Source organism: Nannobrachium achirus, assembly GCF_963921795.1.
Source record: "Nannobrachium achirus genome assembly, chromosome: 18".
Taxonomy (NCBI): Eukaryota; Metazoa; Chordata; class Actinopteri; order Myctophiformes; family Myctophidae; genus Nannobrachium; species Nannobrachium achirus.
In genome coordinates, this window is record NC_137825.1 from 51558812 (window position 1) to 51702990 (window position 144179).

Here is a 144179-nt window from a genome sequence, read left to right on the forward strand (position 1 = left end):
ACACTTGTAATTCTTGTTTTTCTTTTTTAGTTTGTTTTTCTTGCACTGACCATTGGACACTTTTTGTTTTGTTTTGTTTGGCACTGCACTATTAGGTTGTGTTATAGTATTGAGCATTTTGCTTGTGTTTGACATAGCGGTGAGATAGCAATGACTGTTATGGACACTTTCGTTGGGCACTGTATTGTATTGATAGTTGTGCTTAAGGATTGCTTTTTTCCTTTTTTTGTTTAAGTTGGCTGTTTCACTTTGAGCATTGACAGTTTTTTTACACTTTATGTAGCCTATATATTCTTCGTTCCCTTTCTTTGATGTACCTTGCTCTTTACTGTACTCTGTTCTTTTTTATTCTTTTCATACTTCTCTGTAACTTTGAAAATATCCTTATACTGGTGTGCTGCCTCTGGGCGACTGATCTATCTATGTCTATCTATCTATCTATCTATCTATCTATCTATCTATCTATCTATCTATCTATCTATCTATCTATCTATCTATCTATCTATCTATCTATCTATCACAGGTTGGTATTGGAGATGGTGATGTAGGGTCTTTTGGTAATCAGTTAATGTCATGTTTTGTGTTGTGTTTGAGTTCTCCGTTGTTTTGTAAGTAAGTAAGTAAGTAAGTAAATTTTATTTATATAGCACCTTTTACAGAGAGATCTCACAAAGTGCTGTACAGGCATTGAGAGAAAAAACACAATAAAAACAAAATAAAAACTAGGCAAGTAGGAAACAGGCTATATAGTTACTAAGACATATACATTAGAATCAAATCCCAATAACAAATGCCTGTTCAAATAATAATGTTTTGAGGTTCTTTTTAAAAATATCGACATAGGCTGCAAATCTCAAGGCTTGTGGAAGAGCGTTCCAAAGTTTGGGGGCAACAGCTTGAAAAGCCTTATCACCTTTTGTTTTTAAATGAGTCCTTGGAATTATTAATAGACCCTGCTCAGCAGACCTTAGGGCCCTTTCAGGCTCATAGCGATTGACCAGATCTTTTAGGTAGCTCGGAGCCTGATCATGCAGAGCTCTGTAAGCGAGCACTAGGACTTTGAACTGGACCCTGAAATTAATGGGGAGCCAGTGCAGGGATGCCAGGACAGGGGTGATGTGGCACCTTCTACTGGACCTGGTGAGAAGTCTGGCGGCAGTATTTTGGATTAGTTGTAGGCGGTCCATGGAGGCTTTGCTGAGGCAGGTGAAAAGTGAGTTACAGTAGTCAAGCCGAGATGAAACAAAAGCATGAATGATCATTTCCAGTTCGGGGTACGTGACAATTGATCTAAGTTTAGCAATGTTCCTAAGGTGGAAAAAACATGACCGGGTTATTGAACAGATATGGGTATCGAGGTGCATGGATTGATTAAAATTGACACCAAGGTTTCTGAGGTTAGGGCGGACATTGACTCTTAGGGGGCCGATACAGTCAATTACCTTTGGAATAATGCTTTCTGGAGCAACAATAAGCACCTCTGTCTTGGCCTCATTTAACTGGAGGAAGTTTTCCGATAACCAGGCCTTTATGGCTGACAAGCATTCATGTAAGATATTAAAATTAAAATCATCCGGGCTCTTAGAATTAAAAGAATAATAAAGTTGTATGTCGTCTGCATAAAAGTGATAAGACATTCCGTTAAAAGTGCTGATAAGGTGACCTAGCGGTAACATATAAAGTGCAAATAAGGTTGGGCCTAGGACTGAGCCCTGGGGGACCCCAAATGAAAGGGGAGAGGAGGTTGACACATGTGTGCCTACAGCCACTGAAAAACTCCTATCTTCGAGATAAGAAGAGAACCAATCTAGGGCCCTCCCTGTGATTCCCACCTGGTTTCTAAGCCTATTTATTAAAACATTGTGGTCCAGCGTGTCAAAAGCGGCACTCATATCCAGAAGCACCAGAATTGTGCCTTTACCTACATCCGAGGCCATCATTAAATCACTAGATACTCTTAAAAGGGCTGTCTCAGTTGAGTGCATTTGTCTAAAACCTGACTGGAATTTATCTAAAATGCTGTGGTCATTTAAAACTGTTAAAAGTTGATTGGCAACGATTTTCTCTAAAAAATTTTGAAATAAAAGGGAGCTTAGAAATCGGCCGATAATTGCTGGGAGATTCAGGATCTAAGCCAGGTTTTTTTAAAAGTGGATGTACAGTGGCGGTTTTAAAATAGGAGGGGACCTGTCCAGAGACTAAAGAGAGGTTTAAAATGTTGAGCAGAGATGGGCCTATGGTGGTAAAAACATCCTTTAAAAAAGTCGTTGGAATGACATCTAGTGGACTAGAGGAGGTTTTCATGCTAGTCACAAGCTCTGTTAATTGACTGATTGAAACCGGAACAAAGGAGTCCAGAATGGACTGATGGTCAGGAACTAGATGAGGAGTGGGAGGGGAGGGGATGATGCTTGCCCTGATGCTGACAACTTTGTTCACAAAGAACATGAGAAAGTTATTACAATCATTTACTGAAAAAACAGGGGGGTCAGGTGTTTGTGGACATACAATGTTATTGATTGTGTCAAATAGTACTTTAGGGTTTCGCCTGCTGGAGGTGATTAATTTGGTGAAATAAGCAGCTCTAGCCTCCTTGACCATGGAGTTAAAATCATTAAAAAGAGTTTTGAGATGTAAACGGTGGACCTCAAGATTAGAGGACTTCCACCGGCGCTCAACGCTTCTACACTTCCTGCGTAGACAGCGAATGTCGTCATTTAACCACGGAGCTTTATTTAAAGTGCGGACAGTGCAAGATTTAAAAGGAGCGACTACATCTAAAATATCTAAGCAGTGGGAGTTAAAACTATGGACTAAAATATCAATATCTCTGTTGTCGTTGGGAGGCAGTGTCAGACTGTTAAAAGCAGCTGAGAATTTTTGTCTCTCGTCTTTCCATGTGGTGCCTGTTTCTTCAAAACAGGACGATAAGTGATTGCGATACGCGTGGCCCCAAGGTAGATTTGGCATGTTAAATTCTGGCGTTAACGTGTATGAGCACTGGAATCTGTTTACTGGAGGGCTTGATGCTGTGTTTGCTTTCAAGACAAAACATCAAGTTGGTTATCAGACCGTGAACGACAAGAGTGATGCCTCATGTCATGTGTGGGCCTCGCACAATGAAAATAGCAGATCCACAAGCTTACCACACATCACAGTGCGGTGCGTTGTGAGCTTGTAGATTTCAAACTTATAAGCTTGTAGACTTCAAACTTATAATATTACAGTAGATGTAACAATATATTTCAAATATAGTGAAAGTTTCTGGTCAAAAGTCAAGGTAATCCTTCATTGGTTCATTACTACTACTTAAATTTTCCCACTGTGTTTGTGTGCTTTCAAATATTATTATACAATTCAATTCCCCAAAAGAACAATTTCATACATCTTACCTTTACCATTTTTCCTAGATCATATCACCGAATATATAATCGAATTTATTCGGTGCTCTTTATTAATAATGAAGCTTGTCATCATGAAGTCTCGGTAAAAAAGATCTTAAGTAATGTTCATACTGTATAGGAAAGCATTAAAGCTAAACCAGCAATTTGTATGAATTTCGCATATAGACGTTCAGTAATGGGCACGGACATTAATTCCCATGTACTGTTTTTTTCCAGTAGTATAAGATTCCTGCGGGGGTGGCATGTGCCCTTCAGTGGTGGAGAATAACTCAAGTGTACTCAAGTACTGAACTTAAGTACACTTTAGAGGTACTTCGAGTATTTTACATTTTCAATACATTTACTTCTACTCCACAGTCTCCACTTCATGTTAGAGCTAGAGGCAAATATTGTACTTTTATCCCCAATACAATTATTTGAAAACTTTAGTTACTAGTTACTTTGTAGATTTGGATTATTATTACAAAACCATTTGGAAATAGTCGATCCACAAGCTCACAATGTGTCACATAGCGACGCATTGTGTGCTTGTAGATTGGCTATTTTGCATCTCATACATTTGAACATTCTGCATAATGAGTACTTTCTACTTTTGGTACTTAAAGTACTTTTTATATACCAATTCAGAATTTTTACTTATGTAACAGAGTACCTCTACATTGCAGTATTGCTATTTTTTACAAATAAATTGAATACTTTTTCCACCACTTTGTGTCTTGTAGTGTTTAAGATGCATATAAATAAAGTACTGTACAAATACGGTAACTGTGTTGTCGTAGACAAGATAGAAAAGCGGTACTAAATAGGATTAAGAGAATGCCTGTGTCATTCTGCAAGCATTTAGCAAGTCTAACTGAATGTAATTTAATTTGATTGTGGGATACGGGTTAATCTCTCTCACTCTCTCTCTCTCTCTCTCTCTCTCTCTCTCTCTCTCTCTCTCTCTCTCTCTCTCTCCCTCTCTCTCTCTCTCTCTCTCTATCTCTCTCTCTCTCAGCCAATTACCATCACAAAATATAATTGATTTCTACTATGGTATAGCCTGTCATAGCTGAGAACATTGTTTACAGGTTCAACATCCAGTTAGGGATGTGATGATACGTGATATTATCGTTTATCGTGATAAAAAACACTCACGATAATCGTGAGTGATTTAATTTATCGTGATATTGTCCTCCGTCATGCACTGGGATCAATTCACCTTTTATTTGCCGAGCTGCATATCCGGTACCATCTAAACCCTCGATAATTGGTAAAAGGTACTTATAATATACGTATTTGATATACATCTTTTCCCCACTCTCTATCAGATGTCTTTGCCAAAAAATAGCCAATCTACAAGCTCACAACGCGTCACGTTGTGACGCGTTGTGACGCGTTGTGAGCTTGTAGATCTGCTATTTTTTGGCATTCCGCCACCAGGATAATGGATTTTGATTATCGTGATAATATCGTAAATCGGGATAAAAATTGTGATATGAAATGTTCATACCGTTCCATCATTACACCCAGTTAGCCTGTTTTGGGGTTTTTCTTTTCTTTTTCCTCTACAGTAAATATTAGGTATCATTTCTTGAGCACGTTAATTTCCCTCAAAAACCTTCATTTCCGAGGGATGCAGATGAAGGGAGTGCCTCTCCTTGCCAGACTCTTCATTAAAAAAAGCAGTGGAAAGCAAAACATGCCAAGGCGATGATGATGATTGAAAATTGTTAGATGTGTCGGTGTCTCGAGAAGCAAACGCCGTGTGATTCGAAGAATTAAAGCTGTATTGTGAGAAGATAATTAATTAGGAAAGCCTGAGAGCAGAGGAAAATAGATCACTGATGGTTGACATATGACACCATTACTGTGCTGTCTTTAGAAATGCTGTGAGGAAGTGAGGAAGTGACTGGCGGACGGGAAACACAAGAAAAGGATTCCGAAGAGGAAGAAGAGAAAGGCACAAATGGATAAAGATGAAGGCAAGATGAAGGTATTCAAAAGAGGGCTGGAAGGGAGAGGAGGAGACTTAAGGCCGATGCAAGCTCCACTTTTAGATCCGAATTTATTACTGGGCAAGATATGAACGCTTGCTTCCAAGATTTCTGGCAGAAGTGCTGCGTTTAACGGGACGTTACGTCATGCGGTGCAGGTCTGTTTACTTTCCCAAGCGAAAAAACTAAAATAGATTGTAGCTCTTAACTCGCTCTTAGTTAATTAATTAATTAATTAATGTTTTTGTTTGTATATTGTTTTTTTGCGAGCGCAACCGACGGAGCAGGAGACGTAGACCAGATTTTTTCCAGGGGGGGAATACGTTTGCAGGAACACCCCATAACTCTATGGGACACCCCACTGTGAAAAAAATACAACTTCCGGGAAAATTCAGTCCCACCTCCTAGAACGGTCTCTGCCTCATATCTTGACCAGGCTTTTCTCTTCGCAGTTGAGTAAGCCTGGCTACGTGAGGCTAAATTAATTTTGGTTCGGATCGGGGAGGTCTTTCAGTCCGGGTGTATCAAAAAAAACAACTGGGTTAAGCACAGTTGGTCCGACCAGTTTAACATTCACCAGGTTAGCATTCACCAGCGTCGGCAGGTTAGCATTTCACCTGGTTAGCATTCACCAGCGCTAGTTTTACTGAGGTTAGGGTTAGGGTTAAGGTTAGGTTTAGGTGTATCTCCGTCCCACCGACTTTCGGCACCTCCGCACGGCCAATCACATGCTTCCGCTGCCTTAACCCAGCTGCTTTTTTGATACACTCGGACTGAAAGACCTGCAAAAAACACTCTCCCAGCACCGAACAGCCGAAATAATGACGGTACCTGCCCCACCAGAACCTCTGAATGACAGTTTCCATTGTATTGTTCCACTTCTCCTTTGACAATGTTAACACTACTAGGTAACTTTAGGACTATTTTTAATATATCATATGTGTAGTGCACATATGAATACTGAATATGGATACAGTATTAATATATATCGTAATATTAAAAATAATATTTCATAAAATAATTATGAAACATAATTTTTCTATCACGCTATTGTTTACAAGCGTGAGTTCTTGGCAGAGTTGCAATAAATGTTCATTACTGTGCATACATACTGTAAAATATGAATATTTACTAAAAATGACAAATTACCTTTTAATAGAATGCCTAAGCATTTAAGATTCCAGTACCAATCACATTGATTCAAAACACACAGAAAGAATGTCAATGTCCACACTTAAGGTTAAAATATGAAAAAGTGATTTATTATAAAAATCATAAAATGTACATTCAGACTAGCATAACTATGTCTGATTCTTCAAGCAAAAGATAGATAAATGGGTTCCTAGGGAAGTAGTAGGCATAGTATTTTAAAACCTGTCAAACTGTACAAAATAGATGGCAGGCTACTGTACATGTTATCCAGTGTTGCATATCGTTTCCCCAAAAACATATAAATCAAAACAATCACCAAAAGAAAAGAAATGAAAGAAATGAAATCATACAAAATCATTAAACATCTAATCTAATCCTACTCTGCCTTAGTTGCCATTGACACATGTAAAAACTTTGCCTTGCCTGCTTTCGTCACGTGTCTGAAGAAAGGAAACAGGAGGAAAGGACTGGTGGCTAGCTGGTTGCTAGCATGCGCTAGGTCGGCCATGTTGGCTGGGTGTCGTCACCATGAGGTCTGGCCATGCGGCTTGAGTGGAGGCGGCCATCTTCTTGGATGAGAGCTGGTGGGACAGGAAGTGAGGCGTGCACCCCCCCTCGGGCTGGAGAGGGGACACAGGAAGTTTCCTGCCCTGCTGCTGTCTCAGCTCCACACCCCTCTTGGAACCGTCTGGTTGGAGGAGAGAGCGCGCGTGCTCCAAATCTCCCTGTCTGGGTATCTGGCCTTCCGATGGAGGGAGAGATGGAGTACAGAGGACAGGCTTGTCCACTCTGTCGTTGATAATGTTGTCGTCGGAGTGGGAGAGATAGCGTGCCTCAATCCCACGGACTGGCAGAGTATTTGCCGTCCTGATGATGAGTCCGGCAGGACTCTATGATGAGAGAGAGTCGTGGTCACCAGGGCGTGGCAGCCCTTGGTGGCTGAGTAGTCTTTAGCCCTCCTTGTGTGTTGTTGGTTCAGTGATTTTTTTCAAGAGAGAGTTGTGTTCACCAGGGCATGGCAGCCCCCGGTGGCTGAGTAGTCTTTAGCCCTACTGTCCTGTTGTTTTCTGTTCAGTGATGTTTTTGCAAGAGACAGAGGGAAAACCAGGAAGTCACTTATAAAGTGAGTAGGCGGGGCTTGTTCCTAAGCCCGGAATGGGTGGGGTTGAGGCACAGTCTTTTCGGCAGACCCCCTTTCTTAGATGGAGTGAAATTAACTTTTTCCTGTTAACTTCTAAGGAACGAGATTTTCCTACATTTGACCAGATATTTGTAATCATCATTATTTTAGACATGTAGAGGTATCAAGCATCATTGTTTTATATCGTTCAGAGGGCAGATGGTTTAAAAAGTTAAATAACCAAAGAAATACATATTCGTACATGTTAAAATCAATGCATAGTTGATGTATATCGTGTTAGAATACAACACATATGTTCATGTTATGGAATGTTATTTCATTAAGCTTTAATTCGCCACATTCCATGATTCATGATCTTCTACATGTGGTCTGAGAGGCTCAATACTGTGTGCACATGAAGAGAAGAGACCCTGGCAGGATGCCCCTTATCTTGATCGGCAGGGTAATAAAACACTATACTGGCACTTTGGAATGTGGTGTTGGGTGACACCATGGAGTAGAGAGTCAATATCTTTTTTGGGGGAAGAAGGGTACATTCAACCGGTCCTAACACAAAGGGTCCATTTGGTTGAATATGAGTTATGAATTTGTCGTGTCCATATCTAGCGTTCAGGCTACAGATCCCCCCTTTTGTCATCGAAGTCCGACAAAACGGAAGGTTGAAGTCACGACCTTTGGATGACAAAACAAAGATGAGAGCAGTATATAGGACACAGATGGCAGTAATATTTACACATGTCAGATGGCAACTTTTATTGATCTTCACTAACTGATCTAGCATCACTGGGTACAACTGGAAAAAGATAGTTCTACATCATGGATTAACAATTCATGAAATGAAAACCATAAATCATAGAACATAAAGTAAAACCCCTGAACATGGATAACAGTAATACGGTAACACGTAGTTCACATAAGGAGGCTTTTGTATCACCCAGTGAAATGGGCCTAATAGTATGGGGCCCTTAGAAATAGGATCAAGACAGGAAAGACAGGAAAAACAAAAACAAGATAAAATAATCAAACCAAAATCATAAACAAAACTATACTCGAAATGCCTGTGGAAAAGGTGTGTACATTCAACAGGTTTCTCCGGAGAGAGAGATAGGTATCAGGCATTACATAGTCTATGATTTTATTATTGGGAGCTAAAGGTTCCTATCTATGTTTCAAAAAGCATATAAAAAAAATGGAAATATTAGATAAAAACAAAAACAAAACAAAAAGTTGCAATCATACAGTACATAGGTGGAGGTCATTCCCACTTTCCTGGGAAGGCAATCATGCTTATCGATATTGTTCTTTAAATGTGTTTGTCATTATAATTCTCTTCGTCCTAAATGCCTTAGCAAATATTAGTAGTTTAACTGCTGGCCACCTCCGTTGCGGCCTGTTAAGGATATTGTCATATATTTTGTTAAGATTTAAAGTTTTGATTGGGTTTGACCGTCTGAGTATACGTTCTGTACTTGGTTATTTGTGATCCGAGCCTGCTTTCTAAGTACAAATATCAGTGGAGCTCACTCCCTTGACCTTGAGTTTGTCAAGGGAGGGCATCTGGTTCTGAGTATTTTAGCGTCAGAAATGAACAGGTATAGGATTGTCCCATGATGGATTAGGGAAAAACACAAGCACACAAGCATATCAATGAGAGGTGGTTTTGTAAATAGTGGTCTAGGAAGTCCGACTAGATTCTAACTACAATCCCGTGGGATTTGCTTCTATGAACATTTTGGCTCGGGTCTGGATGGATCAGATCCAGACCCCGCTTACTGATTATCATGGGAGCAAACAGATTTATGGTATTCTTCCTATTGCAGGAAAAAAAACATAAAGAGAACAGGGCACACTTAGTATTGCCCAGGTGGGGCAAACATAATGCAACTTAATGCACAGTGAATGCGCAACAATACTACATGTGCTTTATTGGATTGAGCTATTATTTTGAAATTACCACTGTGGTTTGAATGACCATCCAAACCCCCCTTTTTGCAAGGCGTCGATGTCCTACAGTGAGTCGTGGACCCCCCCTGTGCGGCTACTGCGTAGCAAACGCAGAGCAGAATAGGCAGCAGCAGCACACTCAAATAGATGAGCGTTGACATAAGGCGCCTCACAAAAAGGGGTGGGGTCTGCAGAGAACTAACTTCAGGGTTTGTGAACAGACAGACATATTGGGTGGGTTTCAAAACAACATATTCCGTGGCGAGTTCGGTCGCCCTAGCCTCGACAGGGGTATTGGTGTCACCCTGACACGCACAAGCCTGTAGTCGTTGGAGGGAGACCTCCCTGTCCAACGTAGGTACTGTCTCGACCATGTGTCGACGTCCTCCCTTTAGAGAAACACACTTAACAAAGTCAGTCAAATCCACAGGATTTGGCCTGAGTAGGCTAGTGGATAGGGCGAAACCCTCCTCTAAAAGGTTCAGTATAGGACGCAGTCCCAGTAAAAAGTCGCGTCCTAAGAGCAATGGGACGTGTTCCAGTTCAGACACATATATTAGGTGCCTCACAGCCATGTGCCCTACCTGAATGAGATTCAATAAGGCCTGATGCTTTTGAGTACCAGTCTCAGCGTACGGTTGAATGGGATGAGACAACATGTGCATTTCACGGGTGGCGTTTTGTGCCCGGTGTTGCAGGTCAAGGAACAAACTCTGTGACATCACACTAATGTCCGCTGTCGTGTCCAACAGCGCTACGTGGGTTACTTCATGTTGTAACTTCACCGGGGGGAATGGCTTCCTATATGCGCTCTTTCGCGGGACTTTGGCTAACCTTTGGGTCTGCCTAGTGTCCGCAGAGGGCACGTGGGGCCTGCGAGCTCTACGCGGGAGCTGTTTCGTCTCACGGACGACCGGGTCACGTTGTGTTGCGAGTGTAACACTTTGAGCCATCGACGAGGCTAAGACAACGCAGACGGAAAGGGTGAGATCAGAAAGAAGGACCCCAGGGACGAAGTCCCATGCTGAGTTGTTGACAGCCCCTGCTTTAGTAAGGGCACTTGTCTCGTCATTGAAAACTATGGCAGGTCCCAGAAGGTTTGAGTGGTTTCTGACCTTTTTACCGTATACCTGCATGTCTTGCTTGTTCGCGTTGTGATCGCGGGCAAGAACCAACTCCTTATGCTTGACGGGTTTTAACTCGGCTGTTCGAAAACCGTTTTTACGCCCGTTGGGCAAGTGATGAGTGTAGTCGAGACGGGTGTAGTGTGAATCGGTGCAAAACATTACTCCCTTATTGCCGTGCGTGGAAGCGCACCAAAGAGCGATCAGTATGCTGGAAATCACCGCAACAAGTTTGAAACACAAAGGTCTCGCCGGCATGTTATCTATCCATACCAATTCTACCTTCGCTTGGCGAGGAGGTTTGCTGTATGAACAGATGTCAACACACACCGTAGGCGAGTCTGTGCACGTGTTGCCTTTCAAACTCCGGTCCTTTTGGGTGACATTGTTTGCCCCAGCGTCTGCTAGGGTGTCAGTCACGCCGTTACACGCAGTGTCTGCGAGGAGGCCTGTGTGAAAGGGGCACACAAGAGTTTGTTGCTGTTGGAGGACACCCCCCCCGTTCAACGGTGGCATTGGCTTGACTACGGGTGGGTGTTTCCACGTCAGAGCGTCACACTCCACAAAGTCAGTTAGATTTAACGAATCCTGCGCAGGTTTTTCAGTAGAGAGGGTGAATTCCTCCTCTGAGAAGGCAATTACAGATAGTAGTTGCAGTAGTAACAGGACATAGCCCAAGAGAAGTGGGAGGTATTCCATTTCAGACGCATACATTGGACGGATTGCAGCCATGTGTCTCATCTGAAAAGGACACGAGAGGGCATGAACCATCTGAGTACTAGCCTTAGTATAAGGCCGAACACTGGGGGATTGATACAACCCGTCGCCCTCTAGGTGGGCACGCTGTGCCCGGTATTGCAGGTCAAGAAACAAACTTTGAGACATCACACTACTGTCAGCTGCTCTGTCCAACAGCGACTCGTGGGCCCATTCGCATTGCGTTGCGAGTGACAAACCACTGGTTTGTGCTATTAACGAGGCTGTAACAGCTGTGATGTGTATGTATCTGTACCTGTCAATCACTTTAAGAGTGCATGCATTGTAATCAGTGCACAGAATGTGTTCTGTGCATGATGGTGTGTCCTGTACTGGTGGCACATTTTCGCGGTTCTCAGCTCCTGGGCTGTGAGCGGCCATCTGGGCTTGATTGCTGAGCGTTTCAAACGCAGTGTCGTCTCCGGAGAGACACAGAACCTCTTTCAAGGGACACTTATCTGTTACCTGCTGAGATTTAGGGTCATTAACTTTGGCAGCAAGCTCTGACAACAAAGCTGTTGCAGAAAGCATGGACAGTTGTCCAATATCAAGGGATTGAATTAGGCTTTTATCACTAGGCAAAGGGCTTTCCCGTGTCGTAGGACGGGTTGACAAGCTTCCCGACCGAAGTAAATTGGCCTCGTTCGTACTTCCGTCACTGAGACTCAGTTCGTGGAACAGGCTTAGACTACAGTCACGAGAGACCTCGCCGTCAGGCAAGGAAAAGCAGTTGTGATTGTGAGAGGAGGGCCTGCGGCATCTTCTCCTCTCTCGATCAGGATCGCTCTGTCTCTCTTGAAAAGTTATATCACCTTTCGCTATGAGTTGTAAAGCAAACAATTCAAGCTTGTTGCTGGGCCTCGGACGCTCCGTCTTAAAACCCTGGCAAGCCAGTTTTTTTAGAACCTGGTGAACCGTCCTGGAGTAAGGCCCCAAAATGGGTGGACCGTTAAAGTTAGCAGTCGTCGCTAAGGACTTGATCATCGAGACAAAAACCTCCATGAGTACAAGATGGTGTTAGTTTGACTGACTACAGCTGGAATATCAGGGAGAAATAAATCGAACCCTGATATTTAAAATAAATATGTTTTGCTCCAAGCGTTGTTTTGGGTTTATATTCCTTTTCCACACTAATAGCACAACAGTTCCCCTAGGTTCATCCAGCATGTGAACTCAAATTTAACAGCTGTTTCCCACGATGGAAACTTGTGAAATAAGTTCTGTAAATTATGGGTTTAGATAAAAATCCCTCAGTTAGTCTCATAAATTAAATTAATAATTGATATGACTAGCAGGGCTTTAAGTAAAAATTCTTTATTTTTTTCCTCAAAAAGAAAAATCTAAAGAATTCAATGGAAATTTAGATCTTAATTAAAATAATTGTTCTCAATACTGGATGACGCAAAGGAAAGGAGCTTACTAATGACCCAATAGCAAGATAGGTGTCTCCAAAGTTCGTGAACGGAACTATTAATTAATAGAATAGATTAAACTGGGTTAAAATAGGCTAATCCAATTTTAATCCTCCTTTGACTGGGACGGTTGTTCGACTGAACAGACTAGACTGGACTCAATGGAAGAGTCCCATCCAGTTAATCAATCACTCAAGCGTGTCAGATAGAATTTATAGAAACCTAAGTTCGGAAACACACAAAATGCAAGGTACAGTTTTGGGGAAAAGAACTACAAACTCAGAACTAATGATCGCTTACCAGTGTTCGGCAGAACACTGGTTGGTCAGACGCTTAAAGAAAATGAAATACTGCTTCTAGCTAACTGATGGAACAAACTCACTACAGTGTGTTTGCTATGTAGATTACTCACTGGTAAAACAAATCTAGTGCAAATGGCTGGACAATGCTCAGCATGCAAGCAAACCATATAGCCCTCACTGTCATAAACTTACAGGCCTGCTGCAAAGGACGCAGGACTGGAGAGACAGTTTTATTGTCTCTCTTTTCTGTAGTGTTGTTTATGACTGGAGTCAGGGAGGTGCCTTGGCCTGACGGGGAAAAGTTTTAAAACAGGTAATCAAATAGCAAAGATGTACTGTAGGTCCAGTGTTTGTCAAAACTCATGCACAGCCAAGCGTGCGTGTTTTGATGGAAGTTGGACAAATGAGCGAGAGAGATGAGTTCCTTCTGAGTTATGGCTAAAGAGTTGTTCGTCAGATGGTCCAGACGAAATGAAAACGACTGGCTGATCTGACAGTATGCGGACACAAAGTGTCCTTAATAGATAAATGAAGGATAAAATAAATAAAAACAATTGATTGGCGTAATTGTAGGATTTGACAAAGATATTTTCAAACCACGGTGACCGAGATAATGAAGTAATTAATACACTAAACCGGATTACAATAGGTTAATCCAATTTGTCTTTATTGGCTGGAACGATTGTTTGTTTGATTGACTAAACTGGAGCATGAAAGAGCCCAAATCAGTGATCAATCAATCAACCGTATCAGCTATATAATTTCTATAGGTCTCCGAGGTTAGAGAATATGCCAAAAATGTCTGACTTGTAGTCAGACCAAATATCCTAGTTTGGGAACTTGATATTAAATAAACCTAGTAGGTTTTAAGTGTTTGCTCTAGGCTTTCATCATTCTTCTTCAAGTAATAAAGAACACCCTTGTATTTCATCCAGAAAGTGACATTTAAATTTCAATTAATGCGTGGAAAAGTTCCTTGGTTAGTCTCATGAATTAACTTAATAATTTATATGACTAGAAAGGAGTTCCAAGCGTAGGAGAGAAAATCCTCCTTTTTTTTTCAATGAAAGAAAAAAAAATCAAAAAGGAATTAAATTGAAATTTGAAACTTAATTAAAATAATTGTCCTTGATAACTGATGAAACACAAAGGCGTAACCATTAGACCTATTGATAGGTTTGGCAAAAAATATTTTTCAAGCGTCGATGACCAAAGTGAATAAGTAATTAAAACAAATTAACTTGGATTAAACTTGATTAATCCAATTAATTCATCCAGTAGTTGGAAGAGTGTTTGCCTGACAAAGCTGAACCGGTTCATGTGAGACCGATTCAGTTATCAATCAAACAGTCGTGCCAATTTATAGAATTCACTAAGTCCTCGAGGCTGGGAGAATACAGCCAAACTGAATAGGGAGAGAGTAGATAAGATAAGAAAACAAACACTTTAAACGTTTTAAAACAAAGCTCACAGTTACAGCTTGATAGCTATATAGGTGCGTGGAGTTGTAAATTATGGTTGGGATATCCTTAATGTTACAACGTGGTACAAAGTTGAAAACGGGTTGAAAACCCAAAGATCTGAGGTGATGTTAAGACTGTGTCACACAGAGAAACCTTTTAATTGTCCTCTGGTCTGTGTATTGTGTATGGGAGGTGTTTAATTCTCACCAGAGAAGTGATAGCTGCGCGTAACGCTGAGTGTGAGAGAGAGGGAAGTCCCAAAGCATGTGAGACTCCACTCCTCTATTCAAGATGGCGTCTTAGCCAAAATGGGACTCAAATGGGTCTATTTTGCCTGGCTCTTGGAGAGCCTAGTGAAAGTAACACCCACTAAGCACGTACACCCACACACGCGCGCACAGACACACACACACACACACACACGCACAGACAGACACACAGCACTTGATCACAGGGCGAACACGCCACACACACACACACACACACACACACACACACACACACACACACACACACGCGCACACAGTTGTCCACGGAGTCCCGTGTCCAACGTCCCGCAGCTGTATATAACCTGCTTTGATTTAAGAATTGTGTTGGGATTTACAAGGCACAACGCTCCGGTTACTTTACTGTTTCGTAGAGTTTATCAGATACGCTATTAAATAATTCCCCTTCATACACAACGAACGATTTGGCTGTTATGAAGCGCTGAAAGTAGGACCAATTCTAAAAATCCTACTTTGTCGGAACACACAGTAGTTTTCTTCCAGTCAGTTTAAACGATAGTTTAATTTTGACGGGCGCACACTCACTTTAATTTAACTTAAAGTGGAAAGTGGCCCGGAATACCGACTACTTATGCTTAAATCAGGGTACATGTATGGAATGTAGCTATCATTACAAATGGTTACCACTGACTTTCAGGCGTTTCGACCCACCCCACACACATATACTGTACTCAATATGAGTACTGTACATGTACAGTATGAATTATTCAGAACCGCGGCCGCGACTCTGTCTAATCCATAAAGTAAAGATAAAGTACAGTATGACACTGACAATTAGTGCATTTGCTGTGGCTCGGTGCGATACTACTACAGTACGTCCAGCGTATATGTAATAGTCTCGACAGACACAGAAAATGGGAAATTACTTTCTGCTCATTTTGAACAAAATATGATTAACACTGGAAATCAGCTAATATCCCGGACGATTTTTAGACCAAAAATCATTTTTTTCAGAAATATGAAATTTATGAATTTTCATAAATTCATATCTACAGTATGTACAGTAATGGAACAAGACTCTGCCCCACGTTGGGCGCCAAATATGTAGTGCACATATGAATACTGAATATGGATACAGTATTAATATATATCGTAATATTAAAAATAATATTTCATAAAATAATTATGAAACATAATTTTTCTATCACGCTATTGTTTACAAGCGTGAGTTCTTGGCAGAGTTGCAATAAATGTTCATTACTGTGCATACATACTGTAAAATATGAATATTTACTAAAAATGACAAATTACCTTTTAATAGAATGCCTAAGCATTTAAGATTCCAGTACCAATCACATTGATTCAAAACACACAGAAAGAATGTCAATGTCCACACTTAAGGTTAAAATATGAAAAAGTGATTTATTATAAAAATCATAAAATGTACATTCAGACTAGCATAACTATGTCTGATTCTTCAAGCAAAAGATAGATAAATGGGTTCCTAGGGAAGTAGTAGGCATAGTATTTTAAAACCTGTCAAACTGTACAAAATAGATGGCAGGCTACTGTACATGTTATCCAGTGTTGCATATCGTTTCCCCAAAAACATATAAATCAAAACAATCACCAAAAGAAAAGAAATGAAAGAAATGAAATCATACAAAATCATTAAACATCTAATCTAATCCTACTCTGCCTTAGTTGCCATTGACACATGTAAAAACTTTGCCTTGCCTGCTTTCGTCACGTGTCTGAAGAAAGGAAACAGGAGGAAAGGACTGGTGGCTAGCTGGTTGCTAGCATGCGCTAGGTCGGCCATGTTGGCTGGGTGTCGTCACCATGAGGTCTGGCCATGCGGCTTGAGTGGAGGCGGCCATCTTCTTGGATGAGAGCTGGTGGGACAGGAAGTGAGGCGTGCACCCCCCCTCGGGCTGGAGAGGGGACACAGGAAGTTTCCTGCCCTGCTGCTGTCTCAGCTCCACACCCCTCTTGGAACCGTCTGGTTGGAGGAGAGAGCGCGCGTGCTCCAAATCTCCCTGTCTGGGTATCTGGCCTTCCGATGGAGGGAGAGATGGAGTACAGAGGACAGGCTTGTCCACTCTGTCGTTGATAATGTTGTCGTCGGAGTGGGAGAGATAGCGTGCCTCAATCCCACGGACTGGCAGAGTATTTGCCGTCCTGATGATGAGTCCGGCAGGACTCTATGATGAGAGAGAGTCGTGGTCACCAGGGCGTGGCAGCCCTTGGTGGCTGAGTAGTCTTTAGCCCTCCTTGTGTGTTGTTGGTTCAGTGATTTTTTTCAAGAGAGAGTTGTGTTCACCAGGGCATGGCAGCCCCCGGTGGCTGAGTAGTCTTTAGCCCTACTGTCCTGTTGTTTTCTGTTCAGTGATGTTTTTGCAAGAGACAGAGGGAAAACCAGGAAGTCACTTATAAAGTGAGTAGGCGGGGCTTGTTCCTAAGCCCGGAATGGGTGGGGTTGAGGCACAGTCTTTTCGGCAGACCCCCTTTCTTAGATGGAGTGAAATTAACTTTTTCCTGTTAACTTCTAAGGAACGAGATTTTCCTACATTTGACCAGATATTTGTAATCATCATTATTTTAGACATGTAGAGGTATCAAGCATCATTGTTTTATATCGTTCAGAGGGCAGATGGTTTAAAAAGTTAAATAACCAAAGAAATACATATTCGTACATGTTAAAATCAATGCATAGTTGATGTATATCGTGTTAGAATACAACACATATGTTCATGTTATGGAATGTTATTTCATTAAGCTTTAATTCGCCGCATTCCATGATTCATGATCTTCTACATGTGGTCTGAGAGGCTCAATACTGTGTGCACATGAAGAGAAGAGACCCTGGCAGGATGCCCCTTATCTTGATCGGCAGGGTAATAAAACACTATACTGGCACTTTGGAATGTGGTGTTGGGTGACACCATGGAGTAGAGAGTCAATATCTTTTTTGGGGGAAGAAGGGTACATTCAACCGGTCCTAACACAAAGGGTCCATTTGGTTGAATATGAGTTATGAATTTGTCGTGTCCATATCTAGCGTTCAGGCTACATATGTATACATTTTTTTGCAGTAATTTCCCTCAGCCACTATCCTTGCAGGCTGTATTTTGGTTCTGTTCCACTGTTTATGTTGACATTCATCCCCTGTAGGGACTAAAAAGTCACCTATTGTACCTTTAACGTATGATTTCTCATGTCAATAAAGTCAATTGAATTGAATTGAATTGAATTGAATTGAATTAACAGGGATTTAAAGATACTGTAATGAAACACAAAACGAGAGCAGGGTAAAAGAAGGCAAAGCAATGAAAAGTGAAAGAACGTGTCAAACTTAACAACGAAAGATTTACCCCCAAAAATGTGAGAGTGAAAATGTAACAGAGGGGTGAGATGTCACGGGCATAGCATGGCGCTCCCTGGCAACGCATGACAAGATGAGTTAGGAACAGAGAGGGAGAGGGAGAGGGCTAACAGAAGTCACACCTCAAACCCGCTCATGCGCGTGACACATGGCTATGTCAAGCTGAAGCAGTCCTCGCTGACTAATTACTCCCAGCGCCCACCACGGTAGACGCAAGGAGGAAGTTTCACTTGCAGAAACAGTGGCGTCAGTTCAGAAAAAGTTAAGGTATGGCAACATGACTGACACCAGTCATGTTGCCACACCTTAGCAACAGCCATGATACATTTATTTTAAGAAGTACATTTTATTTTTCCCCGCCGTTTCTACGGTTTCTTGGGCTGGATATGGCAGCCTGGAACGGTTGTTCAAGTGCAGCTAAACTTGGCATGTTAGTAAACGTGCCACAATTAACAATAATGCATTGCACCTGTGCAGCTGACCTACGGAACCTGGTTATATACCATCTTGTCAAGATGGGGAGAATAAAAGTGTGGAGAATATAATTATAATACCTTGTTAAAGTGACCATTTTGTAAAATGTTGCATTTGTATTGTTTTACTGTAATCTAAGAACATAATAACCAGCACAGATAGACAAAGAGACATCCATGGATTTATATTCATAAGTAAATTTTATTTTCCCCCTGGACCCAGGGTATGGCAGCTGCATACCCCTGCCATACCCAATTGATGCCCCTGTGCAGAAAACGATGAATGCGAATAAGCAGCGCTTAATCAAATGAGTTCCTATAGGCAAAGACCTTTAGGATCACATGGGAACGGCAAGCTCACACTGAATTCATCACCAAGCGCTTCTTGTCAGTTACCAACCCAGTACCATATTGTTGTTGTCGACTGGAAACCTTGTATGTCCATGGCTGTCCGTTTTGTTTTTATCATTTTAGAAATTACTTAAACTAGTGGAAATAACAGATCTAAAAGCACACGTTGTGAGGCGCTGTGTGCGACAGTCACAATCCGAGGCGTTGTGTGAAACAGTCTCGTATGAGGCTAGTTTTGTGCGACAGTCTTGTATGATGAAACTTGGAGATACAAGGTTTTTGCCCGACAGTGACGATATGAACAAATAAAAAAAAGCAATCGTTTATTTTAACTTCTTCCGGCTTTGGTTGAATGGATATTCTCCAGAAGTATGCAAAAAACATTTATGTTTTTGTTGTGAATGTGATGCTATGGTAAATATAATTTTCACAAGACCACAGATAATGTTCTGTCTTTGGCCAGACAGCCAAGTGGTGCTGTTTTAGCATCCATTATAATAATAGCTTTCACCTTCACATCAATCTGACTCGTAATGCATACATTTACATACATTTGTATGAACTTGTGTTTACCGTATGTGTTTTCTGCTTCCACATACAGTAAGAGCATGTTGTCACTGTCAGGCAGAAACCTTGTATCTCCACGTTTCAAATTTGTAAGTTTTATTTATTTTTGTAAATTAAAGCCCTTCTTCTTCACACAAAAGTAGTGAGAATAGCAGATTACAAGCACTCAATGCCTCGCGATGTGAGGCGTTGTGTGCTTGTAGATCAGCTATTGCCTCTTTTTTATTATTTTTTTTAAATGAATAACAAAAAACGGAAGGTTTGGGACATACAAGGTTTCCCCCAACAACGACGTTCTTGCTGCTGTAGACGTAATGGCCGACCGTTGCTCTTTGACGAGTCCTTCTGTCAGTTTTGACAGCACTAAACGAGCAGGGGGTTGTTTGTGTGTTTGTCCATAATGTTAGGTGTCTGACTCTGTGATGGCGCCGCCATCTCCCCCTTATTTTATCGGACACCTCGCACTGCAGGCCTGCCAAGCAGAAATGCAGAGAGCTGTTCTACTTTGTTGAATTGCTGTGAATTGTTCTGCGTGTGTGCGCATGTGCGTATGTGTGTGTGTGTGTGTGTGTTGTGCATATTGTGTGCAGTGGACCTTTACCTTTAGCCATTTAGGTGCAGCAAAGTCAGCCATTTAGTGTATAGCTTAGTTGCACTTTAAATTGACCATAAAGTTCAGTGAAAGATTGTACTCAAGTCCTTTTTTGTATGCGCATACAGGGTTACATGCGCACACACGCATGCACAGTTGCACACCAGAGGCGCAGCCATGGGTGGGCCGGGTAATCATGTCTTTCTTTCATTATATATATACAGTATATATATATATATATATATATATATATATATATATATATATATATATATATATATATTTTTTTTTTTTTTTTTTTATCATCGTCTTGCTTAATAGTAATAAATGAACAGTAGCCTACTTTACAACTGTCGCTCCGATGATGCATCTTTTACACTAGCAGCAGTTGGCTAGTGTGTGTTTTTTCAGTGAGTTGTGAGCTTGTAGATCTGCTATTTTCAAATAGCCTAGGTGTATAAGACAGGGCTAAAGTGGGTTAATGTATGTTTTATAATCTTTTATATATGCAAATTAACTAGTAACTAAGGTTTTTCAAATAATTGTAGTGGAGTAAAAGTACAATATTTGCCTCTGAGATGTAGTGGAGTAGAAGTAAAAGTACTGAAAACTGGGACTACTCAAGCAAAGTACAAATACCTCAAAACTGTATACTTAACACATTGGGTGCCCCTGGATGGAGCCCCATTTATCCCCTCTCGCTGCCCAGGCCCACCACCATTGTATTGAATCCGGCCCTGCTGCGTCAATGCATGCATCATGACGTCACTTGGTCACATGACCGCAGACAGGATGTTGTTGTGTAACTTTCTGTATGGACCAGTGTTGATCATAACTGTTCATTGCCGATCAAAATTTGGTAATTTTGCCGCAGCCGGCCACAGTTTTAGCCATAAAACAAACATCAGAGATAAAGGGCGTTAAAGATGGGGAAATGCATTGGAGTATATGGAGAAAAACGGCCGTGTGATGCTCTCAGCGTCGATTCGAAGCGACCCGCGGTGAATGGGCTGCTAGGCTACGCCTGCATCCAGTATTAACTTTAAATCTCGCCGCCTAGCGGTGAGATTTAAAGTTAATACTGTAAATACAGTAAACACGTCAAAACGTTGTGGGCCTCCAGCGACATCAAAGAGTTTGACGCGTGGGCACTCGCTGTGTTAAGTGCCGCACTTAGGAAATGTGGATGAAGTGCAGCTGGGAACTCAATGCATTGTATTAGCCTATTAATTATTGGTCATTGCTACTGCCGCCCGCACCCATTTTAACCCCCAAAACCCCTAATGATTTAGAGAAAAACAAGCGTCCCCCCCTGTGCCCACCCTGAAGTTGCCAGGCCCAGCCTATTTCTCTGTTCTGGCTACGCCACTGATGCACAGACTAGGGATGGGACGTTAAGCGATATTATCGTCTATTGTGATACAAAACACTCAGGATAATCGTATCGTGGAGATTTAATTTATCGTGAAATCGTCCTCCGTCATGCACTGGGATCAATTCACCCTTTATTTGCCGAGCTGCATATCCGGTACCACTTAAATCCTCTATTGGTAAAACGTTCTTACAATATACGTACTTGATACAGTCTTTTTTTTTCACTCTCAACCAAATCTCTTTGCCAAAAAATAGCCGATCTACAAGCACACTACGTGTCGCATTGCCACGCGTTGTGAGCTTGTAGATCTGCTATTTTTTGGGAAATGTTCCACCCCAGGATATTGGATGTTGTGGATATTTTGATTATCGCGATAATATCGTAAATCACGATTTCTTTGGTCACAATTATCGTGATGTGACATTTTCATATCGTCCCATCCCTAGAACAGACGTGCACACGCTCACACTCATGCACACGGAGGATGTGGACTTGGGCTTGATTGTGTTCCTTCTATAGATGCCATTATATCAATTGGCGTCAGCGCAAGGCCCTCCCTTCCTCTCCTGCCTCGTCTGACATAAGCATTCACAAGTCAGGGTATAGAGGACTTCAGAGAGGCTGAGGGCTGATGAATAGACTTTGACATCAATTTGAAACCTTCCTGACAGTGGCTGTTGACGAGGCAGTATCTCCTCACAGGTCGGTGTTTCTGTTTTGCCAGTGCGGGTTTTTTGACATCCATTCTGCAGTTTTTTGTTTTTTTTCAGTGTCAGAGCAACTGAGGACACGTTTGCTCTCGATTCCTCCGACATGAACGCCATTTGGAATACCTTCAATAGCCGAATTTAATTATACCATATTGCCAAAAGATGGATGACACAAACAACGGTGAGGTTAGCTCAACTGAGGATTCAGGGGCGTCACAAGAGGGGGGGGAAGTGGGACTGAGTTACTAGGGCCCAAGGTGTAGGGGCCCTAGTAACTTTGGCTATTGAAAAATAGCAGATATACAAGCTCACAGCGCGGCACCGAGTGCCGCGCTGCGAGATTGTAGATCTGCTATTTTTGAAAAGTTGTGAAAATGTGTGCAAATCTTTGAATATATATATATTTTTAAGCGAACATTTGTAACTCAAATTTTGCTTCTGGGGGGTCCCTGGAACTAAATATTTTGAGATGGGGGGTCCGTGGCCAAATACATATCATTTTGGGGGTCCTTCACATGAAAAAGTTTGAGCATCACTGACATGGAAACACACATTTTTTGCTCACATTTTCACAAATTTTCAAAAACAGCAGATCTACAAGCTTGCAGCGCGGCACTCGGTGCCGCGCTGCGAGCTTGTATATCTGCTATTTTTCAATGGTTCACATTCATGGGGGTCCCGCAGTGAATCCTTGTACCCAGGGCCCAGAATGTGGTGTGACGCCCCAGTGAATTCATCGTACCCACCCAGTTGAGTGTGAAATAGCTGCTCTCGTTGATTAGCTCTGCCGCGTACAGGTATCCTGGACTGGAATCAAACACATGCCTTGCGTTACCTCCCAGGCGACCTCCTAAGGGGGAAGCCTATGCCAGGTTATTGCACAAATAAGTATGGCAACAATTTTCTTTTTTAATGAGGCAAATAGTTTATTCTCTCTCCCCTCTCTCGAGAACGGCGAACAGCTCCAGCACACCAGATGGCACAAGCATGGTGAGATGTTTTCACCTGCCCAACAAATGGTATAATTCTAATTCAGGGTAGAATTCCTTTTGTGTCTTCGCGCAAGTCCCAACACGCCTGTGATGTGCTCGAAGTCGCACGTTTTTTATCGGGTTACAATTTTTCCTTCTCTCCAGTTTCATTGCTGTCAGGGCCAGGGGCGTCACAAGGGGTGTGGGAGGGGTGGTGGGACTGAGTTACCAGGGCCCAAGGTGGAGGGGCCTTCATTATTTTATACTTTAGCTATTGACAAATAGCAGATATACAAGCTCACAGCGCGGCATGCAAGCTTGTAGTTTAGTTTAGTTTACTTCATTGACACAATTGTATAAAACATTGGGTCCAAACAATAATCGAAAACCCATTAATAAAAAACTTTAAAAAGTACAAATGACAATACATTACAAAACAACACAAAACACAAAATCCCTTGAATCAAACAACCGAAACTTTCTGTTGCTCCAAAAGTGACATGCAGCATACGCAAAGGTTCTCTGTTAGTTGCCGCAAAGAGTGAGCTCAGATCATCAAACTCAAGTCCATACTTCCTTCTGATGTCCTGTGTGAGGGGACACACCAGTATATGCTGTTCATTTTGTATACCAGTCTCACATTGACATGTACGCTGCTCAGGTGGTATGCGACTCCACCTTCCCATCTCCACACGCAGTCTATGAGAGGACAACCGAAACCGTGTAAAGGTTATCCTCAAATAGTCCTCAATGTAAGGTGTACTGCTGGTGCTTGTGTAGAGTGGATGGACAGATAAATCTGGGTTGATGGCTTGGTATGTCCTATATCTTGTTCCCTCCTTGGATTGCAGTTCATGAATCATGTCCCTTCGGTCACTCTCAATATGATCTTGTTTCTCCATTATCTCAGATATATGAGAATACATGACTTGGTTCTCCTTCTTTAGCAGTTGAAGAACATACCACAAGGGGTCATCAAGCATGCCATTACGCTGCTGTATCTTGTTGAAGAACCTGGCCTGCTTTTCTCTCACTAAAGCTTGCAATGAAGGCAGCCCTGCTTCCAACAAGCAGGTTAAGTTCGGTGTAGTAACCCTCACCCCAAGTAGGGATTTCACTCCAGTCATGTAGAGAGTTTCAACAGACTTTAAGGGAATTTGTAACCAAGCCTCACACCCATACAAAATAGCTGATGAAAAGGCAGCCTCAAAAACCTTACGTTTTACAGATCTGCTATTTTTGAAAAGTCGAGAAAATGTGTGCAAATATATGTATTTTTTAAGCAAACATTTGTAACTCAAATAGGGTTTGAGGGGATCCCTGGAACTAAATATTTTGAGATGGGTAACATAGGTTTTTCAAAAAAACCTTAGAAGGATTTGAAATAGATATTAATACTTGCACAAAATGTTCAAGATTTTTCAAAAATAGCAGATCTACAAGCTCGCAGCGCGGCACTCGTGCCGTGCTGTGAGCTTGTATATTCAATAGTTAAAGCACAAAATAACGTGTAATAACGCGTTCCCAGCCTAAATGGGTCAAACCCCCTCCCCCAATGAAGAACAGTCACGGGGGGCCCGCAGTGAATCCTTGTACCCAGGGCCCAGAATTTTGGTGAGACACCCCTGGGATACCATTTTCCCTTCTCTCCAGTTTCATTGCTGCCATATGTCATAAAAGGAGAAATGTACTTTTTTTTCAAGCTCATCCCTATTTATCTATCATGTACATGAAAAAAGAAAAAAAAATGCTGGAAAGCTGGAAACCTGGGTGTTATTTACGCCTGGAAGCACAGCTTTGAATAATCTATTTTGGTGGATTCATTCTGAAAGAATGACGTCAGCTGTAGATATTTAAACTCTGTGTTAATCACCGCATTATAGCCTATTTCATCCTCCGCCGTGCAAGAGTTTTGTGTGCCGAGAATAGCAGATTTACTGTCTTCCGAGACGCCTTTGCGAGCTTGTAGAGCGCCTATTTTCGGCACACCGCACGGCCGTACGGCGAAGTATAGTTCAGGCTTAACTCAGCCAGTTATGAGCTGTCTTAGATGTTTTATTTTATGCTTTAACTATTGAAAAATAGCAGATCTACAAGCTCACAGCGCGAGTGCCGCGCTGCGAGCTCGTAGATCTGCTATTTTCAAAGCAAACATTTGTAACTCAAATGTTTGCTTCTGGGGGGTCCCCCCCGATACATAACATTTCGAAAAATGGGGGTTGGCGGCCAAACGCATAATGATTTTAGGAGCCCTTGACATGAAAAGGTTTAAGAACCACTGACATAGAAACATGGCGGTTTTCAAAAACCTTTTAGAAGACATTAGAATCGTATAAAAAATGGCTTGCACACATTTTCACAACTTTTTCTAAAATAGCAGATCTACAAGCTCGCAGCGCGGCACTCCATGCTAAAAGAGGGGCATGTGAGAAATCCGGGGGTGGAGGTTGTGATTTGCCATCCGATTTGCGTGATTTTAGGCCAAAATGTGTAGCAGTGTTCAAAAATGTGTTCTGCAAAAATCGGCCTGATGGTGGCGCTAGAGGAGGGCCATGTGAGAAATGAGGGGTGGAGGTTGTGGTTTGGCAGCCAAGGAGTGTGTGTGCAAAGTGGTTACACATCTAGTTTGGCATGGATAGGGGCAACGGTGGCAGAGATATAAGTTGGGCAAAAGTGTGACGTGATGTGTGACTGACTGACTGACTGACTGAAAATAAAAGCCCCAAAAATAATTTGTATTTGTATTGTTTTGCATTGATGGGAGATGGGTGCTTTAGATGTTTGGATCTTGCAGGGGTGCAGCAGCGCGGTCATGTCTTCAATGATAACCACATCAGGAAAAAGTAAATAGCCTAATTGCTTTCCTGTGCTGTCCTCTGGGTATGATTTTGAGTGTTGTAAAGTAACTAAGTAGATTTACTTAAGTATTGTACTTAAAGGAGTAGTTCACCACTTTTCAACCTGTCTTCAGAAAAAAAAAAGGTTTTTTATTATCACGAGAACAATGGCTTCCACTTTAACATTGCAACTTTTTCAGGAATAGAAAGCCTGCAGTTTCTATTAGCTTGCATTTCCCATTGATGATGTCACCGGTAGGAAGGATTTGACCCACCCACAGCTCTCCTATGAGACCCAAACTGAGTAGAAGAAAATTGTGATATTTTATCATGAACATTAGTGAGGACCTATTATATGAAGATAGGTTGAAAAGTGGTGGAGTGCCCCTTTAAGTACAGTTTTGATGTATCTATACTGTACTTTTACTTATTCTCCACTACATCTCACATCCAAATATTGTAATTTTACTCCACTACAATTATTTGAAAACTTGATGCTGTAGTTACTTAGCAGATATCAATGATTATACTATAAAACATACATTAATCCACTTCCGATTTTATACCTTGGCTATTTGAAAATAGCGACACGGTGTGATTTTGATGCCAACACTTTCGTACTTTCACTCAAGTACATGTTGAATTCCAGACTTTTACTTGTAACGGAATGTTTCTATATTGCAGTTTTGATACTTTTACTTAAGTAAACAATGTGAGTACTTTTTCCACCGCTGATGATTTGTTTAGTTTATTCATATTATGGACATATTCTTACCAAGGAATAACAACCAAACCAAACAAACAAGCTGAAAAAACACTGGGGTTACTGTGAAAATATAATGACCCCGTGCAAATGTAAATAATAAAACTCAACACATACCGCATCCTCTTCACCCAACTCACCTCATATACTTTTATTGTCTGATTTACATATTTGTTATTCCAAACAATTATTTTTCCACCACATTTTCAGCAGTATTGCAAACATCTTTTTATTTATTTATTTGGTTTAGTTATGACATTTAAAAGGTCAGTGTATTTAATGGAATAAGTTCAACTCCTACACCTCCGCCAACAGATTTGGACAGGATATGTTCTTGTTCCATTTCCTTTGTCTCACAGCAAAATAACTACAACAGATAGACGCATTTTCGCTGTATGGTGAAAGTAGTAAATCGTCGGTGTCGGGTGGAAACCTTGTATGTCCAGAACCGTTTGTTTTGTATTTATCATTTTTAAAATGATTTAAACTATATTGAAAACAGCCGATAGTGTGCTTGTAGATAAGCTGTTTTCACTACTTTTGTGCGATGGCCATATGATGAAGCAGTGCTTTACTTTGCGAAAAAATTTACACATTTTAATCTTGGAGATACAAGGTTTCTGCCCGACAGTGACGAAATGCTGCGAGAATAACACTGATGCATCTGAACAGTATCAGGACACTTCAACATTTGTTGAAGGCAGCGATCCATGCCTTGCTTGAGACAGACATTGTGATCAGAAATTCAAATACGGTAGTTTGAAATGAAACTTCTGTGTGGAGCCAGCATGTTCTCCCTGTGTCCCCTAACCCAAGGTAACCTCACAAAAGAAAAACATGTAGTAATCCTGGTCTCTATACTGCCTCCCCCTGGTCAGCCAGGGAACTTGATGGAGGGGAAAGGAACTGGTTGGAATAATGGGTTCCTTCCAAGTGCTACGTCCTACCGGGGAAACTCCCCCCTGTCAAGTGATAAGAAGCGGCCTGCTCACTCCTCATGCATTGAAGGAAGCATGAGAGCTGAAGTTGGGCTGCCCAGGTTGCCCAGATTAGTGTATTTGCTTACCAAGTCGGTTAGATGTCTGAAGAATCACCGGCGTCTGGAAAAAAAGGAAGAGTTAAATTATTGTTAAACACATGCATTACTTAACTCTTATACTGCTTTGGACGTTCCTGTTCGCCCCAATTCTCAAGAGACCTCCGCGCCAATACGGCGCTCGTTCGCGTTCGTTCGTTCGTTGTTGAAGCTGATGAGGGGTCGCGCCGCCGTGTGCTGTAAACACATTTTCCGCGGTGATGGTGTAAAAAATCCATTATGCGTTAACATCAACGGAGACCAATTCACTTCCTTGTTGATTTCCTCTGGCTGTAAGGCTCTGTGGCCAGTGACTGGTCTGAATGTACGGCAACACATAACAGGCAAATTCACATTCATTCTCGCATGATGCCGCCCTCTGCTGCCTGGCAGACCAAAGTGCACTATTGCACAATCAAAAAAATAAATAAATAAATAAATGTCTGTCTATCTACTATAACGTCGCAAAGGTAAGCCGCTTTTTGATGGCACCAGACCCAATAAATAAATAAATAATCTGGCAGTAGGAGAGTTAACATGGGTGACAAAAAAAACACTTCCACACTTTATCAGTCAAATTGACAGGTAAATTCTCTCCCTTTTTGCCCAGGAGAGCAACGCCTCCTCCCCTGCTGCCAGCGGGGCTTCTATTGTCTGTTGTTCTATTGACAATAGAACCCCTGCTGGCAGCAGGGGAGGAGATGTTACTCTCCTGGGCAAAATATTGAGATAATTTACCTGTCAATTTGACTGATGAATGCAGTCAGAGTGGTATAATCATATATTATTTCATACTCAGGAAAAGTTTCAGAAGGGGAAAAAAAACAAGAACATATGTCTTGAGTATTTAGGAAAAGTCAAGGAAGGGGAAACTTCTGAGACCTTCACAGGGAGAGTTATTGCACTTTGCGATCTCAAAATCGGCCAAAATGACCTGTTAGTCACCCGTGTGTTAATTAAAGAATTGTTATTTTGATCATTTGCCTGTTATTTTTCCTATGGTACCACATAAATACAGTTTGGAATTGTCTGACAATGATTATTCTGATATTACTTTCACTGTCATTGATTTCTTTATTTTATTGCGACCGTAGGTCGCAGTTTACTGTCAGAACCGGCACAGCTTGACACTGTGGTTCCCCTGACACATCACTGTGACATCACAGGTGACATCACAGTGATGTCAGATACTCAGAGCAGGGATCTCCATATGTGGGCATAAACAGGTGACATCACAGTGGTGTGGCTGGTTCAGACAGGGTGGGCATAAAAGGGATTGTATGTTGTGATGTCAGTATGTTGTGATGTCTATGCCCATATATGGAGATCCCTAATGCATCAATATTAAGCCCATAGCTAACAGGACTTCATATCCATATATGGGGAACTGGTCCAATATACATAACTGGCCAGGCGGCCAAGACATGGCGCGAGGTCGCTTGTCGCCCTGAGGCGTCTTACTAGTTATATTATAGTTTATGTATTATCTGCTTCCAATATTTTCAGCACTTGATTTTTGTGTATTGTTTACATACAGTTTACACATATTTTCTTAAACATTTTATTAGAAGTGGTTTTCTGGATGGTATTTTTCTCTTCCTGGTTAATGACATCATTGAACAGCTTAGGTAACCAGTAACGCGCCCGGGTCCCAAAGATGTGGGACCCCGTTGGCCACCAGAGTCCTCGGACTCGGATGGTCCTTTGCCACCAGAGTCTGAGGGCTCTGGTGGTCCTAGGCGTCAGGTATCGAGGTGCCAGGGTCCCGAAGATACGGGACCCCGTTTGCCACCAGAGTGTCTACCTTGTAATTAATGTAAAAAACTAAAAAGTACTTTTACTTTTTACTCATAGAGTAGTACTTGTACTTTGAGTACTTACACTAACAATACTCTTACTTTGAGTAGGATTTTTTCAGTACTCTTTCCACCTCTACTTATACAGTAGGTTTGCTCCTGTGTCCTTCATACATGTACATGTATATACATCTGCCCTCCACCATCTTTACCCTTACCCTGCCCCCTCATATAGCTGAATACTGCCCTAGACATGCTAAACCCGGAAGCTCATTGACACTTACATTATGTATATGGCCATGCATGTGGGGAGGTGTCCTGCATAAAATGTTATGGGAATCCATGTTGATGAGATTTACCTTCAGGCTTCCACCATCATTTATGCCATGTTTTTATGTTCCTTTTTCCCCCACTTCTATTTTGTACTTACAGAAGACGTAAAATACACTTTGTGAGATCTGCTATTTGCCTCCCCCCCCCCCCCCCCTTATTTTTTCTGCCTACTGTATAGTGACATAATAGGGACCTGGCGTTGAAAGTGGTTAAGTCTGTCTGTGGGGTTTTATAATGTTGAACCAATGAAAGGAATTAACAATTAAGTAACTACATTGGATCCCATGGAACACAGGTTTTACTTTCTTACATATCGTTGTTGTCCGATGAAAACCTTGTATGTCCAAAACCGTTCGTTTTGCATTTATCATTTAAAAATGATTTAAACTAGTGAAAACAGCTGATCTACAAGCATGCTTGTTGTGTGACGGCCTTGTATGATGATGCAGGGCTTTACTTCGTGAAAGAACGTACTCATTTGAAACTTGGAGATACGAGGTTTCCACCCGACAACGACGATATCCTGGAAATGAATGTTTTTGGACGTACAAGGTTTCTGCCCAGTAGCAACGAGTAGTAAAAATCGATGGCTGCGGGGGACAACCCATCACCGTGGCGTACAGTCGTACACTACCCTCGCTCCCCTTCACACACTCACACATATGTGGCTTAAGCGCGCACATTGATTCTGCATGTTTTCAGGTCATATTTATCAGGAAAGCTGGCACCACACACGCACACACACACTCACACACACACCCCTTTCCCTGCCACATGCGTATGTAGAGCCTATTTCCAGCAAGACCCATTTAAAGAGAGACAGTGCCCCTGGGGGATATGGCAACCGCTTGTGCTGACACCGTGATACCAACGCCACTATAGAGACTCCTGCTATACTAGTGTTGAGGCCACTCTGCACTCGGTCATGGCACCAAGCACTATTAATACGCCTTTCATCTGTAATGAGAGAGAGAGAGAGAGAGAGAGAGAGAGAGAGAGAGAGAGAGAGAGAGAGAGAGAGAGAGAGAGAGAGAGAGAGAGAGAGAGAGAGATAATTGATACTCTCTCCCTTGTTGCGATGTTCTCAGATCTGGCAACGTGGTTACAGGAAGTCCCACCCCCATTTGTTGGTGAGGTTTCCCCAAAGGCATCAAAACCACTCTGTACTTGCTCTGCTCTTTTCCTCCTCTACCTTTCCTACCTCTTTGCCGAAAATAGACAATCTACAAGCTCACAACGCCTCGCAGCGCGAGGCGTTGTGAGCTTGTAGATCTGCTATTTTTGGCTAAAGTTATCAGAATATGGACGCTAGGGATCAAGTGGTTAACATAAAAAAGGAGAAAAAAAACGTTTCTATCACACAAAGATTTGGAGGACCCCCTGTAGTAACTCTGAGAACCCCCTGTTGAAGTCACTTGTTGTACAGCAAGGGTTCCATGGTGAATGCTAACCAGGTGAAATGATAGCCTGCCGACGCTGGTCAATGCTAACTTGGTGAGTGCTAACCTGATCGGACCAAAGGCCCATCGGAAATGATGGGTTTCCAGTGCCGTGACCATATAGACCGTTAAAATGAATGGCCTGCGTTACACCCATATAATCTACAGACGGTAAATGAAGCCTATTAGGCAAGCGTGTGCATGCAGCCAAGTTTACATCCTGTCCTAAAATGAAAATGACACCAGAATTCTATTGGTTGAGATGGAGCGGGAGGTGGGTAAATCCGTATTCCAGGCCCCCTTCACCTTAGCTTGGGCCCTAGTAACTCAGTCCCACTTCCCTCCCCTTTGTGACGCCCCTGGTCAGCAAAAGAGTAAGCTCTCGTGCTCTTTTCTAAACCCGGGTGGTGAAATTGTATCTTGTTTTTTCCCTCTCCCTCCTAGTCCTCAGCCTGTTTATCCATCGGTGATGGGCAAACTCAAGAAGCTACTGTAGGCTAACCCTGCAAGGCCCAGCGATGTTTTTTGGCAACATTTATTCAATATATTTTTAAAAAATGTTATAATTAGTTTTCCTGTTCTTTTTTCACATTAACATCACCATTAAATCCTGTTCTTTAGTATTACAATGCCATTGGCCACGATATTTGCATATGAATACCCCCCACAGAGGCTGACATTCACACAACTTCAAGATCTCTGGAGTCCAGAGTCTGGACGAACAACATCTCACTTTTTCACTGAAGCTATTCCTCACAAAAATATAAGTAAAATGCCTGTCTAGAACATGTACATATGTTATACATGTGAAAAATATGATTTATGGCTATAAAACCTTACAAAAATATTATTAATTTTTAAACATTACATTTTCCTCTGATTAGGACTCCTACACACCATCTGATTCTTTTTATTTTTGCCAAGTAGAAATTAATTTGGGTCTTGCAGGGTTAATAAACTATCGAGAGAGCGAAGACGGGAGGACCAATCTTTCCCCGTTCTGTATTTTCTTTTGGTGTTACCCTGGCTGCTGCAGACATATTGCCTTGCTTGATTGTATTGTCACTGCCCCCGAAGGGAGTTGTTAACTCCAAACAGAGAGAATGAGCTCCCCGGGCTGAGCTGGGGGGGGAAGGCAGCGAAGAATGCTGAGGGAAGCAGAAACAATGCAGGCTGTGTGAGAAGTGTGTGTTGTTTGCGCGTGATTGAGAGCGCATGGCCAGTGGTGGAAAAAGCACTCGCATTTTTTACTTGCATGAAAGTATCAATACTGGAATTTGGAAACGGTTACCGTTAGTAAAAGTCCAGAATTCAAACTGCGCTTGAGTAAAAGTAAGAAGGTATTTGGCGTCAACAAGTACTTAAAGTACCAAAAGTAAAAGTACAACATGTTTGAAAATAGCAGATCTACAAGCTTTTAGATTGGCTATTTTCAAACAGCCCAGGTATAAAGTTTGGCTAAAGTGGTTTATGTATGTTTTATAATATATACATTTTTAGCTGAAAAGTAACTAAAGTTTTCAAATAAATGTAGTGGAGTAAAAGTACAATATTTGGATCCGAGATGTAGTGGAGTAGAAGTAAAAGTAAAGTAAAAGGAAATGCTCAAGTAAAGTACAAATAACTAAAAAGTCTACTTAAGTAAATGTACTTAGTTACTTTACACCACTGCTTATAGCCTACGTGTGAGTGTGCGACTGTGCGTGTACGCCAACGTCTGTGTGTTTGAGCACGCTTTTGCATGGCATTGGTGCGCGCGTCTGGATGTATGGAGGGGAAGGAAGACACCAGCTGTGTGTGCGTGTGCATGCATACTTGCGCGTGTGTGTGTGTGTCTGTCGTGCACGTGCGTGCGTGTGTGCGAGTGACATTGAAACCGATCATCTGCCATTCATCAAATAACAGGGGACTCAATATAAGTTTGGAAGTTGGAAGATGAATTGCACACAGCTGGCCTAATTCACTGAGAGATAAACACAGCCTGAGGTCACAGACAGACAGACGCACGCACGCACGCACGCACGCACGCACGCACGCACGCACACACACACTGCTCCATCCTCTCTATAATACCTGAATTACCTACATATATCCATCAGTTCCCAACCTTTCCTGGATCAGAAAAGCCCACTTGACAATCTCGAAAGCGCCCGCGCACATGCAGAACCATTTTTGACAGCATTTAGTCTAGTTACAGTCCATTAAATATCATAAGATTTTAGTAGACCAAACCTACAGTTGATTTTGTCGACAAAAATGTATGTTGGCGGGGCTTGATGGCATACGCTGAAAAAATAGACGATCTACAAGCTCACATGTGCGTCGCAGTAGATCATGGATACTCCAGGTGAAATGATAGCTCTTCACTTTTTTAGGTGATAAGCTATCATTTTTTTAGGTGATGTCGGAAAAGTAAAAGCAGAGGAGATGTGTCGGGGATTGCGGTGAGGCCTCTTGCCCGCGGCTCATGACGTAATGTTGTAGTTTTCTGAAAACCTCTTCACCTTCACATCCTGCATCTCGCAGGATGCTGCTGGGGCTTTGGCACTCAGCAGTGAGGGGCCGGCTGGTGGCTCAGCCAGTTAGGGCATGGACCACTTGCTCCTTGATATTTTCACCAAAAGGCTAACCTCGTCCACCAGGCTTTCTGTTCTGAGGGAAAGCCTGGTGATCGTTAACAACGGGCGGTTTGATCCGGTCTAGGCGGAAACCACAAGCCGAAGAAGGCGTCGCTTTGTTTTGATTACCTCCTTTTGTTTCCCCAATCCCTATTAAAATGCTCGGGCGCCTGGTGGCCTGGTGGACCAGGCGCATACCATAATAGGCATTGCAATTTCGATCAATGCCTGTCGGCGTCGCCGGTTCGATTCCCGATCCGGGCGACCTTTGCAGCATGTCACTCCCTGTCTCTCCCCCATTTCCTGTCGGTCTACTGTCCTATCCAATAAAGGCAAAAAAAAAAAAAAAAAAAAAAAAATGCTCGAGTCTTGCCAGTCGCTACGAGTTGGACTAAAAGATGCATATCCCAAAACATTTCTTTCAAAAGCAAAACTACTCCGCATCAAGGAGTTTATTAGGTAGGCCCTAAAAGTATGTCCTTGAGCGCACAGGGAATTATTTTGGGTTAAAACTGAATCCGGTTTGATAGTTCCGGCAAATTGTAGTCCTTTGAGTACTACAACATGTAAAGTGGTTTCCTCTCCCGACCGGATCAAACCTCGAAAAGTGAAGTGATCCCAGACTACCAAAAGGCCCTTTTAGAAGTTTCAGCCCCTGCCTCTCTAACATTCTCTGCACGTCCCTGGTACTAAGAACAGAGGAAAAGCTGAAGCGGAACAATGAGTTACATTCAAATGTCACAGAGGCGCAGGAGGGAGGGGAGGGGGAAGGGGGTTGGGGGTCACTCATGGTTGAACGGGAGCAAATCCGTGGCGCTGTACACAGGGGCGTCACACCAAATTCTGGGCCCGGGGTACAAGGATTCACTGCGGGCCCCCCATGAATGTTAGCTATTGAAAAATAGCAGATATACAAGCTCACAGCGCGGCACCGAGTGCCGCGCTGCGAGCTTGTAGATCTGCTATTTTTGAAAAATCGTGAAAATGTGTGCAAGAAACCTATGTCAAGGACCCCCAAGATGATATGTATTTGGCCACGGACCCCGATCTCAAAATATTTAGTTCCAGGGACCCCCAGAAGCAAAATTTGAGTTAGAAATGTTCGCTTAAAAAATTCATATATTCAAAGAATTTCACACATTTTCACAACTTTTCAAAAATAGCAGATCTACAAGCTCGCAGCGCGGCACTCGGTGCCGCGCTGTGAGCTTGTATATCTGCTATTTTTCAATAGATAAAGCTATTAGGGCCCCTCCACCTTGGGCCCCAGTAACTCAGTCCCACTTTCCTACCCCTTGTGACGCCCCTGGCTGTACAACCCACACGGGACGGTCCCGGCGACAAATCAGACCGGACAGTCTCCCTCTCTGCAGGTGCAAAAAAAAGGGGGGGGGGGAAGAAAAAACAAGGCTATCGGATAACGATAAATATGGCTTCTTTACTGTCTCTGTCTGCTGTCCCTCTGCTGTGCCGGGTCAATAACATGGTTTAGTATCTGTGACCCGGGGTCCATTATGCTGTTAAGGGCCACGGCTAGCATGCGACCCGGGAGATGTAAAACACCGCTGTCGTCTTCTGTTTCATCTCTCGCCACACGGCCACGGCGGAGAGCCTGCAGCTGAGGTCATATCCTGTGGCCGTCTGTGTGTGTGCGTGTGTGTGCGTGTGTGTGTGTGTGTGTGTGTGTGTGTGTGTGTGTGTGTGTGTGTGTGTGTGTGTGTGTGTGTGTGTGTGCGTGTCTATATGTCTCTGTGTCATATTTCTGTGTTCATGCCTATGTGTGTGCAGTGGTGTAATGTCTATAAGGAATGCGACAAATACAACAAAAACTAAAAGTACTGTACTTAGGTACAATTTTGAGGTATTTGTACTTTACTTGAATATTTCCAATTTCCAATACTTTTACTTCTACTCCACCAAATCTCGGATCCAAATATCCACTGCAATTATTTGAAAACTTAATACTAGTTACTTTGCAGATATAAATTATAATATAAAACTTACACCAGTAAGACGCCTAAGGGCAAAAAGCGACCTCGCCTATGTCTTGGCCATCTGGCCAAAGGGATTTGGTTCCCCTGACATCACAGTGATTAAATATTGGCATTCACAGACATGGGCTTAATTAATATTGATGATATCAGGGATCTCCATATATAGGCATAAAAGGGATTTGGTCCCCCTGGGGCATCGCAGGGATCTCCATATATGGCAATAACAGGGATTTCCATGACATCAGAGTGATGTCAGAGTGTGATGTCAGAGTGTGAGAGTCATCAACAAAAAATACAATCGTTACCCGTCCGGACGGACAGATACGGTCAAGATGTGACGGTTCTGATAGTAAACTGCAACCTACGGTGGCAATTAACCACTCTAGCCCTATTACCATGGTTATCTGAAAATAGCCTAAAAACTTAGGCTATTTGTAGATCTTGTAGATCTATTTTCAAACAGTTTGTACTTTTCCTTTTTTTACCTTGAGTACATTTTGATGCCAACACTTTCATACTTTTACTCAAGCTCATTTTTGAATTCCGGACTTTTACTTGTAACAGAGTATTTCTATAATAATGCAGTATTGATACTTTGACTTAAGTAAAAAATAAATCTGAGTACTTTTTCCACCACTGTGCGTGTGGATTTGTGGCCGTAACGTGCGCATGGTGTGTGTTCCCGTGCTAACGTTTTATCTTCTGTTGCAGCCCTACATGCCAGTAGGCATAAAGGGCATGAACATAAGTAAGTGCTAGCGTTTACCGTAAACACACACACACACACACACACACACACACACACACACACACACACACACACACACACACACACACACACACACACACACACACACACACACACACACATGCTTCTGTGTGTGTTCCAGCACCACAACCTTTTGGCCATTTGATTCTGGGGCAGCAGATGCCTTCGTGGCCCCAGTGGGGCGCCCTGTTCCTCTCCACCACGCTCTGTACTCCACGACCTGCACATATACTGCTCCACGGCTGCACCTGCACCGAGCTCTCCCCACAGAGCAGGCACGTGCACACATAGACATCAAAGGGGGCTTGAGGTAGGTAGCATTCAAGAGAATTGCCTTGTCCAAACTCTCCTGAATTTGAATGCAGCATGTTGAAAGAATTGCCCTCTCTATGTAGAAATCCATGCCGTATGTCACATCTCCAGTAATCTAGCGCAGCGTAGTTCATTTGGACATGGAAGTTAGAGTCCTAGATATACACCGAACCCCCCCCCCCCCTCTCTTTCATTCGCTAACAGTTAATTAATTCATACGCCCACATTCATTCTCATTCACTACAAGCTACTTCACACATGCCCTCATTGCTCAGTGTAGTCCTTATAGGCAGCATTTGGTTGGGAATCAGGTGGGGCAAAAAGAGCCTAAACAAAACGGTTCTGGAGGTCAATGGTTTATGTCTTGCTTTGAGTTGTAAAGTTAACCTGATATCCTCGATATTTGCGGTTGTTCTGTGAAGTTGCATAGTCATTCAATGGATTCTGACAGTCTCCAGGAATTAGCCTGCACCATCTTCTGTAGTGGGGAAGCTTTCATTTCTGCCCTGCAGGAGTTCAGTCTCTTCTGTGTGACAATAAGTACGGTAATGAAGGTCTTGCTCATTTGATTACTTTGTGGCTTATAAACGTAGGCACCAGTAAACTTTCCAATGTGGTGGAAAGTTTGATAATGGAGGCTTCTTTGTAACCAGAAGCCTGTCTGTACTGCTTCTATCATTCACACATCTGCACCTGTTCTCATGCTGGCAGTGTTGCCAGGTCTGCTCATTATAAGCAACTTTGGTTTTGTTTCCTGTTAAGTTCCTAGTTGTGGGTTGCCTCTGTTTGGGCTTGTTCTGAAGTGTAGTTGTCTATATGGCCTTGCCTTCATCGTTCTTTTAGAAAATGGCAAACGTAATTAGTGCGGTGAAGTGGTGAAACTTTGGGCTTGTTTTCATAGACCTGGTCCCTTGTTTCACTCAGACTCTGGCAACTGGAGAGTTTCCTCTTGGTGTGGTGCAGTGTTGATCTCACCTCAGCACTCTTTTTTCTTGCTTTGGAGTCGATTATTATGGGGATTGATTCGAGATTGAATAATATGATATTTACTTAAAATGTGCGACGGGAGAATGTGGTTAAGAGCTGCCTTAAAGGGGTCCTGCCACGCCCCGAAATTATAATAGTATGATACAGTAGGATACAGTAGGTCACGTGGTCTTTTTTAAAACGGTCTGAAATCTCTGAATCAAATGATCCCATCCCCCGTAGCGCAGCCCCCTCCACTCGGAGGAGTAGAGAGACAGACAGGAGACAGCCTGGCCAGCAGATATGGGATTTATGGCTATTTGAAGTGAGCTGGATCTCTGAAATTGAGTACTTTTCCCACCACTGTTCATTAGAAAGGAACGGCTCCCTACTGTGAACCGAATCATATCGTTCATTTCAAAGAGCCGTTCAAAAGACTTGATTCGTTCGCGAACGTCACTCATCCACGCAGTTCGAGGATGAGTTCGAGCGCAGCTGCCCAACTCAGTGAAAACATCGTGTTTTCCATTTCAATGAATAAACATAAACAAGCATATTCCCATGAACAATGGGGAAGTAACAACCAGTAACCACCGGAAATATAATTTTTATAGCCACAGATTCATATATAAATGTGTGTCTTTAGCTGGTTAGCTTTAGTGCTAGCCCAGCTAGCTAGCCCTGTGGGAGCAGAGAAGTTGTGAGGGCTGTGACTGTGAGAGCGAGCCTGCGGGCGATGGGAAGAAAATGTACATTGTGCAGACATACAGTAAGTAACAGTCAATTAATTAATTTGATTGGCTTATCGTGCATTCCCACAATGACATCAAACAAATATTAACTTGTTTTTAATATAATTTATTAAGGTGACAGTAACCCTTAAGGTGGCATAACCCCTTTAAGGGGTTCCAGGTTTGAGGCCTGTTTGGCCTAAAGCCTAGTTTGAGTGTTTGGACCTTGAGGCATGATGTTTACAGCCTAGTAGCCTACTTGGTAAGTAACATTTGAACATATGTTGACATTTCATTAGCGGCCTATATGAGGATATATCTGATTGGATAGTCGGAGTATTGTGCATTGTAGCATGTGGTAGCGTGATTTCCTCATTATAATTGTTTGGTGGTGAGCTAATACTAGCATACAGGTTGTTTGTTCATGCTAAGCCAAAGCTAGCTTTCATCTAATCCTGTGCTTGACATGCATAGCTTCATTGCTTGGTTAGCATAAACTTTATGCTGCTCTAAACATTTTAGCATTATAATTGGCATTGTATCATTTATTTATGATGCAATTCATAGCTTACATACATTCATGTGCTGGACATGGGAAAGCTTCACTGTCGTTTTATAAATTGTCTCGATGTTTGATCAATGGTGATTTATTGATTGAAGTGTTTCGTAGTGTGCATAGGAAAGGTATATTTTTATGTCGGTACAGTTCACAGGTTCATGGTCAGCTAAAAAGAGATCGAAGAAGCTTGGGCTTGGGACCTCCAAGCTTGGGCTTGGGACTGCTATTTTCAATATTTTCACCAAAAGGCCCTTTTAGAAATTTCAGCCCCTGCCTCTCTAACATTCTCTGCACATCCCTGCTCTCCACAGAGGGTAGAGAGTCACAACGCCCCCTTCTCTGCAACCCACCAATAAACACAAATATCGGCGTTATCGTGTGGAAACCTTGTACTGTATGTCCAAAACCTTCCTCTTTTTTTTTCTTTTCTTTTGTTTTAAAGGACAACTTTAGTTTTTTACAACAAGGGTTTGTATTTTAGATTGTAATTAGATACGCGCCTTTCTATCTTTTTAGCTATTTCAGCGATTTCAGTGGGGGCATGTGTGCAAGTGGCTGAATGTGTATTCTTAGACACGATAATCCAGCGATTTCTTTATTACTATTTACAGCAACACTTCTAGCACCCATAAGTCACATCTGCCCATGAAGGATTGCGGGGCATCTTGGGAATGGGCTTGTGCCTAAAAACACAAATTTAGCCACTTATACGCATGCCCCCACCCACTGAAATCAAAATCATTAAAATCACTAAAATGATAGAAAGCAATAAATAAAACATTTTAACACGCATCTTTTCTTTTCTTTTCTCTAATTACAATCTAAAATATGAACCCTTAAATCAACCCTAAAAATCTAAGTTGTCCTTTAAAAACGATTAAAAGTAGTGAAAATATCCAGTCTACAAGCACACAACACCTCTGTGCTTGTCGATCGGCTATTTTTGCTGCTTTTGTGCGACACTCTTGTGTGATGAAGCAGGGCTTTACCTTACGAAAAACCATACAAATGTGAAACTTAGAGTTACGAGGTTTCCTCCCGACAACGGCGATATGCAATAAAACCACACTGAGATGTTTTTTCGCCTCTGCGTCTCTCAGTTCAGTGTCGGTCTTTCATTTTGACTCTTGCCTTGTGTTTTGTGTTTTGAGGGTTGACTCTGTTCGCATGCAGGTGTTATTCGCATGCAGTTGTGTGTGTCTGTGCGCGCGCATGTTTGTATTTGTGTGTGTGCGTGCGTGTGTGTGCATCGGGGAGGGGTGAGGGATGCTGTGCTTGCATTGTGCTTGTAAACATGGATGCCGGGTTAAAGATAAAGACAACTTTATTATCCATTAAATTCTACATAAAATGGAAATTTGTCTTTAGCACACAGGTAGTCAGTATACAACCATAAAACAGCGTTACAGTACATGATAGAATACACAAATGCAGTAAAACAATACATAAAATGCATTCCCATAACGCTGCAGCAGTGATAAAGGGCTGTAGGGATTAGGCGGTAGAGCTATTAAAATATTTTCTCTTTTAAAATGTCCACTGCAGTTGGCACAAACGATCTCTTGTAAGCCTTTTTGCTAAAGGTACTTTAACCCTTAAGTTCTGTTCAGATTCACTACACCTTCGTTCTGTTCGGGTCATTTTGACCCGGGAGATATATGGTTTAAAAAAAACAACACTAATATAAATTTTAACTTAACAAATCATCATGATACATTGACTTTGACTCAATACCAAACAATTCATATGATATATATGGTAAATGTTTGCATTTCTGCTTTGCTATATCACATTAAACACTGAACGAGCTAGGCGTTTTTACTGATTTAGCTGGAATTCATGTAAAAAAACTACTTTATTTAATACTGGGCAATATTGCTCATGCTTATAGGAAAAAATAAAAATCAGACAGGGGGGCTTCGTAAGGGGGGTGTTAGAAGGGCGGGGGCTGTGTGTCTGTGTTTTGGCACAATACTGTGTATTTCTGTGCATAATTGTGTGCTTCCGGGTCAAAATGACCCGAACAGCACTTAAGGTTCAAAAAATATGAGAGGGGTGTGGCATGGGTGTAGTGCAAAAATATTTTTTTTACACGTTCATCTCAGAAGAATCTTTAAGGCCAGTGAGTTTCAGGTGGAAAAAATTTAAACTTCTACCTTTTTTTATCAAATGAAAATGTAAAACGGGTCAAAATGACCCGAACAGAACTTAAGGGTTAAGCCTCTCGCCTGATAGATCAAATGAAGGGCGAAGAGGGTGGGTAGGGTCGTTGTAAAACTGAATTACCTTCCTGGTTATGGAACGGTTGTAATGCATGTCCTGAAGTTGCAATCGTTTGTTTCCAATGATCTTACTTGCCTTAAAGATGGGGTGCCATGATTTTTTCCCCCCTAAAACATGATTATCAGGTATAACGATTATACCAGGAGGAAGATTTCTTCCCAAAAAAGTGTACAGAAAGAGTTAAAATGTGTTTTTTTATGTTGCCACACCCACCAGTTCATTAAGTATACCTGGTTGTCATGGTGGGTGGTGAACCAGACGAAGTTAGCCACTCCCACAGTGTTGGGTGTATGCTAAAAGGGGAGGGAATGATTATATGTTGTCATTTAATCACTGTTTTTGGATTGGCACTTTTGACCCACAAGGTGTCAGCCTCCAGGAAGAAACCACAAATACAAAGGAAATACATAATTGTTCCTAACAACCACACCAGGGGGTCTAATGAAGTACTGTCAACCTCACAGACACATGAAAACCAGAAAAAGTACACCAGTAAGACTCCCTAATCGGGAGATCGTCACGTCGCATACACAAACTTTAGAAGGCAATCGTAGCCAATCAGGAGGGAATATGGGAAATGGGAAAGATCCATGTTGATGACAGGCCTTTAGAGATACTGTGTACCGCTTTGCGTGATTTTATGGCAAAATCTGTAGGAGCAGTGTCCAAAAAAAATGTTTTTCCAAAATCGGGCTGATGGTGGCGCTAGAAGAGGGTCATGTGAGACATGAGGGGTGGAGGGTGTGATTTGCCATCCAAGGAGTGTGTGCAAAGTTTGGCATCGATAGGGCCAACGGTGGCGGAGATAAGAGTACAGCCGGTGGAGCTTTTCATAGTAACTTGCGACCTTGCGGTCGCAAAAATCTCTAACTGAGAGGTTCCCATACCGGGAGACGATGCTAAAAGTGAGAACACTCATGTTAGGGAGGGTCAATATGTAACTGACACAAAATCGCCGTCAAGAGGCAAGGTTCATCCCACCACCTCCATAAAACGGAACAGGGATGACCTGCTGGCCTTTGGGAAAAGCGGGACAATTCCCGAACGGCCGGTTCATTCCCGGCCAGTTCAGGCCGGCCATTAGGAAAAAAATAAAAATAAAATGTCGGCCTTCGTTCCATTTTGGGGGCTGGGCGGCCAACAAAGTAAATTGTCACTGTCGGGCAGAAACCTCATCAACATCTCCAAGTTTCAAATGTATACATTTTTTCGCAAAGCAAAGCCCTGCTTCATCATACAAAGACCGTCGCACAAAACTAGTGAAAACAGCAGATCTACAAGCACACAACGCCTCGCACCGCGAGGCGTTGTGTGCTTGTAGATCGGCTGTTTTCACTAGTTTAAATAATTTTTAAAATGATAAATACAAAACAAACAGGTTTTGGACATACAAGGTTTCCACCCGGTAACAACGAAACTCATGTACAGTAATTGGCCCACTGGCTTGTCACTTGTCATGATCTGAAATGGCAAATCTTTGTGGAGGTGGTGGGATGAACCTTGCCTCTTGACGGCGATTTTGTGTCAGTTACATATTGAGCATGGGAAATAAGGCCACCAAGCCCTCCGAGAGGAGTTGCTTTCGGCGTGTTAATGAAGGGCAGGCTGGGGGTGGTGATGGGCGCCGTGGGGCCCGCTCAGTACATTAGCAACACATTTTGACAGTAATTTACAGCTCTGCAAGGTGCTGAGTAAGACAGTAGCACATGATGACATTTAGCTAGGCGTTTTGGTGAGAAGATTAAAACAAAAAACAAAAACAACAAAATCAGAGTTGTTGCTTGTTTTTTTGCATTGGCCGGGGTCGATGATCGCCTGGCTGGATTGCCATGGAATTTGTAGTGTACCTTTTAGGGATGGGACGATAAGCGATATTATCGTTTATCGTGATGAAAAAACACTCACGATAATCATATTGTGGAGTTTGAATTTATCGTGAAATCGTCCTCCGTCATGCACTGGGATCAAATCACCTTTTATTTGCAGAGCTGCATACGGCACCATTTAAACCCTCTATTGGTAAAACGTACTTATATTATATGTTTTTTTCACTGTACCAAATCTCTTTGCCAAAAAATAGCCAATCTACAAGTTCACAACGCATCACAACGCATCACAACGCGACACGTTGTGAGCTTGTAGATCGGAACGTTTTTGGCAAATGTTCCGCCCCAGGATAATGGATGTTGCGGATATTTTGATTATCGCGATAATATCGTAAATTTCTTTTGTCACAATAATCGTGATATGAAATGTTCATATGGTCCCATCCCTAGAACCTTTGTGTTCCTCCCAGAGGATGACCTCAACTGCTTTTGGGTGACAGCAAGATATCTCACAATGTAATGGCTGTAATTGCCATGGCACATTTTATGAGCACATTCATGCTCCACAGCAGTGCTAAAACTAGGATGAAAAATGTTCGACTACAAAACAGAAATAAAAACTAAGCCATGAAGACTGTGACTAAATGCATTGACAATTTTGTCAACAAATAAAACAAACTAGACAATGGTTTGCATCGCAACTCCTTTCAACAACATGCAACTTATAACTAAATTATTTGCAACCATTAGACCAAGTGGCAGTTGCAAGCAGTGATGTCAGTTCAGCAAAAGCTAAGATATGGCAACATGACTGGTGTCTTGCACGCGCGCGAAGACGCATGACACCAGTCATGTTGCCATGCCTTAGCAACAGGCATGATGAATTTATTTCAAGAAGTACATTTTATTTGTTTCCACTGTTGGCATACTCAATTGACGCCTCTGGTTGCAAGGTGTTGCATTTGTGTGGAGTCTGGACTGGACTGGAATTTATTTTCAAGTGTGACTCGTGTCGCGGTTGGTTGTTTAAGTTGGACAAAATGTGGCCATATTTTCCCAAATGCAGGTGACTACTAGTAAGACTCCTCAGGGCGACAAGTGACCTTGAGGTCACGCCATGTCTTGGCCATCTGGACAGTGATTTATATCGGACCGGTTACCCATATATGGAGACCCCTGGTACCCATATATGGAGATCCATGAACTGTATATGGAGATATGCAATATCCAAACATGCTTACTCCCTGTCTGTAGAACCAGCCACACAGATATGGGCTGTCTTGGCCATCTATAGATTACGTTAGTGTGGTATGTGGCTTATGTGGCCTCCATACAGTATATGGGCATTCCCATATTAAAGCTATACTATGTAACTTTTTTAATAAAACAAATCTTAAAATTGTCCTAATTATTAAATCTCTAAAGTTTTAGAACACCCACTCTGTTCATTTCAGCTCCCAAAGCCTTTTCTTTATATGTGTTCTACTGAGCCCTGGTGGCCGTGACCGGGGCTGTTTTTCCCGGCAAAATTACGTCATATGCATCATTCTGTACACGTGTCTCCCTACCGGCCAATCAAAGCCCAGATCATACACTGCCGAGCTCTTCAGGAAATACACTGCAGTGTTTACAATGGGCTAGGAGTCTAGCATGTATCTCCCCAACCGAGGCTCGTAGAGGGACACGAAAGACCTCTATGGATAGGTCTCGGCGAGGCGAGGCGGACGCGGTGGTCTGAAGGCCCGGTCCGCGGCGAAAAACGGCCGAAAAAAGCAGACGCGACCGCGGTTTGCTATAACGCTACTGACCACTAGTTGAGCAACTTACACAGTATAGCTTTAAGTCCTGTTAGATATGGGCTTAATATTGATGACAATGACATCAGGAAACTCCATATATGGGCATAAAAGGGATTCTGTTAGTGTGGTTCCCCTGACTTCACAGTGATGTCAGAGCATGATGTCAGAGCAGCAAACCCATTTTGTTATAGTGGTTCCCCTGACATCACAGTGATGTCAGAGCGTGAAGTTAGAGTGACAAACCCATAGACCGTAAAAAAGTCTAGACGTCCAGACGGAGACATGATCTGCCATTTCACATACTAAACTGTGACCTTCGGTCGCAATAATGTCATAGACCACATGAGACTGACACTATATGTCCATTTATGGGGCTGAAGCATGACGCACGCACACGATCTGCAGGTTTTCTTACTAAATGCAACCTAATAAGGTACAAAAGCATTGAGTTTCTCCAGTACAGTGGATATAGTGGATATGATTAAAAATAAATGGAATTTTACTCAAAAGACTATGACTAAAACCTTCCTGTCAAAGGATGAAACCTACTGACTTTGGTGACCAATGGGGCCTGTCCTAAAATCTATGCCCCCCTTTTTAATTTGACTTTCCATTTATATCTCCACTATTGAGAGCACAGGGCTCTAAGGATGTTGTTGGTTCAAACCAGCGTCTAGTTTTTATTTGCACGTTTTGTCTAACAGAGCATGAGCTATACCTGTTCATTTTTCAAAGGCTTCCTACAGCGCCACCCTTTGGCCAGTTGTTGCGAGCTTCGTGTTGTTTTCCGTTTGGCATGTGGGCATAGCCCTCTACCATATTGCAGAGTTTCGTAAAAAGCGACTGCATGGTCAAGCCAGGACAGAAAAAGTAGCGGAAGAATAATAACAGAAACACCTTTGTGGCTTGGCCACTTAAAACATGTGGGACCTGACCAAGACAGGCAGTTGCCAAAAAAATGAAAGAAAAAAAAGCCTATAGTTAAACAGAAAATATCAAAAGAGATCTATGTAATTCACATTTCAAAAGAAAGTTCTAGTGGCCGCTAGCACAGACTCTTATTCATGATGATAACATCTACAATATCGTCATAACTTGTGTACGCCTGCAGACGATTGACCAAATGAAATAAAGCGCTCTTATACCATCTCCTTTTACAACTGTAAAAAATAGTAGCCAAGTGGGCCAAAATCCTTCATACCCATTTGTCGCTTTTATCTGTAAAAGCCAAATTGAATTGATATGAATGGCCAGTGTCTGCGAGCTGTCCCCTCGCCTCTCTCATTCCACTCCATTACGCTTCCAGATTGACCTCTGACATTTGTTTCGGAGGCGAAGTAGTTGTTTCTTATCATCCCTCAGTACACGTCTCCCCCCACCCGCCCCCCGAGGCTGCAACAAAGCCAGAGCTGATTGCTAATGCCTTATACAGTCTCACTGGGCCCTGTGAAGTAACCAGGGGCGTCACAATAAGGGTGGGGTGGGGTGGGGGGGGGGGGGGGGGGGGGGGGAGTGGGACTGAGTTACTAGGGCCCAAGGTAGAGGGGGCCTTAATTATTTTATACTTTAGCTATTGAAAAATAGCAGATATACAAGCGGCACTTTGTGCGGCACTTTGTAACTCAAATTTTGCTTCTGGGGGGTCCCTGGAACTAAATATTTTGAGATGGGGGTCCGTGCTCAAATACATATCATTGTGGGGGTCCTTGACATGAAAAGGTTTGCACCACTGACATAGGAACATAGGTTTTTCAAAAAACCTTGGAAGGATTTGAAATATTCGACATTTTCACGATTCTTCAAACATAGCAGCGCTGTGAGCTTGTATATCTGCTATTTTTCAACAGTTAAAGCACAAAATACTGCGTAATAATGCGTTCCCAATGGGGGGCCCGCAGTGAATCCTTGTACCCAGGGCCCAGAATGTGGTGCGACGCCCCTGCGAAGCAACACCAGAGCAGAGAGAGCGGCGAGGAGCAAGGGAACACCACCAGTTCACACAATAAATTGGCCATTTTCTCTCATTCATCACGGCTGCTCGGCTGCTCTCTTTTTGTAAAGCCGCGGAGGCCACACTGTATACATTTCATGCCCAGAAACAACACCGTTTTCTTTCCAGGGCTGAGAAATGTCGAGTACGAGTGGGGAGGGTATAACACCAAATTATATAGGTGTGAGCCAGCAAACGTCTCTGTTTTAGCTTCGACTGTCAATATGAAAAGACTTCAGAATGTAAATCGCTCATCCTTTTTTGCTGGGGGGGTGGGCGAGACCCAGGGACGTGCAGAGAATGTTAGCAGGGGCTGACATTTCTAAAAGTGCCTTTGGCAGAAATGGCGTAACAGCATGTATTTCTACACAGAAGATGCTTCTTTCAACATAAGATGCTACGTTCAAGTTCAGGAGAGTTTGGACAAGGCAATTATCTTGAATGCTGCCTTCAGGTATGGCATGGAAAGAGGGGCATTTGCCTTTCCTTCACCATAGTAAAAACTGCATTCATGGTCTGGAGATGGCACTTTTTTACAGACGGATAAAAGGGCAGGGGCTCAAGCCCCCTTTGATGTCTATTTGTGCACGTGCCCGGCAAGACCACTTGAGACCTCAGTGTGACTGCAAAAGCAACACGATTATGGCAACTCCCGAAATATGTTACTGATACATGTGTGGATAGCATAATGTGACGCAACCCGCCAATAGCCGCTTTTATCTCAGTCTGAGGTGATGCATCACCACAGTCAATAACCCAGTCTAGTGGTAAGAAGATCATTCTAAGGTACCTCTGGGGTGTGACAATATCAACATGCCTGCTGGTAGATTAAAATGTTTATGAGGCTCGTTCGCACATATTCCACTCCGCCGAGATGGGCCTGGTTCCATATGTAAATGGATCGCTGCTCCGCTCCCTCTCTCCCCGGCAGTAAACTTGATTAACCCATTCAGAACAGGTACACCATATTGTGTATCATTATTTTATGCTTTAACTATTGAAAAATAGCAGATATACAAGCTCACAGCGCGGCACCGAGTGCCGCGCTGCGAGCTTGTAGATCTGCTATTTTTGAAAAATCTTGAAAATTAGAATTTTGACCCAATTCTATAAGTGTCTTTTGAATCCTTCTAAGATTTTTTGAAAAAAACGTATGTTTCTATGTCAGCAATCTGGCCAGCCATCGTCAAAGAAAAGGTCCTTTTCACTTAACTGGAGCTCAGTTAGTCTGTTCTTGAGAGACTACTATGTCAGTGGTTCTCAAACCTTTTCATGTGAAGGACCCCCAAAATGATAGGTATTTGGCCACGGACCCCCATCTCAAAATATCTAGTTCCAGGGACCACCCAGAAGCAAAATTTGAGTTACAAACGTTGGCTTTGAAAATACATATATTCAAAGATTTGCACACATTTTCACGACTTTTTCAAAAATAGCAGATCTACAAGCTCGCAGCGCGGCACTCGGTGCCGCACTGTGAGCTTGTATATCTGCTATTTTTTTAATAGTTAAAGCATCCACTAATTTTAGGCCTAAATGGGTTAAAGTTCTGTACCGGCCCCCTTCCACTGAGGGATTGCCCCGGTTCAATGCAATTTTACATGGCAGCAGATGAACGATCTCACTCAGTGCCGGAGTTACGGAGCTCCGGCAAATTTATCACGGCGGGGAGAATACAGACATCCATACCCCCCGAAAAAAGAGAGAGCGACAAGGTTACAGTCGCCGGCGCATTCAATCACGGCGAGGGAATAGACCCCTGTCTCTATTTTTCTTCATCACTCGGATGCAAATAAATGTCATCCATCAAGCCAGGCAGTGGCAGCCCTCAACAGATAACTAACTGCTAGCATAATCATTGCCTCACACAAGTTCTCATGCTGACTTGGGGGTATTTTCGCCATGCTCACTGCTGGTTGGCCAGCTGGCTACTATTGGCTGGTCCTTGCGCGCGTGTGCGTGTGTGTGTGTGTGTGTGTGTGCATGATGTGTGCATGCAGGCCAGTGGTGTAAAGTAACAAATTACTTTAAACCTGTACAGTTTTGAGATATTTGTACTTTACTTGAGTATTTCCAGTTTTCAGTACTTTTACTTCTACTCCACTACATCTCGGGTCCAAATGTTGTACTTTTACTCCACTACAATTGTTTGAAAACTTTAGTTACTAGTTACTTTGCAGATATAAATTATAATAATAATAAAAAAAAAAATTAACCACTTTAGCCTTATTTTATCCCTCGACTATTTTCAAACATTTTGTACTTTTACTTTTGGTACTTTAAGTACATTTTGATGCCAATACTTTCATACTTTTCTTTTACTCAAATACATTTTGAATTCTGGACTTTTACTTGTAACGGAGTATTTCTACATTGTGGTATTGATACCTTTACGTGACTACTTTTCCCACCACTGTGTGTGTGTGTGTGTGTGTGTGTGTGTGTGTGTGTGTGTGTGTGTGTGTGTGTGTGTGTGTGTGTGTGTGTGTGTGTGTGTGTGTGTGTGTGTGTGTGTGTGTGTGTGCGTGCGTGCGTGCGTGCGTGCGTGCGTGCGTGCGTGCGTGCGTGCGTGCGTGCGTGCGTGCGTGCGTGCGTGCGTGCGTGCGTGCGTGCGTGCGTGCGTGCGTGCGTGCGTGCGTGCGTGCGTGCGTGCGCGCGCGCGCGTACTCATTTGTATGCTCTCGTGTCCCTGTGCGAAATCACATGCACGTTCCTGCTGTATCCGAACCAGACTTTCAGTTTTAATCGAGCATTAATCAATACGTTCCGATCATTAGCAACCTCTGAAAATGGCAGCAGATAACAAGTGAGACTCCATAGGAGTGCTGCTGCACAAACAAACAACAAACTAACCTTTACACACGAAAACCAAAAATAACCGATGCCTCTGCTGCACGTCTGAAAGCTCATTTCATCCTCTTGTATCGCTAGCCTCTGGCTGTCTCTTGTCTCTTAACTTTATTAGTGAGTTTTAAGCCGTTTAGGCCTAGAATTATTGAATGCTTCAACTATTGAAAAATAGCAGATATACAAGCTCACAGCGCGGCACCGAGTGCCGCGCTGCAAGCTTGTAGATCTGCTATTTTTTAAAAGTCATGAGTCTTTGAATAATACCATTTAACAGCGAACATTTGTAACTCAAATATTTGCTTCTGGGTGGTCCCTGGAACAACATATTTTGAGACGGGGGTCCACGGCCAAATACCTGTAACTTTGAAATGAAACAGTTGGAACAGCTGATTTAGAGGAAGGATTTAGAAGTCGGGTCAAAGATATTCAAAGACTTGCACACCTTTTCACGATTTTTCAAAAATAGCAGATCTACAAGCTCGCAGCGCGGCACTCGGTGCCGCGCTGTGAGCTTGTATATCTGCTATTTTTTGAAAGTTAAAGCATATAATAATGTTTAAAGTGGTTGAAATCTAACGCGGCGCGTTCCACGTCTTAAAGGGTTTAAAGGGAGATGTCCAGAAGTTTTTTTTTTTCCCCCACTCTTTGTCCCTGCTGGAAATCTCCGAGGGACCAATCAGTGGCTTGCTAATCCTGAGGCCCAATGTTGTCTCCCAATGTCTTCTGTCAGCAGTGCCATCATTCCACCTCTACGCACGCAGCCCATTTAGATGGATGCAAAGCATTTTTAGTTCGCTGTTTTCCCAAACACGGGGCCGGGTTTCCTACATTTCGTTTTTAATTATTATTGTTTCAAGTCATAAAAAAAAGAAGCAAAAACTTTAATGAATTTAAAAATGAATTCAATGACTTGTTTCAGTAAAAAGAAGAATCAATGAAATTCCATGAATTAGAAAACAAATGTTTGAGAAGTAGTGAAAATAGCTGATCTACAAGATCGGATTGTAGATTGTAGAGCTGTTGTTTTCAATGGTTTGGGTCCGGGGCAAACGTCTAATAATCTCTCTTTTGGGTCACGAGCTAAAAGGTTTGGGAACCATTGATTTAGATCAGGGGTGGGCAACATCTATTTCCAGGGGTCCATACTGACTTTGATAAAGTGAGTGAAGAGCCACACGTTGGACAATGGAAACTTGAAACACGTAGTGCTGAATTAAGTTAAAACTGTATGAATTAGATTGACACGACACAGACAAACATATTGCCTATTTTGCGTGGTGTCTTTAAGGCTTATGAATTAGTCTATAAATATGGACCCATAGCTGACTGTTTCACTGTTACAACATAAACATTTAACATTTGAGTACATACGGATGGAATATGGAATGCAGTAGATACTCAAATGGTGCACAGGCCTATGTATTAATTACTAATAATTAATAGGGTCATTTTGTTTTTCTTGAGGACTTCGAGGGCCGTATTGAGATGGTCGAAGGGCCAGGTCCGTCCCCCGGGCCGTATGTTGCCCATGTGTGATTCAGATGGATAGAAACCCCTTGCTTTTCTCCTCTGTCTCAAAAGCATGAAAGGGCCCTGCAACATGGCATCTCCCTGGCATCCATGCTCATTTCACAAGCAGGTCGCCCTCTAACTCAGTTGCTAATTAATTCATTACAGTAGTGACAATGTAGCCTCGCAAGCCATCCCGAGTTACGTCATCACCGTCGGCGTGAGCGTCTGGGAAACCGGGGATTTCCCCGCTGGGCCGCTAGGGGGAGTCCGGCGAGCGGGCCGCTGCAGGTCACTGCGAATGATCGTCGTCCATCAGAAACCCCCATTGGGGCCCCCTTTCTGTAACGTGCTAGTTCTGCCTATGTCCTGTTGCCAGGGGGGACTCCGACTGCCAGTAAATCTCAGTCCAAATAAATGACGCTCATATGTGAATGACACTCTATCGGAAGCCCCCCTCAATGGGCCCCCTCTATCACGCTGTCGCTGTGCCTGTGACGCTGCACACCGATTGGCTTCACTTTGTAATACGAGCTAGGCGCACGGTTTAGTTGTTGGATGGACTATCAAAACAAGTTGTTATTAGTTAGAATACATCACAGAGCCTTTCAAACGAGAGAGCATTTGTGAGTAAAACCACTAATTAACAAGAATGCACGCTCATTTTAAGATGGCAACAACAAACATGGACGCAACACTGGTCTGTCGCATCCTATGGTCGCATCCAGTCAGATGAAACATGTCATGTGGACAGCTGGACACGTTAAAACGTTACCTTGAATGGAATATATCTGAGGAGCAATTATGTCAACTTCCCCAAAAGGCTGTCCTGTCTTATTAAACCAGACGCTGGGACAGCATCCACTGCTTGTATTGTATCCACAATATAACTTGTGAGTATCCTAATTTATTACCTTAACATGTCACGCCAATGCGCAAATGGTAATGTGGGTAGCCTACAGTAATTAATGTACAGTATTTGTGCAAGTTGGCCCTACATTTGTGGATAGCCTATGCATTATGTTCAAACAGTTCAATCCAAAACATAATGCTTATAGTCCAGTAATTTTAGGCCAAAATTAGGCTAAACCTAAAACAAATTGCAATAGTAGCAAACTCAACTGATTCTGTATCCTCATTATATCCTTAGTGAGAGAAAAAAAGTCCCAAGGAATCCCATCAGGGCAAAGTTTTGAAAACGACCTACCTACCTTCACTTACTATACACTATAATATAAAGGAAAAAATGACTCCCAAAAAAATCTGCTTTAAGTGGGATGTGAGGGATCAAACTAGGGGTTTTTAATTATTCGGAATCCATTGCAAGCATTTGTTTTGCACGAAAAACATTCATTGGGCAAGAAATGGCCACTCAAAATGATGGTTTAGTGATGAGTCATCAATTTTCACAGTCTTTTGGGGTCCGTTTTTAGTGTGGCGTTGGAACCGTTCATTTTGAGGAGGGGGTGCTCAAGTGAAAAATTGACAATTAATTAATAAATAATGCTCAATTTTGACAATTAATTAATAAATAATGCTCAAAATGTTTTAGCTAGCGCGCTACGCGCGCTCGCATAGGGCCGGTCTGATGCAAATCCCAGGGCTGAAAATTCCTCCCACACCGAGCCTGTACGTCATCACCAATGTGCTTCCTTTCTCGGTCTGGTACTCCTCCCATCGAGTCTCCCGAACCCGCCTCACACCGCTCCTGATTGTTCGAGCGGCTGCTACAGCTCTCGCATTTTGTAAACAAACATGGCGGACCCCATGTCCGATGCTTTATCTGAAATCAACGGCATCTCATAACTTAAAAACGAACAACAGTTTGCACCTTTGGAATTTCTGTCTGGAAAAGACGTATTTGATGTTCTCCCGACGATGTTTTGATGCGCTGATGACTACTGAATGGACCTGTCAGTCAAAGTTAGTAACTACGTCATCGCGTAATGCATTGTCTATGGAGAACTCCCAGACTCTCCTTTTGGAGAGTCTGGCTGTTGCGAGGCTAGTGACAATGCACCATTAACTCATACCTCGCGATCCCCGTAGAAACCGTAGATTTCCCGCTGTACCGCGCTGCCATGCCCGTAGAGCCCGTAAAGTTTAATTAGCTTTAATCATTATGAAAGGATTAAAAGTATTAGCGCAGATTTTCGCTGATTCTGGCTCTTTAGGCCCGCCCCCCTAACTGTATCCGGTCATTTCCGGTCTGGACCGGATCCAGCTTTCCGTATCCAGTCTGAGCCTGGGCCATAGTCCCGCCTCCATTGGTTTACTGTGTAACAGAAGTGGAAGCTACTCGGCGATGGAACGCTCGTTTTTCAATCGGATTTTCGCGTTTGGAAACTTTGATCCAGTCTCTACACGCCTGGATTATGATCCCCGCACATATTGTGCGTTTTGTGCGCGAACGTGTCCACGTGTTACCATAGCGCATGCCTGGCTTTTTTTCAATGTTTTTTCATGTAAACACTGGCGGATAAGCAGGAATACAGCGTGGCAACGGATATGTCTTTTTCAATGGGGTTTTTTGTATTCGAAAGCTTGTCACCGAGTCTACACGTCTACTAGATGAGTCGCGCACAGATTGTGCACGATGCGTGCGCGTGCCCACGCTAAAAGGTAAGGACAATTTGGCAGCTGCTTACTACAGCTATGTTTAAAATGGCAGAGAAATTGTTAAAGACATTGTGCCGAGATGTTTCCCCTCCTACAACATTATACTTTAATATTTATGTTTCCCCAAAAAGTGTTCAGAAAGTGTTAACATTATGGTTTATAGCCACACCCATGCACCTGCTCATTAAGTATGCCCGGTTGTCACCCAGCTGAAGTTAGCCACACCCACAGTGTTGTTGGATGGTAAAAAAGGGGAGGGGATGATATCATGATGTCATTATATCAGTGTATTTCAACTGGGCCTTCTGACTCGATCGGAGGCTAACCAAATAGACATGGGGAAGACATGCTTCCATATTTATAACCACAACTCCATAGACACATACAAAACCGAAATAGTACAAACAACTATGGCACCACCTCTTTTTATTTTAAAACCTTTTTTTGGGGTCCCACTGGCACCTTCTATCCTCACAAAGTCCTATTTCTGACCGTTGTGTCTTTCTCTGGTTTTGGGCAGACAGAGATGAAAAGCTTTCCACGGGTTCTCAGAACAGTGCTGTTCTGAGAGTTGACGAGAGTGACGTCACTCTCGGATTCCCGTTTTTTTTTTCAGAGTAAAAAAAAAAATTTTTTCAAAAAAAAATTTTTTTTCAAAAAAACTTTTTCAAATAAATTTTTTTTCAAAAAATTTTTTTTTTCAAAAAACTTTTTTTCAAAAAACTTTTTTTTTTTCAAAAAACTTTTTTTTTTTCAAAAAACTTTTTCTTTTTCAAAAAACTTCTTTTTTTTCTGGAAAAACCCCACTAGATGCGCCCCTGAGCAAACAGAGGCCGTTTTGGTATTGCAGCTGGAGAGCCTCATTATAGTAGAGCTAGAACAAACAAAAAGAATGGAGTGTTTTTTGAGGGTTAAAACCTGTCTAAGACACAATTTTGAGCATATATTTATACAAAAAATATAGTTTTAAAAGCATGGTGTAGGCCCTTTAAGTATTGTATATTTCATTCAAAATGGTATTTAAAAATGACCCTCTGTTTTCTCTGACATACTGTATCTGTTCCAGGCCCCCCATCACACCCCATACCTTCGCTCCGAGTGCCTGCTGTGGCGGCAGCTGTTCTAGCTGGCTTATCGCGGGTTGGCGGGTGTCAGCTTGAATGTTTTTATTTTTTTCTTTTTATTGTTGCGTTTCCCAGGGTTCCCCGTGGGTCCTGGAACCGAGGTGTGTGTGGAACCGTCATGCGGTTGAAACTTACTGATCGTCCGGGCATCTCTCGCTGAGTGAGAGCAGGTGTGTCGCACCAAATTCTGGGCCCTGGGTACAAGGATTCACTGCGGGCCCCCAATGAATGTTCTTCATAGGGGTAGGGGAACGCAATATCATGCATTATTTTTTGTATTTTGTGCTTTAACTATTGAAAAATAGCAGATATACAAGCTCGCAGCGTGGCACCGACTGCCGCGCTGCGAGCTTGTAGATCTCCTATTTTAGAAAAATCGTGATAAAGTCCTTGAAAAACCTATGTTTCTATGTCAGTGGTGCTCAAACTTTCATGTGAAGGACCCCCAAAATGATATGTATTGGCCACAGACCCCCGTCGCAAAATATTTTGTTCCAGGGACCCTCAGAGGCAAAATTTGAATTACAAATGTTCGCTTGAAAAATACAACAACTGTATTCAAAGTTTTTCACACATTTTCACGACTTTTCAAAAATAGCAGATCTACAAGCTCGCAGCGCGGCACTCGGTGCCGCGCTGTGAGCTTGTAGATCTGCTATTTTTCAAAAGTTAAACCATAAAATAATGAAGGCCCCTCCACCTTGGGCCCTAGTAACTCAGTCCCACTTTCCCCTCCCCTTGTGACGCCCCCGAGTGAGAGAGCGGGACTGGGCAGCCAGCTCGCTGCGGCACCATGCCAGCCTGCCTGCAGAGCACAGCCAACGGCCCCTGCCAGCTTGTCCGCCCACCCCCCCAGTCTCAGAAAAACGCAGAGTGACTAACTTTACCTGAGGTTTAACCCCGCTTTTGAGACCAATATGGTCTCAGATGGTGGTCTTGCCTGACATGGTTGACTCACAGTGTTTGGGTGAACAATTAATTAGGCCCTGCTTTCTCTCTCTCTCCTCTCTCCCACCTTGGCCTGAAAAAAAAAAAAAAAACGTTTTCGCGGATTTCGGATTTCCAAAGCGCAACGACAAAATGCAGCAGTGTGCAACCACCTTTAGTCTGTAAAATTGCATATGATGTTAGAGTTAATTTTATGAGCCATTTGTTTTATTTAATGTCAGTCTAAGTCCAGTTTCAATCGCCCTTGTTAGTTTCTATCACATTTAGTCAACCTCCATTCTGTCTTTATTTAGTCAAGTTTTAGTCGACTAAAAGTCGAGCCTTTTAGTCTTTGTCTTATAGTCCAAGACAACACTATTTTAGTTAGTCTCCTTTTGGTCGACAAAAACATTTGACATTTTAGTCTAGTTTTAGTCGGGACAATTATTTTAACCCTTTACATTTTTTGTCAGACAATAATATAGAACATATTATCCGTCTTATCTAAAATTATTTCACATAGCATTTACTCTCATCCTTTTGATGAAAAACGGAATTTTAAGGAATACGGTACAATACAGTACAACAAGACCACGCCTGGTTATAGAACCAATGATTCTAGTTCAACCAACCCACAGTACAACAGTACAGTAGGCTACAACAAGACAGACTAGTATACAGCCTAACATTGTCTAGTACAGCCTAACATTGTCAGTAGCTTTTATTTGTTGACGAAATTGTCAGTACACTCAGTCATAGTTTTAGTCATCAGGGCTTAGTTTGTTTCTAGTTTTTATTTGTTGACGAAATTGTCTTATTATTAGTCTTATTTTTAGTCATCAGCTTAGTTTTTATCTAGTTTTTTATTTAGTTTTCGTCAGTGAAAAAAAGGTAGTCGACTAACATTTTTCGCCTTCGTTTTAGTTGACAAAATGAACACAAATTCATACGTCTTGTTTTTTATCCTTCTGCCCTAGCTTCAGTTATGAATCTTTTATTTTGACAAGGCATGCTGTCAGTGGTTGCGTTAGTTGGACGTTCTTAACGTGGTCTTTGGTGATGAAGGAACAGATGTCCTGTTTAAACAAGCGTGGCGAAATCGGCTGACACCGGCGCTGACGCGCGGAGAGACCCGCGCCTGAACCCCGCGGAATGAATGTAGACAGTAACCGAAACGTACAACCATGCAATTGAGATGTTTGTATCAGTTGGACTGCATTAAGGCCCGCTGGTGCGCGAACCAGGAAATGCATTGCACTCCTCTGCAAGTCTATTATCCAGGCATTGTGGGGCCTGGAGTAGATGGGGTATAACAGCCAGCGCTACAAAATGAGATTTATCTCTTTGGAATGGAAAAAGACAGTCGGCGTTTCCACCCCTTGGCCAGGTTGGGGGGAAAGTGTGGAGAGGGAGTGAATTAGCTTGCGTGGGGTTCTGGGACATGGGCAGGGGCGTCACAAGTGGGGGGAAAGTGGGACTGAGCTACTAGGGCCCAAGGTGGAGGGGCCCTAGTAACTTTAGCTATTGAAAAATAGCAGATATACAAGCTCACAGCGCGGCACCAAGTGCCACGCTGCAAGCTTGTAGATCTGCTATTTTTGAAAAATCGTGAATGTGCAAATCTTTATATGTATTTTTTAAGCGAACATTTGTAAACATTTGGAACTAAATATTTTGAGATGGGGGTCCGTGGCCAAATACATATCATTTTGGGGGTCCTTCACATGAAAAGGTTTGAGCATCACTGACATGGAAACATAGGTTTCTTGCACACATTTTCACATTTAAAAAAAAAAAAATAGCAGATCTACAAGCTCGCAGCGCGGCACTCGCACTGTGAGCTTGTATATCTGCTATTTTTCAATAGTTAACATTCACGGGGGGCCCACAGTGAATCCTTGTACCCAGGGCCCAGAATTTGGTGTGACACCCCTGGACATGGGTATAGAAGAAAAGAACTGAAAAGAGATGCACGCCGGGGAAATTACTTTCTCCTAATTGTTGGTTAGACAATTTAATCCTGTCATAAAAAAAGAAGAACCCTGGAGGACTGACGAAGGAAGAGAACATTTTTATTGACTAAAGCCGTCTGATATCGGAGTAAATTAAATCGGAAACGGCAGCCGGGGAGCTTATTGACCATTGTTCTCGCACAGTGACTGAATTATACCTACTGTACTGTACAGTATTATGCCTATGGATGTTGCCGTCTCAGACATGAAATATTGGCCTCTCGACGCAGAACTTTTAAGGCAAGTCTGACCGGACATCGCCGGAAAAACAAATAATCTTAGATGTTTTAATATTAATCTGTCAACATTTCTGCTTTGTGATTATGCTGACTGATAATGTTCTTTCACCAAACAGATTATTATGCCCAAATGACATAGTAATGCACTGGATGCACGGACTTCTGAGTTTCTGGTGACTTTCAGCCAATTGGGTGCAGACACACACACACACACACACACACACACACACACACACACACACACACACACACACACACACACACACACACACACACACACACACACACACACACACACACACACACACACTGTCAGTCAGTCAGTCAGTCAGTCAGTCAGTCTGTCAGTCTCTTGTTGCGCTCCATATATGGCCAAGAATTAATTTGCTTTACTCGCGTCATGGCAACCACACTTGCAAATTAATTCTGTCCTTGTCCAATTAAGGATGGGTAGTTCTACAGTATATATCATCACGCAATGACATCACAACATTGTCATCACAACCTATGTACAGTACTTGCCCTTTAACCCTTAGAGTGCCAAAAAGACGAACTAGTTATTTGCTATTTGTCGGCTAGCGACGCAATCCGGAGTGCCGATCCCGAACTAGTTTGGCTCTTTTTGACGGCTAGCAACGCAATGCTTTGGTCCCTACCGTGAGCTGATTATTGACGCTGTAGGTGGTCCGAGGGCCGCCGTTGTTTTCCGCTGAGTTATTCAACGTAATCCAATGCAGATGGCCAACTTTGAAGCCCATTTTCTCTGAATCTGTGCTTTTCTGGAAGAGAACAACCTTTATTCGTGGCAAAATAGCCGAAAAATGTGCTTCTAACAATAACATTAGCCTAGAGGTAGGCTAATGGAAGCCAAGGCCTTCTGGTGCAGTGATGACACGCACAAAAGTCATTGCGCACGTCACGGCTGCGCAGGGCTTGCGCAGATACAGCGCTCGCCTATGGGGCCTAGGCCAGCCACCCAGCAGGAGTAGGCTCCATCTAGTGGTGGCACTAGATGAGTTAAAACTAATCGTCTCATTAACAAAACGTCATTCAAGAACTTGTTCCAATTAGTTAAATGTTTAAAAACTGGTCCTCTAAATGTGTTGCACTGATTCATGGTGGTGAGCTGTTTCACTGGACAAGGAGTCCCTCCATGCTGCTGTGGTAGTCGGACACAAGCTGTACTCATTTGGAGGGACCAACAACTACGAGAACAACAGGGATCAGACTTGTATAACACGGTTCTATTGTGAAAATAGCCGATCTACATGCTCACAACGCCTCGCGTTGCGAGGCGTTGTGAGCATGTAGATCGACTATTTTCACAATTTCTACCTCTAATATAAGTGATCATTTGGCCAATGTTTACACTTCAACTTTATGTTGGTTTGTTTAGTGTTGAGAGAGAAAACAATGTACCGTTGTTTTGGGTTGAGATTAGCACATTTCCTGGGGCAATCTGCCCAGATCATGCATGTCACACATGTCGTCGTCTTCTTTTTTAGTTTTTTTATTCTCAAAAAGCGCCTGCAATGTAGTGCATTTGAAACTACAATGCAGTGCACATCACGGGGTGATCACTGCTTGCCTCCTGTGAATTGTTTTATTTTTTATCTTTGTTTATTTTATCATTTAAAGTGACATGAGTGAGATGAAAAAACCTGAGTGAAATGGGCCAATGTCAACCAGAAACATCGGTACGTTGCACATTAAGCTAATCATCTGGGGACCCCCCCCAAAATAATTTGGGGACCCCACTGGGGGTCCCGACCCACAGGTTGAGAACCATCGCACTAGGGCAGTGAGGACGCGACTGATGGCTTCCCAAGGCTAGACGTTGCATGGGCCGGGAGGGGTTACTCAAGTCCAGGGCGGCACTCTGAACAGATGGCTCAGAGTGAGCTGAATACAGCCAGAGTGCATGCATGGACCAAAGTATTACGAGCAACTTCATTTGATATCATCACAGAGAGACCCAAAAACCGTGGACGTGTTCTTTTGGATTAAGATTTTTACGGGCAAAGACCCTCCACACACACGCACGGACGGACGCACACACGCACATGCACAGTGATGCTTTCATATCTTGTCCCAGTCAGACCCTTTCATCATTCATATGCCCTTTTCTCTCCACGGCTGTAGTCCACTTCCATGATAAATATGCAATGAGAGAGAGAGAGAGAGAGAGGGAGAGGGAGAGAGAGAGAGAGAGAGAGAGAGAGAGGGAGAGGGAGAGGGGGAGAGGGAGAGGGAGAGGGAGAGAGATTTTGACTGCTTGGCAAACTGCAAGACTTGTGCAAACCCCAGACCATGACAAATATTTTAACAGCATGAGTCGGTGGGCAGTCGCGCCAACGTGTAGGCCCATCGTCACTGTCGGGCAGAAACCTTGTATCTCCAAGTTTCAAATTTATAATGTTTTTCGCAAAGCAAAGCCCTGCTTCACCATACAAGGCCGTTGCACAAAAGTAGTGAAAACAGCAGATCTACAAGCACACGACGCCTCGTTGTGCGAGGCGTTGTGTGCTCGTGGAGGGCACTATAAAAAAATAGTTAAAGCACAAAATAATGGGTAATAATGCGGTTAAACCCCCTCCCCCTATGAAGAACATTCATGGGGGGCCCGCAGTGAATCCTTGTACACAGGGCCCAGAATTTGGTGCGACGCCCCTGCAAAGTGGGCCGTGCTGGTGAGAGGCATCCTTGGATGTTTGCCGCCTACAGTACACTGCTGTTGTTTGTGTCTGTGTTTACTGTTAGGCGTGCACTCTCGAGGGCACCTAAAAAGAGAGGAGTTGTTGTTGTTTTTTCTGCCTACATCAGCAGTCACTCCTTCCAGGGCTAATTAAAAAAGCATCCTCGGCCTCCCCCTTAAAATAAAACAGGTAGCTGAGTTGAATCGCTTCCACGGTAGCAAATCTACCTTAGGGGATTATGCGCAGCGGTAAGTTTTACGTACAGGTACATGAAGGCGATAGCAATTTAGGAAATGTCACGGGGTCACCAACATCACTATAGTTCATCCTCCAGAGTCCAGAGCATGAAGGTGTACAGCAAATTCCATAGTAACACATTCAGTGGTTTTCAAGACACGCTGTTTGGGACCGAAGTGTTGGACAGCTAGAGGGATGGACGGACCAACATGGCCATCCATAGAGCCCCCACCAATAGCGGGGCAAACAAGTTAAGAATGGGCCTGATTCACCAATAAGTTAATTCTTAACTTTTTCTCTTGAATTTCTTCCTAAGTGAATTCCTAAGAGAAGTCGAGTCAGATTCATGAAACGTTCTTAGGGAGGCAAAATTGTTCTTAACTATGTTCTTATCAGTTATCATGATGAATCCCAATCCTAGTAACTCGAAGGGGTGTGCCAGGTAATCCGAATTATCACAGGTAGACGCCCCACATAGGGCTGTCACAATTATTACATAATCGTCTAATCGCAATTATTTGACATAATCGCGATTAATCGTCATAATGGTTTCCATGTTGAAAAATGTTCATATATTTTTTAAGTAAAAAATAGTGGAAATAGCAGATCTATGACGCGTTGTGAGTTTGTAGATCGGCTATTTCCACTTTCAATGTTCTTTTTTAAGTATAAAGTTGTCAAATATGTCAGTAATTTCTTTGTATATTTAGGTTATGTGTCATATCTACCATGTGCAACTTCAAAGCCTAAAAGCCAAACAGAAATGTAATTGTCAACTACAGAAACACAATTAAATCGTTAATCGCAATTATTTGAGTAACAAATAATCGTCATGTAAAATGTCAGAATCGTGACAGCCCTGGCCCAAACATATCCTAATTTGCATCCCTATTACCATAGGGAGCTGCCCACAAATCCCCAAATAAGGCATGACTTCATGGCACGGCCTGCAGTCACATGCATGCCAATCGTTGAGACACATCAAGGCCTAGTGATGCTCGAAAAAAGAGGACTAGAGGAGAGATCTGAGCACTCAAAAAAGTTAAGAGGAGAGGACGGGCGTAAAATCGAGGCACGTTATTGCATCACAAAAGAGTTAAAAGCCAACATCTCCAGCAAAGACGGCAAGCAGCTGTCCCTCATCCTCAGGTCTTCATCAGGGTATATACAGGTTATCGTCACTGTCGGGCAGAAACCTTGCATGTCCAAGTTTCAAATGTGTAAGTTTTTCCGTAAAGTAAAGCCATGGTTCATCACACAAGACTATTACACAAAACTAGTGAAAATAGCCGATCTACAAACACACAACGCCTCGCGGTGCGAGGGGTTGTGTGCTTGTAGATTGGCTATTTTCACTAGTTTAGATCATTTTTAAAATGATAAATACATAACGAACTGTTTTGGACATACAAGGTTTCCACCCGACAACGACCATATGATATGTGATGCTCATCATCCTGGCAGCATTCATACTTTATGGCACTGCATGGTGTTATCATTGCATGACATTATACAGTCTTTACTTGCGCCAGCAGAGCGTGCAAGTGCTACTTTCGGTGCCGTCCGAGTTGGCACTTCGACAGAGTGCAGATTAAGCAGGACGATATTAGGAAAACCTTGGATATTCTTTAACATTGTTGAATACAATATTAGTAAAAACAATTGCATTATGTAGTTTCTAATGTTTTTCTCCTTTAGATCCTTTGGCTGCCTAACCCAGTTAATGAATAGCATATCCATGCATGCACACTGCACTGTACACATAGAATAAAGACATTAAACGCCTTATATTATATTATTATAGTTTTATTGAAATAACCACAACTGGTTACAGATGGACTGCTTTTTTGCATGTGCTACGTGCATGCATAGTATGACTGTTAATTAATTTGAAACATACACCAATACCACATTTCAAGCCGTCTTCGTCGATATGTATACCTTGCATACATGTACCTTGATATAGATACATTTTCAACATATTGCCCAGCCTTAGTGCAGATCAATAGTGTTATTGATCTATTCCAAATGGAAAATAATGTGAAAACTGAACATGTGTGCAGTTTGTGGTAAACCCAGGGATTGGCCTATAGGTATATTCCTTGATATGGAGAAATCAAATGGCTCATTTCCCCTGCTTCTAATACTCGAACATTTCATTCACGTGACCCAATTAGCATCCATCTCATACAAAGATTTGCTGAATCCATTGAATCCTGCTAAAACAGTTTACTCTCAACAGGAACATATTTTATATCTTCATAGGCCAATTATACTATAAAAATACAATTACCCCATACCTCGAGATCTAATATTTATGTATTCCTCAGTGTTACTACAGGGGGGTCCTCCAAATCTTTGAGTGATAGAACGTTTTTTTCTCCTTATTTATATTAACCACTTAAACCCTAGTGTCGATATTCTGAGAACTTTAACCAAAAATAGCAGATCTACAAGCTCAAAACGCCTCGCGCGGCGAGCTTGTAGATCTGCTATTTTTGGCAAAGAGCTTTGGTGTAGAGGGGAAAAAGAGCAGACTAAGTACAGAGTGAAAGTGTATTAAGTATTGACGGTTCAAGTGTTTAAATAACACAAATTGACAAGAATCCAAAATACACTGATGATTGTGCTGTCAAACAATGAAACTATACGGAATCTATGAAAAGGTTGTTGGGGGTCCCTGCTTCATCTTTCCCTCAACTAAGGGGTCCTTGGCCTGAAAACGTTGAAGACCCCTGGGCCTTAGACTATCCGAGGCAAGTGTCAGCTCTATGGTATGGTTTTGGTGCTCAGAGCTCAAGAGAGATTTCTCCAGCCAACCAGCGTAGCCGTGGGCCCGCTTTCAGGGGGCTTTGGGCCGCGCTTTGTAGCAAGCTGTGAGGTCCCGGCCACTTGGCAGAGAGAGCGAGAGAGAAAGAGAGGGGGGTGGGGGGGACGTGGGACGTGGGAGCAGGGGTGTCGCACCAAATTCTGGGCCCTGGGTACAAGGATTCACTGTGGGGCCACCCATGATTGTTCTTCATAGGGAGAACTTGGAACGCATTATATTCCGCGTTATTTTGTGCTTTAACTATTAAAAAAATAGCAGATATACAAGCTCACAGCGCGGCACCGAGTGCAGCGCTGCGAGCTTGTAAATCTGCTATTTTTGAAAATGTGTGAAAATGTGTGCAAGACTTTGAATATTTCAAATCCTTCTAAGGTTTTTTGAAAAACCTATGTTTCTATATCAGTGGTTCTCAAACTGTTTCATGTCAAGGACCCCCAAAATGATATGTATTTGGCCAAGGACCCCCATCTCAAAATATTTAGTTCCAGGGACCCTCCGGAAGCAAAATTTAAGTTGTCCGCTTAAAAAAATACATATATTTAAAGATTTGCACACATGTTTCAATAGCTAAAGTATATAAAATAATTAAGGCCCCTCCACCTTGGGCCCTAGTAGACCCACTCCCCCCCCCCCCCCCTCCCTTGTTGTGACGCCTTTGGACGTGGGAGACAGAATTCTTGTGAATGTGAATCTCCATTTCAACACGTGGAAATGGAAAATCCCCCAAACGTTTATTATTCCGATGCCTCTGTAGTTTATGCGGCGCTACGGCATGGCATATGTCCCTGCCAGGGGCTTGTCACGCTCGCGTCCACTGGGGTGCTATTCATCGCCCGCAGGCCCAATCCCCACGTCAGTAAACACAAGCATGAGGGCGGCTCTCAATGCCGCGGCATTTGTCTGTCTGATAGATGGTTGTTGTCCTCCGGGGATAGGGGTAGGTGCGCCGCTAACGGAATACCTGTCAACCACAGCATGCATGCAGTGTCGGGCTTCCTACACACAGTAAAGTCACCTGCCCTCTCCTTGTCCAAGGGGAATGAGGCGAGAGTAGATATCCAATTCATTCCCTATGGAAGTCACATGGTTTCATGCCTCTTCCAAGCCTCTTGGCTTGAAGCGACGACACCCTACCCCAAGAGGCTAGAAGCGTGAAACCATGTTACTTCCATTGGGAATGAATTGGATTCCACTCTCCCCCCCTCATTCCCCTAGGACAAGGAAAGGGTATATCACAGTTTAGTGTGAATGCAGCCTCAGGGGTGGACCATGCTGCGTGCATCCCCCTCTCTCCCCCCAGGCATGGTTGATGGTATACCAGTGGTTCTCAACCTTTTCAGGCCACGACCCAAAATAATATTTGAACCCTAAGGGCGATCTCCATATATGGGCTTAATATTGATGACATCAGGGATCTCCATTTATGGGCATAAAATGGAGCGTGACATGAGAAGGGACTGACTGACATGAGCTGGCCGTTTTCATACTGCGACTGTATCATAAGTGGTTCTCAAACTTTTCTTAAAAATCAAGGACCCCCACAATTATATGTAGACTATTTGACCCCCATCCCAAAATATTTTGTTCCAGGGACCACCCCCGAAGCAAAGATATGAGTTAAAAATGTTTGCTTAAAAAAAAAAAGAAGATTTGCACACATTTTCATGTCTGCTATGTTTGAATTGCCAAAGTATAAAATTATGGTTAAAGTGGTTCAAATCTAAAGTGACACAGATGCGTTCCTGTGTTTTAACGGGTTAAACCTCAGCACGCCCTTTCTCTCTCTCTCTCTCTCTCTCTCTCTCTCTCTCTCTCTCTCTCTCTTTCTCCATTCAACAAATGATGAAATTGTCCTCTCCGTTTGGAGAATTGCATAACCACGCAAACATCACGTCTGACCCCTTATTCCCTCACTCAAGGCCAGTAGTACCTTACAGGCTGTGTTCCTTCTTTCAATGTTTTTTTCTTTTCTTGCCCCCTGACACATGCTTGTACGTGTACCGTGTCTTTGGGCGAACACAAAACGCTGTCCTGAAAGCATGCCACGAGCTCTTGGCACAAGCTACCATACCGTCACTGTCGGGCAGAAAACCTCGTATCTCCAAGTTTCAAGTTTGTACGTTTTTTCACCAAGTAAAGCCCTGCTTCATCATCATACAAGGCTGTCGCACAAAGATAGTGAAAACAGCACCGCGAGGCGTTGTGTGCTTGTAGATCTGCTATTTTCACTAGTTTAGTTCATTTTGAAAACGATAAGTACAAAAGGAAAAAGTCTTAGTTGGACATACAAGGTTTCCACCCCACAACGACGATATACAGCACGTTAATACTGCTTTGACAAAAGACAACAGTTTCCATGGCAACAGCCTTATTAGCAGTGGCCTGTTGCTGTATCCGGTGTAGTGTCAGATGTATAGTCTATTATCCTGGTGTCAAACGTGTGACGGGAGTACTACTCCTCGCTGCTAACTAGTTGGAGGTTTTCGTACAAAGAGTACATGCGTATACCAGTGTTGATTTGGAGAGTTTTATTCGTATACAGTCATATGAAATGTTTTAGTTTTGGTGTAGTTTATCTACAGTCTATTTTGTCAACAAAAACCTATTTTGGCAGGCCTTGATGATGTCATAATGGCAAATTTTACACTATAGCCTACTATAGCTGAAAATAGCCGATCTACAAGCTCACTTGGAGATCTGCTATTTTCAGAGCGCAACACCCTAGTGCAACCAAACATGAAATGACTTCAGTTAGTTCTACTGGATCTCTTCTCCACTAATCCCTCCCAAACATTTTAGTTTATAACTAGAAGCAGTGCTCTTCCGAGCACAGGTCTCCACCAGGCTGTGCGTCCTGGTGGTGCTACTGTATTATAGGCCAATGTAAAAAGGGTGGCATGTGTTCTTCACCTTAGATCTTTCATGGCAATCGGACGCTGCATGCATGATTTGAAGCATTGTTCCAAAAATATGGGTAGCACTTTATAATAAGGTGCCATTAATAAACACTTATTAACAGTTAATAAGATACTTAATAACGTGTTATTAACTCTAATAAGAACGTTATTAAACCTTAATAAACACATAATAAACTATATAATATGAATCTTATAAACGTTAATAAACTACTTATAAGATAGTTATAAACCTTAATATATACTTACTACAGCTTAATAAAAGATTAATAAGAACGTTTTAACAACTTAATTAAACATTTATACGATGCTTAATTATACATTAATAAATAATGTATAAGTCATCTATAAACCTTATATGTTTATACATGTTAATAAATTAATAATAAGAAAGTCAAATAACCTTAATTAACACTTAACAAACTACATGAAAAGGTACCTTACTAACGGTTAATTAACAACTTATAATTAACCAATAAACCCTATTATATTTGAATACAGGTTAATAAACCATCTTAATTACTACCAATATTGTATCAACTATTCATAAGATACTTAATTAACAATTAATAATCTACTAATAAGATACTTGTTATATCATAATAAATATTTGTAAATGCATTATGAATACTATATAACAATATATACATTGTTAATTAGATACTTAATTAACAACTGTTGTAAGTGGAATAATATCGTATAAACAATAACACGTCCTAAATAGATTTCTTATTAACATTGAGACAGTGCATTATTAACAATAATACATTCTTTATTGAGCATTCATTAACACGTTAATTAGGCATTTTGTGGGTACATGTTGTAAAGTGGGAACATGTCTTATAAACATCAACAAATCCTTAATAAAGTGTGTTATTAATGTTGAAACTGTTTTATTTACTTCAACAAATCGTTAATTAGGCATCTATTAACAATTACATTTTGTGGGTACCTGTTAAGTGGGAACACGTCGGTCTTATTAACATCAACAAATCCCTAATAACATGTCTTATTAACATTGAACGTGTCTTATTAACATCAACAAATCCTTAATTAGTCATTCAATAACATGTTAATTAGCCATTTTGTTGGTACCTGTTGTAAAGTGGGAACATGTCTTATGAACATCAACAAATCCTTAATAAAGTGTCTTATTAACATTGAACGTGTATTATTAACATCAACAAATCGTTAATTAGTCATTCAATAACATGTTAATTAGGCATTTTGTGGGTACCTGTTGTAAAGTGGGAACATGTCTTATGAACATCAACACATCCTTAATAAAGTGTCTTATTAACATTGAACATGTATTATTAACATCAATAAATCGTTAATTAGGAATTCATTAACACGTTAAATAGGCATTTTGTGGGTACCTGTTGTAAAGTGGGAACATGTCTTATTAACATCAACAAATCCCTAATAAAGTGTCTTATTGACATTGAAAGTGTATTATTAACATCAACAAATCGTTAATTAGGCATTCATTAACACCTTAAATAGGCATTTTCAGCTACATGTTGCAAAGTGGGAACATGTCGGTAAAACATTTATCTTTCTTTTCACTTTAGGTAAATAAAAGGAGGTAATTCATTCTTAAATGAAGGCTGTGCACAAACAGAAGTAGTAATGTTTTGGGGCTAGCGATTCCTTTGCAGCTTATGTAATGTCATTCCAGTTTATCTACAACTTCTTCCTCCTCCTGCCATCGCTTGAAGACGAAGAGCTTGAGGAATTTGAGGCAAAGGTGGTCGAGTAGCTGGACTTTGATGGTGACTTGACAGAGGTTGGAGACTCATTTCTTGATGCTGTAAAAACAAAATGCAAAATGTACGTAAATAGGAGGTTAGGCATGTTAGACATGTTTTGTTCATAAAGTGGTTACAGTGCACTTATTGTAAATAATAATAACAATACATAAATAAATAAAAAGGAGCAGCGCTCTTCCAAGCACAGGTCTCCAATGTGATAGGCAAATGTGAAAAGGGTGCCATGTCATCGGCGGCCTGTCATGATTTGAGGCATTTTGTTCCAAAGATGTGTTTTGCTCAAATTGAGCTGCTGGTGGAGCTATAACAGGCCAATGTGAAAAGGGTGGCATTTGTTCCTTGACCTTTTGGGAATGTACGTGAATGTACAAGGCTTTTTTTTTCTTCAAAACAGACCAATCCTGCAAACTTTAGAAGCCAATCTAAGCCAACTAGGATGGAATATGAATTATCGGAAAGATCATTCTTGATCACTAGCCTATAGCGATACTCGGTACTGATTCCCGTGATTTCTGGAACAAATCTGAAGGAGTAATTAAAAAAAAATATTTTACAAATGTCAGCATCCTGGTGAAAATTGAAGGGCAAAGGTTTTTTTTTGGGCTCTTGGGAGTGCGCATACAAAGTTTCCACTGATCGGTGGAGTTATTTGTAAAAACAGAAATCGGCCTGTTATAGCGCCACCATGAGGCTGATTTCAACATTTTTACAGGCATTTCTTCCTCTGCCTAATGGGAATGTGCGTGCAAAATGTCACTTAGATCGCACCCTGTGTTCAAGATTTGAGGCATTTCGTTCAAAAGGGAGCACACTTGCAAAAGCCAGTCAGGATGGAATTTGAAAAATCGGAAAGACCTGTTTCGTTTAAAGGAAAATTCCAGAATAAAACATATTAATCCTTAATCAGCCTTTTATCACGTCTGTACATACCTGGTATGATGGATTTTTATCATAGTCCTTCCAGTTTTTACTTCTCCTGGACTCCTCAGATCTCTCTCCCACAGCCAAAACGGCGGTCAATTGTGGTTCTCCCAAAGCGCTAATTTTCACCGCTGCAAAGTTACTTTTTTCTTCATAAATCTGCTATTTATAGTTCATTGAGAGCCAGTAATCCACTGTTTTATCGCGGGTTGAGGGAAATGGCCGTTGTTGACATGATCCCAATAGTACTCACAGAAGAAGAATGAAGTCTCGCGTCTCGCGTGATTACCGCGTTTCCTTTAGCTTTTTCTTTAGCGCAAAAGAAAGCTTTCTCCTGGAGTTATTACAGCCAGTATGTACACAACAAGGCATCGTGGTATATATATAAAAAATAAGAAAGCAGAAGAATATAATCTAGTTAGTCTATTGATCGCTAGAATCTAGTAATATGACTGAGAAGGATTCATAACAAAGCATTTTAACGGACTTCCTGTAGTCATAAGGTAATTCTATTACCTTTATTTATTTTATTTTTTCCTCAATACATTTCTTCGATTTTATTTATTATTTATTCATGGAATTACTTATAAAATAACTTTGACGTGTATTATTATTTGTAAACAATGTAGGCTACAATATAATCACAAAATAATCGTATTTTCCTCAAGACATTCTGCAATGTCTTTAGGTAAAAATTACTTCATGACCACAGAAACGTGTCTTTCATGAGGTACTTTTTACCTAACGTTTATTTGGTGAGGCATTGCAGAATGTCTTGAGGAAAATACGATTATTTTGTGATTATATTGTAGCCTACATTGTTTACAAATAATAATACACGTCAAAGTTATTTTATAAGTAATTCCATAAATAAATAATAAATAAAATCGAAGAAATGTATTGAGGAAAAAATAAAATAAATAAAGGTAATAGAATTACCTTATGACTACAGGAAGTCCGTTAAAATGCTTTGTTATGAATCCTTCTCAGTCATATTACTAGATTCTAGCGATCAATAGACTAACTAGATTATATTCTTCTGCTTTCTTATTTTTTATATATATACCACGATGCCTTGTTGTGTACATACTGGCTGTAATAACTCCAGGAGAAAGCTTTCTTTTGCGCTAAAGAAAAAGCTAAAGGAAACGCGGTAATCACGCGAGACGCGAGACTTCATTCTTCTTCTGTGAGTACTATTGGGATCATGTCAACAACGGCCATTTCCCTCAACCCGCGATAAAACAGTGGATTACTGGCTCTCAATGAACTATAAATAGCAGATTTATGAAGAAAAAAGTAACTTTGCAGCGGTGAAAATTAGCGCTTTGGGAGAACCACAATTGACCGCCGTTTTGGCTGTGGGAGAGAGATCTGAGGAGTCCAGGAGAAGTAAAAACTGGAAGGACTATGATAAAAATCCATCATACCAGGTATGTACAGACGTGATAAAAGGCTGATTAAGGATTAATATGTTTTATTCTGGAATTTTCCTTTAAGGACTATAGATACCGTGTACCGATTTGTGTGATTTTTGGACAAAATTGTTAGAAGTACTGTCCAAAAATGTGTTTTTGGACATCCACTGTAAACAATGGAGCGATGGTCCCAAAATGAGTTCTGTTCAACCAATGAGTTCTTTAATCAATCCAGTTTCAGTAGCCCTCCTATTTAATCCTTTTGGGGATGTTGAAGTTATCATCTGCCAATTTGTCAATTTTGTCAAAAGAAATTGGTTGAATAGAACTCATATTTTGGGACCATCGCTCCATTGTTTACAATGGTTTGTAATGCAGGCTGCCACCATGTGTGGTCATGTGATCCAAGATGGCCGCAATGTGAACTAGAAGAAGTGCTCTTCCGAGCACAGGTCTCCACCAGGCCACGCGTCCTGGTGGTGCTATAATAGGCCAATGTAAAAAGGGTGGCATGTGTTCTTCACCAATCTTAGACCTTTCATGGCGCCACCATGAGGCTTATTTGAACATTTTGTAGTGTCATTTCTTCCTTGGCCTTTAGCGAATGTGCATGCGCAATTTCATTACAATTGCACGCTGTGTTTGATTTAAGGCATTTTGTTCGAAACGGGTCAATCCAGCAAAGTTTGGAGGCCAATCTTAGCCAATCAGGATTGAATATTTAATATGGGACAGATCCGTCTTGATCATATGACTGTGGAGATACTGTGTACTGATTTGTGTTAATTTTGGGGTAAAATCTGAAGGAGTAATATCCAAAAATGTGTCTTACATAAGTAGGCCTCCTGGTGGCGCTATAAAAGGCTGATGTGAAAAATGCAAGGAAAGGGTTTTTCCTTGGCCTATCGGGAGTGCGCTTACAAAGTTTGAAACTGATCGGTGGAGTTATAGGTAAAACCACGAATTGGCCTGTTATAGCGCCACCATGAGGCTGATTTCAAACATTTGAAGTGGCATTTCTTCCTCGGCCTAGTGGGAATGTGTGTGTGCGATTTCATGTTAATTGCACTCTGCGTTTGTGATTTGAGGCATTTTGTCCAAAATGGACCAATCTTACAAACTTTGAAAGCCAATATCAGCCAATCAGGATGGAATATGGAAAATCAGACAGATCTGTGTCGATCCCATGACTGTAGAGATACTGTCTACCAATTTGCGTGATTTTTGGAAAAAATCTGTAGGAGTAGTGTACAGAAATGTTTTTTGCCAACATCGGCCTCTTGGTGGCGCTATAACAGGGCTCCACCAGCCTTCGGCTGGTGGAGACAATAAGGTCTATAACAAGCCCATGCTAAACATTGGGGCAGAGGTTCTGCTCTGGCACCCAGGGAATGTGCATGCTCAGTTTAGGCCTGGCAGAGACAAAGGGTTTGCAGAAATCTGAACTCCTGGTGGCACTATAACAGCAGAAGTTCACAGCATTTTTTCTTCACCTTAATTTTTCATCGTCCTGCTGGATGGAAGTGCAGCAGGACCATTTCAGTAGTACATTTTGAAAATGAATATTAATAATAATAATTTATCCAGCAACAATTTCATGGACCCACTGCAGTACCTCCGGACCCCCTGCTGAGGACAGGGGTGTCGCACCAAATTCTGAGCCCTGGGTACAAGGATTCGGGCGGCTGCTAGCTGTGACTTAATAGACTAAGCCCTTATGCTCCCCCCACCTTTTTCTACCTTTGTATTTGATGTTATGCTTTTTCGGAAATTATCCTAGATAAAGTACTATGTTCTATCCGTCTGTCTTTCAATGTTATATGAGATACTTAAAGTGTGGTTCCTGTGGAAATAAGCCTCGGCTTTCTAGGATCTCCTTTTAGTTGACCTTGTACCAGTGATTTGTAAAACTCAAAATGTACAAAATCAAGTATTCAAAATCACAATCGGTCACTTTACAAATGTCTTGAACTTAGAAATAACCCATAAATGTCCTATGCCTATGGTCTTAAAAGTCCAATCCTAGTACCACTGTGTGTGGCAGTAAGTTGTGAGTATTTGTTAAGTTCACTAATTGTCCATCCAGTTAACTCACTTACTGCCAATTAAAAATGCCCTCGAGTGGCATTAGTGCCAGCCCTCTCCATAGACTTCCATGTAATTTGTAGTGCACAGATCATGCACACCCATGCACAGATCATGCACCATGTTTGTGCAGGCTGTTCACAGCTTTCAAACAAAAAAAAAAGATTGGAAATCCGTTCAGGCATTCTTGAGATAATAGCCATTATGTTTTCCTATAATGTAAACAAAGATGGCTGCCATGTTTGATAGATGGGGTTGCTATGGGGGTTAAACATGCAATTTCGCGATTTCTATCATGCCTACTACATTTTTTGGGGTCCAAAAAATCTTTTTGAAAAAACTTTTTTTTTTTAAATTTTTTTTTTTTTTCTAAGTAAAAGTCGCCCAAAGTCGCTTGGCAGGGAAGCCCATAGTGAGAAAGTTGCTCTAAAAGTCGCCTGGCACTGTATGAGTTAAGGGTTAAGACTGTCAACCATGAATTACAATTTTGTTCCGAAGAATGTTGACAGCCCTAGTAGGAATCCAGAGTGATATGCCAATATCACTCAATCCAGTCCAAGTAATAGTGTGGTACGATGCGTCCAAAAAAGAGCTCCCGTAGGATTTTCGTGCCAAAATTGATTTTTTTGCAGAACTTGGTTCTATAGAGTCCAAACTATGAGAAAATGATGGGTGTATAGTTTTCCGGACCCCCACCCCCTTTCTGGGGGTCATCTAGTTTGGGACCTCCCAGAACAGTATGCCAGTCAGTTAAAATGTCAAATTGTCTTAATATTAGAGTTGTTTTGTAGGTTTTAAAACATTCTGAGTTCATTTATTACACTTTTGAGGCAGCCAGAATAACCTTTCTGACTTTTGTTTGGGGTCTTTCCTCACCTGGGACCCCCGGAATGACCCCTGTGCCTATCTCAGTAATCGTTCTGCTCCTGCTCCAGAACAATGTCATATTAGGACATAATTGAAGCATAAAAGTCTTTGTAGCTGGGCTCTGAAAACTAAAATGAGTAGTAGCAAATACCAGGGGTCTTCCACAGGGGGTTCGGGACCCCTAGGGGGTCCTCAGAGTTACTACAAAGTGTAATTCTAAGGATTTTTTTGCTAAAATGTATTGTTCTGCTGCTTTGGCTTTTATAGGGACCAAACTGTCAGAAAATGATGCATATCACACTTTTCCGACCCCTGCCCCCTTTCTGGGGGGTCATCTATTTTAGGGCCTCCCAGAACAGTACACCAGCCAGTTAATGTCCAGTTTTCATAATATTAGAGTTGTTTTGTAGGATTTAAAACATTCTAAGTTCATATATTGCACTTTTGAAGCAGCCAGAATAACCTTTCTGACTTTTGTTTATGGTCTCTCCTCACCTGGGACCCCCGGAATGACCCCTGTGCCTATCTCAGTACTCATTACAGTCCTTGCTTTGTTTCTGCTCCAGAACAGTGTCAAATTAGATCATAATTAAAGCATAAAAGCTTTTGTAGCTGGGTTCTGACAACAAAAAATTTGTAGCTAATACCAGGGGTCTTCCACAGGGGGTCCGGGACCCCCAGATGTCATCAGAGTTACTACAGGGGGGCAGCCAAATGGTTATTTCAGCAACCATTTCTGCAATGTGCTAACTATTTTTGAATATTATTCTCCTTGGTTTATGAAGTGTACTTGATGGTTTATGGACAGATGGCCAATTCTTGGCTATCTGGCCAGTGATGTATATCGGACCAGTTACCTATATATGGAGACCCCTGGAACCCATGGAGATCCATGTACTGATGGTACATCCCTTTTATGCCCATACATGGAGATCCCTGTCTGAAGTTCTCTGAACCAGCCCTACAGATATGGGCTGTCTTCCTCCATATATGGGCATTCTCATATGAAGTCCTGTTAGATATGGGCTTAATATTGATGACATCAGGGATCTCCATATATGGGCATAAAAGGGATTATGTTAGAGTGGTTCCCATGACATCACAACATACAATCCCTTTTATGCCCATACATGGAGATCCCTATCTGAACCAGCCACACAGATATGGGCCATGTCTTGGCCATCTGGCCAGAGATATATATGGATGACATCAGGGATCTTCATGGGTATAAACAGGAATTCTGGGGAATGCCCCTATATGTACTTTTACATTTAAATAGGTCACCTGTGATATAACCTGTGATGTCACAGTGATGTGTCAGTGGAACCACAGTGTCAGGTGTGACCTTCAGACAGACAGATAGACAGAGATACGCAGACAAGATGTGTCGGTTTTTGTAGTAAACTTGCGACCTATGGTCGCAATAACAGTTATAATTCACAGGTGTTACTGCAGGGATTACAAGAAAGTATTGCAACTTCTTACTTTGGCCACGTAGAACAACATGTCCATTACACAGTCATGTTGAATGTCCTGCCTGATAGAGTTGACAGTTTTCACCATATAATTTGCAGAGAGGAGTGCATGGCAGGTTATTGCTTGCGCACATTTGATGAGCTCAAGTATTGCCTTTGGAGTAGGGAGGGCAAGACACCTAACTGGAACATACCTTGGCAAGGGTTCCATTCCTCCTGAGACTGGGAGGTAACTTGGGGTTCGATCCCCAGCTGGGTCATACTAAAGATTCTGAAAATGGGACCTCAGCATCAAAGGCTGGATTGGGCTATGTCCCTGTGACAAACTATTATTATGTCCACTGTCCAGGGGTACTTGTACATCAAGCTGCCTCACTCTACAGAAACAGGACATAGGCTCCTGCCCTATGAGCCTCAGGGCTGGGCAAGGCACTTACAATCATCAACATTGGAGTCATTGGAGCACTTTGGTCCAACAACCCTTCATCTGCGATAACTCATATGGGATGGGATTTCAGTCAAAGAACTTGGAGCTGCACTGCTACCACATATCCTCAATGCCAACTACATCACAATGCAGTATAAATGATACCTGACAAATTGCCCTGAGCTTCCAGTCAAATGTCTTGGCTGACTGGGAGGTTGGGGTGACCAGAGATTTGGCTGGCCCCCTGTAGTAACTCTGAGGATCCCTGGGGGTCTCGGACCCCCTGTGGAAGACCCCTGGTATTAGCTACTAATCTTTGTTGTCAGAGCCCAGCTACAAAAGCTTTTATGCTTTAATTATGATCTAATTTGACACTGTTCTGGAGCAGAAACAGAGCAATGACTGTAATGAGTACTGAGATAGGCACAGGGGTCATTCTGGGGTCCCAGGTGAGGAGAGAAAGGTTATTCTGGCTGCTTCAAAAGTGCAATATATGAACTTAGAATGTTTTAACTCTAATATTATGAAAATTGGACATTAACTGGCTGGTGTACTGTTCTGGGAGGTCCTAAAATAGATGACCCCCCAGAAAGGGGGCAGGGGTCGGAAAAATGTGATACGCATCATTTCCTGACAGTTTGGTCCCTATAAAAGCCAAAGCAGCAGAACAATACATTTTAGCAAAAAAATCCTTAGAATTACACTTTATAGTAACTCTGAGGACCCCCTAGGGGTCCCGAACCCCCTGTGGAAGACCCCTGGTATTTGCTACTACTCATTTTAGTTTTCAGAGCCCAGCTACAAAGACTTTTATGCTTCAATTATGTCCTAATATGACATCGTTCTGGAGCAGGAGCAGAACGATTACTGAGATAGGCACAGGGGTCATTCCGGGGGTCCCAGGTGAGGAAAGACCCCAACCAAAAGTCAGAAAGGTTATTCTGGCTGCTTCAAAAGTGTAATAAATGAACTCAGAATGTTTTAAAACTTACAAAACAACTCTAATATTAAGAAAATTGGACATTAACTGGCTGGCGTACTGTTGTGGGAGGTCCTAAAATAGATGACCCCCAGAAAGGGGGTGGGGGTCCGGAAAAATATACACCCATCATTTTCTCATAGTTTGGACTCTATAGAACCAAGTTCTGCAAAAAAAATCAATTTTGGCACAAAAATCCTACGGAAGTACACATCGTACCACACTATAAAAGACCTGACCTGTTTATAAAACAGGGTCATTATAATCAAATTAGGATCACACTCTTTAAAAGTTTAGAAAATAAAAATAAAACATTGTCTTCTTCTTAATTCAACTACTGAACGTGTGTTTACAATTATCAGAGTACATAATCAAAACAAAACTATTACTGTCAAAGTTAGTCAGTGGCTGCTACTGCAGTCACAAGCACAGTACAGTTCAACTCACCAAGTCAGACTTCAAACTAATCACAGAATCATCACAGGGTTCCAGGGATCACCAGGTTTCAAAAAGAATCAAAATATAGCTCTTCTGATCAACCAAACATATCTGTTCACATTCATCAAACTTGTTCTTTCTTAACTCAATCTGTAATCTGTTTATTTCACATGCTTCTCTCTGCTTCCTTCTCCTGCTCTCTCCAGAACATTCTGTGCTCTGCTGCATGCAATTAGCTGAATCACATCACCTGGGCTGGTGGTGTCTTCAAAGAGCAGTCAATTAATTGAGAGACCTCATTGGCCAATTGGTTCATTGGTTGTTCAGAGCACCTCACAGGGATCTTAAAGGAACAGTACGCTACAAGTAGATAAATGTGAATCAGAATGAAAATAAAACCCATAGTATCTTTACTCTGTACAGTAGTAAAATAGTTTGACAAATCCTATTTAGTGCTCTTTTTTTAGAGGTTTGTTCACTTTATTTTAACCTGGTTTATGAATCAAGTGCATTCATATTTAGATAATTACTTGATTCAGTTGTCTATTTTGACCTGGGTTACAAATAGCAGATGTACAAGCTCGCAGCGTGGCTGAAAGCTTGTAGATCTGTTTTCTTTTAAAAGTCATGAAATGTGTGGAAATCTTTGAATATGGATATTTTTTAAGGTAACATTTTTAGATCAAATTTTGCTTCTGGGGGGTCCCTGGAACTAAATATTTTGAGATGGGGTCCGTGGCCATATACATATCATTTTGGGGGTTCTTCACATGGAAACGTTTGAGCACCACTTACATAGAAACATGTGTTTTGCAAAAACTTATGTTTGAAATTTGAAATATTTAAAGACCCCATGAAAAATGTTCACGATAAAAAATAAAAAAAAACAGATCTACAAGCTCGCACATGAGCTTGTACATCTGCTATTTGTAACCCAGGTCAAAATAGACAACTGAATCAAGTACTTATCTAAATATGAATGCACTTGATTCATAAACCAGGTTAAAATAAAGTGAACAAACCTCTAAAAAAAGAGCTTAAGAGAAGAACACTAAATAGGATTTGTCAAACTATTTTACTACTGTACAGAGTAAAGATACTATGGGTTTTATTTTCATTCTGATTCACATTCCTCTACTTGTAGTGTACTGTTCCTTTAAGAGCCCTGTGAGGTGCTCTGAACAACCAATGAACCAATTGGCCAATGAGGTCTCTCAATTAATTGACTGCTCTTTGAAGACACCACCAGCCCAGGTGATGTGATTCAGCTAATTGCATGCAGCAGAGCACAGAATGTTCTGGAGAGAACATGAGAAGGAAGCAGAGAGAAGCATGTGAAACAAACAGATTACAGATTGAGTTAAGAAAGAACAAGTTTGATGAATGTGAACAGATATGTTTGGTTGATCAGAAGAGCTGTATTTTGATTATTTTTGAAACCTGGTGATCCCTGGAACCCTGTGATTAGTTTGAAGTCTGACTTGGTGAGTTGAACTGTACTGTGCTTGTGACTGCAGTAGCAGCCACTGACTAACTCTGACAGTAATAGTTTTGTTTTGATTATGTACTCTGATAATTGTAAACACACGTTCAGTAGTTGAATTAAGAAGAAGAGAACATTTTATTTTTATTTTCTAAACTTTTAAAGAGTGTGATCCTAATTTGATTATAATGACCTTGTTTAACAGGTCAGGTCTTTTACTTGGACTGGATTGAGTGATATTGGCATATCACTCTGGATTCATACTAGGGCTGTCAACATTCTTCGGAACAGAATTGTAATTCATGGTTGACAGTCTTAACCCTTACCTGGATGGACAATTAGTGAACTTAACAAATACTCACAACTTACTGCCACACACAGTGGTACTAGGATTGGACTTTTAAGACCATAGGACATTTATGGGTTATTTCTAAGTTCAAGACATTTGTAAAGTGACCGATTGTGATTTTGAATAATTGATTTTGTACATTTTGAGTTTTACAAATCACTGGTACAAGGTCAACTAAAAGGAGATCCTAGAAAGCCGAGGCTTATTTCCACAGGAACCACACTTTAAGTATCTCATATAACATTGAAAGACAGACGGATAGAACATAGTACTTTATCTAGGATAATTTCAAAAGCTGAAAAAGCATAACATCAAATACAAAGGTAGAAAAAGGTGGGGGGAGCATAAGGGCTTAGTCTATTAAGTCACAGCTAGCAGCCGCCCGAATCCTTGTACCCAGGGCTCAGAATTTGGTGCAACACCCCTGTCTTTAGCAGGGGGTCCGGAGATACTGCAGTGGGTCCATGAAATTGTTGCTGGATAAATTATTATTATTAATATTCATTTTCAAAATGTACTACTGAAATGGTCCTGCTGCACTTCCATCCAGCAGGACGATGAAAAATTAAGGTGAAGAAGAAAAAATGCTGTGAACTTCTGCTGTTATAGTGCCACCAGGAGGCAGATTTCTGCAAACCCTTTGTCTCTGCCAGGCCTAAACTGAGCATGCACATTCCCTGGGTGCCAGAGCAGAACCTCTGCCCCAATGTTTTGCATGGGCTTGTTATAGACCTTATTGTCTCCACCAGCCGAAGGCAGGGGGAGAGTACGTTTTCGCCCCTGTCCGTCCGTCCGTCTGTCTGTCCGTCCGTCCGTCCGTCCGTCCGTCCGTCTGTGCGTGCGTCCGTCCTCTGAGTTTGTTACCAGCTAATCTCCGGCGCCGTTGGCCCGGTCACTGCCAAATGAGCACACACACACTCCCTGGATGCCAATTCAGAACCTCTGCCCCACATTTTTCAAATAGCCCTGTTCTAGCGCCACCAAGAGGCCGATGTTTGCAAAACACATTTCTGTACACTACTCCTACAGATTTTTTCCAAAAATCACGCAAATCGGTAGACAGTATCTCTACAGTCATGTGATCGACACAGATCTGTCTGATTTTCCATATTCCATCCTGATTGGCTGATATTGGCTTTCAAAGTTTGTAAGATTGGTCCATTTTGGACAAAATGCCTCAAATCACAAACGCAGAGTGCAATTAACATGAAATCGCGCACACACACGTTCCCACTAGGCCGAGGAAGAAATGCCACTTCAAATGTTTGAAATCAGCCTCATGGTGGCGCTATAACAGGCCAATTTGTGGTTTTACCTATAACTCCACCGATCAGTTTAAAACGTTGTAAGCATACTCCTGATAGGCCAAGGAAAACCCTTTCCTTACATTTTTCACATCAGCCTTTTATAGCGCCACCAGGAGGCCTACTTATGTAAGACACATTTTTGGATATTACTCCTTCTGATTTTACCCCAAAATTAACACAAATCAGTACACAGTATCTCCACAGTCATATGATCAAGACGAATCTGTCCCATATTAAATATTCCATCCTGATTGGCTAAGATTGGCCTCCAAACTTTGCAGGATTGACCCGTTTCGAACAAAATGCCTTAAATCAAACACAGCGTGCAATTGTAATGAAATTGCGTATGCACATTCGCTAAAGGCCAAGGAAGAAATTACACTACAAAATGTTCAAATACGCCTCATGGTGGCGCCATGAAAGGTCTAAGATTGGTGAAGAACACATGCCACCCTTTTTACATTGGCCTATTATAGCACCACCAGGACGCGTGGCCTGGTGGACTTCTTCTAGTTCACATTGCGGCCATCTTGGATCACATGACCACACATGGTGGCAGCCTGCATTACAAACCATTGTAAACATTGGAGCGATGGTCCCAAAATATGAGTTCTATTCAACCAATTTCTTTTGACAAAATTGACAAATGGGCAGATGATAACTTCAACATCCCAAAAAGGATTAAAGCCATACTGTGTAAGTTGCCCAACTGGTGGTCTGTAGCAGTATAGCAAACTGCGGTCGCGTCTGCTTTTTTCGGCCGTTTTTCGCCGCGGACCGGGCCGTCAGACCACCGCGTCAGCTTCGCCTCGCCGAGACGATTTCAATGAGGTCTCCCGTGTCCCTCTAGGAGCAGCGGTTCGGGAGTTGCATGCTAGACTCCTCCAGTGTAAACACTGCATTGTACTTCCTGAAGGCATGTTTCCTAAACCCACCAGAGAGCCTGGCAGTGTATGTGATTGGCCGGTAGTGTATCATGTGTGTTTGATCTGCGATGTGGTTGGCCAACGTATACACAACGTATACAGATGATGCAAATGACGCAATTTTCGCTCGAAAATCGTCCCCCCTCACGGCTCATAGAAAACATATAAAGAGAAGGCTTTAGAAGCTGACAATAACGGACTGGGGGGTTCTAAAACTTTAGCGATTTAACAGTTAGGACAATTTTAAGATTTGTTTTATAAAAAAAGTTACATAGTACAACTTTAAATAGGAGGGCTACTGAAACTGGATTGATTAAAGAACTCATTGGTTGAACAGAACTCATTTTGGGACCATCGCTCCATTGTTTACAGTGGATGTCCAAAACATATTTTTGGACAGTACTTCTAACAATTTTGTCCAAAAATCACACAAATCGGTACACGGTATCTCTATAGTCCTTAACTCTTTTAGTGCCACCCGTTCACCACTAGAGGGTGCCCCAGGTGCCATAGAAAATCCCATAGAGATATGCTGGTATATGCAGAAGCCCTGCAGCCATGACTTGCCTGAACACTTTCCTTTGTGCATGTACAGGAAGAGGATGAAGTTAGCTTGAAGTTAGCTATTGGCTACCAAGTATTTTAGAAGCCTTATTTTCGTCAACTTAGCCATGATTAAACCTTGCACACCTCATGCATGGGAAAAAAACAGAGAAGAATGAGCTCTAAAAAATCCAATGCAATCCTGGATTGCATTGGAGTGGATTTGTGCAGTTTGTTCACAGCTTTCAAACAAAAAAATCCGATTGGAAATCCGTTCAGGCATTCTTGAGATAATCGCCATTATGTTTTACATGTTATGTAAACAAACATGGCTGCCCTGTATGTTAGATGGGGTTGTATGGGGGTGGAACATGCAAAATCGCGATTGAAATCATGTTCACTAGATTTGATGGGGTCCAAAAAAAAAAAAAAATTAAATTATTTTTCAAAATTTTTTTTTTTTTTTTTTTTTTTTTTTTTCAAAAACCGAATTTATTCGGTTTTGGCATATGTAATACGTTTTAAAAAACCGAACTTTTTCGGTTTTGGCACTGGATGAGTTAAACAAAACAGGTCTTTCCGATTTTTCAAATTCTATCCTGACTGGCTTTTGCAAATGTGCTCCCTTTTGAACGAAATGCCTCAAATCTTGAACACAGGGTGCGATCTAAGTGACATTTTGCACGCACATTCCCATTAGGCAGAGGAAGAAATGCCTGTAAAAATGTTGAAATTAGCCTCATGGTGGCGCTATAACAGGCCGATTTCTGTTTTTACAAATAACTCCACCGATCAGTGGAAACTTTGTATGCGCACTCCCAAGAGCCCAAAAAAAACCTTTGCCCTTCATTTTTCACATCTTTTTAAAGTGCCACCAGGATGCTGACTTTTGTAAAACAATTTTTTTTTAATTACTCCTTCAGATTTGTTCCAGAAATCACGGGAATCAGTACCGAGTATCGCTATAGGCTAGTGATCAAGAATGATCTTTCCGATAATTCATATTCCATCCTAGTTGGCTTAGATTGGCTTCTAAAGTTTGCAGGATTGGTCTGTTTTGAAAAAAAAAGCCTTGTACATTCACGTACATTCCCAAAAGGTCAAGGAACAAATGCCACCCTTTTCACATTGGCCTGTTATAGCTCCACCAGCAGCTCAATTTGAGCAAAACACATCTTTGGAACAAAATGCCTCAAATCATGACAGGCCACCGATGACATGGCACCCTTTTCACATTTGCCTATCACATTGGAGACCTGTGCTTGGAAGAGCGCTGCTCCTTTTTATTTATTTATGTATTGTTATTATTATTTACAATAAGTGCACTGTAACCACTTTATGAACAAAACATGTCTAACATGCCTAACCTCCTATTTACGTACATTTTGCATTTTGTTTTTACAGCATCAAGAAATGAGTCTCCAACCTCTGTCAAGTCACCATCAAAGTCCAGCTACTCGACCACCTTTGCCTCAAATTCCTCAAGCTCTTCGTCTTCAAGCGATGGCAGGAGGAGGAAGAAGTTGTACATAAACTGGAATGACATTACATAAGCTGCAAAGGAATCGCTAGCCCCAAAACATTACTACTTCTGTTTGTGCACAGCCTTCATTTAAGAATGAATTACCTCCTTTTATTTACCTAAAGTGAAAAGAAAGATAAATGTTTTACCGACATGTTCCCACTTTGCAACATGTAGCTGAAAATGCCTATTTAAGGTGTTAATGAATGCCTAATTAACGATTTGTTGATGTTAATAATACACTTTCAATGTCAATAAGACACTTTATTAGGGATTTGATGATGTTAATAAGACATGTTCCCACTTTACAACAGGTACCCACAAAATGCCTATTTAACGTGTTAATGAATTCCTAATTAACGATTTATTGATGTTAATAATACATGTTCAATGTTAATAAGACACTTTATTAAGGATGTGTTGATGTTCATAAGACATGTTCCCACTTTACAACAGGTACCCACAAAATGCCTAATTAACATGTTATTGAATGACTAATTAACGATTTGTTGATGTTAATAATACACGTTCAATGTTAATAAGACACTTTATTAAGGATTTGTTGATGTTCATAAGACATGTTCCCACTTTACAACAGGTACCAACAAAATGGCTAATTAACATGTTATTGAATGACTAATTAAGGATTTGTTGGTGTTAATAAGACACGTTCAATGTTAATAAGACATGTTATTAGGGATTTGTTGATGTTAATAAGACCGACGTGTTCCCACTTAACAGGTACCCACAAAATGTAATTGTTAATAGATGCCTAATTAACGATTTGTTGAAGTAAATAAAACAGTTTCAACATTAATAACACACTTTATTAAGGATTTGTTGATGTTTATAAGACATGTTCCCACTTTACAACATGTACCCACAAAATGCCTAATTAACGTGTTAATGAATGCTCAATAAAGAATGTATTATTGTTAATAATGCACTGTCTCAATGTTAATAAGAAATCTATTTAGGACTTGTTATTGTTTATACGATATTATTCCACTTACAACAGTTGTTAATTAAGTATCTAATTAACAATGTATATATTGTTATATAGTATTCATAATGCATTTACAAATATTTATTATGATATAACAAGTATCTTATTAGTAGATTATTAATTGTTAATTAAGTATCTTATGAATAGTTGATACAATATTGGTAGTAATTAAGATGGTTTATTAACCTGTATTAAAATATAATAGGGTTTATTGGTTAATTATAAGTTGTTAATTAACCGTTAGTAAGGTACCTTTTCATGTAGTTTGTTAAGTGTTAATTAAGGTTATTTGACTTTCTTATTATTAATTTATTAACATGTATAAACATATAATAAGGTTTATAGATGACTTATACATTATTTATTAATGTATAATTAAGCATCGTATAAATGTTTAATTAAGTTGTTAAAACGTTCTTATTAATCTTTTATTAAGCTGTAGTAAGTATATATTAAGGTTTATAACTATCTTATAAGTAGTTTATTAATGTTTATAAGATTCATATTATATAGTTTATTATGTGTTTATTAAGGTTTAATAACGTTCTTATTAGAGTTAATAACAAGTTATTAAGTATCTTATTAACTGTTAATAAGTGTTTATTAATGGCACCTTATTATAAAGTGCTACCAAAATATGTTTTGCTAAAGTCTACCTGCTGGTGGCGCTATAACAAGCCAATGTGAAAAAGGTAGCATTTGTTCCTTGACCTAGTAATACAGTATCTGGCTTAAAGTCCTGTTCGCAATTTGGTGTTAGGGGAGTTTCTCACCTGAACTGAGTCAGTGGGTCCCTAGACATGAAAAATCACAGAGGTGCTCGTCCGCCATAGTGCCAGGAATGGCGCAATGGCCAAATCAAATATGGCTGCCATCGGCTATGATGAAAATCCAACTTTTCTGTTTATGCACATGTAAGACCTCTATTTGGACTAATTGTGGTGTGGGGAATTCATTGCTGATATTGTTTTGACCATTTTGGGTGATTTGGACCTCAAAAGGTCATGGTCAAGGTCATTTTGCTATTCCGAAGACCGTGGGCCATAACTTGGCCATTGTTAGGAGTAAAAACAGGAGCACTAGGTCTAAATCAACTAATGCTGACATGTATAATTCATTTCTGACATTGTTTTGACCATTAAGGATCATCTTGTCTTTGAAATATCAATGTCAATGCCATTTTTCAAAAACGATTTTGTTCATTACTTGCAATTTTATAGTATTTTTTGTAGGTTTGTTACTATTTTATAGTAAGTTTGTTTTCTTTATAACAAAAGACATACTAGTGAGAAATACAACACGTAAACAGCCACATTTAACTTTAAAGGGGGGTTTAAAATGGGTGTTTAAATGAGCAAATAAGACTATTTACGAATAAAAGTGACAAATAAAATCACACAACAAAAGCACACACAAAATTAAATAACAATTTCCCTCAAAGTGCACCATATTGTGATTGTGTGCATCCAAGTTAGTATGATGTGTTTTTACAGGATGGATTTGCCATTGTTCCATGGCAAAATATGATGCACCGATATCCATCAGCAAGGCAGCCATATCATCGAGAGTCGAAGTGTTCCTTGCATCCATCCATGTTCCATTGGTTCTAGTCTTTCCTCAGGTTCCTTGGCTGTTGCAAGCAGGTGGCAAAACATTCACTAGAAAGGTGCCTTGTTGGTCTCAGCAGTTGTACTTCTCTGCTACCAATGCTGTGTCTTGTTCTGTCAAGGTCTTTGCCTCTCCAAAGTTAGATATTGTATTCGGTCAGAAGCCATAGCTGCATGCTTAGTCCCCACCTGGTCCATGCAGTCATCTCCAGTTTCCAAGGCATATGTCCCCTGATCACTGTCTTGGCTAGTGGTGCTCTAAGATGAGAGACTGCTTGATGCTGTAGAAGCATGTGCCGCTGCACACCTAGTGCCATAATGCTACCAGATCTACTTAATCCCCAGTTCTTGGAAGTATCACTACGACAACTCTCTGGGGTCCACTCATAATCCTGGTGACCCATTATTCCCTCCATTAGGTTAGGGTTATGGGTAGGTTTAGTTATAATAGGGCCAGTTGACTCCACATGTACCAGCAGCTTGGTGACAGCCTCCTCAATCTAGTTCAATCTTTGGGATCTCTTCACCTCCAGCCCCTTTTGCAGGGAGCCACTCATCATCATCAGAGATAACAGAGTCGACAGACGCACCCATCCTTCATCAACTTTACAAATTCTGGGTGTCTGAGGAGAACAAACAGCTCTCCAGCTGTGTGTTCGGAATATGGTGTCCATTCAAGCTTGTGGCGGTGTAGATAGAACGGCTGCCTTGGAATCTGAAGTACGGTTTCAAAGCATGGTTTCATGGTGTGAATTTATGTGTGAATGTGTGTGTTAATGGGCGAATGTGAAATACATTGTACAGCGCTTTGGAGAAGAGCGCTATATACTGTAAATGCAGTGCATTTACCATTATCAGCTCTGTTGTCTCTGTTGATGATTTGGCTAGTGGAGAAGAGATCCCAGACATCTTGAATAGGATTGAGGAGGCTGACACCTGGTGCATGTACAGCCTCCATTATAACTAAGCCTATCCCTAACCTTCACTAACCTAATGGTCAGAATAATGGGATGTCGGAACTATGAGCGGACCCCAGAGAGTTGTTGTCTCATTCACATTACTGCTATACTACACCCCATATTTCCAAGCACTGGGGATGAAGGAGATCTGGCAGCAGTATGGCACTGGTGAGACTCACTTCCACTGCATCAAGCAGTCTCATCTTGGAGCACCACTAGCCAAGACAGTGATCAAGGCACATATGCATATGTGCACATATGCATATGTGCCATCTCCTGTCCTGGAGACAGGAGATGACTGCATGGGCCAGGTGAGGATTAAACATGTAGTTATGGCTTCTGACCGAGTACAATATCTAACAAACTTTGGAGAGGCAAAGACCTTGACAGAACAAGACACAGTATTGGTAGCAGAGAAGTATAACTGCTGAGACCAACAAGGCACCTTTCTAGCGCATTTCTTGTCACCTGCTTGCAACAGCCAAGGAACCTGAGGAAAGACTAGAACCAATGGAAAATGGAACAGGGCATGACATAAAGGCTTGTCCTGTTGTCCGGGACAAGTGCCCATACTATGGAGTGGAGGGAGCAAGGGGGGTCATTAGCCGTCCTTTTGTTATTATTTCAATGTATGACATTTATATCCGGACAAGTGACTTTTGTCCCCAGACAAGTGAATGGGAAATATACTTGTCCAAAGGACAACTGCCTCAAAAAGTCAATGTCAAGCTCTGATGGATGGAAGGAGCACTTTGACTTTAGTACACTCCTGCCATGTCTGAAGCAAGACACTCGACACTGATGGAGTTCTGTGCATCATATTTTGCCATGGAACAATGACAAATCCATCCTGTAAAAACACCTCATACTAACTTGCATGCACACAATCACAATATGGTGCACTTTGAGGGAAATTGTTATTTAATTTTGTGTGTGATTTTGTTTTCAATTTTATTCGTAAATAGTCTTATTTGCTCATTTAAACACCCATTTTAAACCCCCCTTTAAAGTTAAATGTGGATGTTTACTTGTTGTATTTCTCACTAGTATGTCTTTTGTTATAAAGAAAACAAACTTACTATAAAATAGTAACAAACTTACAAAAAATTCTATAAAAGTGCAAGTAATGAACAAAATCGTTTTTGAAAAATGGCATTGACATTGATATTTCAAAGACAAGATGATCCTTAATGGTCAAAACAATGTCAGAAATGAATTATACATGTCAGCATTAGTTGATTTAGACCTACTGCACCTGTTTTTACTCCTAACAATGGCCAAGTTATGGCCCACGGTCTTCGGAATAGCAAAATGACCTTGACCATGACCTTTTGAGGTCCAAATCACCCAAAATGGTCAAAACAATATCAGAAATGAATTCCCCACACCACAATTAGTCCAAATAGAGGTCTTACATGTGCATAAACAGAAAAGTTGGATTTTCATCATAGCCGATGGCAGCCATATTTGATTTGGCCATTGCGCCATTCCTGGCACTATGGCGGACGAGCACCTCTGTGATTTTTCATGTCTAGGGACCCACTGACTCAGTTCAGGTGAGAAACTCCCCTAACACCAAATTGCGAACAGGACTTTAAGCCAGATACTGGATCATAGTGGGAATATGTGTGGCAAATTTCACGGTAATCGCAAGCATGGTTGATGATTTGAGGCATTTTGTTCAAAAACGGAGCAATCCTGCAAACTTTGGAAGCTAATATTAGCCAATCAGGATGGAATATGAAATATCAGACGGACGTACTTGATCACATGACTATAGAGATACTGTGTACCGATTTGCGTGATTTTTGAATAAAATCTCAAGGAGTAATATCCAAAAATGCGTTTTACATAAGTCGGCCCAAAGGTGGCGCTATAAAAGGCTGATGTGAAAAATGCAGGGCAAAGGTTTATCCTTAGCCTCTAGGGAGTGCGCTTACAAAGTTTGAAACTGATCGGTGGAGTTATAGGTAAAACCACAAATCGGCCTGTTATAGCGCCACCATGAGGCTGATTTAAAAAAAAAAAGTGGCATTTCTTCCTCGGCCTAGTGGGAATGTGTGTGTGCGATTTCATGATAATTGCACTTTGCGTTTGTGATTTGAGGCATTTTGTTCAAAACGGCTCAATCCTACAAACTTTGGAAGCCAATTTTAGCCAATCAGGATGGAATATGCAAATTCGGATAGATCCGTGTCGATCACATGACTGTCGAGATACTGCCTACCGATTTGTAGGATTTTTGGACAAAATCTGTAAGAGTAGTGCACAGAAATGTGTTTTGCGAACATCGGCCACTAGGTGGCGCTAGAAAAGGCCCATTTGAAAAATTTAGGGCAGAGGTTCTAGATTGGCATCCGGGGAATGTGTGTGCTCACTTTGGCAGCGACCGGGCCAACGGCGACTGAGATTAGGTGCTCACAAACTGCGAGGACGCACGGATGGACGGACGGACGGACGGACGCACGCACGCACGGACGGACACACGGACGGACGGAGGGGAAAACATACTCTCCCCCATGCCTTCGGCTGGTGGAGACAATAATAGCTGGAATTTATATAGCGCTTTTCTGAGTACTCAAAGTCGCTTTACAACACTGTGTAAAAGTGTGTGTGTGGCAGGTAAAAACAACAACTTTATTAGAAAAGAAAAACTAGGAAAGAAGATACAATAAGAGCTAAAAGCAACAATAAAACAATAAAAACAAGAGTAGGTCCAAGATCAGCTAGGGTAGGCAATGGTAAATAGGTGTGTTTTCAGGGCGGTTTTAAAGGTGGGGATGGAGGGGGCATCTCTGTTATGTTTGGGGAGTTCATTCCAGAGGGTGGGGCGGCCACAGAGAAGGCCCTGTCACCCCAGGTTCGGCGCTTGGGCTTGGGGACCTGGAGGAGGCCAGCCTCACTGGACCTGAGTGAACGAGTCGGGACATATGGCTCGAGGAGGTCGGAGAGGTAAGGGGGGGCCAGGTTGTGCAGTGTCTTGTAGGTGGTGAGGAGTATTTTGAAGTGGATGTGGATCCGTTGTTTGACAGGGAGCCAGTGGAGGTCGTGGAGGACTGGTGTGATGTGGTCTCTGGAGCGGGTGCTGGTGAGTAGGCGGGCGGCTGAATCTTGTACGTATTGGAGTTTATTGAGGGTTTTGGAGGTGATGCCATAGAGAATGCTGTTGCAGTAATCCAACCGGGATGAGATGAAGGTGTGAATGAGGGTTTCGGCAGCAGAGAAAGTCAGGGAGGGGCGGAGGTGGGCGATGTTGCGGAGGTGGAAGAATGCGATTTTTGTTATGTTGTTTACGTGGGGGAGGAATGACAGGGTGGGGTCGAAGATTACTCCTAAGTTGCGGATGTGGGTGGAGGTTTTGACAGAGGTTCCATCGATGTTAAGTGTGAAATCTTGAGTTGAGCGGCCGGGGCCGATAATGATCATTTCTGATTTATTGCAGTTGAGTTTTAGAAAGTTCTTTTGCATCCAGGTTTTTATATCTGTAAGGCAGTTGGTGAGGGTGGAGTGGGTGGCTGCAGTGATCGATGTGGTGGAGAGGTAAAGTTGTGTGTCGTCGGCATAACGATGCAACTGAAGACCATGGTGGCAGAGAATTTGTCCACCATGGTCTTTTCACTAAAATGGTGAAAAGTAGGGGACCGAGCACTGAGCCCTGGGGGACTCTGTGGGTGACTGGAGTCTAGTTTATATTTGTTGACGAAATTGTCAATATATTGAGGCTTAGCTTTAGTCATCATAGCTTATATGGGAGCAAACTAGTAAGTATAGCACACAACGCCTCGCACTGCGAGGCGTTGTGTGCTTGTAGATCGGCTATTTTCACCAGTTTTGTGCGACAGTCTTCCATGATGAAGCAGGGTTTACTTTACGAGAAAAACGTAGCCTACATATTTGAAACTTGCGAGATGCGAGGTTTCTGCTCCGACAGTGATGAAATATACAGTGGAAAAGGAAAAACACCCCAAGGAGAATGTCAGGAATACCAGTGTTTGATCAATAATCTATAATACAATAAAAGGTGTGAAGCTGCGGTTCAGAGCGCGAACAGACTACTCCTGCAGTACAGAGTGAAGGATGTCTTTGGGTGATGTCTGCCAGCTCTCCCGTATCTCCACCCCAGCAGCACAAACCTGCCGGGATAATTAAACAAGGCCTCGGTGTTCTGACACTTTCAGACACTCCGCTTCCATCACAAGCTTGCGCTTCTTTTGCTCGGTTCGCATTACGGCGGAAAGAGACTCCAAACGTTTGCAAGGGCGTCAGTTGCCATACCCTAGGTCCAGGGGAGAAAATAAAAGTTACTTTTAAATATAAATCCACGAATGTCTCTTTGTCTATCTGTGCTGGTTATTATGTTGTTAAATTACAGTAAAATAAAGTGCAAAATGTAACAAAATGGTCACTTTAACAAGGTATTATAATTATATTCTCCACACTTGTATTCTCCTCATCTTGACAAAATGGTATATTCCCAGGTTCCGCAGGTCAGCTGCACAGGTGCAATGCATTATTGTTAATTTGTGGCAAGTTTACTAACATGCAAAGTTTAGCTGCACTTGAACAACCATTCAAGGCTGCCATATCCAGCCCAAGAAACCCTAGAAATGGGGGGGGGGGGGGGGTAGAATGTACTCCTTATAATAAATGTATCATGCCTGTTGCTAAGGTATGGCAACATGACTGGTGTCTTGCATGCGCACGAACGCGTGCGCGCAAGACACCAGTCATGTTGCCATACCTTAGCTTTTTTCTGAACTGACGCCACTGTTTGCTCGGTTCGCATTACGGTGGAAAGAGACTCCAAGTGTTTGTCATCTCACATGTGAGTGCCAGGATAATATGCGTGGAAAATCATGCCGTTTGAAACGGAATGTATAGACAAATAGACATTGCCTGCGCGTTAGGCGCCCACCCACCCATGCAACCAACCACCCACACACACCATTTGAATCATTAATTTCTTTGCATTATTCAACAAAGCTTTATTTATTCTTTCCGCAAGGTTTTTAATCTTTGCCAGCGTTGACTTTGTTTCAATATTAATGAAACTTTGCCCTTTAACAAAGACATCATCCCTGGCACGGGCAATGACTTTGTCATAGTGTGTTTATTGCTGTAGTTATTATACCTGAGGGGGGCCTGGGACACACACTGCGATCTCTCTCTCTCTCTCTCACACACACACACACACACACACACACACACACACACACACACACACACACACACACACACACACACACACACACACACACACACACACACACACACACACACACACACACACACACACAGTCTGTCTGAATAGACGGGGCATGGTAACGCAGTGTTTAGTGCTGTCGCCTCACAGCTAGAAGGTCCTGGGTTTGATTCCCGCCGGGGGACGCTGTGGGCACACACCCTAGGTGTGGAGTTTGCATGTTCTCCCTGTGTCTCCTAAGGTAGATACCCTCACAAAAACATGCAGTAATCCTGGTCTCTATACTGCCTCCCCCTGGCCAGCGGGGTGCCTGATGGAGGGAAACAAACTGGTTGGAATAACGTGTTCCTTCCACGTGTTACGTCCAAACCAGGGAAATCCCCCCTGTCAGGTGAAAAGAAGCAACTTGGGCTACTCATACATAGAAGGAAGCATGAGGTCAGTCTGTTGTCTCCCCAGGTGTGGCAGAGGGAGAGCAGAGCCCAGGATTACATAGGCAATTGGCACTGGGTGAAAATGGGTTACAAAATCGTGCAAAACTATTAAAAAAATAAATTAAAAAAAGTTTCAATAGAAGAGCAGGGAGACAAAGTAGAAACACACGTATGAATTATATTTGACTAACATACTCTACACCATTGGTTCTCAAAGTGGGGTCCTTGAGGGAGTTCCAGGGGGTCCCCAGCTAAATGATAGTATAGGAACCAAATGGACCCTTATGATGTAACACAGAGAGTGCCCAAATGGGTCCATTTGGTTCCATTTGTGCACTCTCAGAGTTAAATGAACATGGATTTTACAATATCAATCGGAATCAGAAATGCCATTAAATGGGGGTCCGTAGCCTAATGATTGTCAAACTGGGGGTCCTTGAAATTAAAATGGTTGAGAATCACTGCTGGCATGTCGTTTCAAATGGGGGGGCTAATAAGTGTCAATTGGGGTGGGGCCATTTACGATACATATTGGACAAAATTACAATTAATAATTACGTAGAGTCACATAGTGAGGCTTTAAGTGGTTAAATAGAATATTTGGAAGGTAGTAGAACTCTTGACAGTGACCGGGGGAGGAGGTTAAGTACTGTACTGTAGGAGTGGTATAAAGATATATAAACTGCAAGAGTTTTGTTGAGAGAGATGAAGCAGGGACCCCACAACCTTTTTTCATAGATTCTATGTAGTTTCATCGTTTGACAGCACAATCATCAGTGTATTTTAGATTTATTTCAATTTGTGTTTTCAGATAATTAACCACTTGAACCGTCAATACTTAAAAAACCTGACCTTTCACTTTGTACTTAGTCTGCTCTTTTTCCTCTGTACACCAAAGTTCTTTGCCGAAAATAGACGATCTAAAAGCTCACAACGCCTTGCAACGCGAGGCGTTGTGAGCTTGTAGATCTGCTATTTTTGGCTAAAGTTCTCCGAATATGGACGCTAGGGTTCAAGTGGTTAATATAAAAAAGGAGAGAAAAAAAGGTTTCTATCACACAAAGATTTGGAGGACCCCCTGTTGTGACTCTGAGGACCCCCTAGGGGACCCGTACCCCCTGTTGAAGACCACAGCTCTAGATATCTTGATTCATTTTGACCTTGATGTTTGACCTCAGTCTCCACGGCGTGACTATCTTTCTGCAATGCAGGAGCAGCGGAAATGGGGAAATGGATCAAGAAAATGGCTGCAAGTAAACCCAAGTTGAATCACATTCTATATATTTATTGACCTCCAAACATTGCTTTTATGGATCGTTCTGACCCAGTTTAACCTATGTGCATGCACGCACGCATGCAGGCACACACACACACACACACACACACACACACACACACACACACACACACACACACACACACACACACACACACACACACACACACACACACACACACACACACACACACACACACACAATAGAAAAAACTATTTAACAGTATGTTACAGTAGGTGATATTGCAGAAGATTAACAATGTTATAGCAAAAGTTCACCTATTGATATTATCTGCAATGTTAAAAAATGCTGTAAAAGGAGGCCACATTGTGCTTCGTATAAATAAACAACCCGTCCCCAGACAATACAAGGATGTCCTGGCTTAAAGCCTGAGATCTCAGATAAAAAGTAATATTTTGGGTTCCGAATGCCAGTAACACTTTTAAGATTTACCATTTTATTTACAGAGGAATTCTGTCAGAGCAGGGTATCTATCGGTGGGGTTAAGTCAGCTCTTGGCCAAAAACTATTTGGAAATACACTAGCTACATCTTACTGTTTTTTGTCCTGTTTGTCATTACAGGTTGGATTGCCATGTCTAGACAAACCAGTTTCAGGTATTGCATCCAAGTAAAGTAAATAATGGTCTGTTTCAAATGGTTTCCTGCTGTGAGTGTCAAAACATTTTTGCACTCTGCACTATTTCCTCGACTAAAACTAAGACAAAAAATGTTAGTCGACTACCTTTTTTTCAAGCTGATGACTAAAACTAAGACTAAATGTACTGACAATTTCGTCAACAAATAAAAGCTACTGGGCTGGTGGTTCTGACCAAACAATGTTAGGCTGTACTGGGATAACCAGGTGTTGTCTTGTTGTAGCCTACTGTACTGTTGTACTGGGTTGGTTGAACTAGAATCATTGTTTCTATAACCAGGTCTTGTTGTACTGTATTGTACTGTATTCCTTAAAATTGTGTTTTTCATCAAAAGGATGAGAGCTAGGATAAGACGGATAATATGTTCTATATTATTTGCTGACAAAAAATTCAAGGGGTAAAATTGTCCTGACTAAAACTAGACTAAAATGTCAAAAAATGTTGTCGACTTAAACAAGACTAACTAAAATGATGTTGTCTTGGACTAATATAAAGACTAAAAGGCTCAACTTTTAGTCGACTAAAACTTGATTAAAAGACAGGATGAGTTTGACAAAATGTGATGAAAACTCACAAGGGCGATTGAAACTGGAATAAGACTGACATTAAATTAAAAAAAATGGCTCATAAAATTAACACTCCTCCAGCACCCTGTTTTTTACCACAAACACCGCCTCTTTTGTAAATGAATCACTCAAACAAAACATGCTCAAGTTGCTCAACTATCCTTGATTACTTTTGTGACTCAGTGCAGCAAATAGATGGTCATCCCATCCCGCTCTCGCACTTAATGCCAGCCTATCACCACTAGAGGGCGCCCAGTGACCAGAGAATAATGGAGATATGCTGGTAATGCATGCCCAAGCCCTGGAGCCATGACTTGCCAGAACACTTTCCTTTGAGCATGTACAGGAAGAGGATGAAGTTAGCTTGAAGTTAGCTATTGGCTACCAAGCATTTTAGATTTAGATTTTCGTCAACTTAGCCATGATTAAACCTTGCACACCTAATGCATGGGAGAAGAAACAGAGAAAATGAGCTCTAAAGATCCTGGATTGCATTGGAGTGGATGGTAAATATCAGCAAATATCGGCAAATATCGTCCTCTGTAAGCAGAGGACGATATTTTTATTTATTTATTTTATTAAAAAGCCGAACTAGTTCGGGATCGGCACTGTGGGATGCGATAATAAAGCCGAACTAGTTTGGGATTGGCAATATTGAGTTTACTTCTTTTTACATAAAAGGAATAATCTGTCCAATATTGCCTCTTGCCATAGTGAGACATGGTGTTTGTGTTTGAGGGTTTGTGTGTGTTTTGGTGGGAGACGTGGAGGTGAACGCAGAGGTGTGGAGATTTCGATATGTTGATTCTAGGGGTGTGTTGTATTGGCATATTAATCAAGTCTGGAATACTAAATGAGCGCTTGATTGTGCAGCATGACATATTGACATAATTAATGGCTCGGGGAGTGCAAAATGAGGGCAAAGACAGAGCAAAGATTGAGTACTATAAAGAATCCCCTTGGGACATTTTGAGGAAAAAGAATGTGTGTCTATAATCTACGTATGTACATTCATTGAACAGAGGACTTACACCACAATTGGTGGAGGAAGTACTCAGATTAATTGTTTACTTAAAGATGGGGTGCCATGATTTTTCTCCATCTAAAACATGATCAGGTATTAAGATTATACTAGGAGGAAGATTTTTTTTTTTGTACCCAAAAAGTGTATAGACAGTGTTAAAATTATGTTTTTATGTGGCCACACCCATGTTGAAAAACAGTGGAAATATCTACAAGATCACAACGCGTCGCGAGCTTGTAGATCGGCCATTTCCACTAGTATCAATGTCCTTTTTTAACTATAAAGTAATTTCTTTCTATATTTGGGTTAAGTGTCAAATCTGCCATGTCCAATTTCAAAGCCTAAGCCAAACAGAAATGTAATTGTGACAAAAACACAATGAAATCGTTGAATGCAATTATTTGAGTGACAATTAATCGCCATGTAAAATGTCATAAACGTATCAGCCCTAGGCATTGGGGGCAAAATCTTGATATTTCGATGTGCCACTGTTTCGAATTGCCAGTACTCCGGTCAGGGTTAGGGTAAGGGTTGGGGTTAGGCTTAGGGTTAAGGTTTAGGCTTTGGGTTAGCATTCACACGGTTAGCATTCACCTGCTTCGGCAGGTTAGCGTTCACCCACAACGGTAGGTTAGCGTCTTGGACTACTGGCAATTCGAAACAACGGCACATCGAAATATCACCAGTAAGACTCCCTAATCGGGAGCATACACAAACTTTAGAAGGCAATCGTATAGGCAATCAGGAGGGAATATGGGTAATGGGACAGATCCATGTTGATGACATGACTGTAGAGATGCTGTGTACCGCTTTGCATGATTTTAGGGCAAAATCTGTAGGAGCAGTGTTCAAAAATGTGTTTTGCAAAAATCGCCCTGATGGTGGCGCTAAATGGGACAGATCCATGTTGATGACATGACTGTAGAGATACTGTGTACCGCTTTGCGTGAGTTTAGGGCAGAATCTGTAGGAGCAGTGTCCAAAAATGTGTTTTGCAAGAATCTGCCTCATGGTGGCGCTAGGAGAGGGCCATGTGAAAAATGAGGGGGCAGCCAAGGAGTATGTTTGCAAAGTTTGGCATAGGAGCAACGGTGGCGGAGATATGAGTAGGGCAAAAGTATGATGTGATGTGATGTGACGTGACGTGACGTGGCGTGACGGACATACTGACTGACAGACTGACAGACTGACTGACAGCCGGTGGAGGTTTTGACAGTAACTGCGACCTGACGGTCGCAACTACGTGCTCTTCTTACAGCTCAAACGTTGGTTGGTACAATATATTTTTCTCAGCTGAGTGAAGCAATCATTTACCCGCCAGGAAGGACTGCCGTCGATCTTGGCTTAGCCTTTGAGAAATCCTGATAGAAGCTTATTTTATGTGACTTCCAGCGCACGTCTCTTGATTTCCCTGGTGAGGCTTCTCTCACGCTCTTTTGGCTGGAATCTAGAGGAAACGTATGGCAGAGATTCCTCAGGGGAGCCCTGGTCTTGGCTGCATGGAGCCAGTGACCTGTGTGAGCACACTCCAAGTCCAGGCCTGCTGCAGTGGTGGAAAAGGTACTCACATGTCGTCGTCGTCGGGTGGAAACCTCGTATCTCCAAGTTTCAAATGTGTATGTTCTTTCGCAAAGTAAAGCCCTGCTTTATCATACAAGGCCCACGAAAGTAGTGAACACTACTGTGAACACTACTGTGAACACTACTGTGCTTGTAGTTCGGCTGTTTTCCCAAATTTAAATCATTTTTAAAATGATAAATGGAAAACGAACGGTTTTGGACAGTTTTCGGTTTTCACCCGACAACGACGATGTCTTAAGCAAAAGTATCAATACGGCAATTGTAGAAATACTCTGTTACGAGTAGACATATACATCAAAAGGGGCTAGAGCCCCCTGCCCTTTTATCCGTCTGTAAAAAGTGCCCTCTCCAGACCATGAATGGAGTTTTTACTGTGGTGAAAGAAATGCAAATGCCCTCTTTCCATGCTATACCTGAAGGAAGTATTCAAGAAAATTGCCTCGTCCAAACTCTCCTGAACTTGAATGCTGCTTATGCTCTTATTTTTAAAGAATTGCCCTCTCTGTGTAGAGAGACCCATTCACCGAAAATAGCCGACCTCCAAACTCACGACTTGCGACGTGTTGTGAGCCTGGAGGTCTGCTATTTTTGATATTTTCACCAAAAGGCCCTTTTAGAAATGTCAGCCCCTGCCTCTCTAACATTCTCTGCACATCCCTGTTCAAAATGTACTTGAGTAAAAGTACACGCTTGTAGGCACGTTGAGTGGTTGAGCAAATAACCACACATAACCTTCTTTATGGTCTTGACCCATTGACTAGTGAATAATGTTAGCGGGTGACCCAGTTCTTCCACCATGCTTCACATCCTGGCTGCCTTCACAACATGAATTAGTCACCAGAATTAGTCACCAGAGATACTGTACTTACAATGCTTTGTCCAGTGGAGTTATGAAAACATAAATTGTCAAAATGTAAATAAACGGAGCACTTGAGCTGTTGTTTGTGGTTGGCTAACTGCACCAGGGACGTGCAGAGAATGTTATAGAGGCAGGGGCTTTCTAAAAGGGCCTCTTGGGTGAAAATATTGAAAATAGCAGACCTCCGCGCAACGCAACTCATTGTGAGCTTGAAGGTCGGCTATTTTCGATACTTGATACCACACTAAACTAAGCATAATCAAGTCAATACTGGAGATGAGGTGTACAGCTCTGATTTCCACACAGAGAAGGCAATTCTTTCAACATAAGATGCTCATGCTGCATTCAAGTTCAGGAGAGTTTGGACAAGACAATTCTCTTGAATGCTGCCTTCAGGTATGACATGGAAAGAGGGCATTTGCATGTTTTTTCCACCATATAAAAACTGCATTCATGGTAAAAGGGCAGGGGCTCAAGCCCCCTTTGATGTCTATGTGTGCACGTGCCTGAACTGCAATTTGGTTGAATGGCCCATAAATGTAACTGTCTGGAATCAGTGCAAAACATAATAAACCAGCTTAATTGTTAGATAAAAATGTTACTGCCTACCTCTTGACATGATAACAAAAATTCAACAGCCTTTCGATAGTGATGTTTTGAATTGATGGGAAGGGATGGGGAAGCTGGAGAGGACGGCTGGCTTGTTTGGAAACAACATGTTCTTGAACGGTATTGTACATGTCACACTACATCAGAATGTGAGTGTAAAGTGGGCACACATTTGAATTTAACTTAAGCTGGTTGCACACTGCTGCGTTTTTTTTGCAAAATTCGGAATCCGCAAAAGCGTTTTTCAAGCCGAGGAGAGAGAGAGGAGAGAGAGAGAGAGAGAGCAAGGAACCCAGTGGTGGCAGTTGTTGATATTCCGAAAAAACGCAGCAGTGTTCAAAGACCACCCGCAGTATCTGGACGTCGGCGGACAACGGTGGATTCGGACCCGGGCATTTAACTCCGGTAGAGCCGCCATAACAACACCACGGCACCGAGGTACTGTACAGTTTAACGCTGGGGAGAGTCGGTCTTTTGAAGAGGACGCATGAGCTAAAAGGAGGCTGCACTCTTTTGTCTTTTTTATGTTTACCAAACTTCCACGCAGGTGGGTTTTAATGGTCGGTAACGGAAAAAAGTAGCTCCTTAAGTTACTTTTCTCATTGGGTAGCGGAGGAACGTAACAGATTAGTTTTCAAGTCAGTAACGAAAGTAACCTAACGAGTTACTTCAAAATGTAACGATACCCAACACTGCTCATAGGTAGTTTGGTCTGACTGTACCCTCACAGAGTATTTCTACATTGCACTATTGATACTTTAAGAGTAGTTTTATGAGTAGTTCACCCCCAAAATAGAAAAAAAGTCATTCTAGGGATGAACTACTTCTTTAAGTAAAACATAAATTGAGTACTTTTTCCACCGCTGTTCACTCACTTCAGTTCCGGGCACTGCATCCTCTCCAGACAGCTCCGCTTTCCCACGCAAGGGCCAGAGGTTATGTAATGGAGCGCTGCGGAGATGGGCCTCCCACAGACTGCCGTCGTCGAGCAAGGAAGTGCGATACTGTAGATGTTAAATGTGGCGCCTCTCACGCGTTGACACCTGACCATCCGTCAATTCAGGGCCGTCAACCTATCCATTGATCCGTTCAGTGATCCATCCATCCATCAGTCTTGTTTGATCGGCCAGAATCCATCCATTCGCTTCATTCATCAGTCATTAAAAACACATTGTTGTTGTCGGGTGGAAACCTTGTCCAAGAACGTTCGTTTTTAAAAATGATTTGTAGTGAAAATAGACCATCTACAAGCACACAACGCCTCGCATCGCGAGGCGTTGTGTGCTTGTAGATCAGCTATTTTCACTGGTTTTGTGCGACAGTCTTGTGTGATGAAGCAGGGCTTTACTTTACAAATAAATGTACACATTTGAAATTTGGAGATTCAAGGTTTCTACAGTGACGATACACAAAGATGACAGGCGCTCTGTGCTTGTAGATCGGCTATTTTCACTAGTTTTGTGCGACAGTCTTGTGTGATGAAGCAGGGCTTTACTATACAAAAAAACAGACAAATTTGAAATTTGGAGATACAAGGTTTCTACAGTGACGGTATACAAAGATGACAGACGGATGAATGAACACATCAGGTGAAAGCAGCGTGCGCCATCACATGAAAATATTTGTCAGATACACTATTATGATTTTATAAATGCTATGTGATTATAGGCTGTCTTTCTCTATTGCTCCTTCCCATTTTGCACCGGGTCACTGGGTGACAGAAACCCGGCCCTCATCTCCTCGACTGCCGGTTATTTCATATTACGGCCATCATCCGCGCAATTGGCCGCGTAATGACAGCGGCGGATCAGCCGCTGCTATGGAGGCCACAAATCAGCCCTAATTGACCTGTAACGGCGCCTCTATCTGTCAACACTGGGACCCCCTCAATACCTCGATCTCCGCCTAATCGGTTCCTCACCCCCCTTTCTCTCCCTACCAGTGTTGATTTTGACAGCACTTTTTGATGTCGTTTTACTCAGTCTTTTGAATAAGATTTCATTTAGTTTTAGACATATTTTGGTCATCTGAGATGTTTTAATTTTAGTCTAGTTTTCGTTGACTAAATATAAGGTTTTAGTCGACTAAATCTACTGTTGATTTCGTCGACAAAAAAAAATAAATCTTTTGGCGGGCCTTGATGATGCCGTAATGCCTGGTTTTACGCTTGGTTGCATGCTGAAAATAGACGATCTACAAGCTCACAACGTGTTGCAGTGGGACGTGTTGTGAGCTGATAGATCTGCTATTTTCAGAGCGCAACACACGATCGCAACCAAACATGAAATGATTTTATTTCCACCACGAGTACGCCCGTCTGACACCAATGTTAACGTTTAGCAGACTGAATGGGGCAGTCCGCTCCAACCGGGAGGCAAAAAACTCAGCAGAAAAGGCAAGCAACCCGCAACGCCAAGATAGCTTGCTCGCTTGGCATAGCGAGTTATGGCCCCTTCTCTTACACTATTAAGTTATACTCTGAGGCAGTGCAGTGGATTAGTCTGTACATATATGTTTTTTTGTATTTGGAGAAAAGTCTAACTATGGGCTGTGAAATAATCCATAGACGTAGCATTTTGAATGCGACATGGAGTTAGAAACGGGGTAGAAAGTATATCTGGGCGGACACTCTGCATGAGAAACAGTATTTGCTCTCGTCGGGGGAAACAGAACTCAAGTGTCTTAAAACAAATTGAGAGGCGCGGGCATGAGGAGAATGTGTCATCGTGTCTTCATTCTGAATATATTGGCTGTGTATTTCTGGCCATGTTTGAACTGAAGTGTTCACCAGCAGCACCTTCCTCTTCTTCCCGTCCCTCGCGTACCCTTTCACTTTCAATTATATATACAGTATATATTTTTCTTTCTATGCCAGGTGCAGTGTTAATGTAGTGCCCAAGTCCAATACTTGGAGCACTACTGGATGCGACGGCCAAGATGTTGTTAAGACGTGTGCTCATAATAAATCTGAAGTCCAAACGTGTCCATAGTTGATATTAAATGATATTTATTGTCACTAAAGCCCCATTCTTCAGCATGCAAATAAGGGATCAAACTAATACAAGCAAGGCACGAATACAGACCACAAGTAGATGAAACACAGTTGAAAACTGTTTGCCTCGGCCGTCAGCAACACCTACTGCTTGATTGAGACCCATTAAATACCTTGGCAACTTGGCCTTGGCCATGTCCTACTATGACATCATCAAATAACATGATCAAGTCAGAATGGCTCTTACACCAGGTATTTATTAATTCACGGAAGCCCACGGTGTGTAAATTCACGCCTCTATAACATCATTGAAAAGATTTTCTTTCACCCACGACCGTCCGGCGCTTAGATATGGCCAGATGAAAAATGTTTGTATCGATGCGATCTGTAGTAGAATCCGGAGATAAATGCATTTTTCTGCATCCCCGTTCCATTGAAGTGAACCCGGAAGCACATATGCGGATGCCTTCAACCACCCAGAGCACCATGGGAAACTGAGTTCTTGCATAACTCCAGGCTTCATGAGACCGCGATGGTCCATAGTGATATATAATATATGATATAATACCGTTATCAAATAATAACTGTATATGTACATTAGGGTGTGTCATGAAATGAAAAATTGAGAAATCAGGGTTTTACCTATGGTTTCAAGTTGTATTATGATATAATAAACCATAATCAAAAGCAAAAAAGTGATTTTGACTTTATTTACCTACCCCCTTTTTTGATTGAAAAATTGTATTTTTAGGCGTTTTTGGTGGATTTTCGCCTAAATCACATTTTCATATATTTGGCTGCTTGTCTACTTCCTGGGACCTCATTCAGACTGCCCTATGGTTTCTAGTTGTATTATGATATAATAAACCATAATCAAAAGCAAAAAAGTGAGTTTGACTTTATTTACCTACCCCCTTTTGTGATTGAAAAATTGCATTTTTAGACGTTTTTGGTGGATTTTCGCCTAAATCACATTTTCATATGTTGCTGCTTGTCTACTTCCTGGGACCTCATTCAGACTTACTACCCCCCTATAAGATTGGTATGGTAGCCCATACCATGTTACAATGCCATACCATACAATACCATGGTATACCATATCAATAATAATGAATTAATCGGAAGTGTGTGGTACTGTATAATTAGTTAAAACAGGGCTGCCACAAGGCTCAGTACCCCTATTTTTTTTTACTTTTTCTATTTTTTATCAGATAATGTAGGGAGCAGTCTACTTCATGGTGGCGATGAGGTCCTGCTTGCTGTTGATCCTGGGCACCAGGTCGATGTGCTCCCCCCTCCCCCCGGATGAATCCGTCCCTCCTCTCAGCACCATACACAGCACTGGCTGCAGCTGTCACCTCCTTCACAGCCCTCTCTATAACCTGCGTGTGGCAGGGGAAGTACTCCACCTCCATGGGCTTCCCTATGAACTTCAGCAACTCTGACTTGGTCAGCTTGCAGGTGACGATAGGCTCGGTGGTGCCCTCCCAGTCGATCATCTTCTCCAGGGTGTTTGCCTGCGTGTTGACGTTGGGTAGGGTGCGCAGCCTGAGAGAAGTGTCCCCCAGCTCCTGCTCCCCTCTGATGGAGATAATCTTGAGGACTGCGAACCTTCTCTCCTCCTCCTCCTCTCTGCAGAGCATGGTCGCCAGGATCGCCTCAGAATGAGCAAACCATGCAGAGGACCGGACGGTCGCCATGACAGCCAACTGCACCACCTTGGGCTGGGTGCGGAGGCAGATATCCTTCTTCAGAGTGGATGTGTAGAACTTCTTGGTCTCCGGATTAAATTCTCGAACCTTCGTCTTAGTGATTCTTGAATCTATCAAGATAGACTTGACATCCCCTTCTAGTATCTCTCATCACCTCCTCCCTAGCACGGTGAATCTTCTTGGGATCAACAGCCAGGTACTCACTTCCAACTGGCAGTACTTCAGCTGCTATAAGGTCCTGGACAAATCCGGAGGTGATGGCAGCAGCTTGTCTGTTTGTCGCTTCAGTCCTGATGGTGGCTAGAGCAGTGTTTGGAATCTTCAGGGTGTTTCTCTTCATCACATTCTCCTCAGCCATGGTCTCAGCTGTAGCATCAGTGTTCTGTTCCTGCAGCAAGAGCTCTGCCTCAGCACCCCTCCTGTCATCTAACTCCTTCTGGTGTTCCTTTTCCTTCTCTGCAGTAGCCTTCTTTATCTTGTCAGCCTTTTCTTTCCGTTCAGCAGCTTTCTGTTGCCTCTTAGTCTCCTTTATATCAGGTCCCACCATCATCATGGAAGCCTTCTGGCCAGGAGGCCGCCTGGTCTTCATGGATATCATGAAAGCCAGCTCCAGCTTCGGAAATCTCTTCTCTCTCCTACAGTTACAGTCCAGCAGGTGTGCCCCTTCCTGACATCCTTCACACGCAGACTCTGAGCAGGGGAGGATCTCATGACTACAGGAGGCGATGTTGAAGAGGGAGTCCAGATTGTCTAGGAACTTCTTCCTGTCCTCCTCTCTCTTCATGCCCCCTCTGTTCCAGGCGAAGTTCTCCAGAGCAGTCCAGGCCAACTGGATCTTCCGTTCTATGGACCTGTCTTTGAATATGACTGGGGGTCTGAACTGAGCATTGGCCCTCTGCCAACAGCTCACCACCTCCATCGTGACATCGATACTCATCTGCTTGATGCTGTAGTTCCTCCTATCCACCCCTTCCTCCAACAGCTTCTTCTCCTGCAGGTAGATGCCGTGCCTCAGAACGCCCCTGAAGGTAGGTAGCTCGGTCTGTGCCATGGGTTCTCCTGGACCTGTCACATCAGCAAGGCTAGTCCCAGCCTCATGCCTGGTCTTGGGACCCATCCTAATGTGAGTTGCCTCAATTTAATTCAAATAACAGGTTGTGAAAGGTGAGAAACCAGTCCAGTGTACAGAGTGTACTCTCAATCAGTTGTGATGGCTGGTAGCAACTGGTTGGCTGTTGTCTTTGCAGGTCAGAAAATTAAAGGCTTTAATGGAAAGTAAATAAAGGTTTTATTTTAAAAAGACCATTTCCAACTGCTTGATTATGGTTTATTATATCATAATACAACTTGAAACCATAGGGCAGTCTGAATGAGGTCCCAGGAAGTAGACAAGCAGCAACATATGAAAATGTGATTTAGACGAAAATCCACCAAAAACGTCTAAAAATTAAAATTTTCAATCAAAAAAGGGGGTAGGTAAATAAAGTCAAACTCACTTTTTTGCTTTTGATTATGGTTTATTATATCATAATACAACTAGAAACCATAGGGCAGTCTGAATGAGGTCCCAGGAAGTAGACAAGCAGCCATTATGAAAATGTGATTTATGCGAAAATCCACCAAAAACGTCTAAAAATGCAATTTTTCAATCAAAAAAGGGGGTAGGTAAATAAAGTCAAACTCACTTTTTTGCTTTTGATTATGGTTTATTATATCATAATACAACTAGAAACCATAGGGCAGTCTGAATGAGGTCCCAGGAAGTAGACAAGCAGCCATTATATGAAAATGTGATTTAGGCGAAAATCAACCAAAAACGTCTAAAAATGCAAATTTTCAATCAAAAAAGGGGGTAGGTAAATAAAGTCAAACTCACTTTTTTGCTTTTGATTATGGTTTATTATATCATAATTCAACTTGAAACCATAGGTAAAACCCTGATTTCTCAATTTTTCATTTCATGACACACCCTAATGTACATATATAAGAGAGTAAGAAAATATAGCATTATGTATATGTGGATATGGGTCCTTGTGTTTGTGTCATCACATACCTTGTGTCATCATGCAAACCTGGTCAGTTCATTGAGATCTCTGATGACCAGTGTCTTGGCCTCTTCAGGGGATTGAGTTTGATGTATATCTTACAGTTCCAGGTCCACGTTTCTTGAGTCTCCTTAGTAGACGGGCTTGCCATGCAATCTCTCCATTCCTTCTCATCAGGTGCTCATTTAAATAAACGTTGGATCCCTTTAACTTCTTACCCTATTTGAGGATCTCAATCCTTTTTTTCCTATTGACAAAGCGGATTATTATAGCTGGACTCTCCTTGTTGGTTTTTCTGGACAGAGGATGGCATGCCTCTATGTCCTCCTCGTCAATCTGGATATCCTTTTCTTCTAGGTAGGAAATAACCTGTTTCTCGATGGAGTCAATGTCACTCTCCGTGGGCTCCTGATCGTTTGAGGCTGCTGCTCTAGCATAGGTTGGTGGTTTCGTCTTTAAACCAATTACTATTAAGTCATTGACTCTGGAATATTGTTCACAGTCATCAAGCCTCTTTTCCAATTCGGATATATTTTTGTCCTTCTCCAGGTTTTGTTTTTTTAGTTATTTTATCTCAGCCATCATTTCGGTGAGGACTTTCAGCTGTTTGTTAATGTTTGAAAGTTTGAAAGAGATTTTTTAATTTCATCAATCTCGTCCCTCTGCCCTGGCATGGTGATCTCTGGTTGTCCTCTGTCTCAATGGCACTGAACCTGAATTTCTGAAAGAAATAACATAGCCTACTCCTCAATGGCATCAATTGTGTTAATATCGCGGTGACCAGTAAAGAGGGAAGAGGTTACGTGACCTGATATGGTATCAAATCAGCCAGGACAGAGGACAACTTATCCATAGATTCCCTTTTGATTAGAGCCGGCGGTCAGGAACAGAAGAGCATCAGAGGGCCACGGTGATAACAGACAATCAGTGGGAGCCAGAGGTCATGCAGCCTTTTGTCGGAGTAATGGCAACGGGGAGGCTGTGCTTTGATATGGAAGTGTTGTCTTGGTAATGGGGCGCACACAAACATGCCTTTGTGCTCTCTGCTTCTCTCTCTGTATCTCACACACATGCACATGCACATGCACATGCACATGCACACATCCCCACCCCACACGAAACAAAACAATATAATGTCACTGTCGGGCAGAAACCTCATATCTCCAAGTTTCAAATTTGTAATTTTCTTTCGCAAATAAAGCCCTGCTTCATCAAATAAGGCCGTCACACAAAAGTAGTGAAAACAGCCGATCTACAAGCACACAACGCCTCGCAGTGCGAGGCATTGTGTGCTTGTAGATCGGCTGTTTTCAGTAGTTTAAATGTTTTTTAAAATTATACATACAAAACAAACGGTTTTGAACATACAAGGTTTCCACCCGACAACGATGATAAGCTACAGTACATGCATTCGAAAATAAAATAAAATAACACCTAGTGTGACGTGAGCGGCGCTATTTACAAGTTAATTTCAGTGTCACGCGAAGCTTGGCCAATGTGACCTTGGGGCGTACAACAAACTTTGAGCGCTTTGTGCGAAGATTCAGAGCCCGTACATTTTCGTGGGCCCGGAAATGTTTTGGGGGGTCAGATGCCAGATGGAGCACTGTTCAAAAATAAATCCCCAAATAAAGCAGCAAGGTAGCAGCATTTGTAGTCACCTACACGTACACACACGACACATGATCGCTTTAATGATCCATGCAGGATTGTTGTGTAGAAGCAGTAATGATATGATAATGAAGAGGTAATGTACAGGGGTGTTGCACCAAATCCTGGGCCCACTGCGGGCCCCCCGTGAATGCTTTAACTATTGAAAAATAGCAGATATACAAGCTCACAGCGCGGCACAGAGTGCCGCGCTGCGAGCTTGTAGATCTGCTATTTTTGAAGTTTTTGAAGTCTTTGAAGATTTCAAATCCTTCTGAGTTTTTTTTTTTTTTTTGAAAAACCTATGTTTTTATGTCAGTGGTGCTCAAATCTTTTCATGTCAAGGACCAGCAAAATGATATGTATTTGGCCACGGACCCCCATCTCAAAATATTTAGTTCCAGGGACCTCCCAGAAGCCAAAATTTGAGTTACAAATGTTCGCTCAAGAAATACATACCGTATATGCAAAGATTTGCACACATTTTCACGACTTTCAAAAAATAGCAGATCTACAAGCTGCGAGCTTGTATATCTGCTATTTTTCAATAGCTAAAGTATTTGGGCCCTAGTAACTCAGTCCCACTTTCCCCCCCTTGTGACGCCCCTGGTAATGTACAGATGTGTAAACAGAGGCGTTAACGTTGTACAGAAGCGTTAATGTGTTTTCTGTGCCTTCAGAGGCCATGTCGCTGCTTGTCGTACAATCCTCTACTGGCCGCCGTGTTGTAACGCAACATGTTCTTCCTCCTTAATATGAGCTGGCTCAGTACGAGGCGTCAGTTGGGTATGGCAAGCTATGGCAGCTGCCATACCTTGGCTACAAGGGGAAATAATAATATGTACTTTTCATTGTGCCTGTTGCTAAGGTATGGCAACATACCTTAGCTTTTGCTGAACTGACGCCACTGGCTCAGTATACTTGGGAGGATGCGTTTATATTTCGTGGCTCGACCGTGCGGCTCGACAAGAATGATATATTTGCAACAGGAAAATTATGGTGTTTCTTTTGGCCAAGCGGCCCATCCGGGGCCCGGCGACATTTAAATTAAGCCTGACTGGGAAAGTCTCCATCGTGTCTTTCGGGGGATCGGCCTTGCTGCTGTTGCACTAAAAGAGCTTGTAGGTTCAGGAATTGGGTATGGCAGGGGTATGCAGCTGCCATATACCCTGGGTCCAGGGGGGGAAATATAAGTTACTTTTAAATATAAATCCATGAATGTCTCGTTGTCTATCTGTGCTGGTTATTATGTTGTTAAATTACAGTAAAATAAATACAAATGCAAAATGTTACAAAGTGGTCACTTCAACAAGGTATTATAATTATATTCTCCACACTTTTATTCTCCACATTCTGACAAAATGGTATATTCGCAGGTCAGCTGCACAGGTGCAATGCACTTGAACAACTGTTCCAGGCTGCCATATCCAGCCCTAGAAACCATAGAAACGGGGGGAAAAATAAAATGTACTTAAATGTATCATGCCTGTTGCTAAGGTATGGCAACATGACTGGTGTCTAAGACACCAGTCATGTTGCCATACCTTAGCAACAGGCATGATACATACTTTTTCTGAACTGACGCCACTGTGTAGGTTGTAAGCTCGGGGATTTATGTAACATCACACCACCTCTCCCCCCTCCACAGCGGGCAATCAGGATGCTGTCGACAACAAAAGATAATGAGACACTAGACTAGCCTGTGTGTACCAAAAGTGTGAAATGCATTTTCCATTTTCAAACAGATTCCCGAGAGACTCCCCCCGAGAATGTAAATGCCCCCCGTGGGGTATTGGAATCCATGCCATCCACTGATCTGGCATTCGGAATGCTAAGCCATAAGTCCTTTGATAAGGGAGGATTAATATTTAAAACAAATCAACTTATCACCCCTATGTGAGAGTGGAAAAGATTACTAATCATAGACCCCTCTCCCCAGATGACCCGATGCAGATGATTGTGATAATGTTTATCGTCACTGTCAGGCAGAAACCTTGTATCTCCAAGTTTCAAATGTGTACATTTTTCTTGCAAAGCAAAGCCCTGCTAAATCATACAAGGCCGTCGCACAAAAGTAGTGAAATCAGCAGATCTGAGGGCCTCTCCAACTCTTTTTCCCGGGCTGAATCAGGGGCCCAGCATGTCCCTGCATGTTTCAGTGCATAATTTATCATTATACGCGGTGTGATGGAGGGTGGAGGGTCAGCTGGATCTTTGGCATGAACACAGAGAATCTGGAGACATGGAGAGCTGTGTGGGGGCGTGAGGGAGCAATCAAAATAGCAGCTTCAGATGATTCATTTACTGTAAAAGGGGGTTTGATTAACAAGAGCTCTAAACGGGACATAGACAAGCAATGGAATAGTAGGCGTAGGAGTATAAGTTCTGTAGGTACAGTACTCTGCAGTATATGCCATGGACTAGTGGTCTAGCATGTTTAACCTACAACCCACTGTATAGGCTACAGTGCCAGGCACGTGCACACATAGGCATCAAAGTGTGCTTGAACCCCTGCCCTTTTATCCGTCTGTAAAACGTGCCCTCTCCAGACCATGAATGCAGTTTTTACTTTGGTGAAAGAAATGCAAATGCCCTCTTTCCATGCCATACCTGAAGGCAGCATTCAAGAGAATTGCCTTGTCCAAACTCTCCTGAACTTGAATGCAGCGTCTTATGTTGAAAGAATTGCCCTCTCTGTGTAGCTCCTAGAAGGAGCTAAGCTCCAACATATATGGGCATAAAAGGGATTCTGTTAGTGTGCCATCACAGTGAAGCCAGAGCGTGATGTCAGAGCGGCAAACCCATAAGAGTGGTTCCCCTGACATCACAGCAAACCCATAGACCTGTGATGTCACAGTGACGTGTCGGGGGAACCACAGTGTCAGGCGTGACCTACAGAGATACACGGATACGCGGATACGTGGACAAGATACGCCGGTTTTCAGAGTTTGTCAAGCATGCTATTGAGCTTTAAAGCCCAGATTGATTTGAAGAAAGATGACGTCACAGGATATCAGTATTTGATACCATATAGGAAAACACTTGGAAAAACACATGGACATACACACAAAGTCACATACTGGAGCACCTAGCACCGCTCAGAAATATTTCTTGCCGAAACGATTGAACACCCATTATGTAAGGTCCTTTAGGCTTACACAAATAAAGCCTTTTACAGTCACACAGTCTACGATCATGCACAATACATGGCCATAGCGTGTGAATAGCCAATGACATGTAGCGCCATTGGTGCCATAATCTAATACTGTACATAATATGCAAATCATATGGACAGCGCTAGCCCGCATAACATGCCTTCTTTTTTTCTTTACAGTCAATCGGTTCAAACCAATGTGCCTTTGCGCTGCGGTCGACTATATTCAAACTTTCCTGTCCCATTTTCTAATTGTAATAATCCTTTGATATTATTCAGGTCTTCCCCTCTCTCCCTCTCTCCACTCGGATGATGTGGTTTTCGGATGGGGTATTTAAGTACATTCAGAACGGGTACACATTATTGCGTATTATTATTTTATGCTTTTAACTATTAAAAAAAATACCAGATCTACAAGCTCAGCGCGCAAACTTTTGAATTTTGACCCGAAGTGTCTGCTAAATTCTAAGTTTTTTTTAAAACACACGTTTCTACGTCAGTGGTTCTCAAACTCTTTCATGTCAAGGACCCCCTAGAATTACATCTATTTGGCCGCCGACACCCCGTCTCAAAATATTTTGTATCAGGGGACCCCCCAGAAGCAAATATTTGAGTTACAAATGTTCACTTTAAAAACGAGATATTCAAAGATTTGATTCAAAGACTCGGTGCCGCGCGGTGAGCTTGTATATCTGCTATTTTTCAATAGTTCTAGGCCCTAAATGGATTAAGTACATCTTCCACTCTGGTCTGTCAGAACGGATGCCTGGTCTTCACTGATAACAGACATGCCAATTTCAAACGTCTGGGTTCGCGGCTTACACCCATTAAGTCATCTGTAGCACAATGTACATCCTCCTCTGATTTAAAAGCAGTGGTTGTAAGGGGCAGAGGGGCCGACCCTCTGTTGATGCAATCAAAAAAGAAGGAAATATTCATGCAGTGCAAACAAGTTTTTTTTTCCTGTATGCCAGCTATAATCGTTCTGTGAAAGATATAGCCGTGTTGAGTTCGGGCGTTTTGCTCTATAGCAGAGTTGAGACCAAAACAACTAAGAGACAAGTGTGATCAACATCCTTTAAAAGCAGTGGTTGTAAGGGGCAGAGTGGATGACCCTCTGTTGATGCAAAAAAAGGAAATATTCATGCAGCGCAAGCACGTTTTTTTTCCCTGTATGCCATCTACTAAAATCGTTCTGTGAAAGATATAGCCGTGCTGAGTTCGGGCGTTTTGCTCTATAGCTGAGTTGAGACCAAAAAAAACAAGAGACAAGTGTGATCAACATCCTTTAAAAGCAGTGGTTGAAAGGGGCAGAGGGGCCGACCCTCTGTTGATGCAAAAAAAGAAGAAGGAAATATTCATGCAGTGCAAACAAGTTTTTTTTTCCCTGTATGCCAGCTATAATCGTTCTGTGGAAGATATAGCCGTGTTGAGTTCGGGCGTTTTACTCTTAGCCGAGTTGAGACCCAAAAAAACGAAGAGACAAGTGTGATCAACATCCTTTAAAAGCAGTGGTTGTAAGGGGCAGAGGGGCAGACCCTCTCTTGATGCAAAAAAAAGGAAATATTCATGCAGCGCAAGCACGTTTTTTTTCCTGTATGCCATCTACTAAAATCGTTCTGTGAAAGATATAGCCGTGTTGAGTTCGGGCGTTTTGCTCTATAGCAGAGTTGAGACCAAAACAACTAAGAGACAAGTGTGATCAACATCCTCCTCTGATTTAAAAGCAGTGGTTGTAAGGGGCAGAGTGGATGACCCTCTGTTGATGCAAAAAGAAAAAAAAATGAAATATTCATGCAGTGCAAACAAGTTTTTTTCCTGTATGCCAGCTCTAATCGTTCTGTGAAAGATATAGCCGTGTTGAGTTCGGGCGTTTTGCTCTTTGCCGAGTTGAGACCAAAAGAAACGAAGAGTGTGATCTTTTTCTCTTTTTAAGTCAAAACAGGCTAGATGCTGTCCTGACCTGTAATTAGTCTTTAAAAAAAAAGTTTTGGAACCCATTTTCACCCAGTGCCAATTGCTTATGCAATCCTGGGCTCTGCTCACCCTCTGCCGCGCCTGGGGAGACAACGGACTGACGTCATGCTTCCTTCTATCCAAGTTGCTTCTTTTCACCTGACAGCGGGGATTTCCCCGCGGTTTGGACGTATAGCGCGTGGAAGGAACACGTTATTCCAACCAGTTCCCTTCCCCTCCATCAGGTGCCCCGGCTGGCCAGGGAGAGGCAGTATAGAGACCAGGATTACTGCATGTTTTTGTGAGGGTATCTACCCTAGGAGACACGGGGAGAACATGCAAACTCCACACAGAAAGGCCCTATTGCCAAAATTTATTTTATGCTTTAACTATTAAAAAATAGCAGATCTACAAGCTCGAGCTTGTAGATCTGCTATTTTTGAAAAATCGTGAACATTTGTGCAAGTCTTTGAATATTTTGACCCGATTCTATATGTGTCTTCTGAATTCTTCTAAGGTTTTCTGAAAAGCCTATGGTTATTCTATGTCAGTGGTGCTCAAACTTTTCATGTGAAGGACACCCAAAATGATATGTATTTGACCGCGGACCCCCGTCTCAAAATATTTAGTATCAGCGTAGGGATGGTCCGATCAGGTTTTTTGGAACCGATCACCGAGCACCGATCACAAAAGTTTGATCACCCGATACCGATCAATCACCGATCCGATCAAGTTATTATTTATATATTATTTATATTTTCTAAATGTTAATGTTTTAACTTTAATTAATTAATTCACTCATGAATTCATTTATATATTTGCCTTATAGTTATTTACCAGCATTACTATGTATTTATTATCATAGCAGTAACTAATTATTCCTTCAGCACTGTGGAAATCAATACCCCAAAATGGCCTCAAGTGGGCATACTGAACGGCTGGTTGATCGGATGCACCGATCGGATCGGATCGGTGAATTTACCTTTTGAGCTAAACCACCGATTATCGCCGATCACGCCGATCCATTGCCGATTGATCGGTAACATCTCTAGTATCAGGGAGTCCAGGGACCCCTCCAGAAGCAATCTGAGTTCCCAGAGGTTCTTTTTTTCGCCACTAGGGGGGCGAGAAGAACCTCTGGGCCAAAACTATGATATTCCTGGGCAGGAAGTTGTCCCAGGCTCAGAATCTGAGCTGGGACAATACAGGAAGTAGAGCCCTGTGCAAACTTTCAAAACATTCAGAAAAGAAACCAACCAAAACACTACAACAATATGCAGCCCATGTTTCAAGGTGAATCCTACCAGACTACTCCAGAAGCAAATCATTGAAGTTACAAATGTTCACTTTAAAAATGAGATATTCAAAGATTTGCACCAATTTTCATGATTTCTCAAAAACAGCAGATCTACAAGCTTGCAGCGGCGGCACTCGGTGCCGCACTGTGCGCTTGTAGATCTGCTATTTTTCAATAGTTAATGAATTCAATAATTCTAGGCCTAAATGGCTCTAAATCAGATCCCTTGTGTCGGCTGCGGGGAGAGCATGACTCGGTAAGATTGTTGTGTTCTTTTTGCATGTAAATTATAAAAGCCACACGAACAGACTGATTTACGAGGGCCACTGACAGAGAGGCGAAGCGGAGACCCTGGCTCCCCCAGTCATAATATACCAGCAGGGGCGTCACAAGGGGGGGGGGGGTGAGTGGGACTGGGTTACTAGGGCCCAAGGTAGAGGGGGCCTTAAGTATTTTATATACTTTAGCTATTGAAAAATAGCAGATAATACAGTCGTGAAAATATGTGAAAATCTTTGAATATATGTATTTTTAAGCGAACATTTGTAACACAAATTTTGCTTCTGGGGGTGGTCCCTGGAACTAAATATTTTGAGATGGGGTCCGTGGCCAAATACATATCATCTTGGGGGTCCTTCACATGAAAAGGTTTGAGCACCACTGACATAGAAGCATAGGTTCTTCAAAAAACCTCAGAAGGATTTGAAATATTCAAAGACTTCAAAAATAACAGATCTACAAACTCTGTGAGCTTGTATATCTGCTATTTCTCAATAGTTAAAGCGGGGGGCCCACAGTGAATCCTTGTACCCAGGGCCCAGGATTTGGTGCGACACCCCTGTACACCAGGACAAGCATTTATGGGGTGTGTGATGAAACGCCGCTCTTACGGAAACAAAAACTCCCCAAGATTTATCGGTGTCATTTCCTTTCGCCGAGTGACTCCGTACAGTGACTTCCTTTTCGCTTTCCCAAACAAGACGCCGCAACGCAACAAATTGTCTCACGGTCCAACGCTATACAACCTTCCCCTGAAAAATAAAGATAGCCGTTTCCGCAGAGATGGTGCGGGGGGCGTCGGGGGCTAATGCGGCGGCCCGGCGAGGTGGTAACATTAGTTATCTCGCGACGCGCAGACGTTCGCCACGGAAGTTCTTGCAAACTTGTACACCCATAAAATGTCAGCGGCGTCGCAGCAGCTGGGAATCGGAGATACAGTTAGAGGACGCACATCAACATTCCCTGATCCCTCCGCTGTGATTTATCCGCCGTGCGCTAATGGCAAGCTGGTGTGCGCTCCATTCGGCCAGACAGCTCCCATGCATCCAGTATTCTTGTGTGTCTTGTGCATGTCACTGTAACTCAGGGGCTAGTGGGGGGTGGCGGGTTGCGGCGCCGGCGGGGGGGCCTCGGAATGGAATGAAGACAGATTATTCAGGCATCAGTGGCCTCCGCTCAGGGGCGTCACAAGGGGGGGGGGGGGGGTGGGGGGGAGTGGGACTGAGTTGCTGGGGCCCAAGGTGGAGGGGCCTTAATTATTTTTTTATACTTTAGCTATTGAAAAACAGAAGATATACAAGCTCACAGCGCGGCACTCGGTGCCGTGCTGTGAGCTTGTATATCTGCTATTTTTCAAAAGCACAAAATAATGCGTAATAATGCATTCCCAGTCTAACTGGGTTAAACCCCCTCCCCCTATGAAGAACATTCATGGGGGGGCCCCGCAGTGAATCCTTGTACCCAGGGCCCGGAATGTGATGTGGTGTGACGCCCCTGCCTCCGCCGACAGAGAGGGACCGGCACAGGAGGGAGAACAGCGCATTCAGCAATAACCTTGCTCCGTTCTGCACACAACACAAACCGTGATGAAGGCTACGCGGAGGGGGACCGAAGAGGTGTGTGTGTGTGTGTGTGCGTGTGTGCGTGTGTGTGTGTGTGCGTGTGTGCGTGCGTGTGTGTGTGCGTGCGTGCGTGCGTGTGCGCACACGTGGGTGGATTTTTGTTTGTCAGAAGATGGAGCCGACAAATGAGAGAACAGAGAGAGAGAGAGAGAGAAAAGATAGAGCAAGAGACTCAGAGGCAGTGGTGGAAAGTAACTTAGTAGATTTAGCCTACTTAAGGGGAGACATGGCAGGTGAAAACATGTAAAAAATCAAAATGTAAAAAAATGAGATTTTTTACTATTTTGCTTCCTAAACATGCCTTCTTTCAAACTAATGCAAAATTAGCAATCAAAATACACATATAGATGTTCATTTCATACGTAAAAGTGCTGAGTTAACAGCATTCGTTTTCATACATATTTTATAAAATATAGATATATATAGACAATAAAAAATAAATAAAAGATGAATCAATGAAACATGGCCCCTCACGTATTAGGAGGGCAGTATGAGTCACCAGAACCGAGGACAGGTGTTTTTGATGAATCTAACATGATTAAAATGGAGTTTGAAGTTACAATTGGTTTGTATAGGATGGGGGTGTGTCCGATCTTTAAAGGCCGTTTCCCAAAATGTGTTTTTCCTCATACTTAGGTACATAAATCTCCACTTCAGTTGCACCCACATACACCAAACCTTCCAGTTTTATTCGTATCTATATCCTGAAGATATTTACAGAGGGGTTTGTTGATATATCATTCATAGCCTGATTTACATCACATTTTATCACAAAAAACATGGCGAAAATGGCTTTTTTATGACTGTTGACACTATTTTATGATTTATGGAGTGATAAAAAGAGATATCTAAAATCCCCTCTGTAATTTGTTTTGTCTCTAATATGTCAAGAAAGGGAAACAATAGTTTTGAATCTGGCATTATCCAATCTTCAGATTTATGTACCTGAAAAGTATACAAATTGGGCATTATTAGCGCATATAATGCCTCATTTGCATATCTAAACATATAATTTCAGAAAACTTGTAATTCAAAAATTCTTAGTCTTGATGTAAGTAATCAACTGGAAAAGTTTCATGGTTGTAGCTATTAGTTATTTTTTTTACCCTATTCACCTGTAGTGTCTCGCCTAACACTCCGGTGACTGAAAAGAATCACTTCACTCTGACTGCATTTATCAGTCAAATTGACAGGTAAATTCTCTCCCTTTTGGCCCAGGAGAGCAACACCTCCTCCCCTGCTGCGGGGGTTCTATTGTCTTCCAAATGTGAATTAGCATTTCAATTGACCTCTCAAACGGGGAGCGCAAAAGGTGTGGAATTCTCTCCTTGCTTCTGGGAGGGGGAGGAATGGGTGAGACCTGTCTTTATGACCGATAACTAACAGTCAGAGTGGTATAATGGTATGTTATTTCATACTTAGCAAACGTTTCAGAAAGGTAAAAAAAACGAGAACATATGTCTTGAGTATTTAGGAAAAGTCATGGAAGGGGACATTTCTGAGACCTTCACTGGGAGAGTTATTGCACTTTGCGATCTCAAAATCGATCAAAATGACCTAATACTGTAAGTGCAATTTTGAGATAGATGTACTTGCCTTTCCAAGACTTTTACTGCTACTCCACCACAGTACGTCTCAGAGGCAAATATTGTACTTTTACTCCACTACAATTATTTGAAAACTTTAGTTACTAGTTAATTTGTAGATTTAGATTATTATTACAAAACATATACATTAACCACTACAGCCCCATATACTGTATATATTTACAAGCTAGCTTGTAGATCTGCTATTTTCAATTGCGAGCTTGTAGTTCTGCTATTTTCAATAGATTTTTTTATAATGTAAATTCTACATAATGACTTTATGCTACTTTTACTTTTGGTACTTTAAGTACATTATGATACCAATACTTTTGTATTTTTACCCAAGTACATTTTGAATCCCGAAAGAGTACTTCCACATTGCAGTATTGAGGGGGGGGGGGGGGGGGGGTCCCTGGAACTTAAGTAAAAAAAAAAAAAAAAACTACCTTTTCCACCACTGCACAGAGACCATGGGGCATATTTGCCATGCTAAAACCTCTTTGCCTTTTTTTACTATTTTGAAAAACATTTTAAATTACTTCAAATAGCCGATTTACATCGACACGTTGTGATCTTGTAGATCAGCTATTTGAACTATTTCAAATGTTTTTCAAAATGTAAAAAAAAAAAGGTAAAGACGTTTAGGGGCAGGGGTCTTCAATGTTTTCAGGTCAAGGACGCCTTAGTTGAGAGAGAGATGAAGCAGGGACCCCCCACAACCTCCATATAGTTTCATTGTTTGACAGCACAATCGTCCGTGTATTTTGGATTCATGTAAATTTGTGTATTCAGATATTTAACCAGTTGAACCGTCAATACTTAATAAATTGACCTCTCACTCTGTAGTTAGTCTGCTCTTTTCCCCCTCTACATCAAAGCTCTTTGCCGAAAATAGCCAATATTTCGGCTAGAGTTCTCAGAATATGGACACTAGGGTTCAAGTGGTTAATATAAAAAAGGAGAAAATAACTTTCTATCACTCAAAGATTTGGAGGACCCCCTGTAGTAACTCTGAGGACCCCCTGGGGGTCCCGGACCTCCTGTTGAAGACGCCCTCAGGTTTAGGGGTTTAAGGTTTAGCATGCCGAAAATAGGGCCCCGTATCCCTGGCCTTTTCACATGTCACAAAGCATCCAGATGTTTCTCCTCCAGCATGAAAAACAAGAACACGCATCCTTCATCCCCTCTCGTGCCTCCGTTTCTCGCTCCAAACCCCAAGCACTCTCCATGCTCCCCATGTGCGCCAAAATGTAGATAAATTAGGTCAAGGATATCCTGGACTCTTTATTTGTTCTGCTGTAATGAGTTACAACACATCAGCGGCATCACCCATGCGACCAAAACAAGTGGATGCTGTCCTCCACATAGCTCCACCCCAGGGGCCTCAATAAGGTATAAATGGGGGGGGGGGGCACGGTGTGCCTGTAACTTCTCTTTCGAGGTTGGCCCGCAAATCGCGTTCCCTGTTTCCCTGCACTGAGCAGTTAAATCTCTCGCGCGTCTGACAAAAACGGCCAATTGCAGGTAGTGCGGTCCTGGGTTCTATGCATCCCGACCAATCAAATTAATTCCTTGCGGCGCAGTGCGGGATTCCCTGCAGTCAAGCCCCCACCTCCAGAATCAACAGACAGCCATTATTCCGCGTTCCTGGACGCAGAAGCCAAGGTCCAAAGATATACAATAGGGATCGTTTTATAATAGGCCTACGAGAATGCCACTATCTCAATCTAGTCGCTCGGCGGATCGGCGTTCCGCTTCTGTCGGTCGGGTCGGCAACACCGTCGTCATTGGGGTTTCGACGAGTCCAGCGATGTGTCTGTCGTAAAACTTCATCAGCAGTCTTGAAAACATGGGTCTTGTTTTTGTATTCCAGCAGTCGGAATCAAATCTTTTTTACAAACAACAGTGATTTAACTTTTGAAAACGTGGCTCGGAGTTTGGCTGTTTGCACGAGAATAGTTCGAATAGAACTGTACCTTTCTGGCCACGCCAACTCAGCTTGTTCCTTTCTGCCCTCAAAGCTCTGTGTTTATCCTGAAAATAGTGACAATCATCACTCTGGGCTTATGGCCCGGCCACTCTCTGCCGACACGGTGTGCCTTATATCCTTCATAGAAGAAGTCAGACATAATAGCACTGTTGCTAGCTGTTGTGACCGTCAACATGCTGTCCGCCGCCTCGGCGCCTCCGTTGTGTCTTTGTCGAGTAATATAACATGTTATATTATAGCGACAGTGAATGTAGCCAGGTGAAGGCCTCATGCTTGGAATCTTTTTTTAATATATATTATTTATATTATTTATTATTTTGTATATGTCCACTATGTTCGAAGTAGCCCTGAAGGTTTTTTGAAGTCTTGAAGTAGCCTTTGAGATTACATCTTAACATAATACTTGAATATGAGGGCATTGTTAACACTCTCCACTTGAAGTTTCACCTTATAATGTAGCAGTTAGTCGATGTATCCAACCTTGAGAGTCGGCGGCTGACAGTTTGTTCAAATTAAATCCAGAGTTGTCCTCCATCGCCACGGGTTGCCTTGAGAAAGTGAAACGACGTGCACAATTTCACTTCTCAACATGTATAATTATACCTAATAAAGGTGCTGCTTAGTTGGGAAAAAGTCCCCGGATCTGCTGTGCCTGCCTGTCAGTATCGGCCCAATTCAAGCATTACACCATTGTCCATGAATCTTCCAATGCCAGACAGCCTAATTGAAAGAACTGCTTCACACAGGGGCGTCAATTGGGTATGGCAGGGGTATGCAGCTGCCATACCCTGGGTCCAGGGGGGAAATAAAAGTTACTTTTAAATATAAATCCATGAATGTCTTTTTGTCTATCTGCGCTGGTTATTATGTTGTTAAATTACAGTAAAATAACTACAAATGCAAAATTTAACAAAATGGTCACTTTAACAAAGTATTATAAATAATTATATTCTGCACACTTGTATTCTTCCCATCTTGACAAGATGGTATATTCCCAGGTTCCGCAGGTCAACTGCGCAAGTGCAATGCATTATTGTTAATTGTGGCTCGTTTACTAACATGCTAAGTTTAGCTGCACTTGAAAAAACATTCCAGGCTGCCATATCCAGCCCAAGAAACCGTAGAAACCTGTGTAAAAAAAACTGACAAAACTCATTTTTTTCAGATGTTGTGAAAATAGCAGATCTACATGCTCACAACGCCTCGCAGCGCGAGGCGTTGTGAGCATGTAGATCGGCTATTTTCACAATAGAACCGTGTTATACAAAAGGTAATGCCTCTTTTCCATGAGGACTCCCATCTTTGCCATACCCTAGCTTTTGCTGAACTGACGCCACTGGCTTCACAGCTGCTCTGCTCTACCAGTGGACTTCAGCAGGTTTTCGGACAAAAGGGTGTACCAATTGCTGATGGCTGGGGTCCAAATGGCTCTAATAAAATGTACCGTTTTGATTACTAAAATGGCATTGGCCATTTTCAGGCTTTTGCTAGGCTTAATGCCTCGGCACCAACTCCACCACAAACTCCTCGGTGACAGTCAAAGTCAAAGAAGCATGACAACACGAATAAATAGTGATGTGCAAAGCCGCCATTTAAAATTTGCCACATGGATAATTGCAATCAGATGCAAAACAAGGGAAAAGTGCACTTAGCTGCAAAACTTTATGGGCGTATTTACGCCGGCATATCATTTGCGCGGTACGTTTTGTGACTCGGACCTTAAGAAAGGGCATATGGGGAGCACAACTGATGTGTAATTGATGGTGCTGTTAGTGGGTGTGTGAATTTGCCAGTCACTGCATTTTGCATCTATAAAATGCCAATGCTTACAGATGCAAAACGCGACACATATCCCCACAATAACAACTTGCACCGGTGGCGGAAAAAGTACTCCATTGTTTTACTTGAGTAAAACTACCACTACTGCAATATGAAAATAGCCTACTCTGTTATAAGTAAAAGTCTGGAATTCAATATGTACTTGTGTAAAAGAATGAAAGTGTACTTAAAGCACCAACAGTAAAAGTGCAAAATTGTTGAAAATAGCAGATCCACAAGCTCACAAAGCTTTGTATTGCGACGAGTTGTGAGCTTGTAGATCGGCTATTATCAAATAGGGCTAAAGTGGTTAATGTATGTTTTATAAATTATAATTTATCTGCACAGTAACTAAAGTTTTCAAATAAATGTAGTGGAGTAAAAGTACAATATGTGGATCCGAGATGTAGTGGAGTAGAAGTATTTGAAACTGGAAATACTTGAGTAAAGTACAAATAACTCAAAAGTTTGCTTAAGTACAGTACTTGAGTACATGTACTTACTGTAGTTACTTTACACCCTGTTGAATGAGATTGGTTGCTATCATTTTAGCTATTTTAGATATTGAGCTTAGGAAGTAATAGGCCATGGTCTTTTCTTTTTTTGAGCAAACAATCTCCTAAGAGTGACTTTGTCCGTATGCATGATAGTTACTATGCATGTCTGTCTGTCTGTCTGTAGCATGAGCTGCAATACCACTGGTGACCAAGTGGCGCTGTTGCGTCACACACACGCACGCGCGTGTGCGGAACACTGAAATGAACTACACGCATGCGCGCGCATGCGCACACAAACACACACACACACACACACACACACACACACACACACACACACACACACACACACACACACACACACACACACACACACATCTTGCTCAATGACTCTTCGACACTGGGGAGCCCAGGATTGAACTGGGAACACTTCGGGAACCCTCCCTGTTCTAATGACGGGTTCTCTACCCCTGAGCCACTGCTCAAACAGAGCTGCAGTAAAGCCTCCCCCCGTGTCTGCTTTACTGCTTGCTTTGCGTGTCATGTACAGTACTGTCTGTAACATGCCAGCATCAGCATTTGACAACCTCGAGCAGGCAGTGCAAAGGGGGCTTGAGTTTCTGTGTGCATTACGGCAATAATGAAATAGCAGTCCATTGACATACTGAATGAGTTAGCGAACGAGCGTATGAAATGAATGGGTGATTGGATGAGTGTTCCACTGCGGAAAGTAAATTTGTATTAGTCATCTCGACAGCATTACTTTTCAATAGATTCTGTGCGCACTGCCATATTATTCCACCGTGTTTTGTACTGTTGAGAAGCTTTATTGAATATTCAGGCTCATGCTGCAGGAAATGAATCATGTGTCACCGCTCCGGGGGACGGTGCCTGCGGCTTTGAAACTAGGCGTCAGCGGCCAGCAAGACATTCAGAGCCAAGGAAGTCAATAGTGAACAATTAACATCTATAATTACATATTTTTTGCTTGATAGAAGAACAAAAGCTCCCAGTGCCCACTGGTGTACAGTAACTAAGTAGATTTGATTAAGCACTGTATACAATTTTACGGTGTTTGTACTTTACTTGAGTGTTTCCAGTGTCCAATACGTTTACTTCTCATATCCAAATATTGTACTTTTACCATTACAATTATTTAAAAACTTTGGATAGTTACTTTGCAAATATACTTGATTATATTATAAAACATACATTAATCCACTAGCCATATTACCTACTGTAAGCTATTTTCAAACATTTTGTACTTTTACTTTTGGTACTTTAAGTATATTTTGATGGCATTGATACATTTTGAATTCCGGACTTACTTGTAACAGAGTATTTCTACACTGCAGTATTCACACTTTTACTTAAGTAAAGATATTCAGTACTTTTTCCACCACTGCCAACGCCCACATTTGGCAATTTCATGGGCGGGGAAGCTGGCAGGGGAGTTCTATGTCGCCGCGTTAGCGACACCTACAGGTTGGTCGGGGGCGCGCGCTCAGCAGGGGAATGGACCTTGTGTTCCTCTGTGTGTGTTCTGCCCTCCCGGTCAAACTCCTCCCTGTCAGGTGAAAAGAGGTGGCCGGTGACTTAATGTGTATCGGAGGAGGTGACACATGGTTTTCTACAGTGGTAGTTTTCTTAGTAACTAAGTACATTTACTCAAGTATTGTACCTAAAGTGCAATTCTGAGGTATTTGTACTTTACCAGAGTATTTCCAACTTTAGTACTAGTTACTTTGTAGAGTTTGATTATTACAATACAAAACATACACCAGTAAGACGTCTTAAAGGACAACTTTAGTTTTTTACAACAAGGGTTCATATTTTAGATTGTAATTAAATAATATAAAATATGAGTGTTAAAATTATTTCATTTACTTCTTTCTATTGTTTTAGAGATTCTTATTTCAGTGGTTGGGGCATGCGTACAAGTGGCTAAATATGTAATTTTACACAGCCCATTCCCAAGATACAACGCAACCTTTCATGGTTGGATGTGACTTATGGGGTCTAGAAGTGCTACTGTAAATAGCAATAAAGAAACTGCTGGCTTATTGTGTCTAAAAAGACATATTTAGCCAGTACGCATGCCCCACATTTTAGCACGGTAAACGTGATAAAACAAAGAACAACATTGAACAAAGCAAATGAAAACATTTTAACACTCACTTTTTCTTTTCTCCAATCTAAAATATGAAACCTTGTTGTAAAAAAACAAAGTTGTCCTTTAAGGGGTGAGAAGCGATGTCACGCTGAAACAACAGAGACACAATATGTCCATACAGTATATGGGCATTCCCAGATATGGGCTTAATATTAATGACATCAATGATCTCCATACATGGGCATTAAAGGGACAAGGACTTAATTAATTTGCAAGTGTGGTTTCCGTAACACGATCACACTTGCAAATTAATTCTGTCTTGGCTTAATTGAGTGTGACATGAGGTGTGACTGACTGACGCACATGAGCTGCAGGTTGTCATAGTAAATGCGACCTACAGTCTTAATTAACCATCAGCCCTACAGTATATACATTTGGCCAGTTGAAAATAGCCGGTATACAAGCTCACAATGCGTCGCGATGCAACGCATTGTGAGCTTATACTGTAGATTGTCTATTTTCAAAAGAGTTTTATACTTTTAGTTATACATTTTAAAATGTCCCATTTCAACTTGTGAAATGGGACATTCTGCGTAATGAGTGCTTTATGCTTTTGGTACATTTTGAGGCCAATACTTTGGTACTTTTACTCAAGTCAATTTTGAATTCCGGTCTTCCACTTGTAACAGAGTGTTTCTACATTGCAGTATTGATACTTCTACTAAAGTAACAAACCGTCGTTGTCGGGTGGAAACCTTGTATCTCCAAGTTTCAAATTTGTACTTTCTTTTGCAAAGTAAAGCCCTGCTTCATCGTACCAGGCCGTCACACAAAAGTAGTGAAAACAGCAGATCTACCGCGAGGCGTTGTGTGCTTGTAGATCGGCTGTTTTCACTAGTTTAAATCATTTTAAAAATGGGAAATGCAAAACGAACGGTTTCGGACATACAAGGTTTCCACCCGACAACGACGAAATGTGAGTGCTTTTGCCACCACTGCCTCCGCAATACCAACAGTAGGCGTTGGCACCGCCAGGGACCGCACACATGGAGGGAAATTGGCATATTGACTAAATTGGGGAGAAAAAGAAAAATCATTATCTGTCAGCGTGAAACAGGTTCTTGTTTAATTTTCTGTTATCTAACCCCTCGTCGGTAATCGTCATGGGTGAAGAAGGGTTTAATGACCCGCAAATGACGGCTTCATCACCACCCGTTTCACAGCTAGCGCTGCAGTCCCAGTTTCTAAGTTGGAAACCCACGTGACACAAGCAATTAGGCGTGCAAATGATGTGTTTATTGCCGTTACTCGCTGGAGGGATTCGCATACACGTTTATAGCCAAGTGAATTCCTGCGGGTGAGACAAAAGAGAGAATGTTTTTCTTTTTAAAGCTTGCAAAGAATGTAAGCTGTTTTACATTTTCCAGAACTTGAATTAATGTTACACTTTAAAATGTTATGTATGTATTTCCACAGAAATTGTGTTTTGATCCTCATGTTGTGATGGTTGCCAGCAATAGGCTCTATGTACAGCCAGGGGCGTCAATTGGGTATGGCAGGGGTGTGCAGCTGCCATATTTCACAACATGGTCACTTTAACAAGGGATTATAATTGTATTCTCCACACTTGTATTCTTCTCATCTTGACAAAATGGTATATTCGCAGGTTCCGCAGGTCAGCTGCACAGGTGCAAAGCATTATTGTTAATTGTGGCACGTTTACTAACATGCCAAGTTTAGCAGCACTTGAACAACCGTTCCAGGCTGCCATATCCAGCCCAAGAAACCGTAGAAACGGGGGGGAAAAATAACAATGTATTCTTAAAATAAATGTATCATGCCTGTTGCTAAGGTATGGCAACATGACTGGTGTCACCAGTCATGCTGCCATACCTTAGCTTTTTCTGACCTGACGCCACTGTGTACAGCAGCCATATATTGTAAAGAAATTGGGCCTCTTCATTTCCTCCTTCACAGGTTTAAACAATAATACTAATTAAGGCTCTCTTTTCCATTCTGGTCAAACAGAGTCAGGGTGCTGATGTTGTGCATGTTGGCTCAACTGGGAACACTCTGCTACACCAGTGGGTCTCAAAGTGTCCTTGAGGGGGTTCCGGATGCCCCCTTATGGGTCTGTAACTCTGAGAGAGTACAAATGGAACCAAATGGAGCCGTACCGGTCCATTTGGTTCCATTTGTACACTCTCAGAGTTGTGGGGGTCCTTGAAATCGAAACGTTTGAGAACCACTGTGCTAACGTTTGAGAACGGGGTAAACTGAGACACCGGGTAAACTGAGACACCCCCTGTATCTAGGCAACGGAACACATGTGTGGTCATGTGACCATTATATTTTCAAGCCCCTCCCATATCCTCATTGCCATGAAGAAGGGGACCTCATGGTGCTGTGGTAAGCATGATCTCTTCACAAAAACATGTTTTTTGGGTGTAAAAGTAAAATTTATCCCATGGATCAAATTTACCCTATTGATTTATCTGGTCTGTTTCAGTTTACCGCGGTGCTGGGGTAAAGTGAGACACAAGACCAGTTTTTTTTTTTAAACAATCATATTTTCTCTGCCTTTTTTCTTGAATAGTTACCTTCTGATAACTTCCATTGTTAGGAAACATCCCAAATTACGGGGAAATGTATATGTCACGGTTTTAAAGAGAACCAGGGCATTCGAGACGCGGAGCACTCGTGGTGCGGCACGGGGCGGAGCAAGCGGTCGCCAATACAACGTACTCCAGGCGGTGCGCCGCTCTATTGTCCACGACACTGCGAGCGGCTACCGAAGCCCCCCTGTATCCACAAAGCCCAAACGAGTTACGAGGCCCCCCTGGGTCCACGAAGCCCCAAGCGGCGCGAAGGCCAGCGGACCTTGGTCCTGCTCTTCGCCCCCGAGCGCCGCAGGCGCGAGTGGCCGCAAAGAGCGGGCCAGGGCCGCGCGGCCGGCGGAGCGCCGCGCGAGTTACGAAGCCGTGGTGAATGCAATCGTTATATTTATGCCCAGGCCGTAAGGCCTGGGCAAGCGCACGTTAAACGCCCTGTCCAAGTGACTACAATGGAGCTAATGGCTAGGCTAGGCTAGGCTAGGCTAGGCTAGGCTAGGCTAGTAAATAAAGAGTAAACACTTCCGGTCTGCGGCGAGTTCAAAGCGTGACGTAACTCTCTTATCCAGTGGCTGACGTCGCCATCTGGTGGTGATTAGTGTGTGGTGAACTACAAAACGAGCGCTCTTACCGAGGTCTCCCTGAGTTACCCATTTACCCTGTAACATATACATTTGTACTGATATATCTTTTAGTTCGCCTAGAGGGGAGCAAATGTAAAGTGTCTCAGTATACCCCAGTCTCCCCCACTAAATGGAATGGAGCTTTCATTAGTGTCATTGGTAACACCTGTGGAGGATGTAAGGAAGGGGCCCAATATGGCTGCTGTGCATAGAGCCTATTAAATAAATCTAATCAAATCACAAAGTAGGTACACCGGCCCAGTATCAGATATTCAGGCCATCAAAAATGCATTGCTCTCGGTTCACTGGCTGATGGTTGTCTGCTCCCCCTGAAGAAATTGCGCACAGTACATTATATCCATAGTTAGACAGTTATGTGCGTATTCTGCAAAACACTATGGGGTGAGGAGGGAATGGCTTCTACTTTAGCTGTTTACAGGGCTGTTTGCGTATATTGCTGCCTCATGTTGTTCGATTGCTGCCTCTTGCTGTTGGAGTGTTTTCTATTAGCCACAGACCCTAGTTGGGAGCTTCTGGAAACTGCGTTATCTTGGCTTGTTAACTCATAGGCCGAGCTTAGCGTAACGTGTAGCCAATATATCGTCGTTGTCGGTGAAAACCTTGTATGTCCAAAACCGTTCGTTTTGCATTATCGTTTTAAAAATGATTTAAACTAGTGGAAACAGCCGATCTACAAGTGGGCTTGTAGATCTGCTGTTTTCGCTACTTTTGTGTGACGGCCTTGTATGATGATGCAGGGCTTACTTTGGGAAAGAACGTACACATTTGAAACTTGGAGATACGAGGTCTCTGCCCGACGATATACTGTAAATGGAACGGCTTGCGTTGTGCCCGACATCCCGACTTGCATGGCTCCAAGTTGTCCGACCTGCAGTTACAGTATAATACAAGTTACGACAAACGGCACTAACCCAAGCCCTAACCCTAACTTCAGTAAAACTATGCCTAAACTAACCCTAAAACCTAACCCTAACCAAAGTAGGACTAATGAGATCTGGGACTAATGAGATGTAGGAATTATGGGCAGTCCCCATATTAACCACCATCATCTTGCAAAGTTATATCATTAAATCTACTTAAATGAGTTAGGCCTGTATAATTCCATGTGTGATTAACTTTTCAATTCAAGACTTATTTGTGAATTTCACACACTTCAAGATTGAGTTAATTGGGTTTATTTGAGCAGTTTGGGTATATATATTATGTCCCTATGATGTCCCACATAACAGAAAGCCTACTTGGTAAATGTCTTAATTAACAATGCAGAATTCAGGGTGCCTGGAGACTCCCCGTCTTGTTTCAGATGTCTCTCCTCTCTCTCTACCCTTGGTTTCTTGTGCGTGTATCTGTTCTGCATCTAGCTTAAGGCAAGACCCAAATTAAGAGTGGACATTTTTAACTCAAACACTTGCTTCTGGGGGTCCCTGGAACAAAATGTTTTGAGATGCGGGTCCGCGGCCAAATACACATCATTTTTGGGGTCCTTGACATGAAATAGTTTGAGAACCACTGATATAACTGTTAGGATTTAGAAGACATTTGTAGAACCGGCCTTTATCAGTGGTTCTCAGACTTTGTCATGTCAAGGACCCCCAAAATGATATGTATTTGGCCAATCAAAATATTTTGTTCCGGGGACCCCCAGAAGCAGAGATTTAAAAATGTTCACTCTGAATTTGAGTCTTGCCTCAACCTAGATGCATTATAGATACATGCGTTAAATGCTTGTCTGACCTAAAAAAAAAAAAAATATATATATATATATATATATATATATATATATATATATATATATATATATATAAATAAAATAAAGCAACCATTTCAATGGTTTCACACTCATGGGGCTTCCACTTCTCGCCGTTTTTGTTTATCAAAACCATACACCTCCACTTCTTTCCTAAAAGGAACGGGATAAAATATGAAGAAAATTACAAGACTGCCATGCATAAACCTAAAGGGAGTTTTGCCGTGAGCTTTAAAAGTGACATATCGAATACCAGATTTATGCCACAACGCGTGCCGAGTCCATCTGTTACACACATAAAATCCAACTATAATGCGTGTATGCAGAGAGGTCGGCGAACATGGGAGATATGACACATTGTACTGTATGTAAAAGCAGGCTTCAGGGCAGCGCATGATATAGGAGTAGCTGTCTGAGTGATGAAACAGGTAAATCATCGGGACATCTTCATATGCTCATGGGGAAGGCAGCGACCAGTTCATAGCAAATTGCCTCTGGACTATACAGCTTCCCTGGAAACTATGTCTCACACATGCTCAGGGGTGTCGCACCAAATTCTGGGTCCTGGGTACAAGGATTCACTTCAATTATTTGGTGCTTTAACTATAGAAAAATAGTAGATATACAAGCTCACAGCGCGGCACCGAGTGCTGCGCTGCGAGCTTGTAGATCTGCTATTTTTGAAAGATAGTGAAAATCTTTCTAAGGTTTTTTGAAAAAAACCTATGTTTCTATGTCAGTGGTGCTCAAAGTTTTTCATGTGAAGGACCCGCAAAATGATATGTATTTGGCCACAGACCCCCCATCTCAAGATATTTAGTTCCAGCCTTCCAGGCCCCCCCAGAAGCAAAAATGTTCGCTTAAAAATACATATATTCAAAGATTTCCACACATTTTCACGACTTTTCAAAAATAGCAGTTCTACAATAGCTAAAGACAGGCCCCTCCACCTTGGGCCCTAGTAACTCAGTCCCACTTTTCCCCCCCTTGTGACGCCCCTGCACATGCTCGCACGCACGCACGCACACACACACAGAGCGAGAGAGAAAGGGCCAAAAACTTTAAATCAGTTAGGTTTTTGATTTCTTGCAGGGTCAGCAAGACTCTGCCTCAAAACCTTTGATGATGAATGACCGCGCGCTCACCTAAAATGGGAATCCCTCTCGACGAAATGCGGTAATTGACTCATTTTTCACAAAGCGTTGGAACAGAAAGAAGTTTCCCCTTTTCTAAGATGGCAGAGCAGACAGATCCCAGAGCCAAGGACATCAGCAACCACTGGCTGCTGAGGATGAAAAATACTTTGTGGGGGATGCATGTAGGGCCTTGTAGCGGAGAAAAGAGACAAGAGCCACAGCATGACACGCTTGCGGAGGCTGTATACGATGTCGTAGCAGGAAAATAAAACAGACAAGAGGCATGCTATGACACATGGTTGTTCATGTTTACGGCACGTTGTTGCTCTGTATTGTTTGCGTCCAGCTGCTGCTCACACCAACAAACGTTAGAAAATAAAAGAAGTCTGTCTTGGAGAATAATGTACAGTGGCGTCAGTTCAGAAAAAGTATGGCAACACTTCACGCGCGTGCAAGACACCAGTCATGTTGCAATACCTTAGCAACAGGCATGATATATTTATATTAAGAAGTACATTCTATGTGCATGACTTGCGGATCCTGGGAATATACCATTCTGTCAAGATGGGGAGAATACAAGTGTGGAGAACATAATTATAATACCTTAAAGTGACCATTTTGTTAAATTTTGCATTTGTAGTTATTTTACTGTAATTTAACAACATAATAACCAGAACAAATAGACATTCATGGATTTCTATTTAAAAGTTACTTTTATCCCTGGACCCAGGGTATGGCAACTGCATACCCCTGCCATACCCAATTGACGCCCCTGATAATGTACACTACCGTTGTTGCCTATTGAGCTTGGCACATTTCCTAGGGCAAGCTGCCCAGAAGATCACTCATGTCACTCATAATACTGTGATTTTCCACTGTCCGCTACTAAGGGTCAGTTGCGATTCTCTGCCTTGTTACTGTCTCGTATTCCAAATGCTCAACGGTAAGTAGCCTACATACTTTCGGTTAATGTGTATGCTATGTGTATGCCTATGTTTTCCTAAATGCATGAAGACAGTAGACTGTGTGAAGTGAGTGAGATGAAACAGGCGAAAAATGTTCGTCGACTACTTTTTTCACTGACAAAGATTAAATGGAAACTAAGCTATGAATGTAAGATGACTAAAATGGAGACAAAATATATTGACAATTTCATCAACAAATAACAACTAGACTAAAATGGCAGGGAGGGACATGGAGAAGAGATCCAGTAGAACGAAACACGTCATTTTATGTTTGGTTGCCCTCTGTAAATAGCAAATCTACATGCTCACAACGTGTCACAACGCAACGCATTGCGAGCTTGTAGATCGGCCATTTTCAGCATGCGACCACGCCATCAAGGCCCTCCAAAATATATTTTTTGTCGACAAAATCAACTTGACATTTAGGCGACTAAAACTAGACTAAACTAAAACAGTGACTAAAATATGACAAAAACTAAATGAAAATGTATTCAAGGCTCACTGAATCGACATCACAAATTTGCTGTAAAAATCAACACTGCGCCGACACGGCGCTGATCTGCGAGTTAGAATAGGAGAAGCAAAGAGCGGGGTCGGGGCTCGGATGGAAACGGGGAACCACTCCTGCAAACAAAACTGGAGCAGGCCAGTGAACCTGTCCAAGGGTTTGCCTGTAGCATGCATGACAAATGGTCCCTTCCCGCCCGGGAGAGTGACTGGGACTCTGCAATGGAGCAGGGGTGTCGCACCAAATTCTGGGCCCTGGGTACAAGGATTCACTGCGGGCCCCCCATGAATGTTCTTCATAGGGGGAACTGGGAACACGTTATTTTGTGCTTTAACTATTGAAAAATAGCAGATCTACGAGCTCACAGCGCGGCACCGAGTGCCACGCTGCGAGCTTGTAGATCCGCTATTTTTGAAAGATAGTGAAAATGAGTGCAAGTCTTTGAATATTTCAAATCCTTCTAAGGTTTTTTGAAAAAAAACTATGTTTCTATGTCTGGTGCTCAAACATTTTCATGTGAAGGACCCCCAAAAATTACATGTATTTGGCCATGGACCCCCATCTCAAAATATTTTGTTCCAGGGACCCCCCCAGAAGCAAAGTTTGAGTTACAAATGTTCGCTTAAAAAATACATACATTCAAAGATTTGCACACATTTTCGTGACTTTTCAAAAATAGCAGGTATACAAGCTCACAGCGCGGCACTCGCGCTGTGAGCTTGTATATCTGCTATTTTTCAATAGCTAAAGTATAAAATAATTCCAGGCCCCTCCACCTTGGGCCCTAGTAACTCAGTCCCACTCCCCCCCCCCCCCCCCTTGTGACGCCCCTGACTGGGACTTCTTGCAATGAGCAGTGCACACCGTAGCTCTAGCGCTCCCGGTGGACCGCTCGGCTCATTGGGCTGGAGTCGGGACGTCTCTGGGGTTGCCAGCAATGGCTCATGGCAGTTGGAGCTAGCAGGACATGTTGGCCACGTGAGTTAATTGCTTCCACCGCCGCTGCTGCCTTCACTTAATTACTTTTAATTTGAACAATCATTAATCTAGTTTCTTTTTCTCTCCCCCCGTCTTTATTCCCTTCATAGAGGCGACTCCATTACGACGCGCACACACACACACACACACACACACACACACACACACACACACACACACACACACACACACACACACACACACACGCGGTGATTTGCACACAGTAGCGTCAGTTCAGAAAGGGCTAAGGTATGGCAACATGACTGGTGTCTTGCGCGCGCGCCTTCGTGCGTGTGCAAGACACCAGTCATGTTGCCATACCTTAGCAACAGGCATGATACATTCTATTTTTTCTCCTGTTTCTACGGTTTTGGGCTGGATATGGCAGCCTGGAACGGTTGTTCAAGTGCAGCTAAACTTGGCATGTTAGTAAACGTGCCACAATTAACAATAATGCATTGCACCTGTGCAGCTGACCTGCGGAACCTGGGAATATACCATTCTGTCAAGATGGGGAGAATACAAGTGTTGAAAATATAATTGTAATACCCTGTTAAAGTGACCATGTTGTAAAAGTTTGCATTTGTGTTTATTTTACTGTAATTTAACAACATAATAACCAGAACAGATAGACAAAGAGACATTCGTGGATTTATATTTAAAAGTAACTTTTATTTTCCTCCCCTGGACCCAGGGTATATGGCAGCTGTATACCCCTGCCATACCCAATTGACGCTCTGGATTTGCACATCAGCCTGGGAGGGGATGTCAAAAGTCGTTCCTCCAGACGCCCTAATGATGTGTGCCGGGGATAAAGACGGTGACACAACCATCAGTGAGTATGTACACTGGACCGGTGGCAGCCTTTATGATAGGAAATGATAGCCAGTCTCTCACCCCCAAAAGGGGGGGAGGGGGTTCTCCCCAGTTACAGTCCCGGGATCAGAGCCATGATGAATGGAAGACCGTTACGGCAAGGAATGCGGAACGGGCAAAAAGCAGCGAGCATTCATTTGAATATCTGAATAATTCCGCGCGGTGGTGCGGACGTGCTCATATTTCCCCCAACGAAATTTCTTTGACCTTTCTCGTTCCCCCCCCCCCCCCCCCCCCCCCCCTCCTTTTCAAAGTCACACTCTACACTGTGAAGTGCCCATGCATTATTAATTATCTGGAATCATAAAAGAGTAGGAGCAATCACTTTGGCGGAGTTAATTATGCACATAACGTCCAGGGCAGGAGCTTCCATCTCTCAAGGAGGCGATACTGTATAACGCTCGTGGAGACTACTTTTGCCTATTAAATAACTGATTATGGATGCAATATTGTAATGCGATAACAATGGTATATGTAAAAAGACCCTCGTTTTCTAAGTGCTAACAAGTGTCAAGAGCTAACCCCCATCTCTGACACGGCATATTACACATAATGTAACCCCAATTACCATTTTGAATGCACGTGAAGCGGGCCGTGGCCCGACAATGACTTATCCCGACACCTATGAACATTTACTCTGCATTAACTGGAGATTTCAGGTCACGCTTTGAGAGTGTATGTTGAAGCGCGCGGCGCGCTGCGTTTCAACCTTTCCAGGTGACGGGGGAATATACTTTTCTTTTTCGCCGGGGGCGAAACATAACACAATGTCTCTCGTTTTGAAAAAGAATAATTACGTTTTTAAAAAAATGAATTTTGCCAAATGCTAACGTGTACTAGACGTGTTTGTTTCAAGATCACTCATGCGGATCACTCAACAATATAAAACTGAAACAGTAGATGAATTAAAACAATAGTGCGTGTGCGTGTGCGTGCGTGCGTGCGTGCGTGTGCGTACAGAGTGTACTGTACTGTACTTGTCGCACTAGTGCAGGGGTCTTCAACGTTTTCAGGCCAAGGACCCCTTAGTTGAGAGAGAGATGAAGCAGGGACCCCCACAACCTTTTCATAGATTCCATATAGTTTCATTGGTTTGACCGCACAATCGTATACATTTTTGTTCTCAGATATTTAACCAAAGGTCAATACTTAAACTTGACCTTTCAATCTGTACTTAGTCTGGTCTTTTTCCCCTCTACACCAAACCTCTTTGCCGATAATAACAGATCTACAAGTTCACAACGCCTCGCAGTTATTTTTGGCTAAGGTTCCCAGAATATGGACGCTAGGGTCCAAATGGTTAAGGAGAAAAAAGGTTTATATTACAAAAAGATTTGGAGGACCCACTGTAGTAACTCTGACGACCCCCTAGGGGTCCCGGACCTCCTGTTGAAGACACAAGAACGAATAAGCGTGTCCCATGCTGTGCCATGTACTGTAACTGTAACATATTTCGCATTGGGATGTGGATTTGTACACAGCTGCACTACAGCTCGGCTTCAGATAAGGTCATTTGGGCCTAGCGTTGAATTTGTCGACTAAAACTATGACAACATTTTTTGTCGACTACCTTTTTAAGCGACAATCAGGTCGCATACACAAACTTTAGAAGGCAATGGTAGCCAATCAGGAAGGAATATGGGAAATGGGACAGATCCATGTTGATGACATGACTTCAGAGATAATGCCATGATTTTAGGGCAAAATCTGTAGGAGCAGTGCCCAAAAATGTGTTTTGCAAGAATCGGCCTCATGGTGGTGCTAGAAGAGGGACTAAAACTAAATGGAATTGTATTCAAAAGACAGCTTACACCTGGCATTGTGGCACATTGTGAGCTTGTCGATTGGCTGTTTTCACTATTTTTTAATTTGAAAACGATTTGAAAACGGCAACATTTTCAGCTTGATGTGACACACCTTCCCCTTCAGGGGTGGCTCTGGTTATAATGAAAACGTTTCAGGTTATGGAAGGTTCTGGGTTGCCCTTCGCAGTTGAAAAGCCATATTTGTGTTTATTGCACGGCTTGTTTGAATGCTTGATTCTGACTGGTCAATCGCTGAAATCAGAGGTCTGATATTTCTGGATAACAGACCGCTCAGCTCTATAACATACCGCTGGCCAATCAAAGCCTCAGAGCACCTGCTGCTCTCAGGCTGCACTGCGTGAATCTTGTGCTGTATGCCTGCATCCAACATGTCAGCCATGTAAACAAACACACAGCAACATTTAGAACTAAACGTTGCTCTCAAGAATGTTTTTGAAAACATTTGAAGCGAGAAACAGACAATGCAGTAACCAAATATGGATTCTATTTGATCGACACTTCCTTTTTTGCGTCGAGGCGACGTTGCGCTCTGCGGACGGGGCTACTATCACTCGATACTGACAGCTGAGCAAGATGTTATCCCTTACTTAATTTCCCTACAAGTAGATCATGGCTATGACATTTTTTTCTTCTTTTTTTTATATTCTTTTGTATTTTTATTATTAGTATTATACTATACTTTTTTTTTACATGCAAAAGCCAAGTTTTGTGGGCAAGAAATGTGTTTCAAAGTACTGGGAGACAACCTGTAAGATAAACTGTGATGTGGTATTCCCCCCTAATCGTGTAGCCTAAGTATGTGTGGGCTGACCATAATCGAGTATAAATCATCTTAAAATCTTGACGACTACGTTGCCCCTAACCTGTAGAGGTCCTTAACATAACAGATGGATCTTCAAGGGTGCGGGTTTCTTTTTAATTACTTCGCCTCAATAAGCAATTTACATTGGATATGTTGGCTTACAAGGCCCACCAATTAATTAACCCAAATCCCTTTTTTAATTAATGGGAAGTGGAATACAGGGCACATGCAGCGAATTGATTTATAGAGGCTTGAACACAGTGTGTTTAACCTCACCAGCCAAGAGGAGTTGGATCCCAACTTCCGGTGATGTGTCCTCAAGTAAATCAATCGATCTAATAATTGCTCGAAACTAAGCTCGTTCCCAGCGTTATCTCCCTCTCACAGGGAGATAAAGACAGGTAAATAAGTGTGCGTCCTCTGGAAAATGACGTTGGGCAATGGAAGCCAACACAGTAGCAGTGAGACACCGGGAAGAGAGGAGAAAAGGAATAACGGTTGACACCCAGGCTGTTTGTGAAACCTGTGTTGGACTACAGTATTGTAAAGTGCATCAATGAAGTGCTTCATGTACAGATGCATGCAGGGGCGTCACAAGGGGTAGGAAAGTGGGACTGAGTTACTGGGGCCCAAGGTGGAGGGGCCCTAATAACTTTATCTATTGAAAAATAGCAGATATACAAGCTCACAGCGCGGCACCGAGTGCCGCGCTGCGAGCTTGTAGATCTGCTATTTTTGAAAAGTCGTGAAAATGTGCGCAAATCTTTGAATATATGTATTTTTTAAGCGAACATTCGTAAATCAAATTTTGGGGGTGTCCCTGGAACTAAATATTTTTAGATGGGGGTCCGTGGCTAAATACATATAATTTTGGGGGTCCTTCACGTGAAAAGGTTTGAGCATCACTGACATGGAAACATAGGTTTCTTGGCACACATTTTCAACATTTTTCAAAAATAGCAGATCTACAAGCTTGCGCGCTGTGAGCTTGTATATCTGCTATTTTTCAATAGTTAACATTCATGGGGGCCCCGCAGTGAATCCTTGTACCCAGGGCCCAGAATTTGATGTGACGCCCCTGGGTGCATGATTGACCTTATGGCCTTATGACCTGAGTGGCTTCACTGCCTGGTACGGAATAAGCTCCACCCATGACCATAAGGCTCCAAACCAATATCAATACATTGGCCGTCACATGTGAACGATAGCAGTAAATGACATTTGCGTCGGGCGCCCTTTTGAGTCATGCTCACACCTGTATTGTTTCTTTGTAAATAACGGCAATATGGTTTTCCAAATACTAGTCACTTTCCCGATACTGCCTGTCACTGAATAGTGCACCCCAAGTCTTTTCCAGTGGAACAACAACAACAACAACAACAATTGCTCTAATGTTCTTCCAATATTTTTTATTCAGGTTCTAGCAATTCACACTTGTTTCAACATACAATTTGAGTAGAACCATCCATTTCTTTAGGCAGCTTAACTACCATAACATAAGAAAACCAAAATAGCAGGTACTTTAATATACAGACATTGCGTTAGATGAAGCACTATGCTGGCCTAGTCTGTATCATGACAGGTACTGTACCTGTCGAGCTGAACAGTTCACATGCTTAATTGGAAAGAAAAACAAAAGCAGTGAAAACCACAGACCTTCATCTCATTCGTGTTACTTGATAGGAGCAGTTACTTGCAACTCTGGGGTCAATACCTGAAGTGAGAGTTACTTGTTATGAATCTAATTTGCATTAATGCCTTGCCCACACCCTGAACCCTTGCATAATTGATTCACCTGTTTTCTCCGTTCCTTCATCCACGTCCGCAAGAGATTAAGTGAATCTTTGGCGCTGGAGGGCCTAAAAAGACTAATTTCCATATCCGATATATATTGATAATGAATTCTGTCCTGCGCGACCTCGCCCCTATAGGTGTCTTATTGGTACTGTATGTTGGATTATTTACTGTTGAGTAAGGGGGGAAGGGACATTATCGCTAATCATCTTGGACATAATTTGAGGGCCCCACTTGGGGTCCCCACTCCAAGTTTGGGAACCACTGTACTGGACTACCGATTCTCACAAAGCCACGGAAAAGTGAAATTGAATGCTTTCAATTTCACTTTTCAAATGAGCACATCAACAGAGCTAATGCTGGATTTCAGGTGTCTGTTATGCCAGACAAATTACATTCTGACCCAGAAACGGCATGTAGATCTGTTACAAAGTCAGAAAGTTAAGATTCATTTTTTCTTTTTTTTTTACATACACAAGTTGCCCTGCATTATGTATAACCTTTCAACCTCATATAGTTTACTTTGTACCCAATTTACATAATGTTTTTAATGTTCCCCATGTTTAATGTTGTCTTCGTTATCCAGTAAACACTGATAATGACTTTGCAAATTGCATTTGAAAGCAAAGAGTAGCCACATCATCTGAATGTTAATAGAAGACGCAGTGCCTCTGAAATGAAATGCAGCACCACATGAAAACAAACTGAAACGTGAAAAATCCCCCAAACAATAAACATCGTCGTTGTAATTTAGCCCGTCTCAACCCCAATATTCATTTGAACACTTTCATAGAAAGGGCCAGCCAATAACGCCATGTGAGTAAACACATCTTGTTTCTGTGTTTGTTTGTCTCTCCTGGCAAATTGCTTCCTGCAACCGTGGTGTGCCTTTTCATCTAATCTAATGCCACAGTCCTATTTGCCCCGCCTCGGTTCTGTTTTGAAGTGTGAGCGTGCAGAATTTCCAGGAAATTGGAGCCAGGACTTCACAGAAAATCTGCTTTTATAGCTTTAAAATCCTACCTAAAAGGACATTTGAGTTAAGCATTTCAAACGTGGAACTTATATGTATGTACTTTACGTACAAAAGTACATACACAATGTACTTACGTTATTATACATACGTAGGTATTTACAAACTACACAGAGAGGGGAATTATTTCGGATATGTTTCTAACCCTATAAGGGCCCGTACACACTGCAAGACCTTTTGCTCCAATTTTGCTGTCGGGGACCTTTTTTGGCCTTGCACCTCGAGAAGATCCGTGTTATAGCCAATGTGAGCACAGGACAGCTGCGCTCACAGACAGAAAGTCTGTCTGTCTGTCTGTATCGATAGATGGATATCATGAATATATATAGCCCTTTATTCCGAGGGTAAATTCTGGTGTCTTATTGCGACCATCAGGTCGCAGTTAGTAGTTACTATCAAAACCTCCACCGCCTGTCTGTCTGTCCGTCCGTCAGTCAGTCAGTCAGTCAGTCAGTCAGTCAGTCAGTCAGTCAGTCAGTCAGTCAGTCAGTCAGTCAGTCAGTCAGTCAGTCTGTCTGTCTGTCTGTCTGTCTGTCTGTCTGTCTGTCTGTCTGTCTGTCTGTCTGTCTGTCTGTCTGTCTGTCTGTCTGTCTGTCTGTCTGTCTGTCTGTCTGTCTGTCTGTCACGTCACGTCACGTCACGTCACGTCACATCACACTTTTGCCCAACTCAATATCTCCGCCATCGTTACCCCTAACCATGTGAAATCTTCCACACACACTCCTTGTCTGCCAATCCACAACCTCCACCCTTCCAGGGACCCCCGCAGCTCCAGGGACCCCCAGGGACCCCTGCCAAAAACCAAAAAAAAAGACAAAATGACATTGTTGCCCCTATCCATGTGAAATTTTCCACACACAATCCTTGTCTGCCAATGTGTGTGTGTGTGTGTGTGTGTGTGTGTGTGTGTGTGTGTGTGTGTGTGTGTGTGTGCACGCACGTGCGGACTGCGGAGAGAGACGGAAGAAAAATCATTAGCTTCCTGCCTCGCTCTCGCGCACATACAGGAGTAATAACAAATGCTGACTATGTATCGGCTCTGGATCGCATCCTGGTGAAATATCTTGCAATGTGTGATCCCTTGTCTTATAGTGCGAAAACCACAACGATATACAACAGCCGATTTCAAGAAAAACCCTTGTATAGTGTGAAATACTTTAACGATATGAGTCTCCGACACTTCCATATCTCTGCTCTCGGGGCGAAACCTCCTAACTCCAAAATGTTCATTTTCGGGTTTCGGGCTTTTTACTACTTTTCATTGGTTCAATATTATTTTAACCAACACACAGACGTAAAGGGTGTTCAATAGCACATATTTATGAAAAAAAGAGAGGGCCAGCTAAGCTGGTTTGGCAGAAAGTGTGGAGTTATGAAGTTTTGTCCCAAGCACTTTTTACTACTTTCCTTTGGTTCAATATTTTAACCAACACGCGGATTTAAAGTGTGTTCAATCGGCCTGATTTATGCCAATAAAATCAAAAACCTCAAAAATGGAGTTAAGACTCTTCCTTTGATGGCACTATAGCAGTCATACTGACGTGCTATTTCAAAACTGAACACGTCCTGCCATTGTCAAGAAAGAATATTTTCAGAGGATTTGCAGAACACTGAGCATGTAGATCAGCTATTTTTGCTATTTTTGCTATTTTTAAGTGCCCTCTTCAGACCATGAATGATTTTTTTTTTACTATGGTTAAAGAAATGCAAATTTCCCCTTTCCATACCATAACTGAAGGCTGCATTCAAGAGAATTGTCCACCAAAAGGCCCTTTTAGAAATGTCAGCCCCTGCCTCTCTAACATTCTCTGCACGTCCCTGGCTGTAGCAGAGGCGAGACGCTCGCACTTACTTCACACTGACTGGGTGAGCGGACCCCCTTCGCACTTCCCCCTCTCCTCTGTGTTTGTTGTGTAGAGCAATAACTTCCAATCGTATGACTTTTGGGAATGTTTGAAACATCAGCTAAACGTGATGTCCATTTCATGCATATTCTTCTCTCTCGCCCGTGTTTTGTGTGTGTTGATGCAGTTATTTTCGCATTGCCGACTCTGTAACCAAAACGACTTTAGCGTTCCACACGTCATGTAACATTAGAAAGTTGTGTTTTCAAGCTCTTCTTAAACGGGATTCAATGTGACGTCTGTTTTGGAAAATCCAATCGGAGCATTTGTTTCCTGATGAACAACAGCGTGCCGTGTACGATTCCAAATTGAGCGTCGCAGACTCGCACAGTTGCATGCATGTTACACAGACATTGGTGTCCAGAAATGTGTGACCACAGCGCGTATAGTTGCATGGTTGATGACTTGATGTTGCATAGATATTGGTGTACGGGGCTTTTCGTGTGACACATGGGTTGCTATCTTTTTTTTTATCGGTCAAAATTAACCGTTAGTGCTTACCGGTAACCAATTTCTTGTCGGTTAAACAGTAACGGTTAACCGTTGGCCATCCCTAACTTGTACTGTACTTAGTGTACTACATTTCAATTGTATTGACTATACTTGTACTGTTCTCCATTTTTGTCTAATGAAATAATCAATCAATCAAAAAAAGGAAAAACAGGGTGGAATAAATGCATTTGCAGGACACTTTCAGTAAACACTGATGATTTGAAACGGCACATCTGTAGCACGCAGCAATCGCTGCCCTTCCTCACGGCCTTGTCCCATAATTATCTCTTATAGCTGAACTCTAATCGCCCTGTAGGATTCATCATCCACCCAGAGTCTTCGCTATGGAAAAATCAATGTTTTCCCATGATACGATGAAAAGTATCAATCCTATCCAGCCTTTAAGCCTGAGTTACTCCTTGCACCTCCTTGAGGAAATACAGTACACACGCACACATACGCACGCACACGTGCATGGTCAGACGTGTAAAACATTCTCCCTGCACACCAGAAGAAGCGGAGTGCTCCGCTAAGATTACAGCAAACCATAGACACAGGCCTTCGCTCTGCAGATTGACACGACCCGGTGAGACCTGTTCGGAATGAAATGTATGATTCAACAATGAGAGAGAGAGAGAGAGAGAGAGAGAAAGAGAGAGAGAGAGGGAGAGAGAGGGAGAGGGAGAGGGAGAGGGAGAGGGAGAGGGAGAGGGAGAGGGAGAGATGTGTGTTGTTCAGTGGTGGATAAAGTACTTGAGTAAAAGTATCATTACTGCCATGTAGAAATACTCCGTTACAAGTAAAAGTCCGGAATTCAAAATGTACTTGAGTAAAAGTACGAAATAGTATGCGACGCGTTGTGAGCTTGTAGATCGGCTATTTGCAAATAGCCAATATATAGAATAGGGCTAAAGTGGTTAATGTATGTTTTATAATATTATATATTGTTTATAAGTCACTTGTAACTAAAGTTTTCAAAAAAATGCAGTGGATTAAAAGCACAATAACTGGATCCGAGATCGTAGTGGAGTAGAAGTAAAAGTGTTTGGAAAATGGAAATACTCGAGTAAAGTACAAATACCTAGAAATGGTACTTTAAGTACATTAAATGTACTTAGTTACTTTACACCACTGGTGTTGTTCTCGTAGACACCCAGCTCATAGGGATCGCGGGGAACCTTTAGTAGAAAATGAACCAGTAATTTGAGCACTAATAAGGGAAACGTGTGTTTGTCCTGCGCCGCTAAGGGTATGACCAGTCATTTTGGGGAACATACTGAGCGTGGCATTACCTCGAAAACACCGTGATCATTATCTGCCTGTTCGCAGAAAGCCCTTTCGTTATCTAGCGTTTTGGTTTGGTGCTACGTAGGGGTGTAACGATACATTTTAACAGCGATACGATACGCATCACGATACATGGTTGACGATACGATACATGGACGATATTGGTTCATTCATGGCGATACGATACGATTCGATTCAATGATTTAAAATCGATATAGTGACTATTTAGCAAAGAAATTAAATCTGTGTAAAACGTGTAAAAAAATATCTATTATTATGGAAGTAAATCTAGCAAATACATGGACATTATATTTCAAAACATATGGACGAACCCACCGTGACATGAACACAGAGATTACACACATTTATCGATGGACCAAGAGTAGCTATATGGAATGGAAAGGTAATTAGACCCCTCTTTTTCATTTTCCCTCTTAAAATTGCCAAATACAAGGCACAAATACTTAGTTTCCATACAATCAATTATTAGCATTGCGAAACGATTCGATACCGATTACCGCATTTTAAAACGATACGATACAAAGCCAAAATGGTACGATATTTTGCTTTTGCAAACGATACAGTAGATCATTGCAAAGTAAAATCGATTTTTCGATTCATTTTTCGTTACTATATCGTTACACCCCTACGCGTCCACAGGCGTTGCGACACAAAATGTAATTCAATCACGGCAGAGTCTGTTTTCCTTTCCATTCCATCGCCACCGCAGTGAGGATCATCTTTAGCTGAGATTACATCAACCCGCCGAGCAAATGAACCTAGTATGCTCACCCCCTGCCCATTAGCTCGACCTAGCCATTAGCATGAATGTTTATTTACTACTCATCGTGGTCGTTATCATCTTACCTGGCAATTACCGCATTCTCCTCCATTTTTTTCTCACAGGCTGATACTGTAGCATAATGAATGTGAAATGAATTATTTGCTCTCTTTTCTTTTTTGTACGTGTGTGTGTTTCTGTGTTTGTGTGTGCTTGCGTGCGTTCGTGCTTTTCATGCTTCCACAAATCCCATGGCGGTAATTGGTTTGACTCCAGGCCGAGGTCTTGTCCTCCGGCTGTCACTCGGAGGCCAAAGATATACAGACAGCAGGAGATTACCAGGAAGCCTTTCTGTCCATAAATCACTGCTATTTCTTAATTTATGTTCTTTTTCTTCTTTTAGACCAGGGGTTCC